Source organism: Vulpes vulpes, chromosome 8 (genome assembly GCF_048418805.1).
Source record: "Vulpes vulpes isolate BD-2025 chromosome 8, VulVul3, whole genome shotgun sequence".
In the NCBI taxonomy this organism is placed as follows: Eukaryota; Metazoa; Chordata; class Mammalia; order Carnivora; family Canidae; genus Vulpes; species Vulpes vulpes.
The window spans coordinates 233,174-377,352 of record NC_132787.1 but is presented as its reverse complement, the minus strand read 5'-3'; the positions used below and the strand labels follow the sequence as shown (position 1 = coordinate 377,352).

Here is a 144,179-nt window from a genome sequence, read left to right as displayed (position 1 = left end):
CTGGTGCTAGCCGGAGAATAGAAACTCCCGCTAGGTTGAAAGGCCCCATCTGTGCTAGCAAGGTCGGCCGTGGGGCCCGGCAGCAGCTTACAGAGCACAATGCGGAAAGAACGACGATTTTTTTTTTAAAGGAAAAAAGTATTCACTTTTTAGATTTTGTCTTTTTTTTTCCCCCAGGACTGAGCCACAGGGAAGAGATATTTTTCTTTGATTTTCTTACCCTCATTTCCGGGGCAGAGCCCAGGCGTCTGCAGAGTCATTCTGACTTTTCTTCTCTGTCGGGGACTCCCGCATCCTCACCTCTCCCCCGCCTTCCTTCTCTCCCCAAGGGAGTACTGGCCTCTGCATTCGAGGACAGACGTCCTGTCGGGGCCCCTGCACGGCTTCGGTCTTCCCTTGTCCCCGTGGAGCCCAAAGTCGTCCGGGTCCGGAGCCCGGCTTCCGCCCTGGGGCTGTGGTCTGTCTGTCCGGAGCCGCCTTTACATGTTGGATGCTCCCAAGGAAATCTGTCACGTTTGGCCTTGGGTTAGGGACGTTTGCACAGTTTCTCTTTATCTTCTCTATGCCATAAACTCTTGAACCTCCAGGTCTACTGTTGTTATTTGTAATGACCTTTGCAGCCCCGCACGGAGCCCATGTTCAGTTAGCGGGTCCTAGGCCCTGACAGCGGCTTTCGAGGGGCACAGGAGTGCACCGGAGAAGGATGCTCCCCCCGCCCCCCGACTGGACTCGCCTAACTCCCCTTCCCAAAGGGAACAACGAGCAAGCCAATCACAAAACTAAGTGAGATATAAAAGTGGAGTGGTGTTTTTTCTTTTTCTTTTTCTTTTTCTTTTTCTTTTCTTTTTTTTCTTTTTCTTTTTCTTTTTTTTTATGCCATTTGCTCTTTTCTTGCCCCTGACCCAACTATAATTATTCTTACTTGAGACATTATAATCTAAAGTATAGGTCTGGGCAGTCCCACAGCGATATATGGCTTTCCTGAAATTCTGTATAAACTTAGTTAAAACTGTCTCAGCATCCATCCGTCTATGCGGCAATGTGGTAGCACTCTTTATATTTTTTTATTTTTAATTTTTACTAAACAAATAATAAGAACATCCTTTATCCCAGCTCTACCTCTCACCAGTAATATGATACAGGATTTCCTTGTGCCTCGGTTTCCTTATCTTTAAAACAGGGATAATAGGGGCTCTTGGCTGGCTCAGTCCGTAGAGCATGTGTCTCCCGCTCTCAGAGTTGTCAGTCTGAGCCCCACGTCGGGTATTTGGCTACTCGAAAATAAAAAAAATAAATTTATTACAAACACATGCATAATAATTTCCTCTTCTTCAAAGATCTTTTGCAACATACTGTGTGGTAAGGAAAGTGCCATATAAATATTCACTGTATGTACAGCTATTATTTTCAAAAATCATGAACAATAGAGATGCAAAATCAAACATATAAAAGTCGCTTATAATTCATTCCCATGTATCCAGATTTCTCTGGAAAAACATCTTTTTGAGTGGCTAAAACTCTTTTTTCTTCTTTCATGGAATACATCCGTGTCAGGGACTAAACCAAGAATACTGTGAGGCTTCATAAAATGCCAAAAAGGAGAGCTGGACCGGTATTCCTACACAGGTTCTCACATTGGACTTATCTGACTGGAAATTAAAGGACACCTGGATGGTGTCGGGTGTAAGAATCCCTATTGGGAACTGGGAACCATAGACAGGAGGGCTTCTGCTTATGTTAAAATCAAGCAAATAACATGAAAATCAGATGCAAAATAAAACCCAGATTAGCATATAATCACATTAGCAGACTAATTGAGTCAGGGGCTCAGCACTTTGGGTAATAAGTTTGCACCCTTCAAAGGGAGAATAAGACAAAGTCCAAATTGTTTATCCATCCTTCTATTTCAATGCGGAGCAGAGGGTCCTGGGACCAGATGTGGCCAGGGTCCCATGCAGGCCGCCGCGCAGCGTCCCTTACTCTAGGGGACCTATAAGAGGGGATTAGAGGTCATAGACGGCGCGGCAACCCCCTAAGGCCTGAAGGATTAGCATCTAATGCAGCCAGCTTTGCAGAAAATCGGGCTCAGATGAGGATCTAACCTCTTTTATTTATCTTTGCTTTTCAAAAACTCTAAGAGTGAGGGGATTTCTTTTACTTTTCGTACAGAGATGTTCTTTCCATCCTCAGAATTGGGGGGTGGGGACAGGGACGCTGGATCTATAGGTATTTGGCAGCTCTGAAATCTAACTGTGTTTTCCTCCTATCCACCTCTCCTCTGCCCCTTCTGGGCTTTTGTTCTTTCTGCCCAGTTTCCTTTTATCCATCCTCTCCGCCGGGATGCCGCACCCCAAATATCTGCATTGGAACCTCCTAAGTTCTAAAAGGAAACTGCAAAATGCGCCCTATAGGGTGGGACCCTGCGTGGGCGCTGGTTTGGGGCCAAGGTCGGCGGGGCCTTGGGCCGCTGTGCGCCCTGCTCTCCCCACAAGGGCTCAGGCACTGGTGGCCCCGCCAGGGCGCTGCGCGTCCTGGGGAAGGGGGGCCCCCTGCGCCCTCCGTGACCCCCCTGCACTCCCACACCCCAGCGCTGCCAGGTCGGGGGAAGCCGCGCCTACAGGGCCAGAGGGCCCTGCCATCCAGCTGCAGGTCACGAAGGTCACGAAGCCGGGCACCGGGTCACGCACCCCCACCCTGCTCTTTCCTTAGGCTCCCTACGCACAACTGGCTCCTTTTTCAGTTTCCTGCTACTATGTTTTTTGTAAACATCTTGTGGAGGCCGAGAAAATGAAGGCCATTCCACCTTAAGTTCAGCGTTAGCACAGGTCCAGGCATCCCAGGCCCCTGGGAATAAGAGCTGAGATTTACCTTAGTTCAGTTACAGGAAGAAAACAGCTTGACGTCCTAGAAAGCCCCATATTAGAATAAAAACTGAGCCCAAGCCAGTGGCTGGAAGCCCCTATTAGAATGAGAACAGAGCTCAATGCCCTTGAAGGCCCCATATCAAAAGGTAAACGGAACTTGAGGAATTCCTCCCCCCTCCTGGAGGTCCCCGAGACCAGCCCTTAAAACTCAGCTGAAACCGCCCCCCCCCCCCCCCATCGGGGTCCAAGTCCCTGCTCCGCCGTGTCAGGTGCACTTGGACCCAAGCCCGAGCTTGTAAACCAACCCTCGTGTGCTTGCATCCGTGTCGGCTCCTCGGTGGTTTCTTGGATTCGCAATCTTGGGCACAACAATCTCATAAAATTGAGGTGTAAAATGCTTATATCTGCAGAAAACGAGTTTCATCTGAAAGCGGAACATTTTGTTCCCGTTTATGTCCCCCTCAAATTTACATCACACACTCCTTAAGCAGGCCCGAAAATTCCGCAAAATGCTGAATGTTATTTCCGACCCTGTCACAGGCGCCGGGAAACGCCGCAGCAGAAAGTAAGCCCCAGTGTCTGGGTTATGGGAGGCAGGGGGGGCGGGGGGCAGTGCGCAGCCGGCCTCGGGGTGACCCGGCCTCGGGGTGACCCGGCCACGGGGTGATGGCCTTGGGGGGCCTCGGGGTGACACGGCCTCGGGGTGACCCGGCCACGGGGTGATGGGGTCTCTGGGTGATGGCTTCTGGGTGACCGACCTCGGGGTGACGGCCTTGGGGTGACAGTCTTGGGGTGACTGGCCTCCAGGTGACCTGGTCTCGGGGTGATGGGGTCTCTGGGTGATGGCTTCTGGGTGACCCGGCCTCGGGGTGACGGCCTTGGGGTGACAGTCTTGGGGTGACTGGCCTCCAGGTGACCTGGTCTCGGGGTGACCGGCCTCCGGGGGGCCTGCGGGCGGCCCGCCCCGCCCTGAGCCCACCAACCCCCCGCGGCCCGGGGCAGGCGGCTCTGGGAGGAAGGTGTGAGGCGGCGGCGGGGCAGGTGCGGCGGGGCAGGTGCGGCGGGGCAGGTGCGCGGGGCTGCAGGCAGGTGTCCCCGAGGGCGGCCTCGCTGGGACCCGGTGCGGAGGAGCAGGGATCTCGGAGGGGGACGCAACGCACGTCACGCCCGGGGCCTCTGGACTCGGAGAAACCGTCAAAAACCCGAAATTTTAAGTCCCCGGGTGGAAGTGCCGGTTCCCATCCTCGTGTAAGGAGCGTGGACGCGGAGCCGCAAGACAGGGCAGGCGCGGGGAGGCGGGGACCTGGGGGGCGGGGGCCGCGGGGTCAGGACCACAGCAGCCCGGGGCCAGTGCGGGGATCCCGCCGTGCACAGCCCTCCCCGGCCCCCCCAGGGCTGCGGGCGCGCAGGGGGTCTTCCTGCCAGCCGCTGGGGCCCCCGAGGAGGGAGCAGCCCCGGAGGAGGAGCAGCCCCCAGGAGGAAGCAGCCCCGGAGGAGGGAGCAGCCCCTGAGGAGGAGCAGCGCCGGAGGAGGAGCAGCACCTGAGGAGGAGGAGCAGCCCGCGAGGAGGAAGCAGCCCCCGAGGAAGGGCAGCCCCTGAATATGCTCTCGCCAGGCCCCCCTCAAACTGGGACATGGAAGGCTGCAGGCCCCTGCCCAGCTGTGCACCAAGGGCTGCGGGAGGTCCCGTGCCCTTGCCTCCCCACCCGGGTGTTGGGCCGCCCCTCCGACCCCTCCTGCCCCCTCCAGCCCCCTCCTGCCCCTCACCCCTCCTGCCCCCTCCTGCCCCCATCCTGCCTGTCCACTGACCCACGGGAAAGTTCCTGCAGGTGCCCACCTGCCAGTGCCCAGGGGACAGGCCTGCCCCCACGTCTCCTCTCTCCCCCTCTCTCTCCCCCTCGGCCTCCACACAGTCCCCGAGGCCCTCAGTCCCGCGGAGCCGGGGACGCACCAGGTCCCCGTGGCTGACCCTCCAGGTCCCCAAGGTGCTCGGCTCCCTGTGGCAGGGAGGGTGTGGGGAGGGCACGGAGGGCCGAGGGGCCAGGAGGCCGAGGGGCGGCCCCACCGCGCAGGCCTCCGCCGTTGGGTGTGCGGGCCCCTCGGGGTCCCAGACCCCGACCCTAGCAGAGCCCGGTCACCCCGCGGCCCCACCAGCAAAGCACAGGCCCCGCACTTGCAGGCCGTCCGTCTGTCCTTGTTCCCCTGGCCTGAGCAGCATGAAATAGTCTTTTCCTTTAAGCTGGTCCCTCGGTGATGTTCAAAGAGCCAGAATGTGTCGTGCCGGGAAGATCTGCAGGTTTGATCACTGTTTTCAGGCTGCATCGATTTGCTTCCCATGATCCCACGTTACTTTCAAACCAAACTGAAATGACTTGGCGATTATCTGCGTGTATATTTATCCGTATTTTCTGGACATCTTGTTATAGTCTCAAAATTTTTCTGGATGTGCCTTGTCGTTAGCCCTCACTTTTCACTTCCTCATCCCAGATTTTTGCAAAGAAAGCAAACACGAATTACTGTGTGACCGTTCTTTCCTTTAAAGCCAAAATTGACGTATTTATTAGGGGAAAAACTGATAATGCAAAATCAGGGACACTCCTGCTAATCTGAGATACTTGCGTAAATTTGAGGGCGTGACAGGCCCAGGGCCCAGGTGTTCTCACCAAGGAGCGATATGGGCGATGAGGGGGGTTGGGAGTTGGTCGGGGGTGAGGCATGGACAGACCCAGACGGCTGAGGTTCTTATTTGATTTGATGATTTGATTTGATTTGAGGAGCTCGACTCCTAGACAAAGAATAACCCTGTAGCTCCTCGAATTTGCCTGGTGTTTATTTTTTGACATCTTTTTAGAAATGATAAGCGGTAGTATGAACTTTGGTAGCGTTATGCCCCCCAACCTTAGATCCCTAGTCACATGCCACCTTAAAGGGGTCTGATTCAAGGATCAATAACATGGATTGGTTACAGCTCGACAGTCCCTCCTACCTCCTTCGTGAAGGGCGTCATCTCTTCTTGCTGGAGGACGGGAACTAGCCTTAAACCGAGTGCTTTGCCCACAGAACCTCACCCGTAAGTATCTGAGTCATAAACAAACATCTAGACTGTTCTTCGCTTTGTGAAGTTTGCTCTTCCCCGCCCTGGCCCCTCTCCGGTTAGCACAGCTCCTGCGGCGGGTGCAGCGTCCTGCCCTGGGCCCGGGCCTGGCTTTGGGAGAGGCTGGCACCCGTGGGTGCTGACAGCGGGCTCAGCAGCAGCAGCCGTCGGGGGAGGGAGGCACTGAAGCCGTCGGGGAAGGAGGTCCCGAGGCAGGAGAACAGACCCACGGGACGCGTGAATGCCGGGCGTTGGGCCATTTGCAGCGGGACTCGGAAGGGCGTGCGAGCGGGGACGCTTCTTCCTCGGGGGGAGGCTTGTCCTCTGCTCTGCTGCCTCCCTCCAGGTCTCTGCACAGGTCCCGCTGGGAAGGGGTCAGGACTCCCCACAGCCCCAGGGCTTGGCCCGCCTGCTGTGGGTCTGCTGTGCCGTCTCCCCACCCCACCCTCCCCACTCCTCCCCAACCCTGGCCTGTGGGCGAGCGATGAGGGCCCAAGCCTTGGTCTGTTGGCTCACGTGAGCCCTGGGGCTGACCCTCTGTCTGCGGCCGCTGACACTGGAAGGGCCACCTTCGAGGCCAGCTCGGCGGGGTGAGGCCGCTCGGCCCAGTCGGGGAAAGAACAGGAAAGAGACCTGTGACCCCGGTCACCTGGCTGGCCCGACCGCTGTCTCATGACCCGCTTCAGTCAGGCAACCTCTCCAAGGGCCAGTCATGTCACCCCCGTGGAGGGCCAACCCTTCTGTCACTCAACACAGTGGGGATTGGCTTTAGCGTTCTTCTCTGGAAGGGTGTGGACCAGTGAAGTGTGTGCTCAAGAACTTGGCCTTGAGTGTGGCTTGGGCAAGTCGCTTAATGTTTCGAGCCTGTTTCCAGGTGGAAGACGAAGATGACATGCTCGGGTTTCCCTAATGACCAACTGCTGCTGAGCGCTTTTCAGCTCGTGAAGGTGTGGCATGAACCACCGCTGACCCACGCGCGGGGCTGCGCCCGTGCTCAAGGGACAGCGCCGATATGAAAATGTAAGTCACATCGATAGGAACATCCATATAATGAAGCGTGTTGATCCTCACGCGACTCTGAGGGAGACTTAAGGGGCTTCTACCCACCTCCAGTGGGGAAACCCGAGGTTCAGGATGACAGATGACCGCAGGACGACTCCAGGTCTAAATGAAATCCGTCTCGGCGTAACTTGCACCTCCAGGAAGTTTCCAGTGGGCCACACCGTTTTTCCATCATTCAAACCGACCCTCACTTACCAAATGAGGGTGTAACGCTTGTGTCTTGAACCTGAGCCCGAAGTGAGATTTCAGTTATCCTGGGACCTCAGAGAGGTAGACGGGTTATTCCTTCTGACCTTTCCCGTGCCCTCCACCAAGGGTGTTGTGTGGTTTTTAAAAGACCAGCTGTGCTAAGTCCTGAGAGAGATGACGGGGACAGAGACGTCACCGCATGTTACCTTGTGCCGGTCGCTGAGGCAGCTGTGCGGTTCTTAACACCCGTCATCAAAGTTTTAAGCCCAACGACAATTCCACGAGAGAATGTAATGATAGAAACCCAGTTCTATGATGGTGGGAGGAGCTTTCTGATGTGAATCGTGCTAAGTGGAACTTATGTGAATTTTCTTCCTAAATATTTTAGATCTTTTTTTTAAAAAAAATATTTTATTTATTTATTCATGAGCGACACACAGAGAGAGAGGGAGAGACACAGGCAGAGGGAGAAGCAGGCTCCACGCAGAGAGCCGGACTCAATCCCGGGACGCGGGGTCACACTTTGGGCCCAAGGCAGATGCTCAACCGCCGAGACCCCAGCTGCCCCCCAACTATTGTAGATCTTTAAGAGACAAACAAAACATATTTAGTGATAATTAGTGCCAAATATTTTGCAGATCCACTTAAAGCTCCCAGTGTGTGATGTAATAGTTGTGGTTGCGTCTTTTCCCAGGGGCCAACCTGCTGGGTCCTAGAGAGAGAAGCAGGAGCGTGTCCCTGTGGTCCCCGCGGCTAGTCCCCTGCACCAGGGCTCTGAGGGTGGGGAGCCCAGGCCTGGGACCCTCTCTGTCTTCAGGGCGCCGCGCCCCTCTGCCCACGCAGTGGCGGAGGCTGACCTGGACGCACCTGTATCAGAATGCAGGGAAGGTCGGATTCAGTTCCTCGGTCCTGGAGGCCACATTGCGAGTGTGGACAGCCACGCGAGGGCCCCTCTGCTGGAGCAGATGCAGAACCGCGGTGGGGGCGCAAGGCTGGGGGCTCAGGCTGCAGACCGGCCTGTCCCGCAGTTAGGGGGCTCTCCAGGGTCCCCCCCAGGGCTCGGGCCACTGGCTGGGGCACGGGCCGATGAAGGGCCCCAATAACGGGATTGCACGGAGTCGGCATGTGCTTGGCAAAAGCAGGCTGTTAGCACACGCATTCCAGTTTTAAGAAAACAACTAGGTTTTATTTGAAAAAGTATAAAAAATGGTGCATACGGTTTCGAGTTACCGGGGTTACAAGGTCCTCCAGCTTGGGTACCGACTGCCCTGGAGCAGAGGCGCTGAAGTGTTGTTGGGGATCTTGCTGGGGTGCACCCTGTGCTCACCCCAGGATCCTGGCTCAGCTCCTGGAGTCTCCCACGGCCTCACGCACTGGGCTGCCTGAGGGAGGGACGGTGGGAGGGGGGACCGTGTGGGGCCCACCGTGTAGACGGCAGAAGAGAGGAGGGACCATGCAGACCTGCTGTCTCTAGGCCATCGCACTGTCCCTCCTTCCACAAAGCTGCGTCCGGGTTGAGGAGTGAAGATGATGGACTTTACTGGTTTTCCTGGCACAGGACTTGCCCCGTGTGGAAGTAAAGGCCCGAGTTCTGGGTCTTCCAGCCCCTCAGGAGGGCCAGTGGCCACCCTGCCTTTAGCTTGAAGGAGGGTCTGGCTCTAGGGCCAATGCCAGGGTCACCCAAGGTCCTGCTTCAACCCCGGGAATAAGCCTTCCTCCTGTCGCGGATGGGAGCCAGGTTCCAGCCACCTGGGGAGGCCTCACCGATTCCAAACTCCCTGCTGGCAGCAAGGTGGGGAGGGGGGGAAGGCAGTGGGTCAGGAACTGGGTCTGGGGGAGGATGGAGGTGGGTCAGGAACTGGGCCTGGGGGGGGATGGAGGTGGGTCAGGAGCTGAGCCTGTGGGGGATGGAAGTGGGTCAGGGAGTGGGTTGGGGGGGACAGTGGGTCAGGGGCGGCCACCCTGCAGTCTCTGCCCCTCAATCCCCACAGCCTCGGTCTCTGCAGCCTGGGCTGCACAGCATCTCGGGCTCTGCAGCAGGAGAAGAAGGAGGAGGCACCGAAGGAGGCACCGAAGGAGGCACCGAAGGCTGGATGCGGTGCCCTGAGGCCACAGGGCCCGGGTTCCAATCCCAGCGCCGAGCAGGCATAGGCTCCCTCCCTTTATATATTTTTTTAAATTTTTTATAAATTTATTTTTTATTGGTGTTCAATTTGCCAACATATAGAATAACACCCAGTGCTCATCCCATCAAGTGCCCCCCTCAGTGCCTGTCACCCAGCCCCCACCCCACCCCACCCCTAGTTCATTTCCCAGAGTTAGGAGTCTTTATGTTCTGTCTCCCTTTCTGGCTCCCCCTTTGGAGGGACGCGTCATGGTCCGGAAGGCGCTGTCCCTGTTGGAAGAGGACGGGGGACGACGCGGGACTGACCGGGCGGCGCTGGGATCCGCGGCCACGGGGTTGGAGGCTCGGCGGCCCCGGGGTTGGAGGCTCGGCGGCCCCGGGGTTGGAGGCTCGGCGGCACGAGCATCGCCCGGCGGGCGGGGGGCGGGGGCGGGCCGCGCAGGCGGGTTGCTGCTGCCCCCTGCTGGTGCTCCGCGGCGTCGCAGGCTCGGTCGCGCGGTCGGGCTGCGTGTTTCCCTCCAGGAGCCGTTCGCTGGACGTGCAGGAGCTTCAGGCCTCGGGGTACTTGAGCTCCTTCTACTGGGTGGCCCCGTAAGCGAGCACACACCCCGTCTGCATACCAAGTTTTTTTTTTTAATTAACAAAGATGAATCTATTTCATGAACTTATAAGATTTAGAGCCTATTATTTCTTAAAAAAAAAAACATTTTATTTATTCATGAGACACACAGAAAAGGAGAGAGAGACGCAGAGACCCAGGCAGAGGGAGAAGCAGGCTCCACGCAGGGAGCCCGACTCGGGACTTGAACCCAGGACCCCGGGGTCACGCCCTAGGCCCAGGGCAGGTGCTCCACCGCTGACCCCCAGGCGCCCCTGAAGCCTATTATTTCCTTAACAGTGACTGCAGAAGGTTTATGTCACATGCATAAACCATTGCCCCTGACTGGTTTTAGGAAATACGTTGTTCAAAGCACGTAGACCCAGTCCGCTCCCCATTTCTCCGCAGCCCGGCCTATATTGCTAGGAAGCAGTGGATCCGCACCCACTGCGGGAACAATAACAAACAGAACTCACCTGTGCTGAGCGCCGTTTACGTGATGGGCACTTATTTAGGTACAGAGCAAATATTACTGTAGAAATAGAGATAATGAAGTGTATGTCTAAGCCCTTTAGACGTGTATCTAGGGGTCTACTTGCTTATATCAGTTTTTTCCCATATCTCTCTTCTTCCAAGTCAAACAAAGCCAAAGTGGGGTCTGGAAAAGCAAGAACCGTGTGGCTGCCCCCCGCCCCCACCCCAGTCTTGGTCTTGGTCCTTGGAGCCCCAGTGACCTCGTTCAGAGGAAAAATATACTTGCCACTAGTTTGCTCTGTACGAAGCCACTGTGCCTTAAGAAGCCCTGCATCTTGGGCAAAGCAGGCTGTTTTCCATCAGTAACAATCGAGTGATGTGTGTGGGGAGGTGTTTGGGTTTGCACGGCTGCTGCCCACCTGATGGCTCATCCGAGAATGTGGTCAATCACTCCAAACTGTGACACATAGGAGACGTAGATGGTGAGCTAGACTGTGGGATTAGGTCAGCGGGCAAAATTTGGGACGGGCTGGTGTGGCTTTATTGTGACTGGCAGGGCACCCGAGACAGGTGGGTTTCCCGTGACATTCAAGGGCCGGGGAGTGAAGACAAAGACTAAGCCCATACCCATTAGTTTTTGCTAAGACAACTTCTTATCTTGCTTTTAATTCTTAAAACAAGAACACTTCAGCGCTATGGAAAGTACTGGAAAGAGTGAAACATGTGGCATCTATGAACTAACTCAATTCAACAGGTTTAACTTTTTCCATATTTGCTCCAAGCTCTCTCTTTTTAAAATTAAACAAGAGATTGATACTTTCATCACTAAAATCTTATGTCTCTATCATTTTATCCTCTCTTCCATGCATAGATTTTTACTTCTGCTACTTACATTTAGATACACAGATAATACATATATATTTAGTATATTAACAATTTATGAAAACTATGTCCTTCCATATATTTTATTTAATTTCTTTCCATCATTCATTATCATTGTTTGCAAGATGTACACACCCTAATATGCATAAATAGATGTATATGCACATGCATAAAAACTGTAACAATTAGATCAATACATTGCTTATCCAATATCACATTGGTTAGAATTTTGTTTTCATTTTTCTTGAAAAATACTTCCACATATATGTCTGTTGTGCACTTACCCGAGAGCTTGTTGGGGTATATGCCTGGAATTGGAATTGCTGGGTTATGCAATATACGTATTTTCTATTTTCTTAGGTATTCATCAATGGCTTTCCAAGTGGGTTGTACCAATTTACAAATGAAATATAAGAACCTCCATTTTTCTTGATTCTCATGTGCCAGTTTGACGGGTGTGAAAAAATAAGGATTTTAATGCCTACTTGATTGTTAGTGGTATTGAGTCCAATTTAAAATTTTTAAGTTTCCCCTTATGTGAATTGCCTATTATCCTTAACACACTATTCATTAATTGTTTTTTCTTAAAAATTTATTTGAAATAATTATGTATTCTGGATATTGATCCTTTGATGTTGTGGTCACAGCATGCATTTTCTCTGAGCTTGTAGGTTATTTTAAAAATATTGTTTATGGTCTGTTTTGTCATACAGATGTTCAAAAACTTTAAAAGTAGTCAAATTTATTCACCTTTAAGTATGACCTTAAAGATAGAAACCTTATTCTGACTTTGAAAGCACATTTACTAGGTAAAGGAACTCATGGCGAGAGAGTTTCAAAGTAATAATCAAATTCTTCTTTCTGACTGGGCTTTAAGAAGATTCTTTTAATGTGTAGATATCTCCAGGACTTTGTTTGATTTTGTTTTTGTTTTGTTTTTTAACTAAGAAGAATTTGGCTATGGCTCAGCCAGCAGAAAAGAGAAAGAAAACATCTGCAGGCTTTCTTTGATGAAGTTAGAAAACCTTGGGAGCAACTTCTTGCTAGACAAGTCTCCAAAGACAAGGGAAACAGAAGCTTCAATGACTTCTAAGCAGTCTCATTTTTTTTTAGATCACGTGTTCAAATCACTCTTTCCCATCTTTCTTTCCAGTCATATGTGCTGAATCAAATATGAGGCACTTGGCACCGAGTTAACTAAAGACTTACTGAAGGTAGCTGGAAGCTCATGGGGTCTATTCGTAGAACAAGGTTGCTGGAGATGCCTGGGTTCCAGGGTGGGTTCAGCCGCACAAGGACCACAACAGGGACACAGGTCTCTCCCTATCTTCGGTCCTGCCATCCTCCGCAGGTCAGCAATGACATTATTGGATGGCTGTGGTAGTGCCAGGGATCAATTTATTATTTTATAATAAGTAAGAAGAAAGAAATTGATAACTATCTTGAAGGCCTTTAAAAAAACAGGTCCTTTTAAAAAATATTTTATTTATTTATTCATGAGAGACACACACACACACACAGAGGCAGAGGCACAGGCAGAGGGAGAAGCAGGCTCCATGCAGGGAGCCAATGCAAGACTCGATCCCGGGACCCCAGGATCACACCCTGAGCCGAAGGAAGGTGCCAAACTGCTGACCCACCCAGGGATTCCTGTGTGTCAGTTTTCTTTTAGAATCAAGAACAGTTGAACACTTTTTTCCCACAATACTGATTGGTTGTAGAGATCAGGCTTATTTTTGTGTAAAATGATCCGTGTGGATTTGTCTTATTGTTTCATTGGGGTGATACTTAACTTTTTTTCTGCTTTTTCTATTTTTTGCAAACTGGAAATTAGACCTAAAGTCTCAATGCAAACTTTTTGGCAGGAATATCTCAGACACATATTCTTGTTATATCATATTACAGATACATCATGTTAAGTTGTACCCCACTAGTGATGAAGAATTTTACCCCTGGATTAAGGTGATTTCAGCTGATCTTGTTGATCTAAAATTATGTGGAAAATTTTTTTCCCATTTACAATAGCAAATAATTTATGTGTGATTCGTTAATGCCATGTGAATACCTAATTCTATTTCATTCTTTCGGCTAATGGCTTTAGCATGCACTGATGATTCTTGAGCAAGTTATTCCTTAATGGCCTCTACATTTATTGGCTGCCATTTTTGATAGGACAGTTTTTTTTCCTGAAATAGAATTCCTATTCTGTTTCCAAAAAAGGATAAATGTTTCAGAAAAGAGAGGATAAATGTTTAATGCTTTTTCCTTTAATTGTTAATTTTCAGCATAATAGTATGACATACACATATTTTTGGGGTTTAAGTGACAGATTCAGTGATAGTGTAATAAAATCCTCATGCAGTTGTAATTTGCATAGAGGGATTATTTACCAAGGAATATTTTCTAGGTTAATAGTTATGATCAAAGTAGGTAATTTTGACTTAGTAAATGCTAAATGACAATCTACTAGACATCCAATACTGAGTCCTATGAGATAGACTATTTATTTATTTATTTATTTATTTTAATTTTTATTTATTTATGATAGTCACACAGAGAGAGACAGGCAGAGACACAGGCAGAGGGAGAAGCAGGCTCCATGCACCGGGAGAGCCTGATGTGGGATTCGATCCCGGGTCTCCAGGATCGCGCCCTGGGCCAAAGGCAGGCGCCAAACCGCTGCGCCACCCAGGGATCCGGAGATAAGACTATTTAATAGCCCATTTTCGCTCACTATTCTTTATATAGATGAATTAATTTATTTTTCCTCCTCTTTCTTATCTTCACTCTAGCTGTTCTGGAGCCTGTTTCTATTCGTCCCAAATTAGATGTTTAAAAATGCTGAAATGGTAAGGTGTTTGATCATGCTTTTTTTCTTGTTGTTGTTCAAAAATAATTTAATGCTAATGTATTAAGAGATTATTTCCAATGTCTTACGTGAACAATATATTGACAGAATAAAACGTCCTGTATATCTCATGGTTGGATAACTGGTTCTCTTTTTTAGTGACTGGTTTTATTCTGAAAGTTAATACAAAATAATAACATTGGTAGTGACAGAAAAAAATCACAAATCTGGATATGTTTACATGACAGTAAGACAAAAGGATTAAAAAATTTACTTTAGAATTAATTAATTTAAATTTCATTAAAAAGTAATTACTAACCCCACATAACTTGGGTGTAATAAATCCCAATGGGAAGGCTCTTGGCTTGTTTGCTAGGGATGGTTTCATTGTGAATGCAGTGTAGATTACCTCTTTTAAACTTCTTATAGAGTGCTCTGATTTGTGGGCCATAATATTATGTATATATATTTTTTTTCTTTAGTAATGAGTTTTCAGCTAAGATTTCTTTATGATCCATTCAACATATATAATAATCCCCAACTGAAAAAATGAAAAGAAGTTTTAGCTTTTGATATTTAAAAATCCATTAACTTCAGCTTCTAGTCAGGATAAGGTAACAAGAGCCTCTCACCTGAAACAGCCAAAGTACTCAGACAAAAGCTTTGAAACAATACTTTTTAATGTGAAAGGCAGCAAAGTGGTCCCTGAGACAAACAAAGTAAATTTTTACAAGATAGCCCCAGTCTACTGGCTTGAGAGAACTTATCTCATAGTGTAGGAAGAAGATACTGAGGCAGAGTCTGGTGGGTTCACTAAGTTAAAAACAGAGCTGAGAGTTCAGATAAACCAAGGACAGTTTTGTAGGACAGGTCCCTGAAAAGATGGGAGCAATGCAAAGAGAAATTCCCCAGATACCCGCAGAGCAATCAGCAGAATATCGATTAGCATATGCACATGGAAAAAAATATCCAAAAGGATTTACAGAAGCAGAACTCAATCTTAAATAGTGTTGGCTTACTGCCTGTTCTCATCAGACCTCACAGTTAATGGGACATTGCCTAGAATACTCAGGAAGGTCTTCACTCAGTAGTGGAGAATAATTAGCTCTAACTCGGGGAAATGAACTAGGGGTGGTGGAAGGGGAGGAGGGCGGGTGTTGGAGGGGAATGGGTGATGGGCACTGAGGTGGACACTTGACGGGATGAGCACTGGGTGTTTTTCTGTATGTTGGTAAATTGAACACCAATAAAAGTTAATTTAAAAAAATAAAAATAAAAAAAATAAACTGAACATGGCTTTGAGACTATCAACCAACCTACATACATCTTAGATAGAGGCTCAAGAATATTTATAGTAATACAAAACTATCCAGCATCAAGTAAGAAATTATGAGATCTCTAAAGAGGCAAGAAGCATAATCCATACTGAGAATAATCAGTCAATGGAAAGTTATCCAGAACTAAGATAGATGTTGCAATTAGTAAACAAGGACATTGTAATTATAATTGAATTCTATATGTTCTAAAAGTTTCGGAGGAAAAATAAATAAATAAATAAACAAACAAATAAATAAATAAAAGTTTTGGAGGAACATGGAAGGTTTTTAACAGACTCCAATCAACCTTCTAAAGATAAGAACTACAATTCCTGTGGTGAAAAATTCACTGGATGGATTAAAAGCATATTATACATGTTGGAAAAAAAGATTAGTGAATTTAAAAGCATAGCAATAGAAGCTATACATGAAGAGAAAATAGTTTTTCTTTTTTTTTTTTAAAGATTTTGTTTGCTTATTCATGAGAGACTCAGAGAGGGAGAGACAGAGGCAGAGACACAGGCAGAGGGGGTAGCAGGCTCCATGCAGGGAGCCCGACGTGGCACTCCATCCCGGGTCCCCAGGATCACACCCCGGGCCAAAGGCAGGTGATAAACCACTGGGCCATCCAGGCTGCCCATCTTTAAAGTTATTTATGAAAAACTCTTTTCTTCAATTATACGATGAAATATTATAGCTCAGAACTGGAACAGTAGAAACAAAATACTCAATATCTTCATACCATGAATAACTGAAAAAGTGCTACCCATAAGTATGATACACAATTCTAGCTAGCATCTTGCCTACTTGTATTAAAAAAAATTATGGGAGGAAAGAATAACATACTTATTAATTTATTGACTTGTAGGTCAGTGCAAAGAAGGACATTTTACTGAAAATGTAATGGTAGTCTTATCCATGCAGATTCCCCACTGTGCTGGAACTGTACAGACTCTAGAATCAAATACAATTCCAAGGTTGTGTAACAGAAGAAGAAAGACACAGAGGCAGAGAGACAGAAGGAAAGATAGATTTGCTAATTTGAAAACAAGTGAATGAGCTATAACTGAGGGAAGAGTGTAAAGTCAATCTTTGGCCCCTTTAACACATTGGTTACTGATCAATAGTACAGATACATCACAGTTTATGAGGGAAGCTTCAGTCTGTTAAAAGGGCTTCTTGTTGTTTTTTTGTTTTTGTTTTTGTTTTTTGTTTTTACTAATACAAAGATTTTATTTAAATTGTACTGAGTTTTTACAGCATATTGCATGTTTGTCACAATGCAACTGCACAATTTGGATTTTTGGCCACATTGTGCCACTGACACAAGAGTTCTGAAAGGAGTATTTGATGAATTTATCTGAGCTGACAGCCCAGAGTCTCTCTCCAAGGCCATGCAATATGTTCACTGAAGGAACAGTCCCTCACACCGCCACTCAGAGTAACAGGTATGGTCTCCTCAAATGTCCAATCTTACTCCCCTTGAAAATGGACAGAGTGAAATGCAATGCAAGTAAATCAGAAAGCCACTCCAACTGGCAGTACATTTTATTTTTTAAAGCATTTCACTTGTTTATTAATGAGAGACACAGAGAGACAGAGAGGCAGAGACACAGGCAGAGGGAGAAGCAGGCTCCATGCAGGGAGCCCGATGTGGGACTCGATCCCAGTCTCCAGGATCAGGCCCTGGGGGCCAAAGGCAGACGCTCAATTGCTGAGCCAACCAGGCATCCCTAGCAGTACATTTTAATGGTTGAGAAAATGCTCAGAAGAATTTTACATGTCACAGGCAAGGAATAGTTTGTTACTTTTTCAATGATTTCAGGAATTTCCCAGACACAAAAATCTCCATTATTCAACTCCACTTAAACAAACAATAAAAAGTTGAGCATTTCCTTCTTATTTCATTATGAATACATGCGTGTATGTTAATGCAACATTAGATGTATTGACTTTCTACCAATACATATATATGTACTATATACATATAAATACTAGCTTTTATTATTATTATTGTTTTCCAGTGTTGTTGAGATATGTCTGACATATAGCACTGAATACATTTAAGGTGTATAAAATGATTGTTTGATACTTGTATAGACTATGTAAAGATTACCACAATAAAATTAACACATCCGTTACTTCACATAGATACTTAAATTTTGTGTGTGTGTGTGTGGAGGGGTGAGGACATTTACGATCTATTCTATTAGCAACTTTCAGGTATATAGTACGATTAATTATAGGCAGCACACTGTACAGTAAGACCCTGGAACCTACTCGTAACTAGAAGTTTGTACCTTTGACTACCCTTGACCATTTCCTTCACCTCTCAGCCCCTGGAAATCATCATTCTACTCTTTTTATGAGTTTGACTAAGTGAAATAAGTGAGACAGAGAAAGACAAGTACTGTATGATCTCACTTACGTGTGGAATTTTAAAAAGACAAACTCATAGAAACAGAGTAGAATGATAGATAAATAGCAAATCATTCTGAACACTCAGGAAATCGATCTGAGGAATGAGAGAACAAGTTGCACAATCCGAGGGAGGAAAGAGGCCAGATTGGAATAGGTAGGAGATGAGGAGACAGTATTGGGGAGAGAAAAGAATCTCTGGTGCTCCTGAAGTGAAGGATCCCTGATCAAGGAGGGAGAAAAAAAAGGGAGTGGCAGAGAGAGAGAGAGAGAAAGAGAGAGAGAGAGAAGCACAGGGTATTGCATGAGGAAAACACTTCCTCAAAACCATTGACGAGGAAAATAAGAGGGCTTGATTATTGCAAGTTTTTACAAGTAGTAGAGCTCAAAGACTTAAGTTTTAGAAGTCTGTGCCATCATCAGGTGGATGCAGCAGTGCTCCTGTGGCGAAAGATGTCAGGGGCCTGGTGATGTGGGAAACAAAGGAAAAAGAGAAATTATTAAAATTCCTTACTACCTACAGCTCATTGACAAGTCCTTGACATTCCTCTAGGAACTCAGCTGCCTCGATGTTAATACTCTGCTAAGGGCAAAAGGCAATCCTAGCCTGACCTCCAGGATGTTCTAAGTCTACTTTAACATATATAAATTCCTCTAGAAATTTTCTTTATCTCTAAATCTCCCAAGATACATGTTGGCAGTCATCCCCCAAGCACATGCCCACTGATATACATCTGAAAGGTCTCATAAAAAAAAAAAAAAAAAAAGGTCTCATGACTCAAATTTCATTAGATGGTAATAAATGAACTTTCCCCAATAATAGCTAGCCTCTTCAAGGTCCTGGAAACTATGCCTTCAAAATTCCTTAGAGACTCATGATATCCCTAGCCCCCTTCCTACTTGAAAATATGTAATGGGCCACTCGTCATGACCCCAGTGCAGCTCTTTCTGCCCCGGGATCCTGTTCTTGTGCTTTAATAAAATCATCTTTTTGCATCAAAGACATCTCAAGAATTCTCTCTTGGCCATTGGCTTTGAACCCTAATGTCTTTCTTATATCACTGGGAGCAGACATCAACATCTGAGGATCCCCCGGGTCACAGTGGGAGATATAGTTTCCCTTCTTGGAGTGCATTTGGGAAAGGTGGCATTGCCTCTCTGGGGACAAATGAGCCTACGGGTGCCAAAAAGCTTCCTTTTTTATTAGCATAGGAGCAGAGATGCTGAGAGCAGCTAACCTGGATGGACACTGGCTTTTTGCATGACACAATGGATCAGATGGACTTCACAGATATATTCAGAAGATTTCATCCTAAAGCAGAACACACATTCTTTCGAGTGCACATGGAACATTCTCCAGAAGAGATCATACAAATAAGGCTTCAACAAGCACAAAAAGACTGAGATCATACCATGTACGTTTTCAGGGCACATCACTATAAAACTTGAAGTCAAACACACACAAAAATTTGGAAAGACCACAAAAAATATGGAGGTTAAAGAACATCCTACTAAAGAATGAATAGGTTAACCAGGAAATCAAAGAAGAAATAGAAAAATGCATGGAAACAAATGAAAACAGAAACACAACAGTGCAAAACCTTTGAGATGCATCTGGGTGGCTCCATTGGTTAAGCATTCAACTGTTGATTTTGGCTCAGGTCTTGATCTCAGAGTCGTGACTTCAAGCCCTCTTTTGGGCTCCACACTGAGCATGGAGTCTACTTAAAAAACAAAAACAAAAACAAGTTAAAAATAGAACTACCCTAGGGTCCAGCGATTGCACTAATGGGTATTTACCTAAAGGACACAAACATACTGATGTAAAGGGGTACGTGCACCCTGATGTTTATTAAAGCATGATCAACAGTAGCCAAAGTATGGAAGGAGCTAAAACATCCATTGGCTTCTGAGTGGATAAAGAAGAGGTGGTGTATATACACAATGGAATATTACTCAGCCATCAAAAGAATGAAATCTTGCCAATTGCAATGTGACGGATAGAGGTAGAGTGTATTATGCTAAGCAAAACAAATCCATTAAAGAAAGACAAATACCATATAATTTCACTCATATGTGGAGTTTAAGAACAAAACAGATGAACGTAGGGGTAAGAGAAGAAAAAGAAAGAGAGGCAAATCATAACTCTGAGAACAAACTTGGGTTTATAGAAGGGAAGTGGGCAAGGGAATAGGCTAAATGGGTGATGGGTATAAAGGAGGGCACTTGTGATGTCACTGGGTGTTATATGTAAGAGAGGAATCACTAGATTCTATTCCTGAAACCCATATTACACTATATGTTAACTAACTAGACTTTAAATAAAACTTGAAAAAAAAGCATAAGGCAAAAATAAAGAATAGATTTGAATCTGATACAAACCTAGCTGGTTGGGCTAGTTAGATTTATAAGTCATTTACAGCTCACATGTCCGTCAACTGATGAATGGATAAAGAGGATGTGACATATATACATATTTATATACATATAGATGCATAAGTGTACATATATATAATGGAGTATTAGCTATAAAAATAATCAAATCTTGCCATTTGCAATGATGTGGATGGAGTCAGAGTATTATGCTAAGCAAAAATAAATCAGTCTGAGAAAGACAAATACTGTCTGATTTCACTCATATGTGGAATTTAAGAAATAGAACAAATGAGCAATTTGGGGGAAAAAAAAAACCCAGAGATATAGTGGCAAACCAAGAAGCAGTCTTTTAACTACGGAGAACAAACTGCTGGTTACTGCAGTGGAGGTGGGGGGATGCGTGAAATCAGTGATGGGGACCCAGGGGGGCCCTTGTGATGAGCAATGAGTGATGTATGGAAGTGTCGAATCACTGTAGTGCACACCTGACACTAGTATCACACTGTATGTTAACTAACCAATTTAAATAAAGACTTAAAAATCCCAGAAAAGATAAAAAAGAAGAAAGGAGTGACATGATTAAAATAATATTTATTTTTAATTTTTTAAAGATTTTATCTATTTGAGAGAGGGAGAGAGTGAATGAGAGAGCACAAGACACAAACAGCGGGGTGTGTGTGGGGGGTGACGGCAGGGGAGAAGCCAACTCCCTGCTCAGAGGCTCCATCCCAGGACCCCAGGATCAGGACCTGAGCCAAAGGCAGATGCTGGACTCAGACACCCAGGTGCTCTTAAAATAACATTTTAGGAAGATAAATCTGGAAAGTTAAATAAGGAGAAGACGATAATTATGTGGGTTTGTTTTTTGTTTTTTTGGGCCATATTCAAGCTGAGGTGAGGTGTTCCAAATTTGGGTAATCACCGTAGCACTGCAAATTTTTAATAGAATGAACTTGGTGATTATTTTAAGTACTGAATTAAATATATTTTCTTATATAATAGAAAATATTGTGTTATTACTTACAGTAACTTAATAACTAGGATAGAACTCCTTAAAAGTTGTCACCACTAGCTAACACAAGTGTGTGTAGCTGTGCGGGGGTGAGGGAGGCAGAGAATGGGGGCACAGGCCCGAGTGTCAGGTGGTTGAGAGCGTGAGCACATGAGAGTAACATATTTTTGTCTCTTGCACAGATTTACTACCTCATCTCTGATATTTCCATCAAGATCAGTTCTTAATTTTACTCTATACAATCTAAATTTTTTTAATGAGTTTCTCAATGGTCATCATGTCACTATGATGCCTTAAATGGATGAAAATCCATTAGTTGGGGGGAAGCAATTGTTCTTTTTCTTCCTCTCTTTCATATACATCTCAATGCCATGAAATCAAGATTAAAGGTGGGTTGTCACGATGTTGTTTGAAATGCTAATAGAACATCTAAATAGATCCCTGGGTTTGAAACTCTATGTAATGAAATTCATATTAAGGTGACTTGTTTTTTGCAACTAGAGTGTCCTTTTATTTTTTCAACTCTAATCTTTAAATCCAGATACAAAGCTTATTATCCTGTGTCAGTATTTTTTAAAATTTTAAAATATTTTTTATTTATGTATATTTTTTATTGGAGTTCGATTTGCCAACATATAGCATAACACCCAGTGCTCATCCTGTCAAGTGCCCCCTCAGTGCCCGTCACCCAGTCACCCCAACCCCCCACCCCCCACCTCCCCTTCCACCACCCCCTGTTCGTTTCCCAGAGTTAGGAGTCTCTCATGTGCTGGTACCCTCTCTGATTTTTCTCATTCGTTTTCTCTCCTTTCCCCTTTAATCCCTTTCAATATTTGTTATATTCTTAAGGTGACATTTTAAGATATAGTGGTAAGTAAATACACGATGGTAAGAGTTTAGGGTTATCAATGATGATAATATTAAGGAATTCTAATACAGAAGTGAAAATAAAAAGGTAGGAAAGATATTCAGGTCAATAAAATAGGTATGAATAACAGTAGGGAGTCATGAAACTCTAAAATTTATTCAGGCAGTGGGAATAGTATAAATTGGAGATAAATTGAAAGAGTTGAAGGAGTAGGACTTGAAGCTGGAAATATCTGTTATGGAGCCAGATTACAAGAAGCTTATATTGGCCTAGATCACAAAGCTCATTGAATCCTCTGGATTCTCTGCTCTGTGAATTAGGAACACAAAATTTAGCTCACACACATGAGCAGTTTCTGAGATGACAATTTGGTTTATCCGTAGACAAAATAACTAATACACAGAAAGTTATTTTACATATTAATTTTGTAGTTATGTATACATATCATAAGGGTTGGAATATATTGGTTGGGCATTTCCCCTGATATCTTCTTAGATATTTTTAAAAATTTTATTTATTTATTTATTTATTTATTTATTATTTATTTATTTGAGAGAGAGAGAGAGAGAAAGTGAGCAGGAGGGGAAGCAGAGGGACAGGGACAAGAAGGCTCTGTGCTGGGCGTGACGCCCAACATGGGGCTCCATCCAGGACCCTGAGATCACGACCTGAGTCGAAATCAAGAGTCCAATGCTTAACCAACTGAGCCACCCAAGCACCGCTCTTCTTAGATTTTATAAAGTTGTTTGGTAAGTCCAGAATCAGGAAAAGTTGAACTGAAACCCTTTCCAGAATAAAGTAATTCCTGTAGTAATATTCAGAAGATTGTCATGTAATGTATCTTTATTTAAATGAGCTATTTTATTAGAGTCTTTGTGAAAATGCTGGATTTATACTGATTTAGCAAGTATATATTTCTTTTTCTTTTCTTTTCTTTTTTTTTTTTTTTTTTTTTTTTTGATTTTATGTATTTATTTGAGAGGGAGCTACCAGAAGCTGGGGTGAGGGGCAGAGGGACAGGGAAAAGCAGACTCCCCACTGAGCAGGGAGCTGGTCCCAGGGCTTGACCCCAGGACTCTGGGATCATGACCTAAACTGAAGGCAGATGCTTAACAGACTGAGCCACCCAGGCTCCTGGAAGTGTACATTTCTTATACTGAATAACAGATCTTCATAAACCTGTAGGGAGGCTTTCTCAAGCAATTTTGCATTATTTCTGTCCCCAAACTAAGCCCATGAAGATTTAGTTTTGCTTCAGAAAGCTCAACTTTGGGTAGAGGCTCTGAAAAGTAGGTAGAAATTACAAAGAAGAGAACAATCAGGTGCGTTGATGTTACAGAGAAGCAAACTGTAGCTTAATACAAGAAAAAAACTTTCTAACAAGGAGCCTTGTCCAAAATAACTTTGTAATTGTCCCGAGAGTGTTCAACAAGTGCTCCTCACACAGTTCCCAGGGGATGGCCCTGGAGTTTGCTCTTGTTACAAAATTATAATTGACTTATTTCAGTCCTCTCTCAGAGGGACTTCTCCCTCCAAAAACTTTATTCTACAAACTTTATGCTGCAATTCTCTGAAATAGTTTCGTGGGTTTGGAAAAAAACTTTAACTACCATGGTTTCTGGCTGCTGCTATTTTTGTAGGTCGTCAGAGAGTTGGGAGACTGGTTATTGGTCTTAAATTTCCAGGTTGTGCCCACCTTCACCCTGAGGCTTGCAGAACATGTCAGCATGGAGGCAGAGATCTTCATGCCGCTTAATTTCACAGCTTCATTGACTCTTATTTCAATTTTGGTAGAGAAATACCCATAATTCATTAAGAAAAAGATTCCTAGTCCATCCTCTTCTTCTGGTGTTCAGGAAGACAGATACAACAGGTTTTTGAACAAAATCATATTAAAGAAAGAGCAAACTTTAATAATAGGTAATGGGAAGCTATGGACCTGGAGGCTATGCCCCTAACCAAGGGCACGGTCATGCCAGGCTTAAGGAGGCTCTTACTTTATTGGGGATTAAGCATTATTTGAGATGTTTAATTTTGGCACCGTCATTGATAGTTTTGCTTTTAAAATACATCTTTCCTAGGCTGAAAAGAAAAAAGGATTTGAGTCTCTGCAGTTTCACACGAACAAGTTCCCAAGGTAGGAAAGAAATATAAGTTCAGGTAAGAATAATTGCAAAGCAATTGTATCTACTTTAGTCACTTACTAAGATAGCCATGGACATTTTCTGTGTGCTTAAAAGATGGTTTTTGAGTATCAGAATGTGGTATGCCATAAATTTAAGGTTCTCAAGGTAGAAATAAACCTCAGTGATTTATATTCTATGGCTTGAAGAAAGATCATAACTAAATCAGACTGGGAGTATGATAACTGGTGTCTAAAACACAGTCTTAGTGACATATATCCTATCTCTCTGGTCCGTTGCTTTGAAGACTTCGCAATCATAAAAATCCTCCATCATTGCTGTTTTGATTATTTCATACCTAATATTGACTATTTATCATTCATTTATGAATGGAAGTGACTCATCATCCATATTCTATAATTTTGTTTAAAAGCAATAAACAATATTACTTTACTATATTTTATTGCTCGAGGTTAGATCCACCATCTTCTCCTTTCAGGTACACTGACATTTTCTGAACCAAAACTTGCGACACAAGATGGTCAGAACATAAGATGAGACATTTGACATCAGGATTGCTCTCAAAGCCTGCCTCTACAAGGTTGCTGTGGTCATATAATCTCATGGCTAAAAGTTTTACTATCCACAGTTTAATATTTAAAAAGTATGTTCTTAAAAAACTAGTAGGGAATTTACTTGTTAATTACTAGACATATAGTGATGCATTAAGTATATTTATAATATTGTAATAAATGTTTCATATCCAGGATCATATCAAGCCATAAGCTTTTATAGTTTTCAATTCTTTCTTGTCTTAGTATTTAGTGCCAAGCATAATGCTTGACATAGACTAGATACTCAAAAATACTGAATAAACATATTAATGGGTAATCAGATAGAAAAAAATGTGTATCCTTGGAATAGTAATGTGTTACTTTCACTGATATAGTGTCAAAAAAATAACATTTGGTTTGGTATAAGAACTTAAGATTTTTTTTCCTCCTCCTCCTTCTTTTTAAAAAAGACCAAAGGACAAGACCTCCTAAGCTTGTGCTCTTTGCAGAAAGAAGAGTTATGAGTGAAAAAAAAATGTCAGCATGTCTTAAAAGGGCATCCTGTTTCCTTTAGCCACCCTCTTTTTTCCACCTCAAACCAGTAAATGATGGCTGGTGCTTGGAAATGCTCTGTTCAGCTTTATGCCTAAAAAAAAAAAAAAAAAAAAAAAAAAAAAAGCTTCATTCTATCAGTTCTAGAATAAAATACGATCATCCTCATGTATGTTAACCTGTAAACCTAATGCACCCTCCCTGCTCCTAATAAAACAAAATTCCTAAACAATTGCTCGAATGGATTCCAAATATGTGGTGGAGCAGTGGGTTGAGGACTGAGGATGGTGATATATTTCATTCCCCCGCCCCCCTGATTTGGTTCTATATGAACCCATTTCATGTCCTTCTTTGACAGAGTTGTTGGAAGATCCAAAAAATGGAAGAGGCAAAGAAACTCACAAAGGTTTTAGAATCTGGGGGATTTTTGTAGACAGTCAAAAAACAACAACAAAAAAGGTAAACTTACAGTTGAGGGAGGAGAGAGTCAAGGAGAAACTCTGAATACTCCCTAATTTTGTTTGCTGCTATGTCACTCATTTTAAGTTTAGTAAAGACCTTTCTTGGATCACTTGCTTGTTTTAATTATCCATACCTGTCCTGGAAATCATAAATGACACTTGGTTTAAATGCCACCAGAGATGAAAACATGTGTGAGGTAAGCCTTAGTTGACAGTGAATGTGTTGTTTCATGGAAAAAATAACAAAAATATTTCACATTTACTAACGTTGCTTTGGTTGCTTAGCAGGTGACCCAAAACCAAATAGGTTCATTTAGGTGCTTCTAGAAAATAAAAATTTATTTTTTTTAAACTACTGAGCTTTAACCATTAGGTTACAAGCTTAGTAAAACTTGCTCTTTAATCTAATATATTCATTTACACGGTCAGCATTTTGATTTGTTCGTCACTTTGAAGTTTCTAATTTTTTCTCAAGCTCAGAAGTTGGAGATGGCCTAGATTTCCTGATTTATAAAGAGAAAAACAGTGTCAACAAACTTTACAGGGTAAAAATTATAAAGGCATCAGTCACATTTTAGTTTTGAACTTAAATAAAATTATGCTTTTTCCAGAAGTTTGTCTGATTTTATTTTTAAAGATGTCAAAGACAGCTAACTCTTTTTTTTACTTGCTGTTGTAAGAGCTCTTTTTGGCAGGAAGCTCATATTATCTTGAAATGAACTTTAATCTTCCTTTTCCTAGATTATTTTTATTACTGTGTTGAAGGAAAGCATTATTAAAAAAATGAATACAAAATGATAAATGAAACTTAAGGAAGTGTCTTTGGTAGTATGAAGAGTTAGACTTTTGTTCTTGGAAATCACAAATGATGTCTCACAAACCATCCGTGTGACAAGTTACATATAAGGAAGCATCAAGTTTTGTTGTGTTGAAATTAGCAGTAAACTTGAGTACAAAATATTTCACCTTGAGTTCAAATTCTAGAGGGAACCTTGACTACTTGTGTTACCTTAACCAGTTGTGTTACCTTAGGCACATCAAGTATCTCTCACTTTTAATTTGTTCATGTGTCTGAACTTCATGGGACTCAACTTGAAAGCATCCATCAACTACAAGGTCTTTTTAAATGTGAAAAGTGTTATATGTGATAGTAGAGAAATAGTGGCAACTTTGCTGACTTTCTGTTATACTTTTAAGCAGAAATTTGCCATGGGTGACAAGGGAGGAGACAACCACTCAGAAGTGACTGACTTCATTCTTGTAGGCATCAGGGTCCGTCCAGAGCTCCACAGTCTCCTCTTCCTACTATTCCTGGTTGTTTATGGGATGGTCCTCCTGGGGAACCTTAGCATGATTGGCATCATTGTGACCGACCCCCGGCTGAACACACCAATGTATTTCTTCCTAGGCAATCTTTCCATCATTGACCTTTCCTACTCCACTGTTATTGTACCCAAAGCCATGGTCAACATCCTGTCTCAGAAAAAGACCATCTCCTTTGCAGGCTGTGTGGCTCAGCTATTTCTTTATGCGCTTTTCATGGTCACAGAGGCCTTTGTCCTGGCAGCCATGGCCTATGACCGCTTCATCGCCATCTGCAACCCGCTCCTCTACACTATCCGCATGTCAAGAAGCCTCTGTATCCAGTTGGTGGCTGGCTCCTATCTCTGCGGCTGGGTCAGCTCCATCCTTCAAATCAGTGTAACCTTCTCAATGTCTTTCTGTGCTTCCCGAGTCATTGATCACTTCTACTGTGATTCAAACCCAATTGAGAAGATCTCCTGTTCCAATATCTTTATGAATAAGATGGTGTCATTTAGTCTGGCTGTCCTCATTATTTTGCCCACGATAGTTGTTATTGTGGTATCGTATATGTATATTGTGTCTGCAGTTTTAAAAATCCGCTCCAGTGAAGGGAGGAAGAAAGCCTTCTCCACCTGCAGCTCCCACCTGGGGGTTGTAAGTTTGCTCTATGGGACAGTCTCCTTTGTCTATCTCACACCTCCAAGTAACCCTGAACTTCGTAAAGTGGCTTCAGTATGTTACATTTTGTTCACACCTATGCTGAACCCTTTAATCTACTCTCTAAGAAATAAGGATGTTAAAGATGCCATGAAAAAAGTCCTATGGAAGAAAAAAGTTTTACTTTAAATCTGTTTTTACTTGTTTTACTGTTTCCTGTACCAATTTGTCTACCTGATCTTCTAGATTCAGGAATTCTAAAGCACAGGTTTATTTAAAAAATAATTCTGTTCCACTGATCTATTTGTCTGTTTTTCTGTCAGGATCATACTGTCTTGATGATCACAGTTTTGTAGTACAGTTTGAAATCTGGCATTGTGATGCCCCGGCTCTGGTTTTCTCTTTCAATATTCCCCCTGGCTATTTGGGGTCTTTTCTGATTCCACACAAATCTTAAGATGATTTGTTCCAACTCTCTGAAGAAAGTCCATGGTATTTTGATAGGGATTGCATTAAACGTGTAAATTGCCCTGGGTAGCATTGACATTTTCACAATATTAATTCTTCCAATCCATGAGCATGGAATATTTTTCCATCTCTTTGTGTCTTACTCAATTTCTTTCAGAAGTGTTCTGTAGTGTTTAGGGTATAGATCCTTTACCTCTTTGGTTAGGTTTACTCCTAGGTATCTGATGCTTTTGGGTGCAATTGTAAATGGGATTGACTCCTTAATTTCTCTTTCTTTGGTTTCATTGTTAGGGTATAGAAATGCCACTGACTTCTGGGCATTGATTTTGTATCCTGCCACACTGCCAAATTGCTGTATGAGTTCTAGCAATCTTGAGGTGGAGTCTTTTGGGTTTTTATGTACAGTATCATGTCATCTGCAAGGAGAGAGAGTTTGACTTCTTCTTTGCCAATTTGAATGCCTTTTATTTCTTTTTGTTGCCTGATTGCTGAGGCGAGGACTTCCAGTACTATGTTGAATAGCAGTGGTGAGAGTGGACATCCCTGTCATGTTCCTGATCTCAGGGGAAAGGCTCCCAGTGTTTCCCCATTGAGAATGATATTTGCTGTGGGCTTTTCGCAGATGGCTTTTGAGGTGCTGAGGAATGTTCCCTCTATCCCTACACTCTGAAGAGTTTTGATCAGCAATGGAGGCTGTATTTTGTCAAATTCTTTCTCCGCATCTATTGAGAAGATCCTATAGTTCTTGTTTTTTTTTTTTTCTTGTTGATATGATCTATCACGTTGATTGCTTTACAAGTGTTGAACCAGCCTTGCATCCCAGGGATAAATCCCACGTAGTCATGGTGAATAATCTTCTTAATGTACTGTTGGATCCTATTGACTCATATCTTGTTGAGAATTTTTGCATCTGTGTTCATCATGGATATTGCTCTATAATTCTCCTTTTTGGTGGGGCCTTTGTCTGGTTTTGGAATTAAGATGTTGCTGGCTTCATAAAATGAGTTTAGCAGTATCCTGTCCCTTTGTATCTTTCTGAACAGCTTTAGTAGAATAGGTATTGTTTCTTCTTTAAAAGTTTGATAGAATTCCCCTGGGAAGCCATCTGGCCCTGGACTTTGGTGTCTTGGGAGGTTTTTGATGACTGCTTCAATTTCCTCCCTGGTTATTGGCCTGTTCAGGTTAGAGAACCCAGAAATGGGCCCTCAACTCTATGGTCAACTAATATTCGACAAAGCAGGAAAGACTATCCACTGGAAAAAAGGACAATAAATGGTGCTGGGAAAATTGGACATCCATATGCAGAAGAATGAAACTAGACCATTCTCTTATGCCAGACACCAAGACAAACTCAAAATGGATGAACAATCTAAATGTGGGACAAGATTCCATCAAAATCCTAAAGGAGAACACAGGCAACACCCTTTCTGAACTTGGCCACTGTAACTTCTTGCAAGATACATCCATGAAGGCAAAAGAAACAAAAGCAAAAATGAACTATTGGGACTTCCTCAAGATAAGAAGCTTCTGCACAGCAAAAGAAACAGTCAACAGAACTACAAGACAACCTACAAAATGGGAGAAGATATTTGCAAATGACGTATCAGATAAAGGGCTAGTATCTAAGATCTATAAAGAATTTATTAAACTCAACAGCAAAGAAACAAACAATCCAATCATGAAATGGGCAGAAGACGTGAACAGAAATCTCACAGAGGAAGACACAGACATGGCCAATAAGCACATGAGAAAATGCTCCGCGTCACAGGCCATCAGAGAAATACAAATCAAAACCACCATGAGATCCCACCTCACACCAGTGAGAATGGGGCAAATGAAGAAGGCAGGAAACAGCAAATGTCGGAGAGGATGTGGAGAAAGGGGAACCCTCTGCACTGTTGGTGGGAATGTGACCTGGTGCAGCCACTCTGGACAACTGTGTGGAGGTTCCTCAAAGAGTTAAAAGTAGATCTGCCCTACGACCCAGCAATTGCACTGCTGGGGATTTACCCCAAAGATACAGATGCAGTGAAACGCCAGGACACCTGTGCCCCGATGTTTCTAGCAGCAATGTCCACAATAGCCCAACTGTGGAAGGAGCCTTGGCATCCATCGACAGATGATGGATAGAGAAGCTGTGGTTTATGTATACAATGGAATATTCCTCAGCCATTAGAAACGACAAATACCTACCATTTGCTTGAAAGTGGACTGAACTGGAGGGTATTATGCTGAGTGAAGTAAGTCAATCGGAGAAGGACAAACATTATATGGTCTCATTCATTTGGGGAATATAAAAAAAAATAGTGAAAGGGAATAAAGGGGAAAGGAGAGAAAATGAGTGGGAAATATCAGTGAGGGTGACAGCACATGAGAGACTCCTAACTCTGGGAAATGAACAAGGGATAGTGGAAGGGGAGGTGGGCGGGGGGTTGGGGTGACTGGGTGATGGGCACTAAGGGGGGCACTTGATGGGATGAGCACTGGGTGTTATACTATATGTTGGCAAATCGAACTCCAATAAAAAATATACAGAAAAATCCCGCCCCCTCCCAAAGAAAAACCCACCTTAACTGTTTTATTCCACAGCAGTATGAACATCATATGATGAAAGCTCCAAATAACATATTCACTTTTTCTCAAGGCAATGTTAAATCTGAAAGTTCTGGACACCATGAAAATTTGCTGCAATTCTACAAAGAGTTATGTATTTCTCACTCTCCAGGTAATAATATGTTATGCAAATGGAGAAGTACAGAATTTTATAGTTTTTCTTCCCGGCATGCCTAAGTGAAATGGAGGTACAGGCAATACCTAGTATGATGATTAACTTAGAAACTGTGTGACCCAATGGTCTACACACCAATGATACTCCATATAAATGCTAGTGTTGTGTGCTTTGCTTTTGATGTCATGCAAAGGATAAGACAGCGTGTGCTTATAATGAAGAGGAAATGGAAAGATAGAATAACCAGGGATCTTTGTTGAATTAAAGTGGCCAAAGAAGAAGAAACATGCGAAGATTGCATTCGTTTTGAGAGTAAAATAGGAATCCCAATCAGCTTGGGAAAGTGATCATTGGCACTGATTATCATTAGCCTGGAAAACACTCTTTTTAGGGCTAGGTTTTACATCTGGATGTCCACCAGCATTAGAATGTCCTTCTGTTGTAGATCTAACAGGTGCGGGTTCCTCAGGACTGCTGGGAGGAGGTAATGGGATGCTGAATACAGCCTAAATTCCTTTGCTTTAGTTTTTAGTTTGGTTGACTTGTATTTCCTGTTTTGTAGCCAGAACAGAAAACAGTATTCCAGGGCATAACCTCGTAAGTGGCATTGCTGGAACCACTTGAAGCGTTTGTGGGAATCTGGGGAAGTTGAAAACCAAGGCAGAGCACTTTCAGAGGTGCTAAATCCGGTCTATAATTCTCTTTTAATTGCCATAAACACTTTCCTTGGTGGTCTTCTATGAAAAGTAGTGACTGATTTATATCTTTCTTGTTCCTTGTGCCATTAAGATGCCAGCAGAACACCCCAATGTCTTACCAACCTTATGTTGGTTCTCATTGACAAAGTCGTTTTTGTCTAATGACGTATGGATTGTTTAGGAAACACTGCTATATCCAAGAGACGTTGGAGACTACATTCTGCGACATAGATATAATAAGTTGTTATTTAGTTGTACACAATATAATAAGTTGTTATTTAAATTGTACACAAAAGTCCACATGGAGAAATCTTTTCATAGTGGTATCATCTTGAGAGGCTGAAGAGTGAATTCAATATCTCAAACACTATTAACGTATGTGTACGGCATGATTCGTCTTTCTGGATTACAAGTCTTTGAACGTGTACATATATTCATTGTCCTGTAACATCATGTATTGCATTTTGTCTTTGAATTTTATATAATGTTGACATTTACCTAATATTTAGTGTAACGATGCAGAACTTTGGTGAGGGCGTTTATAATAATATTTTTCATTTTCAGGATGCTACCATTCTCTGACTTCGATAGTTGCAAATGGTAATCAAGCACTGATTCACTAACACAAGTTAAAATGACTGCTCTAAGCATCTATGGACAAGCACCCAGAGCTTGCTTCATTGTCTTCCCTTAGGATAGTTTCGACTCCTTATTGTGTTATGGTGCCTGGAGAAGCTGAACTCATTAGATATTGTAAAATGTTGTAATGTTGAATTGATATTGGACTGTTATTCTTACTCTTGTATGTTGAATATGAGATGTCACTTTGCCCAATCACCTGAAAGCAGCATAGGTCATAAATTTAATAAAATTTTGAATGTGGGTAAGCTATTATCTAGAGATCTCAGTGAGGACAAAGCTATTTACTTGTGAAGCCTGATGAGGGAGGGGAAGAGGGAAGAGATAGGATAAGAAAAAACAAACAAATAAACAACTGTATCTTGGAGGTGAAAACATGAAAAAAGGAAGGAGTTTCAAAGTAATTTCTTAATTATTTCAATTTGCTATTTTTTGTATATTTTTATTGGAGTTCGATTTGCCAACATATAGTGTAACACCCAGTGCTCATCCCATCAAGTGCCCCCCTCAGTGCCCGTCACCCAGTCACCCTCACCTCCCACCCACCTCCCCTTCTACCACCCCTTGTTCATTTCCCAGAGTTAGGAGTCTCTCATGTTCTGTCTCCCTCTCTGACATTTCCCACTCATTTTCTCTCCTTTTCCCCTTTATCCCCCTTCACTGTTTTTGTTTTTTATATTCCCAAAATGAATGGGACGATATAATGTTTGTCCTTCTCTGATTGACTTACTTCACTCAGCATAATACCCTCCAGTTCCATCCATGTTGAAGCAAATGGTGGGTATTCATTGTTTCTAATGGCTGAGGAATATTCCATTGTATGTATAGACCACAGCTTCTTTGTCCATCATCTGTCGATGGACACCGAGGCTCCTTCCACAGTGTGACTATTGTGGACATTGCTGCTATAAACATTGGGGGACATGGGTCCCAGCGTTTCACTGCATCTGTATCTTAGGGGTAGATTTTCTAAACAAACAACAAAAACAAGAACTTTTAAAAAATATTTTATTTATTTATTTGACAGAGGGAGAGCACTAGCAGGGCGAGTGGCAGGCAGATGGAGAGGGAGAAGTAGGCAGATCAGGGAGCCCGAAGGAAGCGAGACTCTATCCAAGGACACCGGGATCATGACCTGAGTTGAAGGCAGACACTTAACCGACAGCCACCCAGGCACCCCCCAAACAAGAATTTTAACCAAAGATGGATTTTCCTATTTGTTCCTTTTATGAAATATGGTTTCTAGACTTTTGAAATAGTCTTCTTCCCTTACTAATGTTTAAAAATCGTCCATTTATTCACATTGTTTGGCATTGTGATGAGTGGCATCAGTTTCTTCAGTTGAATATCTTGTACTTAGGTTTATTGTGTGGCAACTTACATAAATTAACTTTGGATGACTTAGGTAAAAACTAAATAATTAGGCAGATACATTTTGTTTGTATCTGGCCAAACTGTGGAAAGAGCTGAGATGTCCATCGACAGATGAGTGGATAAAGAAGCTGTGGTCTATGTATACAATGGAATATTACTCAGCCATCAGAAAGGATGAATACCCACCATTTACACTGATGTGGGTGGAACTTGAGGGGATTATGTTGAGTGAAGTAGGTCAGTCAGAGAAAGACATATCTGGTTTCACTCATATATGGAATATAAGAAACAATATAGAGGATCACAGGGTAAGGGAAGGAAAACTGAATGGAAAGTCATAAGAGAGGAAGAAAAACCATGAGAGACTGTTAGCTACAGGAAACAAATAGAGGTTTCCTGGAAGGGATGGAGGTGGGGGGTGGGGGGTGGGCTAAGTGGGTGACGGGCATTAAAAAGGGCCACATGATGTGATGAGAACTGGGTGTTAAAGGCAACTGATAAATTGATAAACACTTAATCTGAAACTAATGATGTACTATATGTTGGCTAATTGAATTTAAATTAAAAAAAGAAAGTGGAAAAGAGACAAAAATTTTCTAAATAGGATCCACGCTTGTCTCATGCCACACTATTGGAAATATTTACTTCACAAGAATTCAGCTCTTTGTCTCTCTGTTGATTAATTCTGACACAGGATCTGAATATTTTTTAAAGTCCAAAAAATGTTGAGTATATACTTTTCTTCAGTGTTTCATCACCCAAGAATTAGTTACTGAAATATTTTAAAAGGGCTGATTAGGAGGATTTCAGTTCACATCTTTAGAGAATATCAAGGCTTTTCCGTGTTCTGGTGGCTCTGTGTGAAGCAACTCAGGTCTAGGAATTGGGGAACTGATGTGATCTGAGTCATGGTGGCTCAAGTCAGGTCTCTGTCTCTGTCTCTCAGAAGGGGGCCCACTGATCTTATTCATAGACATCTCATGATTAACTAATCTTAGGTGGAGATTGCTGGACCACATCCATCTACTTTGACTAATAAGCCAGAACTTGGGCTTATTAGTCAAACTATGGGCACTTGCTTTTTCATTTACATAAACTATCATGTTACCCAAACCTTCCTTTGCTCCCTCAGTCAAATGTCACAGTTTGAGCTCGGTCACTGCACTATTCCCATTGATATTGGGGGGCCATCTAACTTTAATGTCTTCCACCAACATCCTAAGAGAGAAACATTGCAGATGCTTTGGAAGTTGCTGCTTGCTCCCTCTGTTACTGTGAAGGGAAGATTTTCTAACATCTCAGGGGCACCTAAACAGGGCATATAAGACCAGAACATCTATGGTTAACCCTCCTCAGCATCACTGTCTCCTCAAAAGATTGAATTTAAGGTTTCTCAAAGTGTTTCTAGTGTCTCAACTTCTTTAGATCCATCCATTATTAATTCATGGTTTGCACTAATCAATCCAGCAAAATATTAGACTCTTTGCATTAACCAGCACATTAATTTTCAAGTCTCTGGTTAGTACAAATTCTACCCACTTTCTCCCTCACCACTCCGGTGAAAGAGCCCTCAAAATTCATTCATACCAACATACTTTGCATTTTGCCAGTAGGTATCCAAAAAAATACTCAAATTTTTAAGTCAGTCTTCCATAAATTCTGCATCCACTTTGGAGCAGTATTCCTCTCTCAGCATGCTGGGTTCTGATTCTAGTAACTGCACTCATGAAAATTAGAAGCAGTATATAAAGGGAATTTAGCTGCCTCCTTCATGAAATGTCCTTAGGAGTCATGGTATTGTAAAACAAGTAGGAAAGAACTCTATCAGGGAAATGAGTGGATTTGTTTCCAATGCAAAGGTGTTTGGGGGAACAGTGTCGAAAATATCAGGATATTCACATTGTTGTAAGTAACCTAACATGCCCAGATGCCCAGAGTTTATTTGTGTAAAAGATGTCAGAGGTATGAATTGACCTGTTTTGTAGTCAATGAACCAAAAAAAAATTATACTCTGAGGTTTAATTTTCTGCAGTTTCATCTCTGCAGCTATAAAATATAAGGAGTTATCTTGGATGGTGACAGAAATTTCCTATATAGAGGTGCAAATTTAAAAATATGAGCTGAATTTTTGTTTTAAGTTATCAAAAACACTCGTACAGTGTTGCAGTGTTTTAACCAATCATGCCATAATTTTATCTCATGATGGTGCCTGTATAGTCTTATCACATTCTTGCTTCCACATGATTCCATTTAGCCATTTAATCAATGTCATAAGTTAACAGACAATTCACAAATGATACGGAAATCTAGGTTCTATTCCCAATATAAAATGGAGTTTCTTTTTTAAAAAAAAATATTTTGGGCTAATTTTACCTGATGTGGTTATATATGTACTCTGAAACCAATTTTAATTTGATGTTCTTGCCTGGGATTTGAATTGGAGAGAATAATGGTAAGAAACCTTAGCAGTTTAAAATGAACACTGTTGGTGGCAATGACAGGATCTAATAAATGAAAACCTTTTTGTATCACTGCTTGTGGTGACATTTCACTGTCCTGAAATATTGGTGATGGTGATAAAAGTGTGGTTCCCAATACTGAATAGCCTGGTGGTGGCATTTCTGGCTGTGAGTCTGGATGTCCAGAATTAGTTCCTACTCACTTTCTGAATCACGTTTTCTACCTTTCTATAAATTTTGTGAATTTCCCCTTATGTATTTATTTTTTAAAAACAGCTTTATTGGGGTGTAGTTGACATAAACACTGGACATATTTAATATATGTAATTTAATGAATTTGGAAATATCCATACACCGGTGAAGCCATCACTATCATCAAGGTAGTAAACATACCCACCACCTCCAACAGTTTCCTCCTGCTCCATTGTTTTTTTGTTCGGTTTGGTTTTGCTTTGATTGCTTGGTTGTTGTTGCTTTTTAAGATTTTATTTATTTATTTGAGGCAGAGAACACAGAACCAGTAGGGGGAGGGGCAGAGGGAGAGGGAGAAGCAGACTCCCCACTGACCAGGAGCCTCCCTCTGTCCCAGGACTTTAAGATCATGACCTGAGCCAAAGGTAGACACAACCAACTGAGCCACCCAGGCCCCTGTTGGTTGTCTTAATGGTACAAACAGTTAACATGGGATCTACCGTTTACAAATTTTAAGTGTACCCTAAGAGTCGTAAACTATGGGCACTTGCTCAGTGAAGTAAGCCAGCCACAGAACAAATAACGATTCCACTTGTCGAGGTATCTCAAGCAGTGAGGCTTGCAGGAATAGAGTCAACTGGTGGTTGTTAGAGGCTTGGAGAAAAGCAAATGGTGAGTTGTTCACCAGGTATCGAGCATCAGTTACGCCAGATGAGTCAGTTCTAGAGATCTATACAGCATAGCCCCTATAGTCACCGATTCTGTACTGTACGCTTAAAAAATTTAGTACGTCTGATGTTATATGTTCTCCTTACTTCCTTAACCATTCTTTTATTGTTGAGTATTCACTTTATGTTTTTACTACTAATAAATGTCTTTTTGCACACATCCTTATGCACGACCAGATTATTTTTCTATATGAAATACACTCCCCAAAGCAAGATTTAGAACCAAAGTTTTCTGCATTTCAATTTTAGTAGATGTTTCTCAATTATTTTCCATAAATAAATATGTATCATATTGTCATTAGCAATGCACACATTTCTTTGTTTTACATCACCACCAGCACCGGGTGCCAGCAATCTTAATTTTGTCAATCAGATGGGTGAAGAATGCATCGCCCACTGTACTGTTGCACTAGGACACTTGTAATACTTTTGCTCTTATTGTTCTAATATTTGAATGTGTAAATTGGAATCAGAGCATAGATGTACTGTTTAGTTAATTCAGCCAGAAGATATTTGCCATTGCAACACTTGATGGCGATAGTTAACCAAGTTAAATTTATTGTAACACTGATTTTTGGACTTATTTCTTTGAGCAGATTTTGTGATTTCTTTTTTTTTAAGATTTTATTTATTTATTAATGAGAGACACACAGAGAGAGAGGTAGAGACAGAGGCAGAGGGAGAAGCAGGCTCCTCATGGGGAGCTGGATGTGGGACTCGATCCTGGGACCCCAGGATCATGCCCTGAGCCAAAGGCAGATGCTCAACTGCTGAGCCAACCAGGCATCCCAATTTCGTGATTTCTGTTTCTGTGTGTCTTCCTTTTTCTTTTCTTTTCTTTTTTTTTGAATTGGTTATTTTTAACAGATTATTTTTAGTATTATTCCTAGAAATTTCCACAGGCTCTTTTAACCTACCAAGGGCCAATTACTGATGTTACATAATACTATTCATTCAAATTTATCAATCTATTTAATCCTTTCTTTACTCAGCATTCTTGAGCCATCATATATGCTTTTGGGGAGCATATTCCTGTTTCTGAAATATGCCTTTAATTTTTGTCATAAAAATTTTTGAAATATTATACATGTTCATTTAAATTTAAATTTGAGTGAAAGGTAAACATATTCTAAAATTGTTATGCTATGTTAATTTGGGGAAGGAATGAGATGGTAGAGATCATTAATTGCTGTATTTTTTCAGCAAAAATAATACAAAATATAAAATTTTATTATTTTAATAGAAAATGTGTTTGGTTTTACACTATGGTTTTCTAAGTATAGTCTAGAAACTCCTGGGAGAACTAAAAAAATCAAAACTGTTTTATATTAATAACAAGATATTATATCCCCTTTTACTTTCACTCTTGTACAATGTATAGTAGGTCTTCTTCAGGCAACATAGTGCTGGATATTGCAGCCAACCGAGCAAAGGAGCAGGTGAGAGAATCCATCTCTTTTCTATTAAGCTAAATATTAGAGAAATTTACAAAAATAAAAAACCGCATTGCTGCTCTTCTTACTATTTTGTTTGGAACAAACAGCTATTTCTCATAACGTTTTATTTATGCTAACATGAAAGGGTCTATTTTTTTTAATAGTTGGAGTCAGTCTTTTTTTCTGTGAATATCATTTATTTTCCAGTTATTTTAAACAGAAGAAAATTTAAACCTCTCCGATGGCTCATTTACATTGTCTTGAATACTAATTACAGTGCAGTGTTTCAATTATTTTCTTCATATATAGACACACAAATAGATTACTTAAGTATAGGATGACTGAGGCAGCAGTGATGAGACTGGATTTATTTTCATACTGAATTTTTTTGTTTTAATTTTTAAAAGTTTTAATTTAAATTCCAGCCAGTTAACATACAATGTAATACTAGTTTGAGGTGTACAATACCGTGATTCAACACTTTCATACAACACCCACTGCTCTCATCACAGCAAGTGCCCTCCTTAATTTCTCCCATCCCCCCATCCACTCCCCTCTGGTCACCATCTGTTTGTTCCCTATGGTTAAGAGTCTGTTTCTTAGTTTCTCTCTCTTTTTTCACCTTTGCTCATTTATGTTGTTTCTTAAATTCCACAAATGAGTGAAATCATATGGTATTTGTCTTTCTCTAACTGACTTATTCCACTCAGCAAAATACTCTCTAGCTCCATCCCTGTCATTGCAAATGGCGAGATTTCATTCTTTTTGATGGCTGAGTAATATTCCATTTTTATATAATTAATTATACTTAATATAATGAAATATTATTATATATAATGGAATATGTAATGATATATATGTATATATACACACCAATTATATATATTATTATATATAATATATGTTTTATATATATATATATATACCAATCTATTATACACCCCCCCCCCTCCACATCTCCTTTATCTATCCATCAGTCAATGGACAGTTGGGCTGTTTCCATAGTTTGGCTATTGTAGATAATGTTACCATAACCATCAGGGTGCCTCCATACCTTTTTCTTAGTATTTTTATATTCTTTGGGTAAATACTCAGTAGTGCAACTGCTGGATCCTAGGATAGTTCTATTTTTAACTTTTTGAGGGACCTCCATACTGTTTTCCAGAGTGGCTGCACCAGTTTACATTTCCATCACAGTGCAGGAAGTTTCCTCTTTCTTCACATTCTTGCCAACACCTATTGTTTCTTTTGTTGATTTTAGTTAATTTATTTGTTATGCTGGGCGCCATTTGACACTTTAAGATTAGAGCCTTTGGCACTGAACCTTGTATCATGCCTGGATACATGCAAATTTTTTTTAAATTAAAAAAATTCTATGTGTGATGATTTTTTGACATCTTAAAAAACTCTGCTGGCTGGGGAGAGATCGTTCCTCCTAGGGCTAGCCAATGTCAGAGACAACCAGCCAGGAGCATGCCTTTGATAGGCAAACAACCGATGGAAGCCATATGTCCTCCATCAGGCCCTTATCTCCCAAAGAAAATATTCCTCTGCCTTAATCATTCCAGGGCCAGGTACTTGGCAAGTAGGGACCACCATTATAGTTTAGAGCCAGCAGAAATTATGCAAACTAGCCAATCCTAAACCATTTACCCTGCCCTATATGTCTTTCCTATGGAAATGCCAATAAAAACTATGGTCTAAGCTCTCCACTCCTAAACTGATTTGAGGAGAGAGGATCACTGAAGTGATCTAGCAATGAGCCATAGCTGAAGGGGTTTCCTGAGTTCCATCTTGGTGTCTTTCCCTGTGACCCTCCAAGGCATACATTAATCCCTACCCCTAACCCCCTCTTCCTGGTATCTGTGAGCAAAATACATCTTCTTCTAAGCTTCTTTGTTTCCTTTTGTGGCTGCACCAACTTTACCATATCATATCCAACAGGCACATTCTTAGAACAATGAATCTACACAGTCAGCAATAGAAATATTCCTGGAAATCATTCCACCTAGGATAGCTGGCATTACCACATACACATGTGGCTGAAACAAAACACACATCACTAAGGATTCTTAAGTGTATCTCAACTGAAAGTCCTGTTACCTGGATCCAAAAATCAATCACCTCTTCAATATTACCTGACACAAAAGGAAATATCAGAGAGTGGAGCCCAGCAGTTTCAATCAATTGCAGGTCATGTATTTTGCAAAATTTAAAACACATGACTAGATAAACACAGTGGTAGGCCCTCCCACCCCTTAAGTGACTTCAGAGGGGATCATGCAAGCTGGAGGCATTGAATTTGAGCTTCTTCAGCTTTATGATGAATCTGCCTCTGATCATGATAGACCTTCCACCTCATTCATATCTTATTTTACATCTTCTAACAACTTTTTATAGTGTTCTTTAAAAAGTCTTGCACATATTTTTATATTTATTTCTATGTATAACACAATATTTATTATAAAAGGGATGGTTTCTCTATTACATTTTCTAATTGCTTATTGGTATAAAGAAACATTATATTGATCATGTTGACTGAGCTCAGAGTCCTCATAACTTCATGCAAGTTTTCGTTTTATTTTATAGAATGTGATTGTGGGCAATTATTATGCTGTGTTAATGCTTTTTAACCTCCCTCCAATCCTTATCTATTTTCCTTCTTGCATTAGCCGTAACCTGCAGTGAAATGTTGAAAGGTAGTGTTGGTCAGACATCCTTAAGTTGTCATGACTAATGGAAATATTTATGAACTTTTACTATGATTTTAGTATAATATTTTTGGAGAAAACCATAAATTAAAGAACATTCATTCTATTCCGGTGTAGTAATGAATCATATTTCTATATCATCGAGGATAACCATAAGTTCTTGTCCTTTATCAAGTGGATATTTCTCATGCTGAATCATCATTACATCTTTACAAAAGGTATGTCTCTTTTGCATAATATAAGTTTTATAATTAAATGTCTCATTTCTTTAGTATTTTTTCTTTCCAGGCTATTGGTATAATTGGGATTGATTTGTTTTGTCTTTTTTATTACTTAGGGGATATTTTATTTATGAAATGAGTTAAGTATCATTTACTTATTTTCTATTCTCTGCAACTGTTTCTGTGAGATAAGAATGCCTTTATGCTAGGCCTCCCTGCAAAACTTTCTGGAGGTGAAGGTAAAGTGAGATCTTTTTAACATTTAAATTTCATCTTTACTAAATTTTGGTATTTTTTGTAGAAAGTTATTCCTTCTTTCCATGTAATATATTGTTCAACATTTTGTATAATAATTAAAATTATCTATTGATTTTGTATTGTTAACATTCATATTTTTATATTTATTTACTTCTTTTCTGAATTCATACTGTGAGAGAGTTGTAATAACTGTTTATGATTCAGATGATTGTTTTATTATTTAGTTTCATTTTAATATCATTAATTTTCATCAGGTTTTTTTTTCTTGTTACTTTCATTCCTAAACACTTCACAAGTTATATTTTTATGCCATTTTAATGTATAAACTATTTGGAGCTTTATTATTAGAAGAGGTCTCCTGCCTACATGAACAAAACTGCCTATTATATGCTTTTATGATATTAATTATATCAATACATTTGTTGTACTAAATATGAGGTTTTAGCATAGGTTTGTAGTCCCATGACTTTGGCTACACTAAAGTGATATATCTGATATATTTGTCCCAACTATTTATTTTTAATTTTCTATAGTATTTTCTTCATAGAAAAATCTCCTGTCAGTAACATATAGTTGGATTTTGTTTTACATTTTTAGGTACTTTAAATCCAACTCAAAGTGTTTTAAAAATAATTCATATTTTATTTTATGGTGGTTGAAATTTAGCTTTTTATTTATTTACATTTCTATTCTAAAATTTTAAATTATTAAATAGGTAATACATTTTCTTATGTGACAGATATTTAAATATGGTATTGGATTTCATTTTTGTTTGTTACACTGCTCCAGTTTGCCTTTTTTGTTGTCACCCATAGAAAGGGCACTCACGGACATTCTTCTTTAAAGAGCCCAACTTAATGAATTGTGTTAGTGAACATAGTTTTCAGAAAATTATACAAATGGACTTGGGGGTTAGCATTCTTCCTTGATAAGCTCTGCTGCAACCAACCAATCCTAAATGGGTACAACAAGAACTGTTACCTATCAATTGTTGGCTTTACTTGTGAGTCTGTTTTTGCTTTTGCCTTTTTAAGTCTTGTCTTTGTTTTTTGTGAGAGAAATTTTAAACTGTTCCCCCTCATGTATTTACAAAAGTATGAGTAGATTCTCAGTGCATTAACTTGCCTTAATACATTCTTTGACACTTAATATGATCATTCCCTGAAACATGCCTATATTCCCTTCTAAATCTTCATTTTGCCAGCCTCACAACACAACTTGGTTTAACATCATTTCTGGGTTCCTAGAATCTTGGCTCCTTTTCCTTTGGCTAATCTGATGGTTGACTAGTCTCACTGGGCATCAGTGACCAGGAGCTTTCGCTTTCTGAGAGAATCTCATCCTTAGCCACGTCTAATTCCATTTCTTCCATTAGGGGCAGAGACATTAGAAATCCCTTTCGTTAATCATTTGGCCATCTTGTCCTCACTGCAAACTTCAGGAAGCATGGTTTTCTGTTTTATTTCTGTTTTCCTCCTGGTCTGGGTTAATATATATTTTAAAACTCTTTGTTACTTTTGTTTTTATAGATATCTGGACTTTTCTACTCTTTTGAAAATGCTGAAAGATTGAAATCTGCCCTTGTTCAGATGTCAGTCTGCAAGCTTCTGAGAATCCCTCAGGGACTGGGATGCTCACCTTTTCACAACCTGGTCATGCAAACTATTTATGAAGATTGTAGCCTGGTTATAACCATATGGTTGAGAGACTTTCCCTTTGTCACATCCTACTCCTCTGCTACTATTTTAGTTTATTTGTAGACAGAGTCCATGTAGTACCTTGTCTGGTCTGTCTTCCTTGACCTGTGCTTGAAGCTGTGAAACTCTTGCTAACAATTATCTGAGTTAATCTAAGACCAGCTTCTTTCCTCTTTAAGGAGGAATTTAATTAGATTTTTATACAACAACAACAACAAAAAGATTTTTATACAACAGACTGTATGTAATTACAGCCCAATATATACATATGGTCACTATTTGTGGGGGTCACTCTTGGAAGTTAATTTCTGTTTTTTTTTAAGATTTACTTATTTTTTCATGAAAGAAACACAGGGAGAGAGGCAGAAACATAGGCAGAGGGAGAAGCAGGCTCCCTCTGGGCAACCTGATGTGAGACTTGATCCCAGGACCCCAGGATCACGACCTGAGCTGAAGGCAGATGCTCAACCAGTGAGCCACCTAGGCACCCCAGGAGTTACTTTCTTCTTTTTTAAAAAGAGTTTATTTATTTATTCATGAGAGACTCACGGGGGGGGGGGGCAGAGACACAGGCAGAGGGAGAAGCAGGGTCCATGCAGGGAACCCAATGTGGGACTTGATCCTGGGACCCCGGAGTCATGCCCTGAGCCGAAGGCAGATGCTCAACTGCTGAGGCACCCAGGTGTCCCCAGAATTTAGTTTCTTATAGGAATCTGCCATATTTATCTAATGTAAGAACATCTAATTCAAATAGACTGACCTACATCAAAGAAAATAAATATTTGTAAATATTTAATGAATTAAAGTTAGTTCACTATGCTTGGGAGGACAACGAGATCTCCCTTTTATTCAAACCACTATAATTTATTTTAATTTAAGTTATAAAACTGAATTAATTCCTAGAGAGAGAGGGATAGAAAAACTTGCAATGTTTGTGAGAAAGGTCTTTCTCTCCTGGAAGCTGCTACAATAAAACCACAAAACAATGAATGAACCAAACAACAAAAGCAGCAACAACACAGACTATGGCAATTATCTACCCTGTGCTTCTGGTAACCACAAGTCTGATCTATTTTTTCTACATGTTTCTTTTTCTTTTTTTTTAATATTTCACAAAAAGTGACATTATATGGTATTTGTTTTCATTGATTTATTTCACTTGGCATAATGTCTTCAAGGTCCATTTATGTTGTTGCAAATGGTAGGATTTCCTCATTATTTGTAGATGAATAGTATTGTATATATATCATGGCTTCTTTATCCACCCACCTATCAATAGACACTTGGGTCGTTTACAATCACTTTCATTGTTTGTAAACAACACTACTATGTGTATGGGACTGTAGAAATCTTTTTGAGTTAATATTTTCACTTCCTTTGTTTGTACTCCCAATGGAATTTCTGGATAATATGATAATTCTATTTTTAATTTTTTGAGGATTCTTTATACTATTTTCCATAGTGGTTGTGACAATTGACAATGTCACCAACAGGACACAAGGGTTCCCTTTACTCCACATTCCACATCTGCACTAGCATTTGTTATTTCTCTCTCTTCTTTTTTTTTTTTTTTTTGGATAATGGCCATATAGCAGGTGTGTGGTGATATCTCCTTGTGATTTTAATTTGCATCATCCTAATGATCAATGATGTTGTGCATCTTTTCATGTACCTGTTTCCCTTTTGTATATCTTTTGTTGGGGGGAAATGTCTTTTATCTGTCATCTATTTTAAAATTGGGTTATTTATTTTTGCTAACAAGTTGTTTGATTTCTTGACACATTTTGGATATTAATCTCTTATCAGATATATGGTTTGCAAATAATTTTTTTCCACTCTATTGGTTATCACTTCACTTTTTTGATGTTTCCTTTCACTATGTAAAAGCTCTTTAGGTTATGTAATCCCACTAGTTTATTTTTGATGTTGTTGCTTGTGCTTTAGAGGCCATATCCAAAAATTATTACAAAGACCCTCGTTTAGAAGTTTATTCCTATGTTCTTCTGTACGTTTCAAGTCTTAAATTTAAGTCTTTAACCCATTTCAAGTTAATTTTTATGAGTGGTGTAAGATATGGGACCAATTTCAGGGATCCCTGGGTGGCTCAGTGGTTTGGCGCCTGCCTTTGGCCCAGGACGTGATCCTGGAGTCCCGGGATCAAGTTCCACATAGGGCTTCTGGCCTGGAGCCTGCTTCTCCCTCTGCCTGTGTCTCTGCCTCTCTCTCTCTCTCTCTCTCTATGTCATGAATAAATTTAAAAAAATAAAATCTTTAAAGAAAAAAAAAAGATATGGGACCAATTTCATTCTTTTATGTGTAAATATCCAATTATCATTTTTCTTTCTTTCTTTCTTTCTTTCTTTCTTTCTTTCTTTCTTTCTTTCTTCTTCTTTCTTTCTTCAACATAGCACAACTTATTAAACAAACCGTCTTTCTCCATTGAATATATCTGGCTCTTTGGTCAATTATTAGTTGATTTGGATTTAAATCTGGGTCTTCAATTCTGTTCCATTGTTTTTGTTGTTGTTGTTGGTTTTTACAACAGCACCATACTGTATTCATAACAATAGCTTCATAGTGTATCTTGAAATCAGGAACTGGACACCTCTTTCCCACCTCCTTCAGGATTTCTTTGTTTTTTGTGGTCCCGTGTAAATTTTAAGTGTTTTTTCTATTTCTGTAAAGCATGTCACTGAATCTTGATAGGGATTGCATTGAATCTATATGGTTTTTGATAGTATTAGTACCTTAACAATATTAATTCCTCCAATCCCTGAACATGGGTTAGCTTTCCATTTATTTGTGTCTTCTTTAATTTTTGAAATATATATCTTGTGGTTTTCAGCAGAGATCTTTTACCTCCTTAAATTTATTTCTAAATATTTGATGGTTTTTGATGCTGTCATAAATTATACCAATTCTTTATTTCTTTTTTAGAAAATTATTTGCTAATACATAGAAATGCTATTGATTTTTGCATGTTAATTTTGTATTCTGCAACTTTACTGAATTGTTTAGATATAACAGGCTTTTGGTTGAAGCTTTTGGATTTTCTAAATATAAAATCATGTTTCCTGCAAATAGAAAAAGTGTTATCTTTTCCTTTCCAATTCTGATACCTTTTATTTATTTTTCTTGCCTTATCACTCTAGTGAGTACCATATTGAATAAGAATAGTGAGAGAGGACACCCTTGTGTTGTTACCAATCTTAGAGGAAAAGTTTTCAACCTTTTATCATTGATGATGATGTGGGCTTGTCATATATGGACTTTATTTTGTTGACATATGTTCCTTTGTGACTAATAGGGCAACAGTTTGTATCATGAATAGATGTTGAGTTTTGTCAAATGATTTTTCTGTGTCTATTAATATGATTATATGATTCTTTATTTCTTTTGGTTAATGTACTATATCACTTTGGTTGATTTGCATATGTTGAACCACTCGTGCATAAACAAAGATAAATCACTTGGTCGTGATGAACAATCCTTTTAATGTGCTGATGAATTGTATTTGCTAGCATTTTATTGAGAAGTTTTGCATCTATATTTATCATGGATATTGACCTATAGTTTTCTACTAGTGTACTTCTGTGGTTTTGGCATCAGGATAATCTCATCATTGTAAATAAGTTTGAGAGTGTTCTTCCTTTTTGATTTCAATATTATATTTTTATCATATGTATTATATATAGCATTATATCCAATGAAATAAGAAAATAAATTAAATACATAAGGGGGAAGGATAATTATTATTTTAAGGTAAAACTATCTTCTCAATAAGAAATTTGTGTATGCATTAAGATGGTTGAATTTTAATTTGATATTAATATTTGAAATGGATACCAAATTGGGTTTAAAACTTCTAGTTTTATGTGGTGTTGAGTTATCTCCTGCAACATGAAAATATTATTTTGCCATATATTTATTACTTGTCTTTTTATGTATGTAATAGTTTTATGAAAATTAATTAAAATCTTGCATCAATCTTTGTACATGATCTACTGATCATGTTTGTTTCTACTGATCATGAATGTTACACAATCAATGAAATATAATTACATTAAATATATTTACCTGTACGTAATTTTAGGAAAATTGAGCTTTTCTTTTTGACTTGACAATTAACTATATTGTGGACTTACAAACAAGGGCACTGAAATAACTGTGGTAAACTAATTAAACAGAGGGAGCACGGCAATCATAAATAATTATTTGTATTATCATTTCACACTCATTACTACCATGTTATCATGAATTACAAAGAAAGGAAGCAACCATATTAAAAACTCAAAAAAAATTTAGAGTACAAAATACCCTATTAAAGGTATGTTTTAAAAATTTTTTTAAAAGATTTTTATATATTTATTTGAGAGGGAGAGACAAAGATATAGAGAGAGTATGAACAGGGAGGAGAAGGAGAACCAGACTCCCAGCTAAGCAGGGAGCCTGATGCAGAGAGAAAAAATAAATTGAGCCAGATTTATAGGTTGTGCTTCATGTGACACAAGCACTGGCTGGAAATGGACTACTATGGCAGCATCTTAGTCCAACTCAAAGTTATTTCCTAATGACACTTGTAAGGAAGATATTATTAACAGACATACCTTTTCCACCTGCATAGTTATTTTCTTGTCTGGAATATAGTGTGGGACACATATTTACTGTGATTTAGGGCCAGTGGACTAGTGGTTTACGTTGATAACCAGGAACTTGAATGCAGCAAGAGTGAAGGATTACTGACCCCGTGGTCTGTTAGTAGATGAACGGACTTCCCTGAATGGTAAAAGGAATTGAGAATATTAATTTCTCACAAGACTACTGAGTAATTCATATCAGATATGGATCAGGTTATCAGTAACCTGATAAAGGCAATGACCCATTATCTTCCAGATTCTTTACCATCTACTTTATCACGGGTTCTCAGCAATAATATAGTCATGGTAGTAGAGCTAGGGTTCACAACATGGATTGCTTAATGTGGTAGCCCTGGAAATTACCTTCAGTAAGTGCACAATTTCCTGATGATGGTCATCAAAAATATACGGAGAAAAACAAAATGTTCATTGATGGATGGAAGGACCATGTGACATATACATACAGTGGAACATTATTTGGCATAAAAAAATGCAGGAAATTCTGCCACAATGACAACGTGGATGAACCTGGAGAAATTACAGTAAGTGAAAAATGCCAATCACAGCAAATACTTTATGATTCCAATTCTAGAAGGTATCTCAAGAAACCAAGCTCAAAGAAAAGACAAGAGGCCAAGCTCATAGAAGCAGAGAGTAGAATGGTGATTGCTTGGGGCTAAGAAGAGAAGAAAATGAGGAATTGCTATTCAAAGGGCTTCAACCTATTTAAATTACGCAAGTTGAACATGCTCTAGAGATGCTGTATAACACTGTGCAGAGCTACCATGTTCTATTGCACACAAAAATTCCTAAAAAGTGTAGGTCTCACGGTAAGTATCCTTCCTACAACAAAAAATGTAAATATCATAACCTGGGGCTACCAGCCAGTCATCATGCTTCAGTTTGAACACTGGTTTTTCCATCAAGGATGGGTAGTCATTTGCCCAGGCTCTGTTCTAGTTGTTATTTTGTACTTTTTGCCCAATTGCTTCTATTAATACCACTGTATCAGGACTCAACAAATGCCTTATTCACTATTATACCACATTGCAGGACAGCTTTAGGGCAATGCACTCACTTTACGAGAACAGAAGTTAGGCAGGGCATTCATTCCTATGGAATTCAGTGGAATCATCATGTGCCTCATCAAGCAGAATCAAGTGAACTTATGGAATGGTGGAATCACTTATAGGGGATTCAGTTGTTGGACCAACTGGCTGTTAGCACTTTACATAGTCGAGTTGTTGTCTCCAGGATATGATCTATACTCTGTGTTAGCAAACAATATATGAGGCCATTTATGCCATAATCAGACTATTGGCCCAAGTACCTTGGGTCAAAAAAGCAGTATCAGCTACCACATTAAAATCTGCTTACTCACTTTTTCCCCCCCTTGCTGTCTCTTTGACATTATGCTTTTCTGAATTAGTAAACTTACTGCTCGACAGAGAGAACATTTTACTGGGAGACGTAGCAATTGCTCCTGTCCCCTGGGTATTCATTTCACTGAACCAACAGGTAAACAAAATGCTTTGTATTCTTTTGGGTAACTCTCAGTGATTTAGCAAAAGATATTAATGGAAAGGAGAGGGGGGAGTGTGTAGCAGTAACCCAGGGAATTTTCCAGGATGCCTCCTAACACCATCGTGTTTGATGGTAAATATTAATGAAAAAGTAGAGTAATTCAACATGGCAAGACCACAAAGGTCCCAGATCCTTCATCAGTGGACTTTAAAGGACCCCATCAGTAAGTAGCTTATGGATTCTGAGTTTATTGTTGAGAACAAGGGGAATATGGAAGGAAAATATCAACTATTGTCTTTGATAGGATGCATATGTGAGGATTTAGAAGCTACCATTATTTTCTTCCCTTTTACCATTACTATAGTACATAAAATGTATTTATGACAGTTAATGATGTAATTTTTATCATACACAAATTAAGATTTTTTTGGACTGATATAGAACAATTTGGGATCCCTGGGTGGTGCAGCGGTTTAGCTCCTGCCTTTGGCCCAGGGCGCGATCCTGGAGACCCGGGATCGAGTCCCACGTCGGGCTCCCTGCATGGAGCCTGCTTCTCCCTCTGCCTATGTCTCTGCCTCTCTCTCTCTCTCTCTCTCTCACTGTGTGCCTATCATAAATAAATAAAATAAAATAAAAAATTTTAAAAAAGAACAATTAAAAAAATTATTTGAAATTTATACAGTGACTGTTGAGATATTACTTAGTGCCTGACACCTCAACAAACAACTTTCAGGTAATTAAGATTACAAGGTGAAGCTAATGTAGATTAAGTTAATCATTATTTAACCTCTACTTTAAGTAATTAGAGGGTGTTTGCAGGGTTAATTTATCCCATACGATCCCCATACTATTGTACTTTAAAAAATATATTTACTTATTTGACAGAATGAGAGAGAAAGAGCACATGCAGGGGGAGGGGTAGAGGGAGAGGGAGAACGAGACTCCCTGTGAACCAGGAGGCAGACCTGGGGCTCCATCCCAAGAACCTGGGATCATGAGCTGAGCCAAAGGCAGATGCTTGACTGACTGAGTCACCTGGGGGCCCCTTCTATTGTACTTCTAATTATCAATTATCATTGAAAAAATATAGCTAAAGGATAAATATGGAGAGTTTTAAGTGAAAATGAATGAATTTTATGACTAGGAATAAAAATTTCTCTAAAATATATCTCATAACATAATATTTTCTTTCATATCTGTGTCAGCCTACCACATGGTTTGCTGTAATAATAAATGGAAATGTTTCTTTTTCAGTGAAGAAATTAAGACTAAAAGATCATTTTGGTCCCTCTCAAAGGACTCACACTACAAGAAAAGAAAAAAAATAAACTATTGTATGTATTTTGACTCCTAGTAAGTTTGAGCTCTTCATTTTCCTTTCTTTTTCTTTCTCTCTTTCCTTTTCCTTTTCCTTTTTCTTTTCCTTTTCCTCCCCTTCCTTCCTTCCTTCCTTCCTTCCTTCCTTCCTTCCTTCCCTCCTTCCTTCCTTCCTTCCTTCCTTCCTTCCTTCCTTCCTTCCTATTTCTTCCTTCCTATCCCTCCTCCCCCTAATACTAGAGCCTCTGTGATCCTCAGGAGCTTGGCTTGGAGCCTGGGTACCTTAGTAACTTACTGATACTTCCCTCTCTCCCAGAGGACTATGTCCCAGAAGGTAAGAGAAACCTCAATGCTGTAATTATTTCAAAAAGTTACACCATTATGGCAAAACCAAAGCCAGTATGGATGACTCCTGCTGATATTCTGGTGGATTCTCTGAGATTCCAGATGGCTCAGGACCTCTACCTCCATATCCAAGACAATCCACTTTACCTCTTTAAAAGCATTCAGCATCCAAGAATGCAGGACAGAGAATATCCTGCCGGTTGATTCCTCAGGTTCCCTTTGTATACAATTCCTGGAACTGTTTCAGTATTAGCAAAGCACATTGGAAAAAATCACCTTGTGTCTCTTCCACAAAGGACTATAAATCATTTTTCAAGAAATCAATTACCTAAGGAAAGTGTAGTTGTCTAAATAGAGCAACAGGGGAAATTAGTCCAGTTTCTCTATGGGAAGAACTAAAACTGGAATGATAAACATGGATTTGGAGTTTTTTGGGGGGAGAGGGATTCATTATATCCTGACATAAAAGTTGTTTAGTACTTGTAGCATGGTCATTGATTGACTTTATGTTTGCCATCTCTAGAATTAAAACAATAAGAACAGGAAAACATTGGGATTCTGCTGCTTCATTTTCAGAATCTGACAAAATATCAATATAAGGTAAGAGTAAATTTTGAAACGTGAGTTTTACAAATAATTATTCATCAACTGACTACTTGTTTATTGGCTGCTCTAGGAGAGACTCTTTTCTAGGTATAAATGTCTTTGGGCATAAACTTATTAACATTAGAACAAGTTTGATAGGAATAAATCCGGGTAGTTAAAATGTTCTACAATCTTACCCCTGGAGAAGATTAGAAGAAGACAAATAGAATATACTTAAGAAACACTTCATGACTACTTCAGGGTGTCTTTTCACCTTCTGAGTATGTATTTTATGCCTCTTCAGATGTCAAGTATTATCTATTTAAAATTTTGCTCTTTTATGTTACAATGATTTGTATATTTAAGTTTTGATGGAACTGGTGATTAATGAAAGTATAACAGTAAGACACCATGCCACTTCTCTGTCAGCCATCTTTTTCTTGGGCAAGATATTACACTTCTCTCAGATTTCCTTATTCTTTTTAATCTTTTAACAATTTCTCTGATTTCTTCTCTCAACTTAAAATGGTTTATCCAAAAAATAATATCCCAATACTCATTAATTTTCAACCAAATTGGTGCTTACTATTTTGGTGTGCATCATAGAGTGAGCACAGAAAGTTGAGATAAAAATAATAACAGTTAATATCTGCCAAGTACTTATCCTGTCATAAATGGCACTAAGTTATTTACATGCATTGTCTAAGTATTTCCAAGAAAACTTTGGGAGGTATATTGTTTTCGTGCCTGGTTTCTGTGAGGATACAGTGGTATAGTACCTCGCCAGAAGTTCCATCAGGAACTTAAGTACCATAAGTAGGTTATATAGAGGATATAAGCAAGTTACATAAGTCACTTAGTCCAAGGTCCCAGTTAGTAAGTGTGAAAAGTAGCCCTGGATGTTCCTATATTTATACCTAAAGCTCTGCTAACCATCTGAGTGTTTCCAAGTCTTCAAGTTTTTCTGATTTTGGTTGTTCGATTACATTCACCATATATCTTTGTAATAGATGTTGATTAATTGCCTCCTGCCAGACACAGAAGGTTGTTGTGCTGGCGTATATGAGGACAAGTTGAAATTTTGATCTTAAGGAAGAACTCATTCATATTTATTAGGAATATGAAAATATGATGATAATAGCTACTATCATTGGGAACATGATTATGCAGAAATGTTTTAATCTAGGTTGAGAGATTAGAGAATTTATTTTGGGGATAAGAAACTTTAATTGAACTCAAGTACAAAAAGAGGTAAATCAGGTAAAGGAATCAGAACAGATTATTATAAAAGGTGGTAATCTGCAGTGATTAAGAATGCATGGATACTGGAGCCAGTTTTTTTTTTTTTTTTTTGTCTACAAAGTTCAATTCTGACCTTGTAGGTAGCTAATGAACAGATTTCATTTCTTTGTATCTTAGTTTCTCCACGTGTAAACTAGGAAATTGAATAGTACACACCTCAGAGTATGGTTGTATGGATTAAAAGAGCTACTATAAATGCATTTAGAAAAGTGGCTGGCATATAAAAAGTGCTTTATTATTATTATTATTATTATTATTATTATTATTATTAAGGCAGAACCATGCATATAGAGCCCTGAGAGGACAGAGTGACCCTATTTTAACACAATCAGTTCAAATCCTTCCTCAAGCTGTCTAGGAAATGAGGTATGAATGCGTGAAAAATCATATTTTGGGCAAATAAGAATAACAATCTTATTCAAATAACAATCCTTCATGTGTATTTTGTGTTCAGTATCTCTTTCTTTCTTTCATTTTTCTTTCTTCTTTTTTTTTTCTTTCTTCTTTCTCTTTCTTCTTTTCTCAGTATCTTTTCTAAAGTAACTCCTCCATCCAGACTACTTATAGACCTTTTTTAAAAAAAACCTATGAGCTTCAGGTTGAGGAAATGCAGGGAAATGATCATTATAAAGGGGTTTTAGAGGCCTACCTAGGAGAGAAATCCCAGCATTTGAACTGTAATAATTTTTGTGTTTATTTGTGCACAACTTTGATCTTAGTGAGTAAATAAAGTTACATCAAAATTCAAAATTTCCATTACCTACAAAAAGTAAGTATGTTTCTCTTAGGTCATTTTAAAATTCAGTCACTTTCTTTATATATGTTGGTATGTAATGTAGCTTAAGGATTCAAAGTTAGGTTATCCTAAAACAGGCTACTGAATTCCCTATCTTCAGACACAGATATTGTAATTCCTTCCCAAATGTCATCTGCTAAATTGTTTGTGCTCCCTTCTGATCACTTCTTCATGACAATGAATTTATTGCATAAATCATGAGTCAGAAACATACACAGAAGTAATACTTGCAGACATGAAAGGCATTTGGGTAGAAAGGAGTTGCATTAGATTCAGAGGACAAAATCTGATTCTCCTACTTACAGAGAGAGGGACATAAAGCTAACCTTTTGATTCATCATCAGTTGCAATGGCTTAAGGTTAAGTCACAGTAGTTTTATGAAGTTACAATGAGTGATGACTAGAATACATTCGTAAGTCATAATTCTGTAATGAGTATTTGTAGCTGGCTCAAAGCCCAGGTTCATTTGTGTATTTCTCCCTGTGCCTCTCGCAGGTTTCTGCCATGGGTGACAGGGGAACCAGCAATCGCTCAGAAGTGACTGACTTCATTCTTGTAGGCTTCAGGGTCCGCCCCGAGCTCTACATTCTCCTCTTCCTGCTCTTCCTGCTGGTGTATGCCATGATCCTGCTGGGGAATGTTGGGATGGTGGCCGTTATCCTGACTGATCCCAGGCTGAACACACCGATGTACTTCTTCCTGGGCAACCTCTCCTTCATTGACCTCTTCTATTCCTCTGTAATTGCGCCCAAGGCTATGATCAACTTCTGGTCTGAGAGCAAGTCCATCTCCTTTGCAGGCTGTGTGACCCAGCTCTTTCTCTTTGCCCTCTTCATTGTGGCTGAGGGGTTTCTCCTGGCTGCCATGGCTTATGACCGCTTCATTGCCATCTGCAACCCACTCCTCTACTCCGTCCAGATGTCAACACGCCTCTGCATCCAGTTGGTGGCTGGTTCCTATTTTTGTGGCTGCATCAGCTCAGTTCTTCAGACAAGCTTGACATTTACTTTGTCTTTTTGTGCTTCCCGGGCCATTGACCACTTTTACTGTGACACTCGTCCACTTCAGAGGATATCTTGTTCTGATCTCTTCATCTACAGGATAATTTCTTTCTCCTTATCTGCCATCATTATTTTGCCTACTATCATAGTTATTCTTATTTCTTACTTGTATATTGTGTCCACAGTTCTAAAGATAAGATCCACTGAGGGACGTAAGAAAGCCTTCTCCACTTGCAGCTCTCACCTAGGAGTCGTGAGTGTCCTGTACGGTGCTGTCTTTTTTATGTATCTTACTCCTGACAGATTTCCTGAGCTGAGTAAAGTGGCTTCTTTATGTTATACGTTAGTCACTCCCATGTTGAATCCTTTGATTTATTCCTTGAGAAACAAAGATGTTAAAGAAGCTCTTAAAAAACTTCTTGAGAAGAAAAATACAATTGTGTGATTTTTCTTTCCCACCGTTGATTTTATGTCTATTTACTGTCATACTCCTTGTGGATATTTTTGAAAGTTATTCTCCTGAACATCAGAGAAATGTTATCAGAACTTTTTCCAGGTGAGGCACCTAGAATATTGTTTATTCTAGTCCTCCTGGATATTGGAGATGTACAGGATATTAGAAAATCATTTTTCAATATGAACTTACACTACATCAAATATGATTTTGTTTCACCATTGTTAATTCTGAATGTCCTGGATATTGGAGATGTCCTGGATATTTGGGAAGCATTTTTGAAGATAGTGTCAACACTATCGCACATATGATTTTGTTTCACAGAATTGATTTCTATTTATTTTCATGGCTTGCTGCTTTATGCTTCATAAACAATATTTTGTGTTGTATTTGTCTTAGAATCACTCTTGGCACTATACACAATCACTAATAATTGAAAATCATGCCCCACTTATTTTTTTTCTTCTTTTTATTTGAGGGGGAGAGAAAGAGAGAGAAAAAGTGAGAGTATGTTGGGTGGGAGGAGGAAGAGAATTTCAATCAGACTCCTCGCTGAGCACAGTGTGACATGCGGTTTGGTCACATGATGCATTATACATGAGATCATGACCTGACCCAAATCCAAGCATCATTTAACTGACTGAGCCACTCAGGTGGCCCAATGCCCAACTTATTTTTTAAAATAATGTTTTCCAATTTGCTAAGTTTTCAGCATGTTGAATTGAATTTTCATTTTGAATCAAAAATGTTATGTGTGTTTTATTGAGAGGAAGTAGTAATAAAAAGAAACAATAAGTAATCTTTGCTATATACAACAACAACTTGGAAAATTTTATATAAAATAGGTCAGGCATTGTAGGCTGCTCTGAGACATTGCTAGTTGCTAAATCCTAATGTAAAAAACCAAAGTGGTATACAGAGACCTGAAAACACTTTTGGGCAGTCATTCCCTCAACTGGATTTTCATGCACTTTTTTCCTGTGCTAATTACTGTGAAAAATATTGAATAAAGCATAGAAGAAGTTAATCATTAAAATAATGTGAGGTCCAAAATTTTCTGATATATTTTCTGAATATTCATTTTTTAATAAATTTTATTGACTGTGTAGTATGTTTTGTGGTAGGTTCATGTATAAATAACCTTATTCCTTTGGGAACTTACCATTAAGTGTGAGAATCAAATCCTTACACAGATGATTCAAATTCACAGATATTTATATGAAAGAGAAACACACAGATTTCAATGTGTGGTGCCTGAAAGCAGTTACTGGTGATCAGGGGAAGTCTTTAGGCTAAGTGGAAGATGTATTTAGGGAATAAGACTGGAATCAGTATACTGGAGTCAGAAGTATACTGAACTCCATCAGTTCAACTTATTGATATAGCTTGAAGCATTCCAATGTAACTGAATAAAAAAGGCTGATTTGTAGGTTAGATACACAGAACTTATTAGCTGATTTGTTTGAGGGGAGTACACCAAGTCTCACCATTTTTGAGCCTGTATCACATTTCTGGTGATGGTACCCACACGTAAAAAAGTAAAGGAACTCTTAGCAAAGTAGGAATAGAGGGGCATTTCCTCAACTTGAAAAAGAATATCCACAAAACCCTACAGCTAAGATTATATTTAATGGTGATGAAATAGAAGCTTTCCCATTAAGATAAGAATCAGGCATTGGGTGTGCCCCTCTCCACAGCTCTTCAGCATTTGTTTGGAAGTCCTAGATGATGCAATAGACAAAAAAGGAAAGAAAGGTATTATGAGCTGAACTTTATCTCCTCAAACTCATATGTTGAAGCTCTAACCCCCGCTATCTCAGTATGTGACTATATGTAGAGATAGAACCTTCAAAATAAGGCAGATACAGTGGGTTTTTAAACAGTCTGGGTGGTACCTTTATAAGAAGAGATTAGGACACACAGAGAGACATTGGATAATCATGTGCACTGTGGAATGACCACAGTGAAGAGGAAAGAAGAAGGCAGACATCTGCATCTGAGAGAGAATCCTCAGAATATTTATTTATGGCACCTTGAGGAAGAGGAAAGAAGAAGGCAGACATCACATCTGAGAAAGAATCCTCAGAATATTTATTTATGGCACTTTGATTATGGTTTTCGAGTCTCCAGAAGTGGAGGGGAAGAAAAAGGTGGTTAAAGCACCAGTCTGTGGTATTTGTTGTGTCAGCTGTAGCCAATTACTATAAAAAATGTGCAGAATGAAAGGAAGAATAACTCTATCTTTGTTCACAGGTGACATGGTTGTCTATGTAGAAAATCTGGAAGAATTGACAAAAACACCTTCCTGAAACTAGTAGGAGATATAGGGGTGTTGCAGGATACATGGTTAATATACAAAAGTTAGTTGGTTTCCATATACGAGCAATAAGCAAGTAGAATTTAAATTAAAAAACACAATATGTGATGTGATGAGCTCTGGATGTTATATGCAACTGATGGATTATTGAACACTGCATCTGAAACTAATGATATACTATTTTTTGACTAATTGAACTTAAATAAAAAACAAAAACAAACAAAAAACACACCATACCATTTATATTATCACTTCTCCCAATAAAACACTTAGAAATGAATTTCACAAAAATATATGAGATCTCTGGGAGGAAAGGTATAATATTCTAATGGAAGAAGTCAAAGAATACCTAAATAAATCAGGAACTATTGAATGCTCATAGAGAGGAAGACTAATACTGTCAAGATGTGATTTCTTCCCAACTTGAGATATTTGTTCAATGAAATCTCAATGAAAGCTCCAGCAAGTTATTTTTTTTTTTTTTACAAACTTCAGACATGAAAGTGAAGTTTATATGAAAAGGCAAAATACTGGAAAAGCCAGCAGTATATTGAAGGAGAAGAACAGAATCAGAGGATAGACACTACACAATTTCAACTTTCCACAACTATACAGCTAAGATAATATGATTGGTGAAAGAATAAATTAATAGAATAATGGGACAGAATTTAGATGGTGAAAATAGAGCCACGTGAATAGAGTCAACTGATCTTTGACAAAGAAACAAAGATAATAAAATGGAGAAAAGGTAGGCTGTTCAATAAAGGAGTACTGGGATAACTGGACATCCACATGCAAAAATGAGAATATAGACAAAAACTCTACAGCATTTACAAAAATTAACTCAAGTGGTAAAGCACAAAATTGTAAAATTTCTAGGAGATTATATAGGAGCAATCCAGATGCCTTTGGGTTTGTTGATGTAACACCAGGACATGATCCCTGAAAACTACAACTGACAAGTTGAACTTCACTAAAATTAAGAATTTCTGCTCTGTGAAAGATATTGTCAGTGATTGAGAAGGAAAGACATAGGCTAGAGGGAAATATTTAGAAAATATATGTGATAAAGGATATCCAAAGTGTGCAAATAATACTTAATACTCAACAATAAGAAAAACAACCCTATTAAAAAATGGACCAAAGAGTCTAATAGATACCTCACTAAAGTTGATATACAGATGGCAAATAAACACATGAATAGGTCTTCCACATCATACATAATCAGGGAATATAATACAAAACAATGATGGGATACCACTCTGCACCTGTCAGAATCACCTAAATGCAGAGTACTGACAACATCGAATAATTACATGGGGAGCAACAGGAGCTCTTACACTTTCCTAGTGGGTATCACAAAATTGTACAGCTACCTGGGAAGGCAATTGGGCAGCTTCTTAGAAAACTAAACACACTCTTACTGATCTATGATCTAGGAATTATGCTGCTTGGTATTTATCCAAAAAAGCTAAAACTGATGTTCACACTAAAACTGGCACATGAATATTTATGGAAGGTTTATTTATAATTGCCCAAATTTGGAAGTAACCAAGATTTCCTTCAGTAAGTGAGTGGATAAATAAAACCATGGTATATGCAGGGAATAAAATGCTATTTAGTGCTAAAAATGAAGCATCTAGCTGTGACAAGACAAGGAGGGATCTTAATTACATACTGCTGAGTCAAAGAAGCCCATCTGAACAGAGTACCTATTATGTGATTACCAGCATATGACATTCTGTAAAAGGCAAAAGTATAGAGGAAAAAGATGGGTGGTTGATAGGGGTTGTGGGTAGGAGGAGATGAGCAGGAAAAAGGAAAAGGTTTTTAGGATGGTGAGGACACTTTTTTATGATGCCATCATTATGGATACCTGTATTTGTCCAAATCATAAAATACGCAATAGCGAGGGTGAGCTCTTAAGTGACCTGTGGATCTTGGATGATGATAGATGTAACTGTAGGCTCATTAATTGTGACACACATACCAATCTGGTGGAGGGTGTTGGCAATGGACAAAGATATGTGTGTTGGGGGTGGCACGGAGTATATGATAAATCTCTGTACCTTAAACTCCTCTAAAATTTAACGTCTTAATTTAAAAAGAATAAAAAAAATGTTATACTACTACACCCCTATTGGGATAGCCAAAATCCAGATCACTGACTGTACTAAGTGTTGTCAAGGATGTGGAGGGACAGCAATCCTCACTCATTGCTATTGTGAATGCAAAGTGGCACAGCCATTTGGGAAGATAGCTTTTTGGTTTCATACAAAACTAAACATACTCTTACTGTGTAATCCAGCAATTGTGATCCTTGATATTTATCCAAACAAGTTGAAAACTCACGTCCACACAAGGACCTGCACACAGAAGGTGAATGAATAATAAACTGTTGTATATCCAGACAATGGAATAAGATTCAGCACTAAAAAGAAATGAGCTGAATCTTTCAAACAGTGAAAGGATATTAGGGGATTGTAAATGCACATTATTGAGTGAAAGAAGCCAATCTGAAAAGGGTATGTACTGTATGATTCCTATTATATAATATTTTTCAAGTTATTGTATCTTCAGAATGTTTTTAAAATAATTTCTATATTTGTTTTTTTCCTTTTTTTTTTTTTTTTACTATATTATTGAAAGCTGTTTGTTCTGAGAAGCACTTTGTGTTACCTCAGAGGCACAGCTTTAGGCTTCTGCGTACTCTTGAATGTCACTGGTTTTATTGGGCTGGCTTTGGCTGTGTCCTCCCCTGATCGTTCTGTTGAGTGATTGCATCTATAGGTTTTCCACTCAGCAAAACTTCTAGTTTGTCTACAGTCAGCTTTTTGCTCTCATTGAGCTTCCAAATTCTCTTAACTGCTTATCACCAAATGTGTTATGTTTGAGAGTCCCTTATGCTTATACTTCCCACACTTCATTCCAAATGAAGTCAGTTCACTCAAGGAGAGCTTTGGAGCCCTCTATTATTATGGCCTGCCTTTCACTCTACGTAAAACCTGTCAACTGTTCTGGAACTGGAACAGGAGCAGTGGCCCAGTTCTCTCAGAATGACACCCTGGCCTTATGATATGGTTTCTGGGTGAGGTCAGTAGCTTATGGTCTTCTAAGCTTATTTCTCTTGGCAAAAAAACCTTTATCCTTTGAACGGCAGCAACAGCAAGGGAATAAGAGCCCTATAGTTCTTCACCTATCATGCCTGGGGTAGAGCTTCTACTCTATGAATGGGCCCTAAGTAGAGGAAGAGATTTCTAGATATTTTAGCCACTCTTGACTTAAATGGAGTTTCTGCAACATGGAGCTGGAAGAAATAAATGTTTTTAGCCTGTCACTCTCCAGGTGATATGGTAGCCATGACCGAGACCTAGGGTAAGAGGAGACTCTATGTTCTTATGTACACTTGCCTGTGTACTTTCTATCACACTAGGCTGAAAGGGGGAGGGAGGCAGTGGGAGTGGGCTATGGCTCAAATAGAGATGTGTGCATATTCCTACTGGCTTTATTCACAATATCTAGAAGGTTAAAACACTTTAACTGCCCTTCAATTTAAGAGTGCATAAATAAAATTTGGTAGATGTCTACAATGGGAAATGAAATGCTACTGAGTAATAAAAAGAATGAATTACTTACACACAGGACAAATTTGTGAACAAATTACAAATTCATTTTATTCAGTTAAAGAAGCCTGCCAGAAAAGAGTGCATATCATATGCAGATTCAATAGATAGGTAGATAGATGATAGACAGATATGCAAAAAAAAACACAAAACAAAACAGATCACTGATTATCTGGGAATGGGGTTGGAAGGAGGCATAATCTACATGGGGGCATGATAAGTCATTTGGAGGTGATGGAAAAGTACTTTATCTTGTGGTGCCTGGATGCCTCAGTCAGAAGAGTGGGTGACCCTTGATTTTGAGATTGTGATTTCAAGCACCATGTTGGGTGTAGGGATTACTTAAATGAATATATATATATATATATATATAAACCTTAACAAAAAAAGTTCTGTATCTTATTGTGGTGAGAGTTTCATTGATGTACGAAACTGCCAAAACCCAGAATTGTATCCTCTGAATGAATATAGCTTATTTTTTCACCAACTATTTCTCAATACACTGGTTGAAAAAAGAATTGGACAGATCTTCATTTTTAGATTAATTTAAAAGCAATGATTCAGAAATGTCTTTTTTTATTCAAGATTTAATTTTGGCCTAAAAACAGGAAACTATTGAAGACATAGAAGATATTTATCATATAAAAAAGCTCAATCATAAAAGTAGGCTATAGCTTTTAATATAGTTGTTAGTGTAGCAGTAGTTGAGTGAGGATTCACCACCACTATCATTTATTTTTTGTTTTTTAAAATACTTTCATTTAAGTTAAGAAAACTTTACTAGTTGTTGACACAAAAATTGGCGATAATTATAAATTCAATGGAAAGTCATTAGATGAGTTTGAAGAAGTTCCTGATGGGCAAGGGTAGTATTAAAATCATGTAATTACAAAATCAAAATGCTATCTATATATTATTAAAATAACGTTGTGCATGACCTTACTACAACTTTGATTCACTTATAAGCAGTCCTATAATGCATCTATATAAATTCAGAGAATTATATGTACATGTGTATGTATTTATGCATTTCTGTATTGATTAATTTATATTAACATTTTTATTTATTTTATTTTTTATATATTAACATTTTTATATGTTATTTCTCCTCTTTAATATATCCCTGTTTCCAGAACTTACACTGTAAAGCTCATGCATCCACCTTGAATCAAAGGAAAATGAGAGGAGTAATTTCCAAACAGGAGTGAGAACAGAGTATACCTGAATGCAATTCCTGTAGTAATACAGAAATTTCTTGATGCTGGGGAAAAAAAGAAAAAAACTCAGCATTGAGAAATTACTGTGCACTTCTTCTAATGGTGAGGTCTGTATACGAGGCCTGTTAGCTTCTACTTCAGCCTGAGGATTCTCTTCTAAGTTAACTGGATGACACTGGATATATATTGTTCTAGGGAATGCGATATCTAGTGATGTTTCTTGGTGTTCCTCTCAAAGATATCCTGGTGTGTGTGTGTCTGTGTGCACACACGTGTCGGGAGTGAGAGCAAGAAAGAGAACATGCTAATGTTTGCTTTTATGCGTGTGTGTATGTCTGGTGATGGTTGTGGGGGATGCAGCACATGGTGCATGTAGAAGAGCACTGTTCTCCCTTGCAGTCAACACTATTGTTACAGTCGTTTTTCTCAGTTTGATGAAGAATTACTCATATCCAATAGACAAAATTTAAAGTTAGGAACCATTTCATACTTATTCCATTATAAGCCTCAGGGTGTTGCCCGAGGGTATCTGCATTTTATTTCCAAGGGAGGATTAGTAAACTATGCCCCTTTCAACCTGACAGGTTTCTGCTTCATCTCAGGAGACAGACAGGCACAACCTTAGCACAGTGAGCAGGTATTTGAAAACCTTCAGGAAGTTTTTCCATTTAGTGAGTCCCCTGTTTCCCCCAGAAATCTGTATTTATAAAAGGTTAATTAAAGAGATGGCATTTGTTAAAGTATAAGAGAGGGTTCTTAAGAGAAAGACATCAGTAGAGAGATGAATAAGTATCACATTTGATGATAAGATACTATTTTGCATTTAATCGGAGGTTCTGTTGCCTTTTTGGTCATTTTACAATCTTTTCCATTAGTTCTCGGCAGAGAGAAAGGTAAAATTGAAATGACAGCGTAGTAGGCAGTTTCTCAAACTCTGCCTATGGAAATGAAAACGGATATGCTAGGAGACTTTGGGGATGCTTCATGGCAGATAGTGAAGGGAAAAGGGCAGAGAAAGTTATAGTTTTCCTCTCTCAGACTTAACATCAATAGTGTTGAAAGCAGGAGGAAAGAGCAAATCTGGCAATTGTTAAATGTGGATTTAACAAATTTATAAGAGATTCATAGAATTTAATCATTCCAGTAACTCTGAGATGTAGATAGCCTATTTTACATGAGGAAATAACAATGTGGAGATAGTATGTAACTAGCCTAAATTTACATTGGCAAAAACAGAATTTGAACGCTCAGTCTGACACCTGAGCTTATTTTCTTAACTCTTAAGTTAACCATAAACTGTTATTACCTTTATACTTTCTTCCTCATTTATGAGGAAGCATTGAGTCAGAGATGCTCAGAGAAGTCATTATTTTTCTACCTCATTCTCATTTTATCAACCATTGGTCAATATTCAGCAGACTTTACCTACCGCTCTAAAGATAGTCTCTTCTTTACTAATAAGACTGCCTTTGGTAAAGCCATCATAATCTATTACTTGGACGACCAAACATTTCCTGGGATTACTATCTTCTCCTTGTGAACATTTATCTTCCACAAAGCTACCAGTATGATTTTTGTAAAATGCCAATTTGAACACAGTGCTATCTTCCTTAAAATCTCCAATGCCCATACCCTGTCTACAGAATAAAAGTCAGCTTTCTTGGCTTGACATAGAGGTCTCCATGATTTCCATAAGTTTCCTTTTAAGGCTCATCCCTCACCCTTTGTCTTGTGCATTACAAATCACTTATAAACTTCATGAAGTTCACCATATGGTTTTCTCCCTTTGCACAAAAACCTAACTATTTCATGTTGCTTAAAGCTATTTATTTTAAAAATGTGCTTAGGAAGTGTTCCTTGACCATTAGGGCCACTCCCTTAAGAGGTTGCACTATTTTTGTACTTTTATAAATGTCTTTTTCACTGGGTTTCCATATAGCATTTCAGTTCTCTAGTCCCTGATTTCATGATGAGCTAAGTACTGAAATTATTTATATGTAGGGAAAGTCATAGAGCAAAGGGTGCATTAAAATTCAATAATTACCAGTGTGATGAATTAATTATCACTAAGCCATACATAATAAAAGAATTAATTATCATTATTTTTGGTTCATTTTCATTACAATTTTCTTGTGAAAATGGAGGATTTACAAGAATAATTGATCTAAGTCAGAGAAACCATTAAATAAGTTTGTCAGTCATTCAACTTCTGGATCATTGACTGGCTCACATGTCACCTTTAGGATTCTGTAAGCTCTAGAGTATCCATTTCTCTCATCCAGTACTCAAAAAGATTTCTTCAGTAAATCTGATATTTGTTCTGTCTTATTATATCAGATTTTGTTACAGCTACCAGATATATACACTATATAATATTTGTTACTCAAAATAAACACTACATCCCAGCATCACCCTTAGATTGCCAGCAAAACTTGGAATATATTTTCCCTGAAATCAAATTACATGGCAATCATAATCCTTACCCAAATGAAGATGAAGTATGGAGAAAGCCATTCCACTACAAAATCTATAGGCAGGCAAAATATAGACCAAATGTATTCTTCAGCTGTAAGGCTATGGGATTCAATAAATAAACTTTTTGAAATTAAATATTTCAAAATCATTGGGTGCATTCTTTGCATTGTCATAATATCAATTTTGCAAATTGTCATAATATCCAGATCTTTCAGTTATATCACTGTTAAGATGGAATTAAATAAAAATATCTTTTTCCCCAGGATCTTTCTCAGAGCCTCTTTGACATCTTTGTTTCTCAGGGAGTAAATCAAAGGATTCAACATGGGAGTGACTAATGTATAACATAAAGAAGCCACTTTACTCAGCTCAGGGAATCTGTCAGGGATGAAATACATAAAAATGATGGCACCGTACAGGACGCTCACGACTCCTAGGTGAGAGCTGCAAGTGGAGAAGGCTTTCTTACGTCCCTCAGTGGATCTTATCTTTAGAACTGTGGACACAATATACATATAGGACACGAGAATGACAATGATGGTGGGCAAAATAATAATGCTGCATAAGAAAAAAGAAACTATCTTATGAAAGTAGAGATCAGAGCAAGAAATCCTTTGAAGTGGACGGTAATCACAGTAAAAGTGGTCGATGGCTCGGGAGGCACAAAAGGACAAAGTAAATGTCACACTGGTCAAAAGAATAGAACTGAAGCAGCCACAAAAATAGGAACCAGCCACCAACTGGATGCAGAGGCGCATTGACATCTGGACGGAGTAGAGGAGTGGGTTGCAGATGGCAATGAAGCGGTCATAAGCCATGGCAGCCAGGAGAAACCCCTCAGCCACAATGAAGAGGGCAAAGAGAAAGAGCTGGGTCACACAGCCTGCAAAGGAGATGGACTTGCTCTCAGACCAGAAGTTGATCATAGCCTTGGGGGCAATTACAGAGGAATAGAAGAGGTCAATGAAGGAGAGGTTGCCCAGGAAGAAGTACATCGGTGTGTTCAGCCTGGGATCAGTCAGGATAACGGCCACCATCCCAACATTCCCCAGCAGGATCATGGCATACACCAGCAGGAAGAGCAGGAAGAGGAGAATGTAGAGCTCGGGGCGGACCCTGAAGCCTACAAGAATGAAGTCAGTCACTTCTGAGCGATTGCTGGTTCCCCTGTCACCCATGGCAGAAACCTGTGAGAGGCACAGGGATCAATAAGCCAATGACCTCTGGACTTTGTTTCCAGTGACTTAAATACTCTCTTAAATGTAAAATAAATAATTTACATGTTAATTAAATATTGCTTATAAAACTATGTCAATGTCAGGAATAATCAGGAACTTAGATTAGATAATACTAAGTCCATGAGACTGTTACTCAATGAAGTAGTGAAGGCAACTAATGCATTATTGTATTTAAATAATTTTACTGAGTATTTACCAAGAAAATAATTAATATGTTGTCTAATTTTAGTCACATTTTGAATTTCTATTCCCAATATATTTATAGTTAAATAATCATCTTTATCCAAAATAAGTGTATTATATATAACCTAAGATATGAGGAGTTCATATAATCTATATGATAATGCTATAGCCATTATGATTGTCTTCAGTGTTTGTATCATTAAATGAGAGTTAGAAATAAATTAATTATTTAGAAATAAATTTAGAAATACTTTTACCTTTTACCTCCATCTATTTGCTTTCCATTATTACAATGCCATCTTTGAAAATAGAATAAAAAAATGAGAAGTTATTATTATATTAAAATGAATAACATCAACACAGTCACTAAGCCTAGGTAATATTTTCTAAAGCTCTTTCCAAATATATGCTCATTATCTCAGGTCAAGGCTATTCCCCCCAAATAAATGCATTTTTATTGTCTCATTATATATATATTTTTTTTTTTTCCTTAAGTGTACTTCCCTACTAAAAAGTGCAAGCTCTCAAACTGATGCAGTATTGATAAAAAGTCATTCATTGTCATGTAAGGATTGAAATGTTCATCAGCTTCTTTCTCTGTTTCAAAGAAAAGGTCTAACCGAATATGGAATATATTAAGGAATATATTAATATAATATATTATGGAATATATAAAGGAATATATTCCTTTCTTGAATTCTATTATGCCTTATACTTCTTAAATTAAGGATAATGGAATAACCATGGATATTTAAGAACCGTAACAATCTTGGGTCTCCAGGTTGTTATCAGCAATAATTGTGATGGTCTTACTCATTTTACTTCTGAGAACTTTCTTCAGGATTTTTCAACATTGAGGTTTTGCTCACCATCTGTTTTGAATTCCTCTGGGAGAGGAGTAATGATAAAGTCAATTATGGAGATAGGAGTGCAGGCTCAAGGGCGGTTGTCCATGAAGACCGCAGTAACCTCAGAAATAAGCAAGTAATCTATTAGTCCCAATACAAGGAACTTTTCTTCTCTGGTTGTGTGTATCCTTTGGGAAATTTCTCTGGACTTTATTTTCTTCACCGATAAAGAAAAACTTTCTGGTAATTATCATAGCATACATATTGGTGGGCATAAGGAAACAGCTAAACATTTGTGCTATATGAGATAAGCTTTAGATGAATAAATATATTAGATCATGTAATAAATTGCATTTGCTATGCTTTAAGAAAAAGGATAGAAATTAACTCCAAATTATGAGTTACTTGTATTTCCTGAGGTAGACGTATTTCATGATAGGACAAATGCCCTCTAAATCACAAAGTCAGATAAAGTTTTGCTACTTCTATGATTTCTTATGTTTAAATACTAAATAGAAAATATAATGGAAGAAATGGTAATATTCAAAAAATCATTTAAAAAATTTTTGGTAAGTATATAAAAGATAATGATCTGTATTTAAAAATCCTCAATAGCTATGTGTGCCTAAAAGACTAGAGTAAAACCAGAGACATATTACTCTATTTAATGAATATAATATTATTAGGATACCATTTCCCCTAAATATTTCCATAATTTAATTGTAATTATATTTCTAAAAAAAATCTCCTTTTTAACTAAAAATTATTTCTAGAATATATTTAGAAATATTCTTTTTTTTTAGTGTGTAAATAGCAAAATATGTGGAGTCAGAGCTTTTCCTTATTATAATGCAGTATTAGTAAAAGTTTGGTTGGTGTAGGAAGAGTAAACAGGCCTGTCAAATTTAGAAAAGCTGAAGGAACTTCTGGGTGATACTCATAATGACCCTTCGAGCAATATAGTAAATTCCCAAAGAGGCTACCAGTGGATACTTTTAAAAATACGGCACCTTAACTGTGGTCCAGGGGTCAGATACATGGAAGCAAAAAGATGTCACTCCTTCCTCATCCTTCAAAATAGTTTCTCTAGGAGGTTGGGGAATCAGTGATGCTGCAGAAAATAACACACATGTTTACACAAACTTTTTGTTTTTTTTTTTAAAGATTTTATTTATTTATTCATGAGACACACACACACACACACAGAGGCAGAGACAGAGGCAGAGGGAGAAGCAGGCTCCATGCAGGGAGCCCGATGTGGGACTCGATCCCGGGATCCCGGGGTCACGCCCTGAGCTGAAGGCAGACGCTCAACCACTGAGCCACCCGGGCTTCCCTACACAACCTTCTTAAGATGACATTTCCTTGTTAGAAATGTTGAAAGGAACAGGAAAATGATCCCCAACTCCCTGTAGCCTTTCAAATTCTGAATTTGTGTGGATCTCATTGGTAGAGCAAAATCTGTGCCAAGAACCCTAGTAGCAGGAGATGTTTGAACTTTCCAACAACTCCAATTAGAAAGCACATGGGGAGAAAATGAGTGGGAAAAATCAGATAGACAGAACATGAGAGACTCCTAACTTGGGAAATGAAGAAAGGGTAGTGGAAGAGGAGGTGAGCGGGGGGATGGGGTGACTGGGTGAGGGGGGTTAAGGGGGGCACTTGATGGGATGAGCACTTGATGGGGCTGTTATATTACATATTGGCAAATCGAACTCCAATAAAAAAAGTACAAAAGAAAAAGTACATGGAGTAGAGCTTGGCTATCCAATCTGTAATTGGCTTTCCAACATGTAAAAATACATGTACCAGAATCCAATGTATTTTTTCTTATAATTCCACTTCCCAGAATGGTGTTAGCAATAAAAATATACTAGTGCTTAAAATACAGAAGAACACTTAACTGCTACTCAAAATAGATGGGACATAAAGAAATCTTCAACAGAATCAGTGATTGAAATTATTCAGCACATGTTCTTTGATAATGGTCTGCTTAATATAGAAAATCAATAACAACTAGTTAATTAATTGAGAAGACTCTATGGTGTGGACATTAAAAATACTTCCTAAAACTCAATGGATCAGAAAGAAATCAAATTAAATTTTGACTTAGTTTGAACTAAATAATAAATTATATCTGAACCTCTGCAATACAGAAAAATAAGTACTAAAAGGGATATATATATATATACACAAAGCATTATAGATAAATATTATAAACAAGTAAAACAGGGACATCTACACTATTCTTCTGTTTTAATATAGTGACAGAGAAAACAGCAAGTTAAAACAAAAAAATAAAAGACAGTAATTAATATATATAAAAATTCTTGAAATAGAAAAAATATGGACTGCATAGGATATTTAAATGGCTTAACATTTTTTTCTGGTAGGCTTTCTAGTATTTTTATGAAGTCTTAAATTTTAATTCCAGTATAGTTCACTTACACGGTTATATTTGTTTCAGATTAGTACCTATTTTAGTACAATATAGTGATTCCTCAATTGTATACCTTACTCAAAGCTTATCATGGATAACTGCATTCTTTAATCCCTATCCTTTATCTCTCTCGTCCCCCCAGCCACCTCCCCTCTGGTAAACATCAGTTGGTTCTCCATAGTTAGAGACTGTTTCTTAGTTTCTCTTCTCTCTCTCTCTTTTCCTTTGCCCCTTAGTTTTGTTTTTTAAATTTTATGTATGAGTGAAATCATAGGGTATTTGTCTTTCTCTGACTGACTTATTTCACTTAGCATTATACTCTAGCTTTATCCATGTCATTGCAAATGACAAGTTTTCATTCTTTGTAAAATGACTGAGTAATATTCCATTGTATATATAGACCGTATCTTCTTTATCCATTCATCTATTGATGGACACGCGGGCTGCTTCCATAATTTGGCTATTATAAATAATGCTGCAATAAACATAGGGGTGAGTGTATCCCTTTGAATTAGTGTTTTTGTATTTTTGGGGTAAATACCCAGTACTGCAATTACTGGACCATAAGGTAGTTCTATTTTTGACTTTTTGAGGAACCTCCATACCATTTTCCACAGTGGTCACACCAGTTTGCATTCCCACCAACAGCGCAAGGGCGTTCCTTTTTCCCCACATCCTCATCAATACTTGTTGTTACTAATTTTTTATTTCATTCATTCTGACAGGTGTGAGGTGATCACATAGCTTAACATTGATTCTTGGAAAGACGAGTAAGATGTATAAAACCCTCACTGATATGACAGTGGAAGAACAGCAAAATTAAATAACAAGTATCAGGAATGTAAAGGGGATAGATACTCCCAATATTTAAAAATATATAGCTACTCCTGATATTTAAAAGTATATATGCAGTTGACGCTTGAACAACACAGGTTTGACCTGCATTGAGTCCACTTCAATGTAGATCCTTTTCAATAAATATGGTATAGTGCTATAACTGTACTGCCTTCTCCATATGATTTTCTTAATAATGTTTTCTTTTCTCTAGCTAATTTTAGTAAGATAACAGTATACAACACATATAACACAAAAATATATGTTAATAAAATGTATTATCAGTAGGGCTTATAGTCAACAGGAAGCTATTAGTACTATTAGTATTAGCTACATTTTAGGGGAATTGAGAGTTATATACAGATTTTTGACTAAATGTGAATTCTATGCTCCTAACCCCTGCTCAGGGGTTCAATTTTATAATAAACAATATTCTTACCAAAAAATTGTTTATTTATTAAAATAAAAATATTTTAAATATATCAAGATGATGTATAAAGGAAATATATAAATTTTAAAATGTCTACCATAAAAATTAAATTCTAATAATAATATTTTAATGAAGAAATATTCTTTTCCAATTGGCTTTCCTAGTGTTTACTGCTAAGCATTTAAGAAAGAAGCAAGACTGGATAATCTGGATGGCTCAGTTGGTTAAGCGTCTCTTAATGTCACCTCAGGTCATGATCTCAGGGTCATGAGATTGAGCCCCATGTTGGGCTCTGTGCTCAGTGGGGAGTCTGCTTGAGATTCTCTCTCACCCGCTCCCTCTGCCCCTCCCCACTTACATACTCTCACTCTGTAAAATTAATAAATCTTAAAAAAGGAAAGAAGCAAGATCATTCTTACTTAAACAAGAATCATCACAAAGGCAGTATTTCCTAGCTATATTTAAGAGTCTGTCACAAGTCTCATATACAAATTAAAATAAAAATTATAGCTAAATCTGTTTCATAAATTTAACTCCCAAAGCATTAAACAGGATATTAACAAAATATATTAATATATAAAGAATAATAAAATCTCTGAAACATATGTTTACCCTAAAAATGTAAATGTCATTTAATATTTCAAAAATAATGAATTTAAGATGTGCTGATATCTACTTATGAAAGAACAATTCCTAGAAGGTTTGCCTTCTGTGAAAAAAAACTGAACTCTGGAGAAACGAACCAACTATTTTCAGAGATTGTACAATACACAGGGAATGACTGTAATTGCTGAGGAAAGGAAACACATCAGGAGGAAAATATTTTCAACTTGAATACATAGCAAGAGAAACAAACCAAACCTAAGACTGAGTTCACGAGGAAAAATAATGGACAGGCATTCAGTGACAACTGAGAAGATAGAACTCATGTAACTGGAAGAAGAGGGGCCAGAAAAGTAGTAAGTATAATGGGCAAAAAATGGTTCATATCTGATGACAAATCTAATCACATAGATGCAAGGACAGGTGCAAAATCCCAAGCAGGATAAACAGAAAGAAAACCAAGTAAAGCACTTCAGAATAAACTCTAAAGAGCAGTAGAAAAAGGAACATTGTCAAAGTAGTTGGAGGGGAGAAGAGCCATTACATAGAAGCAAATCAAAGTTAAACGAACAAGGGGTGGTGGAAAGGGAGGTGGGCGGGGGGTTGGGGTGACTGGGTGACGGGCACTGAAGGGGGCACTTGAGGGATGAGCACTGGGTGTTATGTTATATGTGGGCAAATTGAACTCCAATAAAAAATAAATTAAAAAAAAATAAAAAAAGTTAAACATACACTTGACAGAAACAATTCATAGACAATGGAACAACGTCTTTAAAGCCCTTAGAGAGGAGGGGAGACGGAGCCAAGGTGCAGGTGCAGGATAAACAGGCTTCAGAATTGAAGGGAAAATAAGGAACTTTGAGATGAAGGAAAACTAAAAGGATGTGTTCACGCCAAAGTTGTGCCATAGGAAATACCCAAAAAAGTTGTCCTAGCTCAAGGGCAACATCACCAGGAGTCAGTAGGCGGATCCCTAGGATCCTGGAGGTACTGCTTTCCCACAAGGGAAGGACTGAGGGTGTGAGGACAGGGAATTCCTTTCTCTTCCAGTGTGCCCTTGGGGCTCCTCTCCCTGGGTCTAGCCCAGGTGCCAGGCTCACTCTTGAAGCAATCCCCACACTTCTGGGACCCTTGGTGCCACTTCTTCTGGGCCTTGATTCATAGACGGAGGTACGATCGCCTGCTCTGCCAAGCTCTGTGTGACTTCAAGTCCCCCTGTTCCCCCAGGTCTTCAACAGACTGTTCAGATTATCCTCTGGGTCACATTTCCTTCGACCACAGCAGGATGCATTAACTGTAGAGATAAAGAACGAGTTGCTCAGAGTGGGGGGTTGTTATCTGCCCAGATGAAAAATAGTGAATTTCCCTCTGTGTAGGTCATCAAGTTGAACAAGGAGTCAAGAACTTCTCATCCAGATGTGCTTAATTATCATTATTATTTTGTTCACTAACTGGAAGGATAGTTCTTGTATCCCCCAGAGAGCCCTTCTACCCAAGGCCTGGTGAGTCTCCTAGCGCATCACCCCTTCTCTCATTTTTCTTCTGCATTCGGATACAAAGGACGTTACTGGCGAGAGAGACCTTCGTGCCTGGGGGACACCTTGCAGAGGGAATGGCCACCACTCGGCTTCCCTCCTCGGGAGAGGATTTCTCTTAGGACCCATCCCAGGTCTGCTGGTGGTTTTAATCAGTGAGAAAGCATAATAGACTGGAGAGAGAGAGAGACAGAGAGAGACAGAGAGACAGAGAGAGACAAAGACAGAGAGACAGACAGAGACAGAGAGACAGACAGAGACAGAGAGACAGAGACAGAGAGATACAGAGACAGAGAGAGACAGAGAAAGACAGAGAGATAGAGAGAGAGACAGAGAGGGGAAGAGAACCTACAACTGTTGCTGGGACTTGCTCATCTTAGCAGCTGGAGTCTGATCTGAACAGGGAGGCAATGCGATCCGTGTGGCAGGAAGACTTTCTGTGAAACCAGGGGCACCTTTCATACTCTTGTTTCTTCACAACTTCACATGTAGTAGAGGGCATACAAGGTAAGAAATGGGTTCCTTCTTACAATATCTTTTGTATTTAATTTGTTTATTCTCAGCACATTCCTTTTGAGATTGCTTTAATTACATCTTTCCTTTTTTTTCCTCAAATTTTCTGTTGAAACCAGAAACATTTTTATATAAAATTTAAGGTTTCCTTAAATTCCGTTTTTTAGGTGATAGGCCCTACCAGGGGTTACTTTGATGATTCCTCTGCCTTCTAAAATGAATCAGCCCATATTTCTGTTAACTTTTAATTTTTTTAAGAAACTATGTATCATAGATACTGGGCCAAACTGACTCTGATGTCCTTGCATAGACCCAGTCTGTCTTCAAAAAATGTCACAATTAGTGAAACCATAGCAACAACAATAAAGATGATTTTTATTTATTATAATTTAAAAGACATTTCCATAGGATGTGAATCTTTGTTTTTTTTTCTTTTTTTTTTTTTTTGGATTGCTAAATTTTTATTTATTTATTTTTTGGAGAATTTTGGTGTCTTACTCTTGAATTTTGGGAGTTCTTTTTATTTATTTATTTTTTATTTTTTATAAATTTATTTTTATTGGTGTTCAATTTGCCAACATACAGAATAACACCCAGTGCTCATCCCGTCAAGCACCCCCTTCAGTGCCCGTCACCCAGTCACCTCCACCCCCCGCCCACCTCCCCTTCCACCACCCCTAGTTCATTTAGAGACTTCTTAAAAGACACCAGTCTGTTTTTAAAAAACAGATATTGCTTTTTGTCATTTATTGGGGACAACATGATGAAATTTTTCCACGCTGGTTTTAGTTATTTTTTTACTAAAATGAGTATTCTGATCACTCGTTTCTTTCATGTTTACCACCTCTCCAGTTCCCCCTGCATCTCAGCCATGAAGAGCAAGCTGAGCCGGAATTCCTCAGGAGTGACTGAGTTCATTCTGCTGGGCTTCAGAACAGCTCCAGCCATACAGATCCTCTTATTCCTATTCTTCTTGCTGGTCTACGTGGTCACTGTGGTGGGAAATGTCAGCATGATAATTGTCATCAGGATGGACGCGAGGCTTCACACGCCTATGTATTTCTTCCTTAGACACTTGTCCTATGTAGATCTCTGCTACTCCACAGTCATTGCTCCCAAAACTTTAGCCAACTTCCTGTCTCATGAAAAGAAGATTTCCTACAATGGCTGTGCAGCCCAATTTTTCTTCTTTGCTCTGTTTGTCACAACTGAAAGCATTCTTTTGGCTGTCATGGCCTTCGATCGATTCTCGGCCATTTGCTCCCCTCTCCTTTACCCTGTGCACATGTCCCAGAAAGTGTGCGCTCAGCTGGTGACTGGCTCCTACATCTGTGGAGGCCTCAACTCCATGGTCCACACAGGATTCACCTTCAGCTTGCGTTTCTGTGGAGAAAACCACCTGGACCACTTCTTCTGTGACGTCTCAGCCCTGATCAAGATCTCATGTGTAGACACGTCTGTGAACGAGATGGTGCTGTTCATCCTCTCCGCCCTCATCATTGTCACCACCACGACTGTCATCCTGGTTTCCTATGCTTACATACTCTCCACTGTCCTGAAGATCCCCTCCACCCACGGCAGGGGTAAGACCTTCTCCACCTGTGGCTCCCACATGGCCACGGTGACTTTGTTCTATGGGACCGTGTTCTTCATGTACGCCCAGCCCGGGGCCATCTCCTCCCCAGGGCAAAACAAGGTCGTGGCTGTGCTCTACACACTCATCATCCCAATGCTAAACCCTCTGATATACAGTCTGAGAAACAGAGACGTGAAAGATGCTGTGAGAAGAGTGCTGCACAGGAAGTGATCCCTTCCTGCCCTGGGTCAGACCGTGATGCAGTGGCACAGTCGCTTCCCAAGCGTCCCAGTTATCCTTGTACTTGGAGAATTAGTTTATCAAGTATATTTTTATATATGGCAACAGATGTTTTTCTAAGTGTTACAAAATGGTGTTTCTGTGCTTAGAATATATGAAAGCATTATCTGTTTTCAATTTCTGATGTGATAATATCTTCATTTCAATCTTTAAGAAGTAAATAGTAAAAGAAAAAATAAACATTAAGGGTTGCTATTTAACATTATTATTTAATAATAATAATTTCTGTTGGTTTATGAAGTTTAGTATTGTGCTCATATAGTCCATTTGAGGCAATCTAGATCATAATTCAAGGTATTTTTGTTCCACGGATTTGCTTGTTGATTTTATGCTGTTATCACACGCTTGTTGCCCAATAAGCTTTAATGCCCTGTAGGGTGACATAGTTTTAAAAAATGTCTCAGCTAGTAATACTTTATATCAGTGAATTTCAGAAATATTTTGCATTTGAAAAATATTTCCTATTTTAGCAGGATTGCATTTAGTAAATAATTGATCTATTTATGATATTCATTTGTAAGAGCAAGTTTATTATTATTGCTGATGATATCAGACAGCACAGGCTAAGTCCATGTCCTGTGACTGCACACAGGTGTTTGAAGGCCTTGGGTGGTTTAAAGACTGAATGGAAGCCATCAATTTATCTCCTTCACTCCACAGATGTAAGGTCACATAAAATACTATGACTCAAGCTTTTAGCACAAGAAAGTATAAATTAGTGGTATTGTGTAGTAGCATTTTTATTACCATCATCATTATCATCTTTTTTATAAGTTTTAGCAGTGTAATGGAATTTATATATTTGAGATCCACACATTTTTTAGTAAACATATTTTATGTATTAGTTGCTGTTGTGACAAGTCTTTATTAGCTTGTATTTTCTAACAGATAATTCTAGGACTTGGAGAACTTTTAAAATTACTATGTTTTTATTTTATATGAGTTCAAATTACTAAAATTTTTCTCAATGCTTAGAGTTTTTCCAATTAAATATTAGATTTAAAGTCTTACTTAGCAGTCAATTTTTGAAGACTTTTAATTAGTACTTTCTTTAAGAGTTGGTATTAAGTAAAAATACTAATTATGTCAGATGCTGTATAAAATATACATATGTTTTCTTACTCCTCACATCAGACTTATGGTGAAGGTGACATTATATGTATCAACTGTATAATCTGTAGTAATTATTCTCCAAGAATAGGAATTGTATCTCAGAAGAATTAAGTACTGTGCTCAAGTTCACATTGTCAGTAGCTAGCAATCAAGGCAAGGGTTGAAACATAACTTTTTTTTTTTTTTTGAAACAGAACTTTCTGATTCTGAAGCCCTTAGAGGTAAAACTTATGTGACATTGGTTCAGTGAAAGTTTTATCCTACATGTTTTTTTAATATCATAAAGGTATTTGTTAACTCAAATGTATTAATAATGATGTTCAGCTCTCTCTATTTTCATTGATTTTTGTTTATATATTACAAACTGAATGTATTTAAGTATCATTTGTGGTTTTGGTCATTTTCTCCATTACAATACTTTTTGCTTTATTGTGTTATATAATACATGACAATTAATTAAATATTGCATTAATATAGATTCATTTCTTGTTATATATACAAGTGCTTTATGCAGAATTTTACCTTATTTAATATCAAGATCACATTTGACTTTTTAAAAAAAATTTATCTAGTCTATCTTAACTTTGATTTTTCTCTTTTTTATATGGCATTTTATATAAATGTGACATTTTATAAGTCAAGTTTCTCCTACCCCAATAGAAATGCAATTTTCTTAAGTTGTGGGTAGTGTATCTCATTTACATTCATTATTATAATCTATTATTTTTCTTCCTTTTTTCATTGTAATATTTTCTTGTTTTATGTATATTTCTCTTTTTTATGTGTTTTTGATAAAATAATATTTCAGCTATTTTTGTCTTTAAGCCTATATCACATCACTTTTGTCTATGTTTAGCAAATAAGTGTCACATTTTTATCTTTCAAATCTTAAGATACAACTAATTATTATAACTCATCTTTTGTGAATAGTAGGTTTGCAGGCTTGTGAAATTATAATTGCCCTGTAGTTGTTCTTATATTAGAAATGAATGATCTTTTTTTCCAGAAAACATTATTTTATCATTTAACGTATAAGAAATATGAGATCACTGTAATTCTACAGATATTTAAAATTCTGTGTCCTATATACTCATATGTGGAAAATAGTCTATTATTTTAATTCTTAAAACTCAACTCACATTTATGAGAATCATATATTCCTCTATGCTTTCTCATCTTTTCTATTGCCTTTTAAAATGTATCAATTTTATTTTTGTTTCTGGGAATAGCTAGTGAACGTCTCCATAGCAAAGACCATATTTTCTCCAGTGAGTCTTTCTAAAGCCTTCTTAGCGTTTCTTTGACTTATTAAATTTCCTTTCCTGTAAACACATTAAAATTACTAAGAAAAACAGTTCTAGAGGCTCTTGGGTTTCTCAGTCAGTTGAGTGTCTGACTCCTGGTTTCAGCTCAGGTCATGGTCTCCTGGGTCATGGGCTCTGTGTTCAGTTGGGAGCCTGCTTGGGGATTTGCTCCCTCTGCCACAACCCCACTCGCTCTTGCTCTCTCTCTGAAATAAATAAATCTTTAAAAGCAAAGAAAAAGAGTATATAAAACATGAGCAAACAGATTGCAAAATAAAAAGAATGTTATGATCCAGGCAAAGATGTACAGAACTGCTCAGGATTTCTGGAGAGTTCTGGCTCCAGAAGCAAACCCTGGCTACAACCGCAGTTTGCTGCCATCTCGTGGGCGCTTCAGTTAAATCTAAAGAATCTGGGTCCTGTGATAGCATGAAACTTCTAGAACAATGGGTAATTGAGCAAAGTATTTTTCAGTTGCAGATTTACCCTCCTATCCAAAAGCAGAGCATTCTTATAAAACCTCTCCTAAGCCCAAATGGCATAAATCAAAGAAGCAATTAACATCAATTGATATGTAACATATATATATAATATAATTTTTTACCATTCTCAGACCCAAAAAATAAACTCTCAGATTTTTCTAATACCTTATGATACTTTATTTTGTGCATCTTGCTAACAGATGCACAAAATAAACTCAGACGAAGCACAGATGCTCACAGACAAGTTAAAGTTATGGTGGCTTGATGCTGAGACGCTGAGTATAGTTCCCCGGGAAGGACCTTGGCTGTGCCTCTAGAATGGTTTGCTGCAAAACAAACACCGAATGCTATTTTAAGTTTTCACCTTTTTTTCATTAAAGGAAAATTCTTTTTGGATATATTTTGTTTAGTGTAGTGAAAACATTTGCTAATTCAGTTCCTTCATAAAAGCAAATTGGCTTAACAAAAACTTTCAGAAAGCACCAAATGTCTGTATTAATTGTTCTGAGTAAGGGAGATTGGTTGGAAATAACTGGAAATGGGCAAGGTCACCCTATACCTTGGTCAGAGTAAGTCCAGTCCTATCTGTTTTATTTTCCTAGCCAAAATAAATTTCTTTTCCCGTCTGCTTAAAAAGCAGGAAAGCAGTTATTTTAGGGCAGGTTTTTTTTTTTTTTTTTTAATGATCAGTTTACCTAAGGGTCTCCCTAGGTATGGTCAATTTTGCATATGCATTGCTTTTCATCAAACATTGAAGAGTCACTAATGGAAACTAAACCTAAATTTCCTACAGATAAAAATGATGAAGTGCCTGCACCAACTGTCTGATGTTCAGGGAAGAAAGTTAACATTTTCATTCCCTCACCCCCCTTTTTTTTTGAAGAATAGTTTCATTCTCTGAAGACCATATTCTGTTAGGAGTTGCTTCTCTTGGTTCTCAGCATTTTCTATTTCATCCACAAGAAAAAAACTTGACATATATATGACCAGTTAAATTGTGGCAACAGAACCAAGGTAATACAATGGGGAAAGGGCAGTCCTTTCAATACATGGTGTTCGGGAAACTGGACTTCCACATGCAGAAGACTGAAATTGTGCCATTATTTTACACAATACAGAAAAACTAACTTGAACATAAGACCAGAAATTCTAAAGCTTCGAGAAGAAAACACATGCAGTAAGTTCCTTCGCATTGATCTCAGTGTTGATTTTCTGGATTTGAAAGCAAAGATGTGAAAAGCAAAAATAAACAAGTGGAACTACAACAAACTAAAAAGCTTCTGCACAGCAAAAGAGGTCATTAACAAAATGAAAAGGCAACTTACTGATTGGGACAAAATATTTGCAGATCATCTATAAGATGCTCATATCCAAAATATGTAAAAGTAAAAGAACATACAGTTCAATAGTAAAAGAATAATTCAATTTAAAAAAAATTGGAAGAGGATCTGAATACATAATTTCCAAAGATGGAAATACAGATGACCTACAGGTGCATGAAAAGTTGCACAATATTGCTAATCATCAGGGAGATGTAAATCAAAACGACAACGAGGGCACCTAGGTGGCTCAGTCTAGTAAGCATCTGTCTTTGACTCAGGTTGTGATCCCGGGTCTTGGGATTGAGCCCCGTGTCAGGCTCCCTGCTTGATGGAGAGTCTGCTTCTCCCTCTCCCTCCACCTGCCACTCCCCTTGCTTGTGCTCTCCCTCTCTCTCTCTCTGTCAAATAAATACATTAAATCTTAAAAAGAAGCCAACACAACAAGATATTACCTCATACCTGTTAGAATGTTAGAGTGTCTATTACCAAACAGACAATAAATAATGTGTTGGCAGGCATGTGGAGCAAGGGAACTCTTGAGCACTGATGGTGAGAATGTAAATTGGTGCAGCCACTATAGAAAACAGTATGGAGGTTCTTCAAAAAATCGAAAGTAGATTTTTCATATGATCTAGTAATTCCACTTCTGAATATTTATTTGAAGAATACAAAAACACTAGCTTGAAAAAATATATACATCATCATGTACATTGTAGCATTATTTCCTATAGCCAAGATATGGAAACAACCTAAGTGTCTTTCAGTGGATGAATGGATAAAGAAAATTTGTATAAACATATGAAAATTTTACATATGTATAAATATATAAAAATATGTAAATATATTATGTATCATGGAATACTACTCAGTCATTAAAAAAGTGGAATTTTGCCATTTGCAGCAACATGGTTGGACCTTGAGGGTATTATGCTAAGTGAAATAAGTCAGACAGAGAAAGATAAATACCATATAATATCAATTACATGTGGAATCTTTAAAAAACAACTCAAAAATACACAGAAAAGATTGGTGGTTGCTAGAGGTGGGGTACAAGTAGTTGGCAAGATGGATCAAAATGGCTTAAACCTACAGAATTCCAGTTATATAATAAATAAGTCCTGGGGATATAAGGCACAGCATATTGACTACAGTTAATAATATAGTATATTTGAAAGTTACCAAGAGAATGATCTTAACATTTCTCATCGCAAAAGAAAAAAAATTTGTAATCCTCTATGTTGATGGAATTGAACTAGAGTTACTGTGGTGATCACTTTCTAACACATACACATTAAATTATTACATCGTGCACCTACAACTAATATAATGTACATAAATTATATTATAGTTAAAAATGTGATTACAAGAAATTTAAAAAATCTGCAGTGATCAAAATCGCTATAATAATTCTGTGATTGAACTAAATATGATTTGTTCTGGAAGTCTTCAAGGTGGGAAAGTCTCTTGCAATGTAAGTAAAATAAGATCCCCCGTGTTAGGTGTTGACTTAATTGATAAAATTTTAGACAACCTAATGTCTGTCATGTTTTGTTTTGTCATCCATTGGCACATATTGGCATCCACAGAGTCCTCATGCTTTTTGGAAGAAATTTTAAAAAGTCCAAGTCAAATTAATTCATATTTTCAGCTAAAAGAAAATATTCACTCAATTCTTAATTTCCTTTTAACAAAATTATAAATATATGCATCTCTGTCGTTCCTTGGAGCAGTCTGAATGAACAGCCCCTCCCTGGTTCTGGGATCAACTGTGCAACTCTTTTGAACAATAAGATGTTCTCCACAGAGAGAACCAGCAGAGAATTCAGGGTCAAATGATTATCTCCCTAGAGACAAAGAGGTCTTCAATGACCGTGGATGATTTGACTGGATCAAGATTATAAGACTCTCCAAGACAGTGTTTGCCTTTATTCATTATCTTTTGTTTCTGACAATTAAACATCACAGAGTATTTGTAAATAGGTGACAGTAGGGTTCCTAATAGGTGTAGCCTTCCTGGGCATATGGAGGAGAGGTTCCTCAAAAAAAGGTATTTCAACACTCCCTAAAGAAATCACACCTTCTTTTTTTTTTTTTTTTTTTTTTTTTTTTTGGTGAGCCATCTCTTTCATCTAATGCATCTTGGTAGAAAAGTTTACTTCAGTACAATTGTACCGTGTAGATAATGTACATAATGCAGTGCTGACTTTTTAGAGAGGGAAAACCTTTAAATCTTGGCAAGTGAAAATGGGACATATTACCTTATTTTTACTTTTTTTAAAAAAATTTTAATTCCAGTGTAGTTAACATACAGTATATATTAGTTTCCGATGTCCCATACAATGATTCAGCAGTTCCATATACTACTTAGTGCTTGTCAAGAAAAATGTACTATTAGTTCCTTTCACCTATTTCACCCATCCCTCTACCCACCACCCCTCTGGTAACCACCTATTTGTTCTCTCTAGTTAACTGTGCTTTTCGGTTTGTCTTTTTCCTCCTCTTTGGTTTGTTTGTTTGTTTTGTTTCTTAAATTCCATGTGTAAGTTAAATCATATGTTATTTGTCTTTCTCTGACTGGCTCATTTCACTTAGCATAATACTCCCTACATCTGTCCATGTTGTTGCAAGTGGCAAGATTTCATTCTTTTTTATGGCTGAATAATATTCCATGGTATATAAATACCACAACTTCTTTATCCATTTATCTGTACATAGACACTTGGGCTACTACCATAATTTGGCCATTATAAATAATGCTGCAATAAACTTGGGGTGCATGTATCCCTTTGAATTAGTGTTTTTGTATTTTTTTTGGTAAATACCCACTAGTGCAATTATTGGATCATAGAGTAGTTATATTTTTTGAGGAAGCTCCATACTATCTTCTACAGTGAATGCACCAGTTTGCATTCCCGCAACAGTACACAAGGATTTCTTTTTATCCACATCCTTGCCAACACTTGTTATTTTTTGCATTTTTTTTTAACCATTCTGCCAAGAGTGAGGTGATATCTCATTGTGGTTTTGATTTGCATTGCCCTGATGATGAGTGATGTTAAGCATCTTTTTATGTGTCTGTTGGCCATTTGTATGTTCTGTTTGGAGAAATGTCTGTCCACATCTTCTGCCCATTTTTAAATTGAATTATTTGGGGTTTATTTTGTGTGTGTGTGTGTGTGTTGAGTTTCATAAGTTCTTTATACTTTGAATATAATCCTTGATTGAATACATCATTTGCAAATATCTTCTCCCATGCAGTACCCACTTTTAGTTTTGGTGGTTGTTTCCTTCACTGTGCAGAAGTTTTTTATTTTGATGTACATGAATAGTTTTTTGTTTGTTTGCTTGTTTGTTTTTGTTTGCCTTGCCTCAGGAGACATGACTAGAAGGATTTTGCTGTGACCAATATCAGAGAAATAAATACCTGTGTTCTCTTCTAGATTTTATTGGTTTCAAGTCTCACACTTTGGTTCTTAGTCTAGAAAGTGGGAAATACTTAAAAAGTAAAGATTTAAGAAAGTCTTAAAAATCAGCTAATTAATAATCTTAATTTCCTATACAAACCTCTTTTGCTATGTAATATAACATAACCATGGATATGGCACTAGAGAGCAAAGTTTTGGGGGCCAAAATGCCTACTACAGTTCAGTTCTTGTACCAGAGAAGACATCATGTTTGACAGGTTTCCACACAAGCTTCTAGGAAGAGTGGGTAGCAGTGGCAGCGTAGTTATTGGATCTCCCTAAACATCCACACGAAAACAGAGAGATATCTAGAGAGCAAAACCAAATCTCATGGAGTTTTACCACAAATTTAGATGAAAATGCACTGCTACAAATCTCCAAGTACAAGAAAGTGAGAACAAACCACCAACAGTCTCAAGACCTGAATGTTATTAGCCACTGTGTAGGACAAAGCAAATCAACAATGGGGTTTCTAAATATACAACAGCAGAGAAAAAATAAAAATATCCAGCAGATATCCACTGGAAAGTGTGGCAGACCAGTTTGAGAACAGGAGCTGAAACAGGGAGAAGTTCTCCCCATTAGAATGGGTAGTGTATACCAGGGACCCAGACCTACTTATTAGTACTCTTGATTATTGATATTAATTATGAATACACTGGTAACATCATCTCTAATGTATTTTATTCAGTTGGAAGTCATTTAGCAGAGTAAGATCTGATGAGAAAATAGGGACAATGAACCCAGACAATACAATACTGTGAGCTGTCATGTAAAAACATCAGTGGATAAATTCTGTGTGATTGAAGAAGGCAAAAATTAAACTGAGGAATGTAAAATATATTATCTCAATCTTAAAACAAGTTTTTTTTTCTAATAAGAATATATGAAAAGAGATCTAGAGTTAAGTCAAGGTGAGTAATAAGAGCAAATATAATCCATTCTTTTTGTCTCTTCTATGTGGGCCTCATGGGATGGACGTGCAGCCTGCCATTGTTATCATCCCATAATTGACTTATTCTTACTTCTTTCTGAGGGACTCCTTTCTACCCAATCCATGCTGTAATTACTTGAAATGCTTGCAATAGAGCTAACTAAGGGCACCAGGACTCCTCTGCCACATTCCCCAGGCCATCAGGGACTCCTTTATTCACTGGTGATTTTGTCTTTGCCTTGCTTAAATTCCCATTTGCTGTCACCTGCCTCAGTCCAAGGCCTGTGAGAAACCCTAGTGCAGGAGAGGCATGCTCATGCAGGGTGGCTCTACAGCTTCAGGGGCATTTTCTTTCAGTTTCTACAAAGAAACATTCACTGGGCTGGAGGAGACCTCATTAGATCACCTCTTCCATCCTCTTGTCTCTCCAAAGGTACAAAATTACAGGGGATATTCAGGCAGAAACACTACTAAGGAGACAAAAAGATACCCTGAATTGAAGAAGAGGGTATTATTAATCCACAAGCAGAGCATAAAACAGATTAAAACTGTATATTTCAAAGCAAGATTTTATGTCTTGTGTGAAATGTCAATTTTAAAAAATGTTAAATTTTGACATCATCTTTAATTTCCTTTGTATGATTTTATGAAAATTTTTTTGCATTTCTAGAATTAAGCACAATAGCTTTGGTATCCTTGCATCTACCATTAGAGAATTATTCAAGAAAAGTAAAGAAAGGCGTATTCAGGTAAGAGATGAGATAAATTAATGTTTATTTTAGTCAAATAATTAGCCATTCATGAGTATGTCTGTGTGCCTTCATGCATAAAAATTATTTTCTGATTGGTGAAATTTATTTGTTACAAATTATAACAAGAAGTGAGTACACACCTCAAAAAAATCATATCCTTTTTCTTGAAGGGCAAATCAAGACATACTGGTTATTTCATAATAAAAAGGTAAGCAGAGAAGAAAATGCAATGCACTCATACTCTGGGAAGAAAGTCCTTTCTGATAGTTGTATTCCCGTATATTGGCTGGCGTACAGTAGGTGATCCGTAGTGTTCAGTGGCTTAATGAATGACTGAATGAATACACATTATTCTCAAAAATGATAATGATCTGGGGTATCCCTGTGTGGCTCAGCGGTTCAGTGCCTGCCTTCAGCCCAGGGCATGATCCTGGAGACCCGGGATCCCACGTTGGGCTCCCTGCATGGAGCCTGCTTCTCCCTCGGCCTGTGTCTCTGCCTCTCTCTGTGTGTCTCTCATGAATAAATAAATAAAATCTTAAAAAAATTGATAATGATCTCAAAACAATAATTTCCTGTCATGCTAACCAGCTGATATAGTTTCAGACAATATAATTGGTTAGTAACAATGGGAACTGTAAATAAAGCAGAGGAGATTTTCTGCTAAAATACTGCCAGATATCCAGTTGTATGATGTGAATGTGGTAGTTTTGACAAGGCTTCTTACTTTCTCTAAAATCTCTTTTTGTCTCTTCCTTTACTTACCTAATATCTGACGTCTGATGCCTGAAACCCCCCCTGTTAAATCTTTATTCCTTTAAACCTAGTTTTACAACAATACTTATACCAAATCCTTACACAAGTTAACATGGACACTTAGTGCTCATCTCAAAAATAGATTTAATTAAGATTATTTCAGCGGATTGCAGTTTGTCACGGGAGCAGTGGGGTGAAAAAGAGGTCTAAGGATCCTATCACTGCCCTGTTGCCAGTTTTTTCTTCTTGTGCACCAAAGTGCTAACATTTTTAGGAAAGTTAATATGTGGTGAGGAGGAGGAAGATGGGCTGAGAGCAGTAGAAGCTGAGGGACTAGGACAGGGGATGAGAAAGAGAGACACACATGCCTGAGGGACAATGAGAGCAGAATATGGTGACTTTGCCGTACGTGCCAAACCCAAAAGGAGTACTTTTTAGGTCGTTTCGTGCTTTGAGAAGTCACACTAGCTGTCCCCTCTGTAGGGTGATTTAAATCACAAATGATTTTAAACTATGAAATACAGAAATAGCTGTGTCACTGCATTGAAGAAAACAGTTTCGAAAGTTATAGGAAAAATCAGACTATAAAACTCTGTGACAGATTCAAAATAATTGTTTTGAAAATTTTAATGTTTATGGATATCTCTCAAAATAGAAACATTATAAAATAACTTTTCCACATCTATGTCAATACATTGCTTTGAACTTTCTTTTTCCATTTGCACAGACGTTTAAAATCAAATTGTCCCTTTGACAGATTTGTACAGAGACATGTAGAATTCATGGTAGAGTTCCTGTCGGAACTTTCTTTGTTGAAGAAGGTGATGATGCATTCTGTTTTTCAAGGTTTTTACTTTGGATACCAAACCAAATCTCTAGGTAACCTAAACTCTGACTGACTATTTAAATATTACCGTCTTTTGGGGTCTAATGCCTATTCATGGCATTTTAAATCAGTCTTTAATTAGATCTTTCTATTGTAAATTGGAAGCATTATCAAGAATAAAATGAATTTGAAATTATAAATTGAAGATGAGATTGAGTACTATTCACCTCTAAAACCTTCAGACATATTAAACTTACCCTGAAAATTGAGTGAAGAGCTAAACAGGTATAAGGGAATGATGCTTTATGCGAAGCTGTCACATGTGCTATGATGGGAAGGGCATTAGATTTGGGGAGTCACATTAGAAAACTATGGGTTAGGTAACTTACAGGTTATGTGCTGATGGGCCATCACAACATGCCCTAGACTTAGCTTCTATAAAGGGTATTGCAAGTCATACCCAACACAGTTGGACAGCAAGGTGACAATAACAAATTCCAACTGTCTTCCACAAGAGAAAAAGGATATTTTATGACACCAGGAAGTAGGTGAAAAGTTCAATTTTTAACCTTGTCTTGTACCTCTTAGCAGGTTCTTGTCATGAGCGACAAGGGAGCGGGCAACTACTCAGATGTAACTGACTTCACTCTTGTAGGCTTCAGGGTCCGTCCAGAGCTCCACATTCTCCTCTTCCTCCTATTCCTGCTGGTCTATAGCATGGTCCTTTTGGGGAACTTTAGTATGATTGGCATCATTGTGACTGACTCCCAGCTGAACACACCAATGTATTTCTTTCTAGGCAATCTCTCCTTCATTGACCTCTCCTACTCCACTATTATTGCCCCGAAAGCCATGGTCAACTTCCTGTCTGAGAAAAATACTGTCTCCTTTTTGGGGTGTGCTACCCAGCTCTTCTTTTTTACCCTCTTTATTGTAACAGAAGGTTTCATCCTGGCAGTCATGGCCTATGACCGCTTCATCGCTATCTGCAATCCTCTTCTTTATAGTATCCACATGTCAAGACACCTTTGCGCTCAGCTGGTGACTGGCTCCTATCTCTGTGGCTGGGCCAGTTCCATCATCCAAGTCAGCACAACATTCTCAGTGTCTTTCTGTGCTTCCCGAGTCATTGATCACTTCTACTGTGATTCTTACCAAATTGAGAAGATCTCCTGTTCCAATCTCTCTGTAAACAAGATGATATCTCTTTGTTTGGCTGCCTTCATCATTTTGCCCACGATAGTTGTTATTGTCGTGTCTTACATGTACATTGTGACCACAGTCCTGAGGATTCCCTCCAGTGAAGGGAGAAAGAAAGCCTTCTCCACCTGCAGCTCCCATTTGGGAGTGGTAAGTTTGCTCTATGGGACAGTCTCCTTTGTGTATCTCACACCTCCAAGCAATCCTGAACTTCGTAAAGTGGCTTCGGTGTTTTACATATTGGTCACGCCCATGTTAAACCCTCTGATCTACTCTCTAAGAAACAAAGATGTCAAACAAGCATTGGGGAAAATCCTGTGGAAGAAAAACACTTTATATTAATTCCAGTTTCTTATGACTTCCCCATTAATGGGCTCATTGATAATTTCATCTTGATTTGCTTTTACCATGGTGTCAAGTTTGAGTCAGTGAAGGATCCTTTAAGTTGCCCATCCCACAGATGACTGAATGGTTTTCGTGGAAGGAGTAGTAGCAATCCTTCACTCTTTCCTAAGAGCAGTGTTAGACCTTCAGCATCAATGAGATTTGCAGCCATTCTATTAACACATTATACTCTCCACTCGTTGTAGGTAAACATTTGATAGTGAGGGTAGTAGGGAAAGGAGGATTAAATTTTATTATTATTTTCCTTTGGACCTACTTAAATGTTGGGCAGAAAAATTGCTTTGGTAGGATGTTAATCTTAGAATATATAATTTCTTATGATTACAGGAAGTGTCACCCCAAAGCAGGATGATTTCTGAGTTGTACTTAATTATTTTTTTTTATAAATCTGTTCACAGGGACCTAATTTGGGGCCCATAATTCTTGATTAGAAACGATGGTGGAAGAGGTTGTTTGTTTTTTGTGCTGTCATGAATTTAGCTGAACGAATCATTGTTGCTTATATCCGATTGTATTTATTTTTAATATTGTTCTTTATGATCATATCAAAAAGTTGGAGAAAGATATTTCATATCCAGTGTTCTAAAACTGAGCACCTTAATCTAAAAAGAGAACATCTTTAGTAGTGATATTCTATCTTGAGGAGACAAAAATTGCATTGAATGCTTCAAATCACATTTGCCAGTTTGCACTGGATAATTTTCTTCTTTGTTAATTGCTGTTCACATGTACGAAGGTTTTATTTAGTTTGTATTTGATATATAATTATATGTGATCATTTTGTTTTCATAATATTTGTTGAATTGGTGTTGTAATTATAACGAAGTTATTTACATTTGGAGAGTAATATCTTTGTTGTCATGTAGCTATCTATAATTTTTAAATTTAGGTTGTGCTTTCAAATGTAAATTTTAGGTAATTCTAATCTCCGAATATGAAAAATCAACAGAAAAGATTTCTGAAAACAAACAAGGATTCACTCCTATTGTGTACCTTTCATTTGTGTATTATGAGGTAAAAGTGTAATGTTGATGAGAAGATGCAGAAGGCAGAAGTGAAGGTTGTTGTAAAAGATGTGCTGTTTAGCGTGTGTTGCCTACTTCTACAATCTCAAATATCAGTATAGCAATCAATTCTGAAAAATCCCAATGATCTAATAGAGTACACAGCTTGTGAGGTTGGAAAAGGAGGGGAGCAAAATATGCAGCAGGATGGGGAATGGTAGTCAAGTACTCTGGTATATAACCTACAATTAATCAAAATAAGCTTCTCTTTTAACTTCTTACAAAATCAACTTAGAAAAAATCCTTTAGCAAAGACTATTTTGATATTTTTCTTACAAGACAAAGTGTTTTTTGTACCATTCCAAATGTGGTCTAGAATTAAAAAAAAGATTTTCTTTGCTCGATACCGATGTTTCCAATAAATTAATTCCTATATTTCACCATTTTCTGCACTCCAGCTCCAATCATTCCTTTTAATTCGTTTGAGTGTATAATAGTCCCCTACTTATTCATGGTTTCACTTTCCATGGTTTTGGATACCTGTGGTCGATTGCGGTCCAGAAGCAGATGATCCTCCTCCTAACACAGCACCAGAAGATGAGTAATAGCCTAGCATTATTTCCCAATGCCTATGTTATTCACCTCACTTCCTTTCATCCCATGGGCATTTTATTACCTCACATCATTGCAAGAAGAAGGGTGAGTACAGGATAATAAATGGTTAGAGAGAGAGAGAGAGAGAGCACATTCATAAAACTTTTATTACACTATAACCTTTTTTAACTACAAAAAATAACTCTGAGGAGGGGATTTGATAGGATGAGCACTGGGTGTTATATTATATGGAGGCAAATAGTATTTAAATGTATATATTATATATATACATATATATATTACAAAAAATGGAATGTTCAAAATGCATTGGTACAGCTATAAAATACCTTAAATCCAAAAACTTGATAATACTAAATATTGGTGAGATTGTAGAGCAATAGGAACTCTCATTTATCACTCATGAGGATGGAAAAGAGTATAGCAGACAGTGTGGCAGCTCCTTATTAATTAAAAATAGACAAATTTGGTAAACCAGAATTTGTTATCCTTGGTATCTACCTAGCTGACTTGAAAACTTGTGTTCACGTGAAATCCAAGGGATATTTGGTGGTGGAACTAATCGTAACAGTATTACTGTGGTGGATCCTTGGCACTATGCATCTGTCAGAGCCAGTAGACCTTCAAGACACAAATAATGAATACTTGCACACAGAAATTTTTAAAACTTAAGAAGTCAGGGGATCCGTGGAAGAAATGGAGGCTGTGGTCACAGAATCACACTGCATTACAAATATATGACATAATTTTAATGAAGAGAATGAGGAGAAAGCTGCTGATCTAAGTAACTTTAAAAAACAGCTCTCTGGCTGGAAAATAGAAAAATAAATACACAAGGAACAGCACATAGACACTGCACTCCGGTTGGTAATGTCGTTTCTCACCGAGAGATAGGGTTACAGTCATGAAGCTTGAGTGGGTACGTCCCGCGGGGAACAAGAAGATGCATGGCCAGTGGTGGCCACCGTCACATTTCTCACTGTTGAAATAGGAGGTTACAAACCAGCAAAGGAGATGGCGAGGATGAATCGTGTGATACAGGATTAGAGTTGGGGACATTGGTATGAAGTCATCTTTAGATTAGCATTGATGCAGATGAGCAGATGCAGAGATAATGACAGATTTTATGTAAACACACGTGTGTGTGGGTCGTTTGTTGAGAGTCTAGAGGCAATGACACCTCAGTAGCAACCAGTACACCTAGCAACGTGATTCTGGTTTCTGATCACATTCTCCAGCCAAAGGAAGCAGGTTGATGCTAGGGTTGCGCAGGGGACGTTCAAGATGATCCTGAAGAATCTTCCAGTGCCAGACAGTAGGGGAGTCCTTAAAACATAAAGAAAAACATGGGGCATTTTGAAAGGACACAGGCATCAAATTGAAAGAGGTCCAATGACCCAAGGTGGAAGCATTTGAGCGTAAAATAAAGAACATGGTATTGTATGATAACTCAAAGTGTAAGATACATATCAAGTCCACAATACATCATAATTTGAGAAATAAACCAGAGGAGGCAAATTTTTGTACAGAAGAATTCCCAATAACCTATGTAGATACCTTCCAACCTCAAGAGAGTGGGCTTAGCCACCCAAGTCTGAGGTGCCCTAGGTGACGTGCTGGTAGAGGGTTACGGAAGCTGTGAAGATACTTTGATAATGAAGGAACCTGGAAAACACTACCTGGGCCCAATGACCACAGTTTATGTCATCCTGTTGCATCCTGTTGATAGTATGAATTTGCCGGTATGAGGTGACAAAAGGGCCCCTTTTTCTCTGTGGTTTTTCTTCTCAGAACCCACAGTCTGTTTAAGAACTTCATCCCTTGAGTTTCCTTGGTTTCTACCCAATTATACAGCTGCTTCTCTAGTCTTTTGATCCACTCAGTTTAGGGGGATAAAAGCATCAAAGGAAGCCAAATGGAAGGACATTCTGTCAAATACTTGATCAGGGCTCCTCAAAACATAAGGTCATCAAACAAGACCATTGTGAGGAAATTGTCTGAGTCAGGAGATGCCTGGGAGAGATGAGAATTAATGCCGTGTCCTGGATAGAATCCTGGAAGAGCAGAAGGACATTCGGGGAAAAAATGTCTGTGAAATCTGAATTAAGTGTGGAGTTTAGTTAGTGGCAATATCCCATCCTCGCTTCCTTGGTTGTGGCAAATATTCCATAGGGATGCAGGGTGCTAACAATGTAGGAAGCTTGACAACGGATATGTAGTAGTGCTCTGTACTCTCTTTATTTTTTTTTTCTGTAAATAAAACTATCATAAAAGAAAAAGTTTATTTAAATAATGAGGGGCTTCTGGCTGGCTAAGTCAGTAGGCATGCAACTTGTGATTTGGGGGTTGTGAGTTCAAGCCCCAAATTCAGAATAGAGCTTATGCATTAGATAGAGAGATAGATAGATAGATAGATAGATAGATAGATAGATAGATAGATGTAATAAACATATTGTTAGGAAGGGGAACTTAACACCAGGCATATTAGATTTAAAAAAAAAATCAGTACAGCCCTCTACTTTGAGAGCCAACCCCAACATGCCTCTTCTGAAACATGTATTTCTGCTTCTGACACCCAGCAATCAACCTCGGGACTGTCAAAATCAAAAACAAAATAAAAACCCTCCAACTCTTTCTTAAAAAGAGAAAAATATTATGCACTTCCTGCATTCAGAACGAAGTCAGAATTTCTGGATGATATCTACGTGTTCTGTAATTGCATTAGGCTCCTACCTTGACATATTAGCGTCTGTGGAATAGATGGTAAATTTAACTGCCACTTACAGATACGGTGAATAGAAGGAAAAATGAAGAGGAAAGAAGATATATGGCACAACAAATAATGAAAATTAGTAATTTTAAAAAAGATTTTATGTAGTTGAGAGAGAGAGAGAGAGAGAGCATGAGTGGGGGGAAGGGCAGAGGGAGAGGGAGAAGCAGACTCCCCCTGAGCAGGAAGCCTGACCTGGGGCTGGATCCCAGGACCCTGGGTCATGACCTGAGCCTAAGGCAGATGCTTATAGTTTTCCAGAGTTGGAATGATAGATTCAGTTTTCTAAGGAAGACCTGAAACGGTGATATTTAAACTTTCTCCATTCCTCATTTTAATTTTCATAATTAAAATTTTTTATTGGGATCCCTGGGTGACTCAGCGGATTAGCACCTGCCTTCGGCCCAAGGCCTGACCCTGGAGTCCCGGAACTGAGTCCCACATAGGGCTCCCTGCATGGAGCCTGCTTCTCCCTCTGCCTACGTGTGCCCCTCTCTCTCTCTCTGTCTCTCATGAATAAATAAATAAAATCTTTAAAAAACTTTTTTATTACTTGAAAATTACTACAAGATTCATCCTTTTTCCCTATTTTTTTTTTTTTTACTACTACACTAGCTATGCAAGTTTGAAGGCTTTCTTCCCCAAGTTAAATCCCATACGAGGTGGAAGCATCCTATCGATGATTCTGAAACCAAATGAGCAGATGAGGTCGTATCCTGCTGTATAGCTGAAGAACTTACTCAAAATTTGTGCTTTGGGAAAAGCTTATTATATGTCTTCATGGAAGTCTGACTTCAGATATTTTCAGGAAAAAAAGGTAGAATTTTTTTATTACTTTTGAATCTGTTACAGTCATGTCATAGAAAATGAATGATAAAAAATAGTGTAACTAAAAGATAAAATTAATAAATAGTTAATAATTAAATTTGAAACCTGTCTCTGGGGGCACGTGGATGGCTCCATCAGTCAAGCAACTGACTCTTGATTTCTGCTCAGGTCACGGCCTTGGGGTCATAATATTGAGCCCCGCATTGAGCTCGGCACTTGGCAGGGGGTGTGCTTAGGGTCTTTCCCTCTTCCTCTCCTTCCCCCTCTGCTCCTCACCCCACTCATGTGTGCCATCTCTCTTAAATAAATAATTAAATAAATAATCTTTAAAAACCCGTCTCTGATTATGCTACATAACTTCACTTCAAAGAAAAAATATTTATATAGATATTCGGAAACATTGTTTTAATGCAAGACTCAATCTATAGTAGACATCAAGCAATCCAAGTTTTTCTTGTAATGTTGTGACTTCTCTCAGCTTCTTAGGAGCATTCCCAGCATCACCAGCGGCGATTAATGTGCATGCCATGCACATGTTTATTCGGGGTTTATGGTACTGCACCAAAAATGATGAGAAGTACTCAAGAACTGCAAGATTTCACTTTTTTGGGTGATAAGCAATTTCCAGGATAGATGAACAACTCCCACTGAGATATTAGGGTCCTATGGCCTTTTAAGCAGATACAACTGGAGCTCAACACAATAGCAACAGGAGGTGGCAAGGAACGTTATCAGAGCCCAGTATGACATACAGTGATACAGAGTATGATCCACAGTTCATCTTACACAGTTGGGATTTAATACTGCATCATTACATCTGCTTACATTCCCCTCCATTTTAAGTGGTGCCACTATAGTCTGCAAGTGTTTGTGTAAGTTTTGGTAAATTTTAACATTTTAAAAATGTTCTTATATAAATTCCAAGTTAATATGTAGTGTAATATTAGTTCCAGGTGTATAGTATAGTGTTTCAACACTTCCATACCTCACCCGGTGCTCATCACAACAAATACACTCCTTCATCTCCTATTTAATCACTTATTTAATCCATTCTCCACCCATCTCCATTCTAACTCAGTCAGAGAAAGACAAATACCAAATGATTTCACTCCTGTGGACAAAACAAATGAGCAAAGGAAAAAATTTTAACTTTTTACAGTATATTTGTGTATCTTTAGCAATAGTAAATGATAGAATAGTGTCTACATATATTATATGCATTCATGACGTACCTAATGTTTTCTTTTTTTATATATTTATAAACTACAGTACTTCTACATTATTGCAAATTATTACAATTCTCCAAAATAATTTTCAATGTGTTTTTTGAAAAAAGTCTGCATGTAAATGGAATTGTTCAGTTGAAACCCATGTTATCAAGGGCCAGCTGTATTCATTTGGGGAACTCTACTGGTTTGCATAGTGCCCATCAAAAATTCATGTCCATTGGAAACCGATAGATAAACCTCATGTAGAAATGGGATCTTTGCAGGTGTTATTAAAGAGCAGAGTACACTACCAATAAGCATCTTTGGCATAGGGATTATTTTGAGCTGGATACTTTAGAAATGGCAGAAAACTCAGTAGAGTTCATCTTTCGTAAGACATTGACATTTATAAGGGAAATCTAGATTTGCAATGGTGTCTCTGTACCTCTCTGTACCAGGAAGTGGAGGATGACCAGAGCTCTACAAAAATTTTTATCAAAGGAGAAGGTAGCAACTTCAGTCTGCATCACAACCATACCCTCTGCACTGTGCTTCTCCTTGTAACTTCCTATAACTGGGTCCTTCCCATCCCACATCTTCCTGTGACAGTAGCTGAAGAAGTTTTCTAAGGTAGTGAGGTAGTGGCCTTGGGCCATTTTGGGGAGTTACTCAGATTTCCTGGATCTCTTCCATGTACACAGGAGGTATACATGTTATTAAACTTCTTTTTCTTTTGAGGGTGCCTGTTGTGGCTCAGGTGCTTAAGCATCCCACCCTTGATTTCACCTCAGGTCATGATCTCAGGGTCTTGAGATCCAGCTGCATGTGGGGCTGTAGCTGCATGCTGGGCATGGAGCCTGCTTGAGGTTCTCTCTCTCTCCCTGTCTCTGTGACCCTCCCTTCTGATCCCGCATGCATGCACATGAGCTTTTTAAAAAGCAACAACAACATAAACCCAAAAAACTTGTTTGTTTTTCTCTTGTTAATCTGTCTTTTCTTATAGAAGACGGTCTCACTCAAAAAACCCAGAAAAGTAGAGGGGAAATTTTCTTTCCTTCCCTACATAATCAAATTAGGATGATGTCGGGTACATTACACCAATTTTTCCTGCATCTATGTTGAATAACAGGTTCACTGTAATGTATTACTTTAACTAATATTTTGGCCTACACACAAACACCAGATAAATAGAATTGCAAAAACGTTTGTAATGAAACATGAGTATGTTTATGGCACCTTATTCAAATTATAGAGTTTTATCAGGAATAGATTAATACACTGTTAATTTAAAATAGCTGCTCTGTTTTAACAGTCTCCCTCTGTGCACTCTGCATTAGGTTGTCATGTGCCTTGAGAAACTTCATGACTCCCCCCCAAAACAGTAAAAATATCTCAAAATCTTTGTTCAGATAGTATCTATCATTTTCAGGTCATTAAATAATCCCAAATTTCATTTAATCTAATCTATTTATATGTCTTATGTAATTCCCTGATTAGGTAGCAACTAAATATAAGTCTCAAATAATGAATGTAAAAAAGGGTATAATACATGTCATTTCAGATCAATGCAGTGAGAAATAAGATGATACAGCTGGGAAGGGTGGGATATTGCTTCAGTTGGACATGAAATACAGAATCTGCAATTTCAAAAATATCACATTTTTCTAAAAGTGAAAATCATGCAAAAAATTGTCTTTATCATCTCTGTATTCTCAGAACCTGAGTTTGAACCCAACACATAACACGCACCGGAAAAGTAGTTAATATGGGGCACGTGGGTGGCTTAGTGATTGAGCATCTGCCCTCAACTCAGGTCATAATCCCAGGATCCTTGGGGACCTGGGGGGAACCTCCGCACAGGAAGCCTGCTTCTCCCTCTGCCTCTGTCTCTGCCTCCCAATGTGTCTCTCATGAATAAAAAATAAAATTTTTTTTAAGAAATATAAAAAATAAAGTGTACTTATTGAAAAAAATAAAATTTTTTTAAAATAATTATTTTATGAATAATGGTAATAATTCTAACCATGATCAAGATTACTATATCATCATTCAGTAGAAAAATGTGAAACCATAAAGACAAGCCTCACATCTCTTATGGTGTAGAATGATGGAGACCTCAGCCTCAGTCTATATCATCATGGTGAATTCTTAATATTTTCCTTAAGATTGGAGAAACACCCACTGATCACAACTTGGTGTGTTGCCCTTCAGAAATTGCTAACCCCTATTACCCTGTTACTAAGTTTCTTCTTGTGAATTTACAAAATATTAGAAAAGTGTAAATGATTCTAGGAGCACTTGGGTGGCCAGTAGTTGAGCGTCTGCCTTCAGCCCAGGTCATGACCCCGGGTCCTGGATCGAGTCCCACATTGGGTCCCCACAGGAGCCTGCTTCTCCCTCTGCCTGTGTCTCTGCCTCTCTCTGTGTCTCCCATGAATGAATAAGTAAAATCCCAAAGGAAAAAGTTTAAATGATTCTATATATTTTTCTGTTCTAATTTCGGGCCACTCTCACCTAAGTATTCTATTCTAAACTGTGTACTACTCTGGGCTGCAGTTTAGTGCCCGTGTCCTGAGAACGCCGGTCACCATAGTACCTTCTGTTTATTCATTCATCTAATCCCCCTGAGTCCATTGTGAATGGAGCAGATAAAATTAGGCCTAGCCTGAATAACATCACTAAGATCACATCATTCTGTCCACTAAGCTTGGAAAGACAATATGTTAGCCTTGTTTCAACTATAGCTTATTTCATTTTAAGTATCAATATAATACTTTTTATAAATGACGGCAGCTAGGGCATGCTAGACCTCAGATCCTTAGAGAAATTTGGGCTGATGAGCAGAAATGGGCTAATACCCCTTTTATAAGCACAATAGAGGAGCTCTTGGAATTATTTTTTATGATCAATATTTGGGTATTTGGTTAGAAACATAAAATGACAGAAGAGAAACAGATTGCAAAGGCTTTTGAAAAATCCCAAGCGTTTATATTTAAATAGATCAAGGAAACAGCATTGACTAAACCAGGCATATTTACCCTCAAGTAAGTATGTCCTTAACAGTATCTTAGAGCAATATATTTTTTTTGCTTTTATACTATATGTTTATGCTTTATATAAATATACACAATTGTGCAATATGCTAAATATGAATAAAACTGAACCACACAATTTATATGGAATATATAAATGAAGAAAAGATTTAAACTACTTCAATCTTTTTGACATTTCTGTTTTTAGACACAGATATTTTGTGATTGATAGAACCACATATTCATGGTTTTTTGTGTTCATCTAGATATGCTTAGATACCTTTCAATAATCATGTAAATATCAATTTCAGGACATAAACGGTATTATTTTTGTGCAAGATTCCAAACAATTTAATTCATATATCTTAACACTGAACAGATATTCTTTATGCTTTTGTTTGACACGGTGTGACTTTATACTTAGTAAAGGTTAGATTCCATCATGTAAAGGCAGAAGCCAAAAAGATCCATATCTGATAGCCACAAAGAGGTAGACACAGATGATGGAAAGTAAGAATCATTCCATGTGGCACTGAGGCAGGTAAAAGATTTTAGTAAGTTCATTAATATCTTAAATTAATTGACTAATCCTCAGAAAATATCATTCCTTATGAAAGCTCTGAAACTGCTGAAGGATAGAGAAAACAACGGAGACATTTCAGCGTGTCCAGGCTTTCTGGATAAAGTATGTTTAAAATGAGTGAAATGAGTCAATGGGAGAAGGACAAACATTATATGTTCTCATTCATTTGGGGAATATAAATAATAGTGAAAGGGAAGAGAAGGGAAGGGAGAAGAAATGGGTAGGAAATATCAGAAAGGGAGACAGAACATAAAGACTCCTAATGAACTAGGGGTGGTGGAAGGGGAGGAGGGCAGGGGGTGGGGGTGAATGGGTGACGGGCACTGAGGGGGGCACTAGACAGGTTGAGCACTGGGTGTTATTCTGTATGTTGGCAAATTGAACACCAATAAAAAATAAATTTATTATTTTTTAAAAAAGGGGAAAATGGTCTTAAATGACAGCACATCTAAAGCTTTTATGGAAAATAATAACATTGAACAGGAAAAACAAACAAATCCTGAACAACACCCAGGGTTTTGTTAGAGCCAAACAGAAAAGAAAAAATAATAGTACCTTTGGCCTCCAAAAACGCAGCCTGAATGTTGAACTATTCCCTTTTATCATCCCTCAAGGAAGAAAGGGCAATGTGCGAAGAAGTACCTGAGTTATTTGAGAACATTAAGAGTTTACAAAAACAAAATTAGGACTTAAAATAAAAATACTGCTTTATATAGGAGAGTGTCATGATAGGTAAAGCGATAAGTAAAAAAATACATAAGAAAAACATATTAACAATCTTAGAAGAGACTATTAGAACAGATTAGTCATTAACACTAGAACGTCCTAGGGCAGAGCCATGGAATTAGATTAACTGTGTCCGTCTACAGTTATCGGGGACACTTAACCGGGTGCGCAAGTGAGTGGTCTCTGTAGATTGCAGAAGTTTGAATAGGGAAACAGAAAGAAATTTTTAACCAAAGGAGAAAAATAAATAACTATCTGAGGAGGAAAGCAACAACAAAAAGTACCTTCAAAGAGTATGATCGGATGCTGGGAGCAAGCTCATGGTTTTATTAAAGGAGGTTTGGGTCTCAGAGGTTTTAATCTCCTTTTTCATGTTTTCAGGAATATCCTGAAATTTTCAGAAGATAGATTTCTAAAGAGATATGTGAAAACACAATTAAAGAAATATAGAAACAATGAACCAACATATGATACCATAAATAAATTTAGAAGTATTTTGTCTCTTTTTAGTACAAAACCATTTTCCCTCAATGATTTTTGAAATGTGTGTGTGCACATTTGTGCGTGTGCCAGTTTCTTTTCTGTCTCATTTTTTGCATCTATTTTCAGCTAAAACAGAGAGTAGCATCAGAAACAAGGAAAATCATGAGAAATCACACAAAGGTAACAGAGTTTATTCTTCTCGGGTTGACCGATGACCCAAAGTGGCAGGTTGTACTTTTCATATTTCTCCTTGTCACCTACATGTGCAGTGTGACTGGGAACCTGGTCATTATCTTCCTCACGCTTACAGATCCCCACCTGAAGACTCCAATGTATTTCTTCCTTCGGAACTTCTCATTCCTAGAAATGTCATTCACGTCTGCCACAATTCCCAGATTCCTTGTCACTGTTGTGACGGGAGACAGAACCATTTCCTACAATGATTGTCTGGCTCAGGTATTTTTCGTCATCTTATTGGGGGTGACAGAGTTTTACCTCCTGACTGCCATGTCCTATGACCGCTACGTGGCCATCTGCAAACCTCTGCATTACATGACCATCATGAGCAGCAGAGTCTGCTTCCTCCTTGTCTTTAGCTCGTGGCTTGCAGGATTCCTGGTCATCTTTCCACCTGTAATTCTGATGCTGAAGTTGGATTTCTGTGCCTCCAATATAATCGATCATTTTGTCTGTGATTCTTCGCCAATTCTACAGCTTTCTTGCACAAACACTCACTTTCTAGAACTCATGGCATTTGTTTTAGCGGTGGTAACGCTTATGGTCACCTTAACCCTAGTTATGCTCTCCTACACACACATCATCCGCACAATTCTGAGAATTCCTTCCACGAGTCAAAGGAAAAAAGCCTTTTCCACGTGTTCCTCCCACATGATAGTGGTCTCCCTCTCTTATGGCAGCTGCATCTTCATGTACATCAAGCCTTCTGCAAAGGAAAGGGTGAGTTTAAACAAAGGCGTAGCTGTGATCATTACCTCAGTGACTCCTCTCCTCAATCCTTTCATATATACCTTAAGAAACCAGCAGGTGAAGCAAGCCTTCAAGAACATGGTCCACAGAATGGTCTTTTCTTCATATAAATGAATGTCTTTATGCAAAAACGTATACATAGCCCTGAAAACAGAGCGGAATGGAAATCTTTGGATTTTACTACGTAAATTCTTGAAACCCTTCATCTCGTTCTTTCACTTAAACATTCTTCTATATCATTAATGTCTCTTTTTCTTATTAGCCGAAAGTCAGGTCTTATCTATTTTAACTTATATAGAAAATGGCCAGTCTTCACCTGTGTCACTAAATTTTAGATGTCAATAACCTTTATTGTTTCTCATATCAAAGCAAGGTAGTTTATATATTCATACAAAAAAATCCATATTGCTGTACTACAGGAAGCTTAGTTAAAGCCACAGACAAATATAAAATATATTTTATATGCACTTAGTAAAAATGTGTATTTTACCTAATATCTCTAAAATTTCTCCTTATCACTAAGGAAAGAGTCTTTCGCTGAAGATTTCCCTATTTTGTCAATCATGTTAAAAGGAAAACTGTGGAGTATAAAGGAAAAATAAGCCATCCTGATAAAATTCATTTTTATAGTCAGATAATTTCCATTTTTAAAAACCGGTCTTTTCTACTGACATGAAGAAATATGACAAACTTAGACTCCAGGATGCAATGAGATGTAGCCTTCAGAGAGAATCTAGGAAATGATGACATATGACTTATTAGCTTTCCTCTATCAGAAAATCTCCATACTGTCTTTATCCTTCCATTGTCCCTTTCACAGCAGGTCGTACCTCCCTACTCTAACTCAGGAGAATGACTTGCAGGTAAAAACGCGTCCAAGTCAGGTTCCTGTAATCAGTGAGCCCCTCAGCAGAAATGAATCACTAAACCAAATTGTTTGTCTTGGGACAATAGTTAGGAGTCTTACTACACAGTAAGTGGACTTGGTTTTTAATCTTAATTTCCTGCATGGTCTGATATAGATGTTAAAGTGAAGAGCTCACCATCCATAGTCTCTAAGTGGAGACTTTTCTGGTTGCTCATAGACAAGACTGTCTGAGCACTCACCTGTTTCTTATCATTTTACGTTAATGGAATAAGTTACATTTTTTCCAAAGAGATATAACACAATAAAACCACAAAGTGAAAGTTAAATAATTTATTGGATTATAAATTCTTTAATGGAGCAATTTGTAAAGAAACAAAAAAATACAAGTTTGATTTTCCGGGGCTATACCAAGGAAGCAGAAGTGCAAAAGAGAAAATCAGGAATGTGGAAAAGAATATGCAAATGTCAACTAAATGAATATATAGTACATGTGTGGTATATATGATAGCGATGCAGGAAGACAAGATAGAGAAGGGGGAAAATAAGAAGGTAAAGGAAAGTTGATCCTCTTGATTGACAAAAACTTCCCTGAGGAAATTGATTCTAACATTCACATTGTCAGTAAGATGTGAAAATCCCTATAAATCTTTCCAAAACAAATATTAAATGCTTAAATTGAAATATTATTTTACAGTGTTATGAAATAATAAATTTTTACTGCAAATGTAATTTTGGTGAGAAAAGTATCATATATGTTGGAGGCCATGGTATTAGAGGCTTTCAAAAAGTATTTCTGCTCATATTTCACGCTCACACTAATATTTCAAAAATACATTTCCTTTTCTTAAAGTGCTAAGCAGTTTATAAATAAGCATTCATAATATTATCTTAAGTAATCCACTGATTACATAACTATTGATTTGTACCATTTTTAATGAGGGGCGAGTATTCCGAGTAGAGAGGAATATACAATATGAATGAGGCACAAGGTTATATCATTCACCATGTTACCAGAGTCCACAATCTAATGGGCTATGGCTTTAGCAAACAAATAAATGACTGAATGGATGAACAAGCAGTTGGCTCTGGCAATATTAAAAATAAACCATTTTCAGTACCATCTCTTTCTCTCCAGATTCCTAAGGTATCATTCTCACTGCTATGTGCCTTGTTAGGTTCCATTTTCCAGAAGATATGGATCCACAACAGTATTTATGTCTCCTGTGGTTTCACTGGCATTCCACGTCTACAGTCTTTAATATCGAACAATAGGATGAAACCAACAACAATTTACTTGGACAAGTTTCAAAAAGGACCAATGTTCTTATAACTCTATTATTTAATAAAGGAAGAGAAAAAGGAAAAATCATCAAAACATCAGAACAATTGTCCAAAGGATCTTAGATATAGGCATAGCTAGCTATACACACACATACGTATATGCATCTGCTATGTATAGAAATATTATAAGTATCTATTTATTTAGGATTTCATTTATTTACTTGAGACTGGGGAGATGGGTAGAGAGAGAGGGAGAAGCAGACTCCCCACTCACCAAGGAGCCCAATGCAGGGCTTGATCCCAGGACCCCAGGACTATGACCAGAACCAAAGGAGGCAGATGCTTAACCAACCGAGCCACACAGGCACCCTATACATATTTGTAGTTAAGTATATGCATATAACATATATGAATCCATAGACACACATATTTGTGTTTGTGTGTATAGAGCCCAAACAATTTAGGACTTGAATTAAATCTTTATATAATATTTGAGATCAGTATCTGTACTTGCACACATGTGTTTCTGTCAGAGTACAGCATACTTTATTTTTTTTTATTTTTTAAAAAATTTTTTTTAAATTAATTTTTATTGGTGTTCAATTTACCAACATACAGAAAAACACCCAAGGCTCATCCCGTCAAGTGTCCGCCTCAGTGCCCGTCACCCATTCCCCTCCAACACCCGCCCTCCTCCCCTTCCACCACCCCTAGTTCGTTTCCCAGAGTTAGGAGTCTTTATGTTCTGTCTCCCTTCCTGATATTTCCCAACATTTCTTTTCCCTTCCTTTATATTCCCTTTCACTATTATTTATATTCCCCAAATGAATGAGAACATACACTGTTTGTCCTTCTCCGATTGACTTATTTCACTCAGCTTAATACCCTCCAGTTCCATCCACGTTGAAGCAAATGGTGGGTATTTGTCATTTCTAATTGCTGAGTAATATTCCATTGTATACATAAACCACATCTTCTTTATCCATTCATCTTTCGATGGACACCGAGGCTGTATTGATGGTACAAGTCACAATAGGGCTCCCTGAGCCCCATTCCATCTTCAAGGGGTCTGGATATAAACCATTTAGAGATCAGGAGATTCTCGGTGTGTTAGGGGATGAGTTGGGGCAAGGACCCTCCAGCAGCTGAGGGCCTCTCACTTATTCTTATGCTGTCAGTGGGGCTGGTGGTACGGGGGTTCTTACTCATTGGAGGCCACATGGGCCATAATGTCCAATATCCTGTTACTGTAGCCAATTCATTATGGCACCACTAAATGAGCTGGGTAAAGTCACCATTGAGGGCAGTGCAACCCCAGCATCAGAGGTAGAAGAGTGGGTGTCACTGTTAAAGTCACAGAAGATAACCTGGTTCTCAGTGCAGCCTAGGATGTCCTTGAGGGTGCTCTGTGTTGCCTACTTCACCACTTTCTTGATGTCATAATTTTTGGCAGCTTTCTCCAGGCAGCAAGATAGATGCATCACTGACCCACTGAGGGTGGGGACATGGAAGACCATGCCAGAGAACTTCTCATTTGGCTAGGGATGACCCTGCCCACAGCTTTGACAGTGCCAGTAGAAGCAGGGATGATGTTTTGGGCAGCTCCTCAGCTACCACACCATGTCCTCCCAGGAGGGCCAGCTATGGTTTCTGGGTGACAATCTGACATGGACTGTGGTCATGAGTCCCTTCATGCTGCCAAAGTGGTCATGAATGACCTTACCCAGAGGAGCCAAGTAATTGGAGGTATTTCTGACAATCTGGAGGGAATTGTCATACTTCTCATGGTTCACACTCCTCACAAACATGGAGGCATCAGAAGAATGATGGGTGGAGATGATGACTCTCTTGGTGGCATGTTTCACACGAGCCCCAGCTTTCTCCATGGTCGTGAAGTGTATTCAGCAGCAGTACCACCCCATTTGATGTTGGCGGGCTAGATGAAGACAGGCTTTCAATTGATAACAGTTTTCTTATTCCCAGTATTGACCATGGCATTGCTGTTTCTATGGGTGGAATCATACTGGGACATGTAGATCATGTGGTTGAGGTCAATGAAGGTGTCATTGATGGCAACAATATCCACTTGGCCATAGTTCAAAGTAGCCCTGGTGACCAGGTGCCCAATTATGTCTTAGTCGGGTTACTCCAAACTTCACCATGTCTCTGAGACCTGGCACCACACAAGAAGATGTGGCTCTCTGTCATATGTGAAGGAACAGACACACAGTGCATGTACGTACTTTTGAAATGATATAGGGATTTTAGTACAAGGGATGTTTCACTTCTAAATAAGGAGAGGAACTACTCATCTGTATATTCAATAAGTCAGACATTGGCATGACCATAGTAACCACATAAATACCTTCCTCACCCCTTGCTGAAGTCTAATATTAAAAATTACCGTTCTCAATTTCAGAAATAACTCCTAAAAGTCTTTCCAAGCATCGCCTGCATTGTCATCCAGTAACAAGTAGTCATAGAAGGCTTTTAGCATAGAGTGAAATAACTGCATGTGAGTAAAACCATTTGAAAATTATCTTTCTCTGATTGACTTATTTCACTCCTCATAATACCCTCCAGTTCCATCCATGTCGAAGTAAATGGTAGGTATTCATCCTTTCTGATGGCTGAGGATTATTCCATTGTATGTATATATACATATATATTATGTTATATATATAACACCAAATATTCCTTATCTTTTCCTCTGTCGAAGGACACCATAGCTCCTTCCACTGTTGGGCTAGTAATGAGGGCATATGATGAGATGAGCACTGGGAGTTATACTACATGTTGGCAAATTGAATTTAATAAAAAAAATAAAATTTAAAAAAAGGTAAATTCCTCTAGTTGCAATGCATACAATAGGTTGAAGGCAAATCAGGGTTTGCAAGGTTAAATCAAACAAACAAAAAATAACAAGATCCCTTCAGTAGATGTATGGATAAATAAACTTTGGTTTATTTGGTACATCTAGACAAGAAATAATTAGGAATATTAGAGCGAAGAAGAAATCATTTAAGGGGAAAATATAAAAACACTGGAAGAAAAAAAGAAAATATCTGAAAAATAACTATCATCCAGCACATGCAAAAGTAAAAAGGAAAGGTCAAAGGAAAGAAGGAGAGAAAAGAAAGGAGAAAAAGGGAAAAGAAAATTTAAAAAGAAAGAAACAAGTAAAAGAGAATAAAAGGAAAACCAAGTTCTGAAAAATCATGAATCTGGAACAAAGTATGAAAGACCACTTGGCAATTTCGGTTCTTAACACACACACACACACACACACACACACACACACACACACACACGGTGTTTCTCAAAAAATAAATATTCAGCCATGCAACAAAGAACAATGTAATCATGAAAACAATACTAAAAAGTAAAAGGAAAGAAGAATATAAGAAAAAATTGTAAAGACTAATAATACAAGAAAGTTACAGAAAGATATAAACTAAGATGGAAGAACAAGTCAAATGAATAAAAACTCCCAACATTCTGATGTTATGTCATTTCAAAGCTGTAATTAATGAAGCACACATAAAGGAGCTTCTTCAACATTCAGAATGATTTTAAATGTCAGGAAATGATTTAATAGATGTGGAAAACAAATATTCAGTTGGTAAAATTGATTTGAGAAACAAATAATGCAATCTGTGTAAAAATACTTAGAAAATTGTTTGATACTACTTTTGTCAAAATGTCTTTCACTACTTTTGTTGCAAGTTACTCGATATTATTTTAGAATAAGGAGATACGAATTCATTCAATCAATAAACAATGAATGAGCATCTATAATGCACCCTAATTGGAATAAATGCTATAGGGCCTTACAGAGATATTCATTCCATCTTAAGACAACAGAAAATCCAGCTGGGAATGTCAAATGATATGCATGAGATAATGAATTATACTTAGATACTACAATATATGAGGATAACTATAATTATATTGAAAAAGCATGTGAAGAAATGGTGCCAAAACTGGCTACTATAGCAAACAATGGTATAACTTGGACAGATATGAACTGAATCTTAGATGTTGGTAGGATTGAGAACTAGACTCAAGGAGAGAAAATTGAGGATAATTCACATCAGCGTGCTAACCCTAGAAGAGCAAGGTGAATGGATGTAGAGTGAGGCAGCCCATCAATTTCATGAGGTTATAGTTTGGAGAGTAGTAGAAAGCCTAATTTGCTAAATATAAATTGAAATTTATAAAATCTCTTAGAAAAGAATGACATGGCAATGCCTGGGTGGCTCAGCAGGTTGGGCATTCAACTCTTGATTTTGGCTAGGGTCATGATCTCAGTATTATGGGATAAGGCCCCATGTCAGGCTCCATGCTCAGCTCTCCATGGAGTCGGCTTGAGGTTCTCTCTTCCTCAGCCTATACCCCGACTCGCACAGGCCAATAACCAGGGAGGAAATTGAAGCAGTCATCAAAAAACTCCCAAGACACAAAAGTCCAGGGCCAGATGGCTTCCCAGGGAAATTCTATCAAACGTTTAAAGAAGAACCATACCTATACTACTCAAACTGTTTGGGAAGATAGAAAGAGATGGAATACTTCCAAACTCGTTCTATGAGGCCAACATCACCTTTATTCTAAAACCAGACAAAGACCCCACAAAAAAGGAGAATTATGGACCAATATCCGTGATGAACATGGATGCAAAAACTCTCAACAAGATACTAGCCAAAAGGATCCAACAATACATTAACAAGATTATTCACCATGACCAAGGGGGATTTATCCCCGGGATACAAGGCTGGTTCAACACTCGTAAAGCAATCCATGGGATTCATCATATCAACAAGAGAAAAAACAAGAACCATAGGATCCTCTTAAGAGATGCAGAGAAAGCATTTGACAAATACAGCCTCCATTCCTGATCAAAACTCTTCAGAATGTAGGAATAGAGGGAACATTGCTCAACATCTTAAAAGCCATCTACGAAAAGCCCACAGCAAATATCATTCACAATGGGGAAGCACTGGGAGCCTTTCCCCTAAGATCAGGAACAATACAGAGATGGCCACTCTCACCACTGCTATTCAACATAGCACTGGAAGTCCTCACCTCAGCAATCAGACAAGAAGAAGACATTAAAGGCATTCAAATTGGCAAAGAAGAAGTCAAACTCTCCCTCTTCACTGATGACATGATACTCTACATAGAAAACCCAAAAGCCTCCACCCCAAGATTGCTAGAACTCATACAGCAATTTGGTAGCATTGCAGGATACAAAATCAATGCCCAGAAATCAATGGCATTTCTATACACTAACAAAAGACTGAAGAAAGAGAAATTAAGGAGTCAATCCCATTGACAACTGCACCCAAAAGCATAAGATACCTAGGAATAAACCTAACGAAAGAGGGAAAGGATCTATACAGTAAAAACTACAGAACACTTCTGAAAGCAATTGAGGAAGGCACAAAGAGATGGAATAACAGTCCATGCTCATGGATTGGAAGAATTAATATTGGGGAAAATGTCAATGTGAGCCAGGGCAATTTACACATTTAATGCAATCCCTATCAAAAGACCATGGACATTCTTCAGAGAGTTGGAACAAATCATCTTAAGATTTGTGTGGAATCAGAAAAGACCCCGAATAGCCAGGGGGAATATTGAAAAAGAAAACCAGAGCTGGGGGCATCACAATGCCAGATTTCTGGTTGTACTACAAAGCTGTGGTAATCAAGACAGTGTGGTGCTGGCACAAAAACAGACACAGAAATCAATGGAAGAGAAGAGAGAATCCAGAAATGCACCCTCAACTCTATGGTGTCTATTTGACAGAGCAGGAAAGACTATCCCCTGGAGAAAAGACAATCTCTTCAATCAATGGTTTTGGGAAAATTGGACATCCACATGCAGAAGAATCAAACTGGACCATTCTCTTACACCTACAGATAAGATAAGATAAACTCTTCATTTTATCTTCATTTTATCTTGAGCAAAGATAAACTCAAAATGGATGAAAGATCTAAATGTGAGACAAGATTCCATCAAAATCCTAGAGGAGAACACAGGCAACACCCTTTTTGAACTTGGCCACAGCAACTTCTTGCAAGATACATCCATGAAGGCAAGAAAACAAAAGCAAAAATGAACTATTGGGACTTCACCAAGATAAGAAGCTTCTGCACAGCAAAGGATACAGTCAACAGAACTCAAAGACAACCTACAGAATGGGAGAAGATATTTGCAAATGACGTATCAGATAAAGGGCTAGTATCCAGGATCTATAAAGAACTTATTAAACTCAATAGCAAAGAAACAAACAATCCAATCATGAAATTGGCAAAAGACATGAACAGAGATTTCACTGAGGAAGACACAGACATGGCCAACAAGCACATGAGGAAATGCTCTGCATCACTTGCCATCAGGGAAATACAAATCAAAACCACAATGAGATCCCACCTGTGAGAATGGAGAAAATTAACAAGACTGGAGACAACAAATGCTGGAGAGGATATGGAGAAAGGGGAACCCTTTGCACTGTTGATGGGGATGTGAACTGGTGCAGCCACTCTGGAAAACTGTGTGGAGGTTCCTCAAAGGGTAAAAATAGATCTGCCCTACAACCCAGCAATTGCACTGCTGGGGATTTACCCCAAAGATACAGATGCAGTGAAACGCCGGGATCCCTGCACCCCGATGTTTATAGCAGCAATGTCCACAATAGCCAAACTGTGGAAGGAGCCTCGGAGTCTCACAATAAATAAGTACAATATTTTCTCTTAAGAAAAGAATGACACGATTAAAATAGTGTTGTAGAAAACAGAAATCTGGAAACTTGAAAATATGAACGCTGAGAAGATAATCATACAGGATTTAAAAATTTATATTCATTGAGATGATAGGCTCTAAATTCAAATGATCACTGTAGCCATGAAAAGAAAGAAAAACAGGATGAATGTGAGGATTATCTCAAGTATTAGATTAGAAGTATTATCTTTTATAAGGAAAACAAAGTTATTACAGAGATTTGATAACTAGAAATGGAGCTGATTAAAAGTTGTCACCATTAGTGACAGGAAGGAATGAGCTAAGACGGAGGAGGAGGAGGAGGAGGAGGAGGAGGAGGAGGAGTCTAGGCTTGCCTCACCCCCTGCACAGCTAGGTAAAATCAGGTCATTCTGAATACCCTAGCACTTGATCTGAAAGCTCGCGGAAAAGTTGCACAACTCGAGGGAGAGAAGAGGCCACATTGTGTAAGGTAGGAGGTGCAGAGATATGATTTTGGAGAGAAGTGGAACACAATCGTGTGGAGGTAGGGAGCCCTGGACATGGAGACAAGTGAAGGAGAGAGGAGAGATTATTCATATATAATATACCACAAAAAAATGGAAAGTTCAAAATGGACGGTACACCTATAAGAGCTTCAATCCAAAACTTGATAATACTCAGTATTGGCGAGGTGTAGAGCAATAGGAACTCTCATTTATCACTAATGAGGGTGGAAAAGAATACAGCAGACAGTGCAGCAGCTCCTTATTAATTAAAAATAGACAAATTTGGTAAACCAGAATTTGTGCTCCTTGGTATGTAGCTAGCTGATTTGAAAACTTGTGTTCACGTGAAATCCAATGGATATTTGGTGGTGGAACTAATCGTAACAGTATTACTGTGGTGGATCCTTGGCACTATGCATCTGTCGGAGCCTGTAGACCTTCAAGACACAAATAATGAATACTTGCACACAGAAATTTTTTAAACTTAAGAAGTCAGGGGATCCGTGGAAGAAATGGAGGCTGTGGTCACAGAATCACACTGCATTACAAATATATGACATAATTTTAATGAAGAGAATGAGGAGAAAGCTGCTGATCTAAGTAACTTTAAAAAACAGCTCTCTGGCTGGAAAATAGAAAAATAAATACACAAGGAACAGCGCATAGACACTGCACTCTGGTTGGTAATGTCGTTTCTCAGCGAGAGATAGGGTTACAGTCATGAAGCTTGAGTGGGTACGTCCCGCGGGGAACAAGAAGATGCATGGCCAGTGGTGGCCACCGTCACATTTCTCACTGTTGAAATAGGAGGTTACAGATCAGCAAAGGAGACGGCGAGGATGAATCGTGTGATATAGGATTAGAGTTGGGGACATTGGTATGAAGTCATCTTTAGATTAGAATTGATGCAGAGGCGCAGATGCAGAGATAATGACAGATTTTATGTAAACACACGTGTGTGTGGGTCGTTTGTTGAGAGTCTAGAGGCAATGACACCTCAGTAGCAACCAGTACACCTAGCAACGTGATTCTGGTTTCTGATCACATTCTCCAGCCAAAGGAAGCAGGTTGATTGCACAAATGGCTGATGCTAGGGTTGCGCAGGGGACATTCAAGATGATCCTGAAGAATCTTCCAGTGCCAGACAGTAGGGGAGTCCTTAAAACATAAAGAAAAACATGGGGCATTTTGAAAGGACACAGGCATCAAATTGAAAGAGGTCCAATGACCCAAGGTGGAAACATTTGAGCATAAAATACAATACATGGTATTGTATGATAACTCAAAGTGTAAGATACATATCCAGTCCACGATACATAATAATTTGAGAAATAAAGAAATTGGAGGAGACAAATTTTCTGTACAGGAGAATTCCCAATAACCTATGTTGATACCTTCCAACCTCAAGAGAGTGGGCTTAGCTGCCCGAGTCTGAGATGCCCTAGGTGAAGTGCTGGTAGAGGGTTATGGAAGCTGTGAAGATACTTTGATAATGAAGGAACCTGGAAAACACTACCTGGGCCCAATGACCACAGTTTATGTCATCCTGTTGCATCCTGTTGATAGTATGAATTTGCCGGTATGAGGTGACAAAAGGCCACATTTTCTCTGTGTTTTTTCTTCTCAGAACCCACAGTCTGTTTAAGAACTTCATCCCTTGAGTTTCCTTGGTTTCTACCCAATTATACAGCTGCTTCTCTAGTCTTTCGATCCACTCAGTTTAGGGGGATAAAAGCATCAAAGGAAGCCACATGGAAGGACATTCTGTCAAATACTTGATCAGGGCTCCTCAAAACATAAGGTCATCCAAACAAGACCATTGTGAGGAAATTGTCTGAGTCAAGAGATGCCTGGGAGAGATGAGAATTAATGCCGTATCCTGGATAGAGTCCTGGAAGAGCAGAAGGACATTAGGGGAAAAAATGTCTGTGAAATCTGAATTAAGTGTGGAGTTTAGTTAGTGGCAATATCCCATCCTCGCTTCCTTGGTTGTGGCAAATATTCCATAGGGATGCAGGGTGCTAACAATGTAGGAAGCTTGACAACGGATATGTAGTAGTGCTCTGTACTCTCTTTGTTGTTTTTTTCTGTAAATATAGAACTATCATTAAAGAAAAAGTTTATTTAAATAATGAGGGGCTCCTGGCTGGCTAAGTCAGTAGGCATGCAACTTGTAGTTTGGGGGTTGTGAGTTCAAGCCCCAAATTCAGAATAGAGCTTATGCATTAGATAGAGAGATGATAGATAGATAGATAGATAGATAGATAGATAGATAGATAGATACAACTAGAGGAATTTTTCTTTTTTTTAATTTTATTTTTTTTATTAAATTCAATTTGCCAGCATGTAGTATAACTCCCAGTGCTCATCTCATCATATGCCCTCATTACTAGCCCAACAGTGGAAGGAGCTATGGTGTCCTTCGACAGAGGAAAAGATAAGGAATATTTGGTGTTATATATATAACATAATATATATGTATATATACATACAATGGAATAATCCTCAGCCATCAGAAAGGATGAATACCTACCATTTACTTCGACATGGATGGAACTGGAGGGTATTATGAGGAGTGAAATAAGTCAATCAGAGAAAGATAATTTTCAAATGGTTTTACTCACATGCAGTTATTTCACTCTATGCTAAAAGCCTTCTATGACTACTTGTTACTGGATGACAATGCAGGCGATGCTTGGAAAGACTTTTAGGAGTTATTTCTGAAATTGAGAACGGTAATTTTTAATATTAGACTTCAGCAAGGGGTGAGGAAGGTATTTATGTGGTTACTATGGTCATGCCAATGTCTGACTTATTGAATATACAGATGAGTAGTTCCTCTCCTTATTTAGAAGTGAAACATCCCTTGTACTAAAATTCCTAATTTATTTCAAAAGTACGTGCATGCACTGTGTCTCTGTTCCTCTTTATCTGACAGAAAGCCACATCTTCTCGTGTGATGCCAGGTCTCAGAGACATGGTTTGGAGTAACCCGACTAAGACATAATTGGGCACCTGGTCACAGGGCTACTTTGAACTATGGCCAAGTGGATATTGTTGCCATCAATGACACCTTCATTGACCTCAACCACATGATCTACATGTCCCAGTATGATTCCACCCATAGCAATAGCAATGGCACAGTCAAGCCTGGGAATAAGAAAACTGTTATCAATTGAAAGCCTGTCTGCATCTAGCCCGCCACATCAAATGGGGTGGTACTGCTCCTGAATTCACTTCACAACCATGGAGAAAGCTGGGGCTCGTGTGAAACATGGCACCAAGAGAGTCATCATCTCCACCCATCATTCTTCTGATGCCTCCATGTTTGTGAGGAGTGTGAACCATGAGAAGTATGACAATTACCTCCAGATTGCCAGAAATACCTCCAATTACTTGGCTCCTCTGGGTAAGGTCATTCATGACCACTTTGGCAGCATGAAAGGACTCATGACCACAGTCCTTGTCATCATTGTCACCCAGAAACCATAGCTGGCCCTCCTGGGAGGACATGGTGTGGTAGCTGAGGAGCTGCCCAAAACATCATCCCTGCTTCTACTGGCACTGTCAAAGCTGTGGGCAGGGTCATCCCTAGCCAAATGGGAAGTTCTCTGGCATGGTCTTCCATGTCCCCACCCTCAGTGGGTCAGTGATGCATCTATCTTGCTGCCTGGAGAAAGCTGCCAAAAATTATGACATCAAGAAAGTGGTGAAGTAGGCAACACAGAGCACCCTCAAGGACATCCTAGGCTGCACTGAGAACCAGGTTATCTTCTGTGACTTTAACAGTGACACACACTCTTCTACCTCTGATGCTGGGGCTGCACTGCCCTCAATGGTGACTTTAACCAGCTCATTTCCTGGTGCCATAATGAATTGGTTACAGCAACAGGATATTGGACATTATGACCAACGTGACCTCCAATGAGTAAGAACCCCCTGGACCACCAGCCCCACTGACAGCATAAGAATAAGTGAGAGGCCCTCAGCTGCTGGAGGGTCCTTGCCCCAACTCATCCCCTAACACATTGAGAATCTCCTGATCTCTGAATGGTTTATATCCAGACCCCTTGAAGATGGAGTGGGGCTCAGGGAGCCCTATTGTGATTTGTACCACCAATAAAGTATGCTGTACTCTGACAGAAACACATGTGTGCAAGTACAGATACTGCTCTCAAATATTATATAAAGATTTAATTCAAGTTCTAAAATGTTTGGGGCTCTAAACACACAAGCACAAATATGTGTGTCTATGGATTCATATATGTTATATGCACATACTTAACTACAAATATGTATAGGGTGCCTGTGTGGCTCGGTTGGTTAAGCGTCTGCCTCCTTTGGTTCTGGTCATAGCCCTGGGGTCCTGGGATCAAGCCCTGCATTGGGCTCCTTGGTGAGTGGGGAGTCTGCTTCTCCCTCTCTCTCTGCCCATCTCCCCAGTCTCAAGTAAATAAATGAAATCCTAAATAAATAGATACTTATAATATTTCTATACATAGCAGATGCATATACGTATGTGTGTGTATAGCTAGCTATGCCTATATCTAAGATCCTTTGGACAATTGTTCTGATGTTTTGATGATTTTTCCTTTTTCTCTTCCTTTATTAAATAATAGAGTTATAAGAACATTGGTCCTTTTTGAAACTTGTCCAAGTAAATTGTTGTTGGTTTCATCCTATTGTTCGATATTAAAGACTGTAGACGTGGAATGCCAGTGAAACCACAGGAGACATAAATACTGTTGTGGATCCATATCTTCTGGAAAATGGAACCTAACAAGGCACATAGCAGTGAGAATGATACCTTAGGAATCTGGAGAGAAAGAGATGGTACTGAAAATGGTTCATTTTTAATATTGCCAGAGCCAACTGCTTGTTCATCCATTCAGTCATTTATTTGTTTGCTAAAGCCATAGCCCATTAGATTGTGGACTCTGGTAACATGGTGAATATATAACCTTGTGCCTCATTCATATTGTATATTCCTCTCTACTCGGAATACTCGCCCCTCATTAAAAATGGTACAAATCAGTAGTTATGTAATCAGTGGATTACTTAAGATAATATTATGAATGCTTATTTATAAACTGCTTAGCACTTTAAGAAAAGGAAATGTATTTTTGAAATATTAGTGTGAGCGTGAAATATGAGCAGAAATACTTTTTGAAAGCCTCTAATACCATGGCCTCCAACATATATGATACTTTTCTCACCAAAATTACATTTGCAGTAAAAATTCATTATTTCATAACACTGTAAAATAATATTTCAATTTAAGCATTTAATATTTGTTTTGGAAAGATTTATAGGGATTTTCACATCTTACTGACAATGTGAATGTTAGAATCAATTTCCTCAGGGAAGTTTTTGTCAATCAAGAGGATCAACTTTCCTTTACCTTCTTATTTTCCCCCTTCTCTATCTTGTCTTCCTGCATCGCTATCATATATACCACACATATACTATATATTCATTTAGTTGACACTTGCATATTCTTTTCCACATTCCTGATTTTCTCTTTTGCACTTCTGCTTCCTTGGTATAGCCCCGGAAAATCAAACTTGTATTTTTTTGTTTCTTTACAAATTGCTCCATTAAAGAATTTATAATCCAATAAATTATTTAACTTTCACTTTGTGGTTTTATTGTGTTATATCTCTTTGGAAAAAATGTAACTTATTCCATTAATGTAAAATGATAAGAAACAGGTGAGTGCTCAGACAGTCTTGTCTATGAGCAACCAGAAAAGTGTCCACTTAGAGACTATGGATGGTGAGCTCTTCACTTTAACATCTATATCAGACCATGCAAGAAATTAAGATAAAACATCAAGTCCACTTACTGTCTAGTTAGACTCCTAACTATTGTCCCAAGACAAACAATTTGGTTTAGTGATCATTGCTGCTGAGGGGCTCACTGACTACAGGAACCTGACTTGGACGCGTTTTTACCTGCACGTCATTCTCCTGAGTTAGAGTAGGGAGGTACGACCTGCCGTGAAAAGGGCAATGGAAGGATAAAGACAATATGGAGATTTTCTGATAGAGGAAAGCTCATAAGTTATATGTCATCATTTCCTAGATTCTCTCTGAAGGCTACATCTCATTGCATCCCGGAGTCTAAGTTTGTCATTTTTCTTCATGTCAGTAGAAAAGGCCGATTTTTAACAATGGAAATAATCCGATTATAAAAATGAATTTTATCAGGATAGCTTATTTTTCCTTTATAGTCTACAGTTTTCCTTTTAACATGATTTTTGTATGAATATATCAACTACCTTGCTTTGATATGAGAAACAATAAAGGTTATTGACATCTAAAATTAGTTACCAACAATGTAAGAGGGTTCCCTTTTCTCCGCATCCTCTCCAACATTTGTGGTTTCCTGCCTTGTTAATTTTCCCCATTCTCCCTGGTGTGAGGTGGGATCTCATGGTGGTTTTGATTTGTATTTCCCTGATGGCAAGTGATATGGAGCACTGCCTCATGTGCATGTTGGCCATGTCCATGTCTTCCTCTGTGAGATTTCTCTTCATGTCTTTTGCCCATTTCATGATTGGATTGTTTGTTTCTTTGCTGTTGAGTTTAATAAGTTCTTTATAGATCTTGGAAACTAGCCCTTTATCTGATACGTCATTTGCAAATATCTTCTCCCTTTCTGTAGGTTGTCTTGTAGTTTTATTGACTGTATCCTTTGCTGTGCAAAAGTTTCTTATGGATAAGTCCCAATAGTTCATTTTTGCTTTTGTTTCTTTTGACTTCATGGATATATCTTGCAAGAAGTTATTGTGGCCGAGTTCATAAAGGGTGCTGCCTGTGTTCTCCTCTAGGATTGTGATGGAATCTTGTCTCACATTTAGATCTTTCATCCATTTTGAGTTTATCTTTGTGTCTGGTGCAAGAGACGGGTCCAGTTTCATTCTTCTGCATGTGGATGTCCAATTTTCCCAGCATCATTTATTGAAGAGACTGTCTTTCTTCCAGTGGATAGTCTTTCCTCCTTTGTTGAATATTAGTGGACCATAAAGTTCAGGGTCCACTTCTGGATTCTCTATTCTGTTCCATCGATCTATATGTCTGTTTTTGTGCCAGTACCAAACTGTCTTGATAACCACAGCATTGTAGTACAACCTGAAATCTGGCATTGTGATGCCCCGCTATGGTTTTCTTTTTTAAAATTCCCCTGGCTGTTTGGGGTCTTTTCTGATTCCACACAAATCTTAAAATAATTTGTTCTAACTCTCTGAAGAAAGTCCATGGCATTTTGATAGGGATTGCATTAAACGTGTAAATTGCCCTGGGTAACATTGACATTTTCACAATATTAATTCTGCCAATCCATGAGCATGGAATATTTTTCGATCTCTTTGTGTCTTCCTCAATTTCTTTCAGAAGTGATCTATAGTTTTTAGGGTATAGATCCTTTACCTCTTTAATTAGGCTTATTCCTAGGTATCTTACATTGTTGGTGGGAATGTGAACTGGTGCAGCCACTCTGGAAAACTGTGTGGAGGTTCCTCAAAGAGTTAAAAATAGACCTGCCCTACGACCCAGCAATTGCACTGCTGGGGATTTACCTCAAAGATTCAGATGCAATGCAACGCCGGGACACCTGCACCCCGATGTTTCTAGCAGTAATGTCCACAATAGACAAACTGTGGAAGGAGCCTCGGTGTCCATCGACAGATGATGGATAGAGAAGCTGTGGACTATGTATATAATGGAATATTCCTCAGCCATTAGAAATGACAAATACCTAATATTTGCTTCAACGTGGAGGGAACTGGAGGGTATTATGCTGAGTGAAATAAGTCAATCGGAGAAGGACAAACATTGTATGGTCTCATTCATTTGGGGAATATAAATTTTAGTGAAAGGGAATAGAAGGGAAGGGAGAAGAAATGGGTAAGAAATATCAGAAAGGGAGACAGAACATGAAGTCTCCTAACTTGGGAAATGAAATAGAGGTGGTGGAAGGGGAGGAGGGCGGGGGGTGGGGGTGAATAGGTGACGGGCACTGAGGGCGGCACGTGACGGGATGAGCACTGGGTGTTATTCTGTATGTTGGCAAATTGAACACCAATAAAAAATAAATTTATTATTAAAAAAAGTAAAATTTAGTTACACAGGTGAAGACTGGCCATTTTCTATATAAGTTAAAATAGATAAGACCTGACTTTCGGCTAATAAGAAAAAGAGATATTAATGATGTAGAATGTTTAATGTTTAAGAGAAAGACCGAAATGAAGGGTTTCAAGAATTTACGTAGTAAAATCCAAAGATTTCCATAATGCTCTATTTTCAGGGGTATGTATACGTTTTTGCATAAAGACATTCATTTATATGAAGAAAAGACCATTCTGTGGACCATGTTCTTGAAGGCTTGCTTCACCTGCTGGTTTCTTAAGGTATATATGAAAGGATTGAGTAGAGGAGTCACTGAGGTAATGATCACAGCTACGCCTTTGTTTAAACTCACCCTTTCCTTTGCAGAAGGCTTGATGTACATGAAGATGCAGCTGCCATAAGAGAGGGAGACCACTATCATGTGGGAGGAACACGTGGAAAAGGCTTTTTTCCTTTGACTCGTGGAAGGAATTCTCAGAATTGTGCGGATGATGTGTGTGTAGGAGAGCATAACTAGGGTTAAGGTGACCATAAGCGTTACCACCGCTAAAACAAATGCCATGAGTTCTAGAAAGTGAGTGTTTGTGCAAGAAAGTTGTAGAATTGGCGAAGAGTCACAGACAAAATGATCGATTATATTGGAGGCACAGAAATCCAACTTCAGCACCAGAATTACAGGTGGAAAGATGACCAGGAATCCTGCAAGCCACGAGCTAAAGACAAGGAGGATGCAGACTCTGCTGCTCATGATGGTCATGTAATGCAGAGGTTTGCAGATGGCCACGTAGCGGTCATAGGACATGGCAGTCAGGAGGTAAAACTCTGTCACCCCCAATAAGATGACGAAAAATACCTGAGCCAGACAATCATTGTAGGAAATGGTTCTGTCTCCCGTCACAACAGTGACAAGGAATCTGGGAATTGCGGCAGACGTGAATGACATTTCTAGGAATGAGAAGTTCCGAAGGAAGAAATACATTGGAGTCTTCAGGTGGGGATCTGTAAGCGTGAGGAAGATAATGACCAGGTTCCCAGTCACACTGCACATGTAGGTGACAAGGAGAAATATGAAAAGTACAACCTGCCACTTTGGGTCATCGGTCAACCCGAGAAGAATAAACTCTGTTACCTTTGTGTGATTTCTCATGATTTTCCTTGTTTCTGATGCTATTCTCTGTTTTAGCTGAAAATAGATGCAAAAAATGAGACAGAGAAGAAACTGACATACGCACAAGCGTGCACACACACATTTCAAAAACCATTGCATTTCACTCATTTTAAACATACTTTATCCAGAAAGCCTGGACACGCTGAAATGTCTCCGTTGTTTTCTCTATCCTTCAGCAGTTTCAGAGCTTTCATAAGGAATGATATTTTCTGAGGATTAGCCAATTAATTTAAGATGTTAATGAACTTACTTATATCTTTTACCTGCTCAGTGCCTCATGGTATGATTCTTACTTTCCATCATCTGTGTCTACCTCTTTGTGGCTATCAGATATGGATCTTTTTGGCTTCTGCCTTTACATGATGGAATCTAACCTTTACTAAGTATAAAGTCACACCGTGTCAAACAAAAGCATAAAGAATATCTGTTCAGTGTTAAGATATATGAATTAAATTGTTTGGAATCTTGCACAAAAATAATACCGTTTATGTCCTGAAATTGATATTTACATGATTATTGAAAGGTATCTAAGCATATCTAGATGAACACAAAAAACCATGAATATGTGGTTCTAACAATCACAAAATATCTGTGTTCTACAAAACAAAGATGTCAAAAAGATTGAAGTAGTTTAAATCTTTTCTTCATTTATATATTCCATATAAATTGTGTGGTTCAGTTTTATTCATATTTAGCATATTGCACAATTGTGTATATTTATATAAAGCATAAACATATAGTATAAAAGCAAAAAAAATATACTGCTCTAAGATACTGTTAAGGACATACTTACTTGAGGGTAAATATGCCTGGTTTAGTCAATGCTGTTTCCTTGATCTATTTAAACATAAACGCTTGGCATCATTCAAAAGCCTTTGCAATCTGTTTCTCTTCTGTCATTTTATGTTTCTAACCAAATACCAAAAATATTGATCATAAAAAATAATTCCAAGAGCTCCTCTATTGTGCTTATAAAAGGGGTATTAGCCCATTTCTGCTCATCAGCCCAAATTTCTCTAAGGATCTGAGGTCTAGCATGCCCTAGCTGCCGTCATTTATAAAAAGTATTATATTGATACTTAAAATGAAATAAGCTATAGTTGAAACAAGGCTAACATATTGTCTTTCCAAGCTTAGTGGACAGAATGATGTGATCTTAGTGATGTTATTCAGGCTAGGCCTAATTTTATCTGCTCCATTCACAATGGACTCAGGGGGATTAGATGAATGAATAAACAGAAGGTACTATGGTGACCGGCGTTCTCAGGACACGGGCACTAAACTGCAGCCCAGAGTAGTACACAGTTTAGAATAGAATACTTAGGTGAGAGTGGCCCGAAATTAGAACAGAAAAACATATAGAATCATGTAAATTTTCTCTTTTGGGATTTTACTTATTCCTTCATGAGAGACATCGAGAGAGAGACACACAGGCAGAGGGAGAAGCAGGCTCCTGTGGGGACCCGATGTGGGACTCGATCCAGGACCCGGGGTCATGACCTGGGCTGAAGGCAGACGCTCAACTACTGGCCACCCAAGTGCTCCTAGAATCATTTACACTTTTCTAATATTTTGTAAATTCACAAGAAGAAACTTAGTAACAGGGTAATAGGGGTTAGCAATTTCTGAAGGGCAACACACCAAGTTGTGATCAGTGGGTGTTTCTCCAATCTTAAGGAAAATATTAAGAATTCACCGTGATGATATAGACTGAGGCTGAGGTCTCTATCATTCTACACCATAAGAGATGTGAGGCTTGTCTTTATGGTTTCACATTTTTCTACTGAATGATGGTATAGTAAACTTGATCATGATTAGAATTATCATTTCTCATAAAATAATTAATTTTAAATTATATTTTTCAATAAGTACACTTTTTTATATTTTTAAAAAATATTTTATTTATTTATTCATGAGAGCCACAAAGAGAGGCAGAGACACTTGCAGAGGGAGAAGCAGGCTCCCTATGGGTGGCTCCCCCAGGTCCCCAAGTACCCTGTGATTATGACCTGAGCTAAAAGCAGATGCTCAAACACCACCCAGGTGCCCCACAATAACTACTTTTAGGTGCTTATTATGTGTTGGGTTCAAACTTAGGTTCTGAGAATACAGGGATGATAAAGATAACTTTTTGCATGATTTTCACTTACAGAAAAATGTGAGATTTATTTTTGAAATTGCAGATTCTGTATTTCATGTCCTACTGAAGCAATATCCCACCCTCCCACCTGTATCATCTTATTTCTCACTGCATTGATCTGAAATCATGAGCATAGTATCTGTTTTATATAATTATTTGAGACTTACATTTAGTTGCTATTTAATCAAGGAATTACGTAAGATATATAAATAGATTAAGTTAAATGAAATTTGGGATTATTTAATGACCTTAAAATGATAGATCCTATCTGAACAAAGATTTTAAGATATTTTTACTGTTTCTTTGGGTGACATGAAGTTACTCAAGGTACATGACTACATAATGCAGAGTGCACTGAAGGATATTTTTAAAACAGAGCAGCTATTTTGAACTAACAGTGTATTAGTCTATTAATGATAAAAGTCAATAATTTGAATAATGTGCCATAAACATACTCCTATTTCATTACAAACATTGTTGCAATTCTATTTTAATGATGTTTGGGTGTAGGCAAAATATTAGTTAAACTAATACATTATGTGAACCTGTTATTTAACAAATATGCATGAAAAATTGGTTTAATGTATACGACATCATTCTAACTTGATTATGTAGGGGAGGAAAGAAAATTTCCCCTCTATTCTTCAGGGTTCTTGACTGAAATCATCTTCTATAATAAAAGACAGATTAACAAGAGAAAAATAAAACAAGTTTTTTGGGATTTTGTTGCTTTTTAGAGAGTGCATGTGCATGTATGCAGGGATCAGAAGGGAGGGTCAGAGAGACAGGGAGAGAGAGAGAGACAACCTCAAGCAGGCTCCATGCCCAACATGCAGTTATAGCCCCACATATAACTGGATCTTGAGACCCTGAGATCATGACCTGAGGTGAAATCAAGGGTGGGATGCTTAACAAATTGAACCACAATAGGCATCCCAAACTCTGTAGCCTAGAAATATCAGAAAGAAGAAAACATTAGGTACATCATGAATGCATAAAATATATGTAGACGTGTCTATTTTGTCATTTGCTATTGTTAAAGATACACAAATATACTGTAAAAAGTTAAATTTTTTTCCTTTGCTCATTTGTTTTGCCCACAGGAGTGAAATCATTTGGTATTTGTCTTTCTCTGACTGAGTTAGAATGGAGATGGGTGGAGAATGGATTAAATAAGTGATTAAATAAGAGATGAAGGAGTGTATTTGTTGTGATGAGCACCGGGTGAGGTATGGAAGTGTTGAACACTATATTGTACACCTGGAACTAATATTACACTGCATATTAACCCGGAATTTATATAATAACATTTTTAAAATGTTAAAATTTATCAAAACTTACACAAACACTTGCAGACTATAGTGACACCACTTAAAATGGAGGGGAATGGGGGGATCCCTGGGTGGCGCAGCGGTTTGGTGCCTGCCTTTGGCCCAGGGCACGATCCTGGAGACCCGGGATCGATCCCACACCGGGCTCCCGGTGCATGGAGCCTGCTTCTCCCTCTGCCTGTGTCTCTGCCTCTCTCTCTCTCTGTGTGACTATCATAAATAAATTTAAAAAATTAAAAAAAAATGGAGGGGAATGTAAGCAGATGCAATGATTCAGTATTAAATCCCAACTGTAACTGTGGATCATACTCTATATCACTGTATGTCATACTGTGCACTGATAAAGTTTCTTGCCACCTCTTGTTGCTATTGTGTTGAGCTCGAGTTTTATCAGCTTAAAAGGCCATGTGACCCTATTATCTCAGTGGGAGCCATTCAACTATCCTGGAAATTGCTTATCACCCTGAAAAGTGAAATCTTGCAGTTCTTGAGTACTTCTCATCCTGTTTGGTGCAGTACCATAAACCCCGAATAACACCATGGAATGCACATTAAGTGCCGCTGGTGATACTGGGAATGCTCCTAAGAAGCTGGGAAAAGTCATGACATTACAAGAAAAACTTGTAATGGAAAAACTTGGATTGCTTGATGTGTACTATAGATTGAGTCTGCATTAAAACATTAATGTTTCTGAATATCTGTATAAATATTATTTTTTCTTTGAAGTGAAGTTATGGTCTACGGCCATACCACCCTGAACGCGCCCGATCTCGTCTGAAGTGAAGTTATGTAGCGTAAACAGAGACAGGTTTTTATTTTTTTTATTTATTTATTTATTTTTTTTTATTTATTTATGATAGGCACACAGTGAGAGAGAGAGAGAGAGAGGCAGAGACACAGGCAGAGGGAGAAGCAGGCTCCATGCACCGGGAGCCCGACGTGGGATTCGATCCCGGGTCTCCAAGATCGCGCCCTGGGCCAAAGGCAGGCGCCAAACCGCTGCGCCACCCAGGGATCCCCAGAGACAGGTTTTTAAAGATTATTATTTAATTATTTATTTAAGAGAGACGGCACACACGAGTGGGGTAAGGAGGAGAGGGGAAAGGAGAAGAAGAGTGAAAGACCCTAAGCAGACTCCATGCCAAGTGCAGAGCCCAATGCAGGGCTCAATCTTGTGACCCCAAGGTCGTGACCTGAACAGAATCCAAGAGTCAGTTGCTTGACTGATGGAGCCATCCACGTGCCCCCAGAGACAGGTTTCAAATTTAATTATTAACTATTTATTAATTTTATCTTTCATTTACATTATTTTTTATCATTCATTTTCTATGACATGAATGTAACAGATTCAAAACTAATGAAAAAACTTCTACCTGTTTTTCCTGAAAATATCTGAAGTCAGACTCCCATGAAGACATATAATAAGCTTTTCCCAAAGCACAAATTTTGCTTAAGTTCTTCAGCTATACAGTAGGATACGACCTCTTCTGCTTATTTGGTTTCAGAAACATCCATATGATGCTTTCACCTCTGATGGGATTTAGTTTGGGGAAGAAAGCCTTCAAACTTGCATAGCTAGTGTAGTAATTAAAAAAATGGGAAAAAGGATGAATCTTGGAGTGATTTTTAAGTAATAAAAATTTTTAATTGATGAAATTTAAAATAAGTAATGGAGAAAGTTTAAATATCATCAATTCAGGTCCTCTTTAGAAGACAGAATCTAGGGATGCCTGGGTGGCTCAGTGGTTTGGAGTCTGCCTTCCGCCCAGGACATGATCCTGGAGACACGGGATCGAGTCCAACAACGGGTTCCCTGCATGGAGCCTGCTTCTGCCTCTGCCTGTGTCTCTGCCTCTCTCTGTGTGTCTCTCATGAATAAATAAATAAAATCTTAAAAAAATAAAACAGAATCTATCTTTCCAGCTCTGAAAAACTTAACTCTTAGAAATAAATAGTGTGTAAACTATTAACACCACTGTAGTTAATACAAATTGTATATACGGATCAAGTTAAACCCTAGGAGTATACTAAATGACCAAATTAACTTAATCTTCTGCAAATCTCTTAGTGCAAGATCCTTAGCTTTTATGGAAAGTTACTACCCCATGTCACTATATTAAATCTTCCCTTACACATAACATAAACATATTATTCTGCCCATGATAATAAGCCCTACACATGAAGTTATCTTTAGAATTTAATGCTAAGAAAACTTTGCTTTTCTTGATGTGTTGGTATAACATTTTTTTCTCCAAGAATACAAAAAAAAATTAAAATAATGCAAAGACTACTTTCCTGTTCAACCTTGATTGTCATACCTTCAAGGAGCATGTTTGAAACTAAACCATAGAAAAGATTCTAAGTAACCTATATAAAGTTTATACTTTCATTAGTTTTGTAAAATATTGTCATTTTTATTTTTCTGATTATAAACATGAATAGTTGTTTATTGGTTAAAACAGTTCTTTGAAGCCACAATTCCTGGATTAGAATTTGGGCTCCTCCATTTTATATTAAATTGCTCCATTTAATCAACTCTACAATGATACAAATGGTACATAAGTGGTAGAGGTCAGTTGGCAAAATTGATTTGAGAAACAAATAATGCAGTCTGTGTAAAATTATTTAGAAAAATGTTGACACAAATTGAGTTTTCAATACTTTTGATAAATTATTTTTCACTATTTTTGTTGCAAGTTACTCCATATTATTTTAGAATAAGGAGATACAAATTCATTCAATCAATAAACAATGAATGAGCATCCATAATGTACACTAATTGTAGTAAATGCTAGAGGGCCTTATAGAGAAATTCATTCCATCTTAAGACAACAGAAAATCCAGTGGGAATGTCAAATAATAGGCATGAAATAATCAAATTATAATTAGATACTACAGTATATGGGTATAACCATAATTATATTGAAAAAGCATGTGAAGAAATAGTGCCAAAATTGGCTACTATAGCAAACAATTGTATAACTTGGGCAGATATGAACTGAATTTTAGATGTTGGTAGGATTTAGAACTAGACTCAAGGAGAGAAAATTGAGGATAATTCACATCAGCGTGCTAACCCTAGACAGAGCAAGATGAATGCATGCAAAGTGAGGCAGCCCATCAATTTCATGAGGTTATAGTTTGGAGAGTAGTAGAAAACCTAATTTGCTAAGTATAAATTGAGAATTTACAAAATCTCTTAGAAAAGAATGACATGGCAATGCCTAGGTGACTCAGCAGGTTGGGCATTCAACTCTTGATTTTGGCTAAGGTCATGCTCTCAGTGTTATGGGATAAGGCCCCATGTCAGGCTCCATGCTCAGCTCTCCATGGAGTCCGCTTGAGGTTCTCTCTTCCTTACCCTCTACCCCCACTTGCACTGTCTCTCAAAATATATAAGTACAATCTTTTTTCTTAAGAAAAGAATGACACGATTAAAATAGTGTTTTAGAAAACAGAAATCTGGAAACTTGAAAATATGAATGCTGAGAAGATAATCATATAGGATTTAAAAATTTATACTCATTGAGATGAGAGGCTCTAAATTTGATCACTGTAGCCATGAAAAGAAAGGAAAACATGATGAATGTGAGGATTATTTCAAGTACTAGATTAAAAATATTATCTTATATAAAGGAAAACAAGGTTATTAGAGAAATTTGATAACTAGAAATGGCAGTCATTAAAAGTTGTCACCATTAGTGATAGGAAGGAATGAGCTATGATGAAGGAGTAGGAGGAGGGGTCTAGGCTTGCCTCATCCCCTGCACACCTATGAAAATATCAGGTCATTTTGAATACCCTAGGACTTGATCTAATAGCTCGTTGAACAAGTTGCACAACTCGAGGAACAGAAGAGGCCACACTGTGTAAGGTAGGAGGTGCAGAGATATGATTTTGGAGAGAAGTGGATCACAATCATATGGAGGTAGAGAGCCCTGGTCATGGAGAGAAGTGAAGGAGAGAGAGAGAGAGAGAGAGAGAGAGAGAGAGAGAGAGAGATTGGGAGACAGAGACGGAGAGGGAGATTGGTTGAGATTATGAGATTGCATAAGCATAAAAAGAACACTTCCCCAAAGCCATTGACTGGGAAAACAGGAGGAGCTGACTTTTGTGAGTTTTGTTACCAGTAGAGCTCAAAGACTGGAGCTTAGAGTTCCATAGTGTGTTTAGTATAGAGCCCTGAGGGCACGGCAGCGCTCCTGTAGAGAAGGTGGGCAGATAGCACGGAGGCAAAGTCATGATCTGAGGATCATCTGGGACATACCAGGAACGACATTTCCCCCTTTTGGAGTGCACTGAGAGGAGGTGGCATTGCCTCCCTGGGGGGACAAAGGAGCTGGCAAGCTCCACTGCCCCTCAGCATAAACTTCAGTAAGCAGGACAACATCAATAACAGCAGCCTAAACTGCTCACACCAAACCCCCTTCCTGGTGCTTTGCAGGTGTTGCTTTTCTCACACAAGTCTGCCTGAGAACCAGTTCAGTGGCCCCCTCACCCAGAAGACCGGCACAAACTCCCATACACACCATGTCTACTGACCATCGAGTACTATAAAGCTTCAGTTCTAGTGGAAATAGCATGAGGTCTCTCTTAACAAGCAGGCTAGAGCATATCTAGTTAAAATTCACCGCACTCTTGCCAAGGTCCAAACACTCCTCATTGCAGGCAAGGACACACTCTGCATAAGACTGATCTGAGGGATAGAGCAGCCAAAACACAGTAGCAATGTGCATGTAGCATACACCAGAAACATTTCCTGAAGCACCAGGTCCCAGACATCATATGATGACCTCATCTTCAGAAAGCCATTGCTCTCAGGAGTAGGAAACATAGCAGGTTTTCCTAACACAGAAAAGAATACAGAGACCTAGACAAAAATGCCAATATGGAGGAATTCATCCCAGAAGAAAGAACAAGAAAAGGTCACAGAGTTTAAAACAGATACAAGAATAGGCCTCATCCAGAATTTAAAGCTACAATCATAAGGATACTACCTGGGCACAATAAAAGCTTAGAAGATACCTGGGAATCCCTTACCATAGAGATAAAAGAGTTAAAACCAAATTAGATTGAAATGAAAAATGCAATAACTGACATTCAACACCAACTGGATGTAATGATAACAAATATGGAGAATCAGAAGAATGAATAAGTGAAATAGAAGATTAAATTATGGAAAATAATGAAGCTGCATGAAAGGGGAAAAGAAAAATCTAGGATCACAAAAGTAGATTTAGGGAAGTCAGTGACTCCATAAAACATAACTTTGGTATCATAGACTATAAGAGAAGAGAGGTAAAAGGGGGCAGAAGGCTTACTGGAGAAAATTATAGGTGAAAAATTCCCTAATCTGTGGAAAGAACTACATCCAAGTCCAACAAAAGCAGGCCAACACCAAGAATTATCATAGTAAAATTTGCAAAATACAGAGATAAGGAAAGAATCTTGAAAGAACAAGGGAAAAGCAGTCCCTAACAGACAAGGGAAGACAAAGAAGGTTAGCAGCAGATCTCTCCACAGAAACTTGGCAGGTCAGAAGAAGGTAGCATGAAATATCAATGTGCTGCATGGGGAAAATATGCAGCCAAGAGTACTCTACCCAGTAAGACTGTCATTCAGAATAGAGGGAGACATAAAGATTTCCCCAGACAGACAAAGACTAAAGGAGTTCATGACCACTAAACCAGACCTGAAATATATAAAAAGGAATACTTTGAGTGATGGCTCAGTCAATTACGTGTCTACTTTTGGCTCTGATCCTGGTCTCAGGATCCTGGGATCAAGCCTTCCATTGGCTCCTTACTTAGCAGGAAGCCTGCTTCTCCAGCTCCCTCTGCCCTTCCCTCCCTGCTCATGCTCTCTTTCTCACAAATAAATATATAAAATATTTTTTAATAAGAAAGAAGCAAATGATATAGAAACAAAAAGAATCCCAAGTACAACAGATCAATGAAAATAGGAGCTGGTTCTTTGAAAAAATAAATGAAATTGATAAACCCCTAGCCAGAGTTATCAAGAATAAAAAAAGACTCAAATAAATAAAATCACAACAAACAGCTCAGACATGCAAATAATTATGAGAGAATATTATGAAAAATTATATGCAAACAAGTTGGACAATCTGGAAGCAATGGATAAATTCCTAGAAACATACAAACTACCAAAACTGAAAAAGAAAGAAATATGAAACTTGAACAGACCCATAACCAGCAAAGAAATTGAATCAGTGATCAAAACTCTGCCAACAAAAAAAAGTCCAGGGACAGATGGCTTCAAAGGGAAATTCTCCCAAACGTCTAAAGAAGTCCTCATACCTATTCTTCTTAAACTGTTCCATAAAACAGAAATGGAAGGAAAATGTCCAAACTCATTCTAGGAGGCAAGCATTACTGTGATTCCAAAATAAGACAAAGACTTCACTAAAAAGGAGAATTACTGGCCAATTTCCCTGATGAACATGAATGTAAAAATTCTCAACAAAATACTAGCAAATCAAATCCAACAGTACATTGAAAGAATCATACACCACAATCAAGTGCAATGGGTTGCAATAGTGTTTCAATATTTGCAAATTAATCAGTGTAATACATTATATTAATAAAAGAAAGGATAAGAACCATACGATCCTCTCAATAGGTGCAGAAAAACATTCGACAAATACAGCATGATATTGATAAAAACTCTCAACCAAGTAGGGATAGAGGGACATCCTCTATCAATATCCTAAAGGCAATATGTGAAAGGCCCACAACTAATATCATCTTCAATGTAGAAAAACTAAGAGCTTTGCTTCTACAGTTAGGAACAAGACAGGGATGCCCTCTCTCATCATTGTTATTTAACATAGCACAGAAAGTGCAACCTCAGCAATCAGACAACAAAAAGAAATAAAAGGCATCTAAATTGGCATGAAAGAAGCAAAACTTTCACTATTTACAGACAAGATGATATTCTATGTAGAAAACCCAAAGGATTTTACCAAAACAAATTACTAGAACTGATACATGAACTCAGCAAAGTCACAGGATACAAATCAATGTACAGAAATCTGTTGAATCTCTATATACCAGTAACAAGCAGTGGAAACAGAAATCTGGGAATTGATCACATTTAAATTGCACCAAAAACCAAGAGACACCTAGGAATAAACTTAACCAAAGAAGTAAAAGATCTGTAATATGAAAACTATAAAACTCTTGTGAAAGAAACAAAAGATGACACAAAGAAATGGAAATGCATTCCATCCTCGTGGATTGGAAGAACAAATACTGTTAAAATGTCCATATTACCAGAGCAATCTACACATTTAATACAATCCCTGTCAAAATACCACCAGTCTTTTTCACAGAGCTAGAAAAACAATCCTAAAATTTGTATGGAACAAGAAAAGACCTCGAATAGCCAAAGTAATGTTGAAGAAAATAAAAGTTGAAGGCATCACAATTCCAGATTTCAAGTTTTATTACAAAGCTGTAGTGATGAATATAGCATTTGGTACTGGAACAGCAACAAATACGTCAATGGAGCAGGATTGAAAATCCAGACATAGACCCACAACTATGTGGTCAACTAATCTTAGACAAAGTAGGAAAGAATATCTAATGGAAAAAAGACAGATCTTCAACAAATGGTATTTGGAAACCATTGGTATTGGAAACAATGGTATTGGAAAACCAGAAAGCGACATGCAGACATATGAAATCACTTTCTTACATCATACACAAAAATAAATCCAAAAAAAATGAAAGACCTAAATGTAGGACAGGAATCCACCAAAATCCTAGAGGAAAATGCAGGCAGCCATCTCTTTGACTTCAGTTGCAGTGACTTCTTACTAGTCATGTTTCCAGAAGCAAGGGGAACAAAAGCAAAAATGAACCATTGGGACTTCAACAAAATAAACAGCTTCAGCACAGTGAAGGAAACAATCAATGAAACTAAAAGGCAACTTAGGGAATGAGAAAATATATTTGCAAACGACATCTCTGATAAAGGGTTAGTATCCAAAGTCTGTAAAGAATTCATCAAACTGAAGACCCAGAAAATAAATATTCCAGTTTAAAATGGGCAGAAGATATGAATAGACATTTTTCCAAAGAAGACATATGATTTTGCTCATGTGGAATTTAAGAAACAAAACAAATGAACATGAGGGACAGAAAAGAGAAAGGCAAATCATAAAACAGACTTAACTATAGAGCACAAACTGAGGATTGCTGAGGGGAGGTTGGTGGGATGATGGGCTAATGGGTGATGAGCATTAAATTAAGCAGGGCACTTGTGATGAGCACTGGGTGTTGAATGTAACAGAAATCACTAAATTCTACAACTGAAACTAATATTACACTCTATGTTAACTAATTAGAATTTAAATAAAAGGTTGAATATACAAAAAATTAAAAATAGAACTCAGGCAAAAGAGAACCAATATATGAATCTCTGCAAAAGCAAAGCAAAATAAGTGAACAAAAAAAAAAAAAACCACTGGAAAAAAAGGAAATGCAGATAGCGGATGTGTGTGCGTATGCAGAGGAGCCTGCACATAAGTTTTTGTTGGATAAGAAGCAGGCGGCTAGACCTCTGTGTTTGATAATTGGGATAGTAAGCATCTAAGAGTCACATATTTTCATCTTTTGTACAAGTAGGTGTTTGACTCATCACTAATGTTTCCGTCAATATGATTTGTTGGTTTTACTCTGCAATCAAAATTGTTTTCATGATTTTTCTCATCCATCATGCCATCATGTCAATGCTATGGCTTACACTGATAAAAAAAAAACTCATTACTTTGGGGGTTAGTAATTAATCTTGTGTTTCCTTTTGACTTTAATAACCATTTGTATGCCATTAAGTTAGGGTTGAAGAAGGGGTTGGCATGAGTTTGTTTCACATCCTTTGGACGTGCAAATAGTCAATTATATATACAATGTTCATATTAAAGATGACATTTTCCCATAATGGTGGTAAATGAACACATGACGGGAAGAGTTTTAAGGTATTCAGGATGAAGTTAACAAATAATTTCAGAATAGGGGTGAAAATAAAGAGATAAAACAGATATCCAGGTAAAAGAATAAAAAAAATGATGAGTGACAGTAAGGAGTCCTGAAACTCCAAGGTCTATTCAATCATATTGAAGGTGAGTATAAGTTGAAGGAGATGAGGGGGTAGGACCTGAGGCTGGAAATACACATTAGGAAGCCAGATTATAAAAAGCTTATCCATGAAGCTAGATTGTGAAAAATTTTAGTTTTCTGGGTTCTCTGCTTTTAAGTAGAATTATAATATTCAACTTACACATATGAACAGTTGTTGAGATGACAATTGAGCCGATCCACAGATATACTGACTGTAACAGACAGGGCTATTTTATCATCAGCTTTGTAGTTATGTATCCATATGACAGGGTTTGGAATATATCTGATCATCTGTCCTGATATCTTCTTAGATTTCACAAAGTAATATGGTGATTCCAGAATCAGGAAAAGTCAAGTGAAACTCTTTTCTGATTAAGGTAATATTAATTCAGAAGATTATTATATACTGTGTTTTTACTTTAGTGAGATTTAAAAAAGACTTTTTACTTATTCATGAGAGACAGAGAGAGAGAGAGAGGCAGAGACCCAGGCAGAGGGAGAAGCAGGCTCCCTGTAGGGATCCCGATGTGGGACTCGATCCTGGACCCCGGGGTCATGTGCTGGGCCGAAGGCAGACGCTCAACCACTGAGTCACCCAGGGATCCCAGCCATCCAGGCGTCTCTCAATGAGACTTTTTAAGAGTCTTTGTGAAAATCATCCGTATTTACAGTGATTTACCAAGTGTACATTTTTAAAATAAATTAATGGAGTATTACAGGTATTTTTACACCAAAATTAGAATAAGTGACCATGGATCTATGAAATCAAACTACGTGAAAATTTCTGCCTCCATGCTGACAAATTTTGCAAACATTTGAATGAAAATCGGAGCAAATTGCAAATTTAAAATGATTAAGAAGACCTTCCAGTCCCTGATGATCTATAGAAATAGCAACAGCCAGAATCCATGAGAGTCATAGTTTTTTTTTTTTTTTCTAATCCTACAAAACTATTTCAGAGAATTGCAGCATGATGTTTTTCAGAAGTTTGGAGGGAGAAGTCCCTCTGAGGACTGAAAATAAGTCAATTATACTTTCATAACAAGGGCCAGCGCCAGGGTCATCCCACGAGGACTACACCACGAGCAAACACTCCCTCTTATTTCTTCCCTCGTCAATACTCTAAGGACAATTACAAAGTTATTTTGCGTAAGACTTTTTGTTAGAAGGTAGAATTTTGCTGAGGAACACAGCGTTTACTCCAACTTCCTGGATATTCATTTAAATGAACCAACAGGTAAACAAAATGCTGACTATACTTGAAGCAGCCTCAGCCCCTCCCTTTCACATAATAGTCTTTACATTTTATATGTTTAGATCACGCATTTTTTCCTAGAAAGAACAGAGCACTCCTGCACATTATGAAACAGGAATCAAGCCCACTTGCACAACCTCCAAACACTGAGATAATGTGTATGGCTGACACCATCGAGTCTGCATGTAATCGAGAAATGTTATGGACCCCGCATTCCTTTAACTGCCTTAAACCCCTATAAAAATGTCTGTGCCAGGCAGACACTTTGGGTTTGGCCTTTTGACAAGAGTCTACCTTCCCCCGAGGTGGCTGGTCTCCTGAATAAAGCTCATGTTCTTTTCCAGTCAATGCTCATCTCTTGACTATTGGCCTTTCATGTGATGAAAAGAACTTGGATTTCTGTAACATTCTTTTGGGTAAGTGGTAGTGACTAGCAAAAGATATTAATAGAAATGAGAGGGAGAAAGGTAGAGCAGTACCCCAGGGAATTTTCCAGGATGCCTCCTAATACTACTATGACTGATGGCAAATATTCATGAACAAGGAGAGCAGTTCAACACGGCAGGACAACGTGAGCTTAGATCCTTCAACAATGAAGGTTTATGTCATCCCACCCGGTGAATAGCTTCTGGACACTGAGGTTATTGTTGAGACCAAGATACGCATGGAATGGAAATATCAACTATTGCCTTTGACCAGTTGCGTATGTGAGGACTTTATGAACTACCAATTATTTTCTTCCTTTTTATCCATTCTTCTTTCCTTACTATTTTACATAAAGTATATTTATGGCAGTTAGCTTAATAATTTAATTTTTTCAGGATGCCTGGGTGGCTCGGCGGTTGAGCATCTGCCTTTGGCTAGGGGCATGCCCTCGGAGTCCGGGGATTGAGTCCCACATCGGGTTCCCTGCAGGGAGCCTGCTTCTTCCTCTGCCTGTGTCTCTGCCTCTCACTGTGTCTTTCATGAATAAATAAATAAAATCTTTAAAAAAATACTTTAATTTCTTTATGTAAAAATTGAGATTTTTTTTGAAACAGAACTATTTTTAAATTATCTAAAGTGTGTACAGTGACTGTGACTGTGGGGAAATACATTTTTTAAAGATTTTATTTATTTATTTGAGAAAGCAGGTGCGAGTGGAGGGAGAGACAAGCACACTGCATGCTGAGCGTGGAGTACAGCAAAGGCTTGTTCCCAAGACCCTGAGATAATGACCTGAGCCAAAATCAAAAGTCAGATGCCCAACTGACTGAGCCACCCTGTCATGCCAGAGAAATTGTTTACTTAATGTAGAGCCCCTGAGTAAACAACTTTCAAGCAAGTAAAGTTACTAAGTAAAACTAACTTTAGATCTGGTTGATCATCATTTAACCTTTACTTAAAGAATTAGAGGACATTCGTTGGACTTTACCCCACACCATTGTCATGTTATTGTACTTATTATTGATTATCATTGACAATATACAGTTAAAGAGTAAATGCAGACAGTTTGGGGTGAGAATGAAACTAACTTTATTTCCCCATAAAATATGTTTCATAACATAACATTTCCTTTCATATGTATTTCTGGTTGCCTATCCAAAACTTTGCCGCAAGGATAAATTGAAATACCTCTTTCCTGCTGAAGAAATTAAGATCAGAAAATTTTAGTCTCTCCCAAAGGAGTCACAAAACAAGAAAAGAAAGAAAATGAAAAAAATGCATTCAACGCACGTTGAATCTTTGATTTATTCCCTGAGAAACAAAGATGTCAAAGAGGCCCTAAGAAAACTTCTAGAGATGAAAAATACTATTCTTTGATTATTATTTCTCATCCATCAAAGGTGTTGTGGCTATTTCTTTCATATTCCTTGTGACCATTAATGAAAGTTATTCTCCTGGACATCCTAAAAATATTAACAGATGCTTTTTCAAGGTGTCATATGTCCCACATATTACTATTTTTCCTCAATGGCATTGTTAATCCAAAACAGCCTCGATTTAGAGATGTCATGGATATTAAGGAAACATTCTTCAAACTGAACGCTGCCACTGGTCTAAAATAACATTTTATATTATTGAACTGACCTCTATATCTTGATGGCTTGTTGCTAAACATGATTTTTATCTAATTATAGTGTATAAACAGTGCATATTAAACAGTTGTTGAATTTTCACTTTCAATCAAGTATTTTATCTTTCATATATTGAGAAGTATAATAAGAAGAAACAAAGAATAAACAATCTTAATATACATTAACTTGAAAAGTTGTTTATGATATGAGTGCTCTGATGCTCTCTAGTTGCTAGATCCTAGCTAATATGAGGAGCCAAGTGGGAGAGAGAGAACTGCAAACATTTTTGAGTAACCATTCCCTCAATTCCCATCTTCATAATTTTTATCTTTGTTTATTATCCTAAAGAATGTTTCTAAATGTATAGCAGAGAGCTACCTCTCTCAACAAATAGTGTGTGACCCAAAATTTACTCTTTCATGCTTTTGAATATTCATTTATTTGATCAATTTTACTGACTACCTGTGTAACATATTCTGGTCCTGGGATAAGCTAGGGTATAAATAAGGTCATTCTTTAGGGAGCTTACAATTTAGTGTGAGTAACATCCTTGCACAGACAATTATAATCCAGGTATGTGTTTGCCAAAAATACACAGAGATGATAAAGTAGGGTACCTGAAGGTGATGGTTGATAATGAGGGCAAATCTTCAGGGCTGTGTGGAGGATATATTTAAAGAGAAGATTGGAGCCAGGGAAACTGCTGTATCAGTTCATATTATTGATGAGGCTTGAAGTATGACAATGTAAATTTTAAAAGTCTTGGTTTCAAAAATTGCACATAAAATACACAGTACTGATTAACTGACTAGTATGAGTAGAGTACATCAAAGGAGGTGTGTTTCACACTTTTGAACTCACATGATGTGCCTGGTGATGGTAAAAAGTATAAGAGCTCATATCAAACTGGAAGGGAATTTCCTAAAGTTGAAAATGAACATTTAAAAGTTCTATAGTTAAGAGAGTATATGTAATGGTGCAAAGTAGAACTTTCCTGCTAAAACAGGAACAAGGCAAGGATTTCTCTCCTCACCCCACCTTTCCAGCATCCTTTTGAAAGTCTTAGGTAATGCAAAAGACAAAAAAGCAAATAAAAGTGTTACAGGCTGAATTACGTCTTCTCAAATGCTATTTTGAAGCCCTAATTCCTATTGCCAAATATATGACTATATTTGGAGATAGAGCTTTCAAATATATAATTAAAATAAGGCTCTTATGGTGGATTTAATTTAATCTGACTGGTGTCTATAAGAAGAAATTTGGGGAATATAAAAATAGTGAAAGGGAATAAAGGGAAAAGAGAGAAAATGAGTGGGGAATATCAGTGAGGGTGACAGCACATGATAGACTCCTAACTCTGGGAAACGAACGAGGGGTGGTGGAAAGGGAGGTGGGTGGGGGGTTGGGGTGACTGGGTGATGGGCACTGAGGGGGGCACTTGATGGGATGAGCACTGGGTGATATGCTGTATGTTGGCAAATTTAACTCCAAAGAAAAAGAAAAGAAAAGAAAAAAGAAAAAGAAGAGAAAAAAGAAAAGAAAAGAAAAGAAAAGAAAAAAAGAAAAGAAAAGAAAAAAGGAAATAGGATACACAGAGACATCAAGGCACCCATGCACTAAGGGTAACTATGTGAAGAGAGAGCAAGGGGCAGACAGCTGCCGGCCAAGGAGAGAGATCTCAGAGGAAACCAAATCTTCTGGCATCTTGTTCCTGGATGGTCAGTCTCCATAATTGTAAGAAAATAAATTTGTTGTTTAAGCCATTCAGTCTATGATATTTTTGCTTTGGGAGCCTTGGAAGACTAGTCCAAAAATGTACACAGAATGGAAAAAAGGAAAGCAATAGAGGTTTTTTTCACATGATATCTCTGCTGAAAATCTGAAATAATTGACAAAAATATGTCTTGAAACTGAGAGATAATAGAAAGGCTGCTGGATACATGGTTAATATACAAAAGTTAATTGTTTTCCATAACTAGCAATGAGCAATATAAATGATATTGTACCATATATATTATCACCCTCTGAAATACAATACTCACATATAAGTCTCACAAAATATGTACAAGAATAATAGGGGGAAATTATAAACCCCGGATGGGAAAATATTTTAAAAGAACTAAGTGAATGGAGAGACATTCTATATTTGTGGAAAGGAAGACTCAATTTTTTTAAGATGTCGGTTTTCCCCAACTTGTCAACACATTCAATGCAGTCCCAATCAGAATTCCAACAAATAATATGGATATTGACAAACCTTAGAAATTGAATCTTAGAAATTGAATCAGAGAGCCAAAAGACCAGAATAGCCAACACAGTATTGAAGGAGAATAGAATCAGAAGCTGACACTATACAACTTCAACTATACACAACCATACAACTAAAATACAGTGTGGTATTGGTGAAAGAATAAAAAAGATCAGTGGAAGCAAATGGTGGGTATTCGTCATTTCTAATGGCTGAGGAATATCCCATTGTACACATAGACCACATCTTCTTTATCCATCATCTGTCGATGGACACCGAGGCTCCTTCCACAGTTTGGCTATTGTGGACATTGCTGCTAGAAACATCGGGGTGCAGGTGTCCCGGCATTTCATTGCATCTGGATCTTTGGGGTAAATCCCCAGCAGTGCAGTTGCTGGGTCATAAGGCAGGTCTATTTTTAACTCTTTGAGGAACCTCCACACAGTTTCCCAGAGTGGCTGCACCAGTTCACATTCCCACCAACAGTGCAGGAGGGTTCCCCTTTCTCCGCATCCTCTCCAACACGTGTGGTTTCCTGCCTTGTTAATTTTCCCCATTCTCACTGGTGTGAGGTGGGATCTCATTGTGGTTTTGATTTGTATTTCCCTCATGGCACGTGATGCAGAGCATTTTCTCATGTGCGTGTTGGCCATGTCCATGTCTTCCTCTGTGAGATTTCTCTTCATGTCTTTTGCCCATTTCATGATTGGATTGTTTGTTTCTTTGCTGTTGAGGTTAATAAGTTCTTTATAGATCTTGGGAACTAGCCCTTTATCTGATATGTCATTTGCAAATATCTTTTCCCATTCTGTAGGTTGTCTTTTAGTTTTGTTGACTGTTTCTTTCATTGCATGCAGTTTCTGACAAGCTTCTAACATAAGAGAGTTAGAATCTATGTCAAGAGTTGGCAGCGGGGGGGAGGGGCAAGATGGCGGAGGAGTAGGGTCTTCAGGTCACTTGTCCTCAACAAATTACCTAGAAAACCATCCAATCATCCTGAAAATCTACGAATTCGGCCTGAGATTTAAAGAGAGACCAGCTGGAACGCTACAGTGAGAAGAGTTCGCGCTTCTATCAAGGTAGGAAGACGGGGAAAAGAAATAAAGACACAAAAGACCCCCGAGGGGGAGGGGCCCCGCGAGGAGCCGGGCTGAGGCCGGGGCGAGTGTCCCCAGGACAGGAGAGCCCCGTCCCGGAGGAGCAGGAGCTGCACCGACCTTCCCGGGGGAAAGGCCTCCCGGGGAATTGGAGCAGGATCCCCAGAAAGGCGGGGATGCCCTCGGGCTCCCTGGGACAGTAACAGAGGAACTGCGCCCCGGAGAGTGCCCCGAGCTCCCTAAGGGCTGCAGCGCTCGGCGGGACCCGGAGCAGCTCGGAGGGGCTCGGGCGGCGGCTCCGCGGAGGGGGCTGCGGGGCTCCGGGAACAGCTCGGCGGCGGCGGCTCGGGCGGAGGAAGAAGCTCCGCGGAGGGGGCGGCGCGGCTCCGGGAACAGCTCGGAGGGGCTCGGGCGGCGGCTCCGCGGAGGGGGCGGCGCGGCTCCGGGAACAGCTCGGAGGGGCTCGGGCGGCGGCTCCGCGGAGGGGGCGGCGCGGCTCCGGGAACAGCTCGGAGGGGCTCGGGCGGCGGCTCCGCGGAGGGGGCTGCGCGGCTCCGGGAACAGCTCGGCGGCGGCGGCTCGGGCGGAGGAAGAAGCTCCGCGGAGGGGGCGGCGCGGCTCCGGGAACAGCTCGGAGGGGCTCGGGCGGCGGCTCCGCGGAGGGGGCTGCGGGGCGGGAGCGCGAATCCAACAGCGCAGGCCCCGGGGCACAGGGCGCCGGGACACAGCCCAGGATCCGGCCTCCCCCCGGGACAGGCAGAGGCCGGGAGGGCCCAGGACAGCGAGGACGCTCCTGCCTGGAACTGAGCAGATCAGCGGCCCCGCCTGGGAGCCTCCAGGCCCTGCAGACGGAGAGCCCCGGAGCTACTGCGGGGGCTGACTTCAGGGTCCCAGAGCTGCCCCCGCCACTGTGGCTTCCTCCGGGGGCCTCACGGGGTGAACAAGCCCCACTGAGCCCTGCACCAGGCAGGGGCAGAGCAGCTCCCCCAAGTGCTAACACCTGAGAATCAGCACAGCAGGCCCCTCCCCCAGAAGACCAGCGAGACGGACCAGTTCCAAGGGAAGTCAAGGGACTTAAAGAACACAGAATCGGAAGATACTCCCCGTGGTTTTTGCTTTTGGTTTTTTTTGTTTTTGTTTTAGGTTTTTTTGTGTGTGTGTTTTTTTTTTATTTGTTTGTTTTGTTTTGTGCTTTTTTTTTTTCTTTCTTTCTTCTTGAATTCTGATTGCTTACCCCGCCCCACCCCCCCTTTTTTTTCTTTTATCTCCTTTCTTTTTCTTTCTTTTTCTTCTCTTTTTCCCCCTTTTTTTTCCTCTTTCTCTTTTTTCTTTTTCTCTTTTCTTTCCTTCTCTCTCTTTTTCTCCTTTTCCCAATACAACTTGTTTTTGGCCACTCTGCACTGAGCAAAATGACTAGAAGGAAAACCTCACCTCAAAAAAAAGAATCAGAAACAGCCCACTCTCCCACAGAGTTACAAAATATGGATTACAATTCAATGTCAGAAAGCCAATTCAGAAGCACTATTTTACAGCTACTGGTGGCTCTAGAAAAAACCATAAAGGACTCAAGAGACTTCATGACTGCAGAATTTAGATCCAATCAGGCAGAAATTAAAAATCAATTAAATGAGATGCAATCCAAGCTAGAAGTCCTAACAACGAGGGTTAACGAGGTGGAAGAACGAGTGAGTGACATAGAAGACAAGTTGATGGCAAAGAGGGAAACTGAGGAAAAAAGAGACAAGCAATTAAAAGACCATGAGGATAGATTAGGGGAAATAAATGACAGCCTGAGGAAGAAAAACCTACGTTTAATTGGGGTTCCTGAGGGCGCCGAAAGGGACAGAGGGCCAGAATATGTATTTGAACAAATCATAGCAGAAAACTTTCCGAATCTGGGAAGGGAAACAGGCATTCAGATCCAGGAAATAGAGAGATCCCCCCCTAAAATCAACAAAAACCGTTCAACACCTCGACATTTAATAGTGAAGCTTGCAAATTCCAAAGATAAGGAGAAAATCCTTAAAGCAGCAAGAGAAAAAAAGTCCCTGACTTTTATGGGGAGGAATATTAGGGTAACAGCAGACCTCTCCACAGAGACCTGGCAGGCCAGAAAGGGCTGGCAGGATATATTCAGGGTCCTAAATGAAAAGAACATGCAACCAAGAATACTTTATCCAGCAAGGCTTTCATTCAAAATGGAAGGAGAGATAAAGAGCTTCCAAGACAGACAGCAACTGAAAGAATATGTAACCTCCAAACCAGCTCTGCAAGAAATTTTAAGGGAGACTCTTAAAATTCCCCTTTAAGAAGAAGTTCAGTGGAACAATCCACAAAAACAAGGACTGAATAGATATGATGACACTAAACTCATATCTATCAGTAGTAACTCTGAACGTGAACGGGCTTAATGACCCCATCAAAAGGCGCAGGGTTTCAGACTGGATAAAAAAGCAGGACCCATCTATTTGCTGTCTACAAGAGACTCATTTTAGACAGAAGGACACCTACAACCTGAAAATAAGAGGTTGGAGAACCATTTACCATTCAAATGGTCCTCAAAAGAAAGCAGGGGTTGCCATCCTTATATCAGATAAATTAAAATTTACCCCAAAGACTATAGTGAGAGATGAAGAGGGACACTATCTCATACTCAAAGGATCTATCCAACAAGAGGACTTAACAATCCTCAATATATATGCTCCGAATGTGGGAGCTGCCAAATATTTAAACCAATTAATAACCAAACTGAAGAAATACCTTGATAATAATACACTTATACTTGGTATCTAGCTCTTTCTACCCTGGATAGGTCTTCTAAGCACAACATCTCCAAAGAAACGAAAGCTTTAAATGATACACTGGACCAGATGGATTTCACAGATATCTACAGAACTTTACATCCAAGCTCAACTGAATACACATTCTTCTCAAGTGCACATGGAACTTTCTCCAGAATAGACCACATACTGGGTCACAAATCGGGTCTGAACCGATACCAAAAGATCGGGATAGTCCCCTGTATATTCTCAGACCATAATGCCTTGAAATTAGAACTTAATCACGACAAGAAGTATGGAAGGTCACAAACACGTGGAGGTTAAGGACCATCCTGCTAAAAGATGAAAAGGTCAACCAGGAAATTAAGGAAGAATTAAAAAGATTCATGGAAACTAATGAGAATGAAGATACAACCGTTCAAAATCTTTGGGATGCAGCAAAAGCAGTCCTGAGGGGGGAATACATCGCAATACAAGCATCCATTCAAAAACTGGAAAGATCTCAAATTCAAAAGCTCACCTTACACATAAAGGAACTAGAGAAAAAGCAACAAATAGACCCCACCCCCAGCAGAAGAAGACAGTTAATAAAATTCGAGCAGAACTCAATGATATCGAGACCAAAAGAACTGTGGAACAGATCAACAGAACCAGGAGTTGGTTCTTTGAAAGAATTAATAAGATAGATAAACCATTAGCCAACCTTATTAAAAAGAAGAGAGAGAAGACTCAAATTAATAAAATCATGAATGAGAAAGGAGAGATCACTACCAACACCAAGGAAATACAAACGATTCTAAAAACATATTATGAACAGCTGTATGCCAATAAATTAGGAAATCTAGAAGAAATGGACGCATTCCTGGAAAGCCACAAACTACCAAAACTGGAACAGGAAGAAATAGAAAACCTGAACAGGCCAATAACCAGGGAGGAAATTGAAGCAGTCATCAAACACCTCCCAAGACACAAGAGTCCAGGGCCAGATGGCTTCCCAGGGGAATTCTATCAAACGTTTAAAGAAGAAATCATACCTATTCTACTAAAGCTGTTTGGAAAGATAGAAAGAGATGGAGTACTTCCAAATTCGTTCTACGAGGCCAGCATCACCTTAATTCCGAAACCAGACAAAGACCCCACCAAAAAGGAGAATTACAGACCAATATCCCTGATGAACATGGATGCAAAAATTCTCAACAAGATACTAGCCAATAGGATCCAACAACACATTAAGAAAATTATTCACCATGACCAAGTAGGATTTATCCCTGGGACACAAGGCTGGTTCAACACTCGTAAAACCATCAATGTGATTCATCATATCAGCAAGAGAAAAACCAAGAACCATATGATACTCTCATTAGATGCAGAGAAAGCATTTGACAAAATCCAGCATCCATTCCTGATCAAAACCCTTCAGAGTGTTGGGATAGAGGGAACTTTCCTCGACATCTTAAAAGCCATCTACGAAAAGCCCACAGCAAATATTATTCTCAATGGGGAAGCACTGGGAGCCTTTCCCCTAAGATCAGGAACAAGACAGGGATGTCCACTCTCACCACTGCTATTCAACATAGTTCTGGAAGTCCTTGCCTCAGCAATCCGACAACAAAAAGACATTAAAGGCATTCAAATTGGCAAAGAAGAAGTCAAACTCTCCCTCTTCGCCGATGACATGATACTCTACATAGAAAACCCAAAAGCCTCCACCCCAAGATTGCTAGAACTCATACAGCAATTTGGTAGCGTGGCAGGATACAAAATCAATGCCCAGAAATCAATGGCATTTCTATACACTAACAATGAGACTGAAGAAAGAGAAATTAAGGACTCAATCCCATTTACAATTGCACCCAAAAGCATAAGATACCTAGGAATAAACCTAACCAAAGAGGTAAAAGATCTATACCCTAAAAACTATAGAACACTTCTGAAAGAAATTGAGGAAGACACAAAGAGATGGAAAAATATTCCATGCTCATGGATTGGCAGAATTAATATTGTAAAAATGTCAGTGTTACCCAGGGCAATTTACACGTTTAATGCAATCCCTATCAAAATACCATGGACTTTCTTCAGAGAGTTAGAACAAATTATTTTAAGATTTGTGTGGAATCAGAAAAGACCCCGTATAGCCAGGGGAATTTTTAAAAAGAAAACCATAGCTGGGGGCATCACAATGCCAGATTTCAGGTTGTACTACAAAGCTGTGGTCATCAAGACAGTGTGGTACTGGCACAAAAACAGACACATAGATCAATGGAACAGAATAGAGAACCCAGAAATGGACCCTGAAATGTATGGTCATCTAATATTCGATAAAGGAGGAAAGACTATCCATTGGAAGAAAGACAGTCTCTTCAATAAATGGTGTTGGGAAAATTGGACATCCACATGCAGAAGAATGAAACTGGACCACTCTCTTTCACCATACACAAAGATAAACTCAAAATGGATGAGAGATCTAAATGTGAGACAAGAGTCCATCAAAATCCTAGAGGAGAACACAGGCAACACCCTTTTTGAACTTGGCCACAGTAATTTCTTGCAAGATACATCCACAAAGGCAAAAGAAACAAAAGCAAAAATGAACTATTGGGACTTCATCAAGATAAGAAGCTTTTGCACAGCAAAGGATACAGTCAACAAAACTAAAAGACAACCTACAGAATGGGAGAAGATATTTGCAAATGACATATCAGATAAAGGGCTAGTTTCCAAAATCTATAAAGAACTTATTAAACTCAACACCAAAGAAACAAACAATCCAATCATGAAATGGGCAAAAGACATGAAGAGAAATCTCACAGAGGAAGACATGGACATGGCCAACAAGCACATGAGAAAATGCTCCGCATCACTTGCCATCAGGGAAATACAAATCAAAACCACAATGAGATACCACCTCACACCAGTGAGAATGGGGAAAATTAACAAGGCAGGAAACAACAAATGCTGGAGAGGATGCGGAGAAAAGGGAACCCTCTTACACTGTTGGTGGGAATGTGAACTGGTACAGCCACTCTGGAAAACTGTGTGGAGGTTCCTCAAAGAGTTAAAAATAGACCTGCCCTACGACCCAGCAATTGCACTGTTGGGGATTTACCCCAAAGATTCAGATGCAATGAAACGTCGGGACACCTGCACCCCGATGTTTCTA

At 38.8% G+C, this 144,179-nt stretch overlaps 7 protein-coding genes and 2 pseudogenes across 7 annotated transcripts; 6 read left to right on the top strand and 3 right to left on the bottom strand.

Annotated features, from left to right (window-relative positions):
- The first annotated feature begins 27,025 nt into the window (after positions 1-27,025).
- LOC112911280 (olfactory receptor 9K2-like) lies at positions 27,026-27,967 on the top strand. Its single transcript, XM_025987741.1, has one exon. It carries the CDS (start codon positions 27,026-27,028, stop codon positions 27,965-27,967), a length of 942 nt encoding a protein of 313 aa, XP_025843526.1.
- Positions 27,968-54,360: 26,393 nt separating this feature from the next.
- Positions 54,361-55,343, top strand: LOC112911278 (olfactory receptor 9K2). Its single transcript, XM_025987739.2, has one exon. It carries the CDS (start codon positions 54,402-54,404, stop codon positions 55,341-55,343), a length of 942 nt encoding a protein of 313 aa, XP_025843524.2. The 5' UTR covers positions 54,361-54,401.
- Positions 55,344-65,199: 9,856 nt separating this feature from the next.
- Positions 65,200-66,182, bottom strand: LOC112911308 (olfactory receptor 9K2-like). The gene has a single exon (XM_025987781.2). It carries the CDS (start codon positions 66,160-66,162, stop codon positions 65,200-65,202), a length of 963 nt encoding a protein of 320 aa, XP_025843566.2. The 5' UTR covers positions 66,163-66,182.
- An 8,297-nt stretch (positions 66,183-74,479) lies between these two features.
- On the top strand, positions 74,480-75,415 carry LOC112911286 (olfactory receptor 9S13-like). The gene has a single exon (XM_025987748.2). The coding sequence runs from the start codon at positions 74,480-74,482 to the stop codon at positions 75,413-75,415; it is 936 nt and encodes a 311-aa protein (XP_025843533.2).
- Positions 75,416-87,037: 11,622 nt separating this feature from the next.
- Positions 87,038-87,979, top strand: LOC112911307 (olfactory receptor 9K2-like). The gene has a single exon (XM_025987780.1). The coding sequence runs from the start codon at positions 87,038-87,040 to the stop codon at positions 87,977-87,979; it is 942 nt and encodes a 313-aa protein (XP_025843565.1).
- An 11,471-nt stretch (positions 87,980-99,450) lies between these two features.
- On the top strand, positions 99,451-100,389 carry LOC140599814 (olfactory receptor 6C75-like). The gene has a single exon (XM_072765082.1). The coding sequence runs from the start codon at positions 99,451-99,453 to the stop codon at positions 100,387-100,389; it is 939 nt and encodes a 312-aa protein (XP_072621183.1).
- Positions 100,390-103,625: 3,236 nt separating this feature from the next.
- On the bottom strand, positions 103,626-104,921 carry LOC140600055 (glyceraldehyde-3-phosphate dehydrogenase pseudogene; annotated as a pseudogene).
- Positions 104,922-111,255: 6,334 nt separating this feature from the next.
- Positions 111,256-113,606, top strand: LOC140600054 (glyceraldehyde-3-phosphate dehydrogenase pseudogene; annotated as a pseudogene).
- A 4,405-nt stretch (positions 113,607-118,011) lies between these two features.
- Positions 118,012-118,950, bottom strand: LOC112911314 (olfactory receptor 6C75-like). Its single transcript, XM_025987787.2, has one exon. The coding sequence runs from the start codon at positions 118,948-118,950 to the stop codon at positions 118,012-118,014; it is 939 nt and encodes a 312-aa protein (XP_025843572.2).
- Positions 118,951-144,179: the final 25,229 nt, after the last annotated feature.

Excerpts from the sequence above, each read along its gene's own strand:
- LOC112911280 (XM_025987741.1), top strand. The coding sequence starts at position 27,026 with ATGGGTGACAAGGGAGGAGACAACCACTCAGAAGTGACTGACTTCATT.
- LOC112911278 (XM_025987739.2), top strand. The coding sequence starts at position 54,402 with ATGGGTGACAGGGGAACCAGCAATCGCTCAGAAGTGACTGACTTCATT.
- LOC112911308 (XM_025987781.2), bottom strand. The coding sequence starts at position 66,162 with ATGGGTGACAGGGGAACCAGCAATCGCTCAGAAGTGACTGACTTCATT.
- LOC112911286 (XM_025987748.2), top strand. The coding sequence starts at position 74,480 with ATGAAGAGCAAGCTGAGCCGGAATTCCTCAGGAGTGACTGAGTTCATT.
- LOC112911307 (XM_025987780.1), top strand. The coding sequence starts at position 87,038 with ATGAGCGACAAGGGAGCGGGCAACTACTCAGATGTAACTGACTTCACT.
- LOC140599814 (XM_072765082.1), top strand. The coding sequence starts at position 99,451 with ATGAGAAATCACACAAAGGTAACAGAGTTTATTCTTCTCGGGTTGACC.
- LOC112911314 (XM_025987787.2), bottom strand. The coding sequence starts at position 118,950 with ATGAGAAATCACACAAAGGTAACAGAGTTTATTCTTCTCGGGTTGACC.